Source organism: Dendropsophus ebraccatus, chromosome 1, assembly GCF_027789765.1.
Source record: "Dendropsophus ebraccatus isolate aDenEbr1 chromosome 1, aDenEbr1.pat, whole genome shotgun sequence".
NCBI lineage: Eukaryota > Metazoa > Chordata > Amphibia > Anura > Hylidae > Dendropsophus > Dendropsophus ebraccatus.
In genome coordinates this window covers 111,982,501-112,126,679 of record NC_091454.1, presented here as the reverse complement: position 1 = coordinate 112,126,679, position 144,179 = coordinate 111,982,501, and positions in this window count along the sequence as shown.

Here is a 144,179-nt window from a genome sequence, read left to right as displayed (position 1 = left end):
TAAAGCTAGAATCATCTCAGACTGGTTTCTTGAACATGACAATGAGTTCACTGTACTCAAATGGCCTCCACAGTCACCAGATCTCAATCCAATAGAGCATCTTTGGGATGTGGTGGAACGGGAGATTCGCATCATGGATGTGCAGCCGACAAATCTGCGGCAACTGTGTGATGCCATCATGTCAATATGGACCAAAATCTCTGAGGAATGCTTCCAGCACCTTGTTGTATCTATGCCACGAAGAATTGAGGCAGTTCTGAAGGCAAAAGGGGGTCCGACCCGTTACTAGCATGGTGTACCTAATAAAGTGGCCGGTGAGTGTATATTTTTTAAAGTTTTTATAAAAAGCCCCTCCCCAATAAAAATGTAAATCTTACAACTATCCCATTTTATAACTAAAACATATAAAAATAAATAAATATATTATATACCTTACTGTCCAATCTACTAAAATAAAACAGTATTGTTCCCACACGGTAAACAGTGTAAACAAAAAGGTGGTACAAAAATGCCAGAATTGATGTTTTTTATTACATTTTATTAAAAAATAATAGCCAATAAAAGATCATGGCACAAAAAAATTACACCCCATGTGTGAAAATATAAAAGTGCTATAAGAGTCACAATAGGGCCATTGTAATCATACCTGTTTGCAAAAAAAAGACTTAAAAAAATAGTAAAACATTACAAAAGCTATATAAACTGCATATCACTGTATTCAGACTGACCTATAGAATAAACATAACATATAATTTTTACTGTAAAGTGCATTATGTAAACACAGAACTCACCCCCCCACACACCCCAAAAATTTTTTTTTTGCAGCATTGTAATTGATATTTTGGGGGTTCCATCATGGTATGGTAGATTTGTAGATTGAAAGATGTCATTACAGGATACACTTATTTAAAAAAAAAAAAAAAAAAAAAAACAAGCCCTCACCTGGCTCTGTAAAGTGCATTATGTAAACACAGAACTCACCCCCCACACCCCCAAAAAAAATTTTTTTGCAGCATTGTAATTGATATTTTGGGGGTTCCATCATGGTATGGTAGATTGGTAGATTGAAAGATGCCATTACAGGATACACTTATTTCTGAAAAAAACAAGCCCTCACCTGGCTCTGTAGATGGAAAAAAAAGTATTATAGCTCTTAGCAGACAAGGAGGAAAAAAGAAAACGCTAAATTAAAAATTGTCGCAAACCTTAAGGTAATTTTGGGCTCTGTCCTTAAGTGGTTAATATATTTCTTTAACATATATAAATATATAACCTGTAATAGGCAAAATATATTAGGCTTCAACTAAGCTGGGTAGTTTTGCTCATGTAGTTGCAGTTGAATATAAATATTAAATGTAATATTTGTATTCAAAAGAGTTACATTAACCAGGCATTTAATAAAATCTGTGAGTATAGTCATTCCGTTCAGCATGATACACAGTAGATAATCGCTATTTATTCTCTTTGATAGAGCCTCTTTTTTACTCACCACATATGCAAAAAGATCATAAACTAGAAATACTGGGTGCATTGTATAATAGATACAAAGCAAGACATTCATTATTGTTACAGCTTACAAATCAGAACATCAACTTATTGTAGGTAAATATAACTTCCTGAAATCAAATGTCATCTTCCATTAGTAAACTTGGTAATTTTATATTTTCTTATTTGTTTGAGAGGAAGGCTTTATGCCTTGTCAGATCTGATAAAAAGAAAGTGTACACTTTAATGTTCGTTTTTGGACCAGCATACTGAACAGCACGCTGGTAAATTCAGTGAACTCAATGTATTTATTTTGGTTCAATGAAGCATAACTGAGCCTTCCTCTTGTTTTGTTTGGCAAATATGTAATGACAAGTAATAATAATGTTGTATAACAATAGTATTTAAAAAGTTTTGATAAGTACATAAAATGATAAATGCCACAAAATGGCCATCATATTCACAGCATATTTTATATCAAAATGCCTATTATAGTCAGAAACATTCCCCTTCCCCAATAGCTGGTAGTATCATACTGGTAAAGGTGGAAAATAATCTGGTGATGTACATTATTCAGCATGAATGCTCTAAGGCTCTAGGGCTTACTTTAACTTTTACTCTGTCCATAGACAGGGGAGAAATAGGTCAGGGTCAATGGTGAAAGAAGAACAGGTGTACATTTCTTGACCTTAACAATAGGGGAAAGGGATGGTTGTCTACACTTCCTCAATAGCTTAAAGGGGACTACTTCAGGGACTAACAATTCATGTTTAACCCATACTTGCCGTACAAGACTACACCTCTTAGAACACACAGCAAATAAAAATTAATAAAAAACATAAGACAGCAGCGAGATCTAAGAGGCCAGTCTACCGTATTTCTTTTTTCCATACCCCTAAAACCTGCAGCTTGCTCCGCCCTTCATACGGTCGCCGCATACGGAAGGGATGCGGACGTTTTTGAGCTCCCGCCACCATATGCAGCGACCGCAGATTATTCAGTCTGGTCCCGAATTTTTTTGCCCTATAAGACGACACCCGTCATATAAGACGACCCCTGACTTTTGAGAAGATTTTCCTGGGTTAAAAAGTAGTCCTATACCCAGGAAAATACTTTACTTTGTAATATAACTTTACTTGTAATATAACTTTATAGTATATTTGAACAACAAAACACAGTTATCACTGAACTCAAGGAGAACAGTGAAAAAAAAATTCCAATGAAGTACTCAATCAAGAGTCTCCACTGATGCCCCCAAAAATGTAAATATGCAAAACAGGAGTCCGTGGAGCCTCGGTTGCGAGTCTCAAAACACGGGATAGCCTGATATCTCTCGCCTGTTGCCACGGGTTGCCTCCATGATAGGGAGAGCACCACACCACCCTGATACATAGCCCCTTAAGTCCCACTCGGTTGCGAGTATTGGAACATAAATAGGGAAACACCAGGGTGGCCCCTTTTTGTCAATGTCTAACTCAAGGTGCGAGTATTGCGATCATGACAAGGGCTTGCCAAGGCAGGCTTCCATCCACAGACAGCCGTTTCGGGCCACCCTGGTGTTTCCCTATTTATGTTCCAATACTCGCAACCGAGTGGGACTTAAGGGGCTATGTATCAGGGTGGTGTGGTGCTCTCCCTATCATGGAGGCACCCCGTGGCAACAGGCGAGAGATATCTGGCTATCCCGTGTTTTGAGACTCGCAACCGAGGCTCCACGGACTCCTGTTTTGTATATTTGAAACTGCAGGAACATTCCAACAAATAGACTATATTATCGCTATCACAAGTAAAATGTTTCCTGTTCCCTCCAAAAGGCATAATATGCCTTCTGCTGGAATTGCTGCATTGCCGCCATGTTTTAAAACTCAGAAACACTGTGCTGCAGAGACTAGAGCTCTGGGATACTGGTGGCAGAGAAGCAGGAACAGAGAACAGAGGCGAAAGCAGTTACGTTCTGTGTGTAGCCTCTGCGATGGGGGGACTGCAGCCCTAGTTCATTCACTTCAATAGGATCTGTGACTGCCATATCCCTACACAGGGAATAGAGCCAACTGCTTTTGACTACATTCTTTGTGTAATGCAGGCATTGAACAGCTGATCAGAAGATCAGTTATTGAAAATATACTCTGTAAATAAGATATCAATAGTTTTGTTTTTCCTTCAAAACCCCTGTAATAAACTTATTTTCAAATACCCTATTAGGAGATCCTGAGTTCCCTGTTCCCCTATTTTTTATAACCAGAGTGATCGGAAAGAGTGGTTCTAGATGAACATTGATGCACCAGAAGATTTGTATATTACAAAGTTGACTATTTGGAAACTGTAAAATACTTCATTTTGTCTGTTATAGCAAAATAATTTACCAGTTTTTGTGGTAAGAGAACTTATTATGCACTTATCATCCGGCAGTGGCATCTAGGAAGGACATACTGTGGGATAGCCACTGCCATCAGGTCCTTGAAACTCTCTGTCTCCATCAGCCTAATTAGGACAATTTCAAAAACGAATTTTATTAGTTTTGCAATGCTCTCATTTAAAAAAAAGCTGCACACTTCCTTGGGAAGGTGTGAACATGGCCCAGTCGATGCTAGTGGTGTTGGTGGTGCTGTGACATCTTCCATTTGAGGGTAGACAGGTGAGTCTGTTACTAGGTGGGCTGACATAGAGGCCAAGACAACAGAAGCAGAATAGGGAGTCTTAGATGTTTGCTGTGTCTTATCCACTGCAGTGTATTCTTGGCATTTAGGTGCCTTAGCATGCTTGTGGTGCTGAGGTTATTAAAATTGACATCTTGGGTGGGGGCTTGGTGGCACAGCATGCAAAACACCCATGTCTTGTCTTTACCCATTTCACGGAAAAAATGTCAAAGTCCCTAAGAACTGTTTTGGGCACACTCAGTCCCTTGGTGCGCTTGCCATCACTGGCCAAGGTGCTGGCCCCAGGCCCTCTGATGGACTTTTGACCCCTACTCCCCATTTTTCTCTTTCTCTGGGGCTGGATGACAATCACTTTTTTCTCAGTCCATTTAGGCTCTAGCATTTCATCATCACACACTTTTCATCATCGTCTGACACGTCAGGTGTGGGTTCCCTGTTCATGTCCTCATCCTCCATAAGTGCTTGGGCATCTGTGCATTACAGGTGTACAACTAGGTCGGGTGGACAAACCATGAAATTCATGGGAGCAGAATCCTCAAAGAGCAATAGCAATTGCTCCCTCACCTGGGGCTCATAGCTGAGGGGTGGCTAGGGGTTGATGGTTTCAGTGGCAGAGGAGAGGGTGGAACACAACCCTAGTGAACTGTAGGTACTCTTTGCCATGTAATCAACTAAAGCCGCCACTGAATCTTGACAGACCACACGTCGGCCAATATTGGGGATTATTACGCTGTAATCCTTGCCGCCTGCTTGCACTAGAGAAAGGTGTTCTATTTTCTAGTGTAGCATGCACAAATCCCCTACGGGTGTCCTCTACAACAGAAGCAGCAGCTACATCACCACCAGCAGCGGCACCATGGCCACATCCCTTCTGTGTGGATTTTTTTCATGTTTTGTCCTAAACAATTTGCTAACTTTGGCAGTCCTCCAAGTCTTAACAATTAGCACAATTGTGTTTCAATTTGAAGAATCATTTTACTTTAATACAGAGTGCTCAAGTGTAACTGTCCACTGACTTATCAATGAGTGCAATAGTGGTTCAATTCAAAGAACCCTTTTTTTATGAATACAAGGCGCTCAACTATATCTGTCCTCTGACTGTTATCAATCAGAGCAATTATCGTCACAACACTGCTTTTCATGGTAATTATTCAGGGAAGGGACGGGGTGGACATAGACTGTAAAACCAGAACTTGCCCCCACCCATTTTCCCTGCCTATTTGCTTTGAACAGTCCTCAATGACTGCGGACAATTTGGAGACAGTTTCATAAAATATGCATCGAAACCGATAAAAAATATTTGTGCAGTGAAATTGAAAATGAAAAATACTACTTTTTATTTTAGGGTGTTTGTGTTTATGTCATTCATCCTATGGCCCTAAAACTGACATGTTATCTATGACCTTTATTTTATTTGATTGTACTTAAAATAGTTTTATTACCCTGCTTATACTGCATTAATTTTCGGGTCTATAGGGCTATATTGTCTTTTTTTGCGCCATGATCTGTGCTTTCTATCGTGAGTTTGCTTGCCTATATGCGACTTTCTGATCACTTTTTATTAACATTTTTCTAGTTTAGATGTAACCAAAGATCAGCAATTTTGTGCTTACGCCTTTTACCGTGCAAGTAAATACTATCGTCAAGGGGTTAAAGAAGAACTTTTTGTTTGTTTTTTAATACAAAGAGCCCAACTATGTAGCTGTCCTCCGACTGTTATCAATGAGTGCCATTAGGGTTCAAATTAAAAAAGAACTCTTTGTTTACTTTTTAAAACAAAAAACCCAACTATGTAACTGTCCCCCAACTGATATCAATAAGTGCAATTTTGGTTTAATTTCTTGAAGAACCCTTTGCTTTTGTGTTTATGTTTTTTCTACTACACGGTGGCCAACTTTGTAACTGGCCTCTGACTGTTAACATTTAACACAATTGTGGTTCAATTTAAAGAAGAACCCTTTTTATTGTATATACATTGGCTAATACCATGTCACTGGCATCTGACCCTTTTCAATTAGCCTAGTTGTAGCACTTCCCATGCAGCACACTCTTTTTTGGGGGAATATACTAGAGAATACACAGCCCTCGCCCTTCTGTCTTAATGACATTGTGACAACAACCAGCTCCTTAGCACACGCAATCCCACTGTTTTAGGACACTTATCCAGGCCTATCTATACCTGCCTGCAATCAGCAACCTTTCCCATCCCCGGAAAAAGCTGCTCACAGCAGTGAAACATGTGTTGGGTTCAGGGGTGTCTTTATCATGAATGTACTGTCTTTTTGGTGGTTCTTTTGCCAGGGTTAGGTAAATCCCCTTCATTCAGACAAAGGGTGTTTTTTTTTCTTCCTATGTTTGTTCATTATTTTTTCCTCTTTTTTGAGCCGTCAGCTCAGCAGCCTTTTAACAAACGTTATTGCTGAACAACGAATAGATATACAGACATGTTACTGTTCATGTATGCATTTGTATCCACAAACATGTGAACATTCCTTATATCGCTATTCACAAATAAGTTGTATAGCTTTCTACTTTGCCATCCTGCTCTTCACAGTATATTTGTCATCCAGATTGGTGTTCATACTGTTTTTATTAAAGTGCATTTTAATATTTTGATGTTAAATTTTCAGTCTAAGGCCCCGTTCACACTAAGGAATCGGTGCCGAGATTCCGAGCGGAACCCCCTGCGCAGACTCGGTGCTAAATCCTGCCTGCTATCAGTTTGAATGGGAGGGCATGCGCGCCTCCGCTCTCCGCGCCTCTCCACTCAAAGAATTGATTCTGTACTGTGAACGGGGCCCAAGTTGAGACAACATTTTGGGTAATGGCTGTTTTTTTTTTTAGAAACAGAACTTCCTTAATTTGGGTGTGGTTTTGCAGCTCAATTCCATTGTAATGTAATACCACACACATCCTGGGGACAGAAGTGATGCTATTTTAGCAAGAATGTAGCTGTGCTTTTTCTAATCCTAGTTAATCCCTTTAACTCCTACCTTAGAACTTTGCTTAACATGCTTGATACTTTGAGCAGCTAAACAAAATCATAGCGCATCATAGAAGAAGACAATTGACTTCTATGGCTAAATTTTCTGTAGTTGAGTTCTTCTCACCAAATAGGAGCCATCAAAAGCAGAAAACAACAGTGGCACCATGTTAGGGAAATACCAAAACAGATAAACTAAGCCTAATAATAATTACTTCAAGAATTATTTTAAACAAAAATTATATATATATAAATGAAAAAAAAAAAGCAGAAATATTTGCTCTGGACCTAAAATGTACTCTTGTTACATTGTATACTTTACACTCAACATGTTCCATTATATTGCAGTAGATGTCTCTTACACTCAGCACTTTCTAAAATGTTGATAATCAACATTGATTTTTTTAAAATTCTCCTCTCATTGAGTAAAAGGGAAAAATAACAAGAATAAATAGAAGTATCACAGAGTAAGAAAATGGAGGACAGCATGAAAAGCCTGCTCGTCTCATATTCCTCCAGCAGCATTGATTTTTTTTTTTATGCATCAAATGCAATTAAATCAAACATTCCATGAAAGACTAGATCCATAGTTATTATTATAACTGTAATAACTATAAACTTTTCTGTCAAGACTTACTTGACTTGTGATTATGTTACTTTTATTACAGTAAATTCTATTTTCACTTCCCATAAATCTGTAAACTCACCGCAACCTCATTGGGGTTTACATTTTTACAATACTCCTATTTTGGTACATTAAAGGCATATTTAAGATTAGAGATGAGCGAACCGGGTTCGGGTTCGAGTAGATCCGAACCCGAACGTTCGGTATTTGATTAGCTGGGGCTGTTTAACTTGGATAAAGCTCTAAGGTTGTCTGGAAAACATGGATACAGCCAATGACTATATCCATGATTTCCACATAGCCTTAGGGCTTTATCCAAGTTCAGCAGCCACCGCTAATCAAATGCCGAAAGTTCGGGTTCGGATGGACTCGTGCATGCTCAAGGTTCGCTCATCTCTATTTAAGATCTTTTTTAATTGAATAATATGTTAATAATATGAAATTTTGGTCCTCAACAACACGTATGCCAACGTATGCCAACACGTATGCCAAGTAAATGAATAACACATTGTCAAGTGTATCAGGTTTGGAAGAATGACATGACAATAATAACGAGATGTGACCAACAACAACATTTTGATTAATTTCACTTTGAAGTATAAGGCTATCCATATCACTTGGAATCCATTGTAATACATACCATACATCCTGAAAATCATCATAATATGGACTGTACTCCTTGAAATTCATTATATTTCACATCATACACCCTCAAATTCACTAATAAGCACACTATACCCCCTGAACTGTATTACAATATATACCAGGCCCCATAAAAGTATGATAAATAGTGGCGCCTAAAAATTCATGACAACACATACTATGCCCCCTAAAATTCATTATATTACACACCACACACCTGAAATTTATGACATTACATACTTTGCACCCTGAAATTCCTCGAAACACGTACTGTGTGCCATGAAATTTGTCATATTACACACCATACTCCCTGAAATTAAATTAAATACACATGCCCTCTGAAATTTATTATAGTTTGAGATGAGCGAATCCAGTTAAGCAAATTTTTGCTAAATTCGTTGACAAAATTTGTTTTAAAAAAGATGGTTTATTCACCTGTCTGTGTTATCCCAGTGTCCTCTTCTGTATTTTCAGCCACCACCTGCAGCCTCCCCCCCTTCATAAGGTGGATTTATTAAAAGCATATGATAGTATTGTGCTTTAAATAAATCTATGTTTTTAGATATCCCTTCCTGAGTGCAGTGCCCAGTAGAATAATTGTTTTCTCTGAATTTTTATTCAATTTTTACCGGAGGATTCTCTCTACAACCAGATAATACCATAGGTTGCAGCTTTCATTATGAACCATATAACTGCCAGGGTCTCTTCCTACTACTGCTGGTCAGTGATTTGCCTCCTGCATAACTCAATCATAGGAGTGCATTTTTTTAAGAGCGAATCCTCCTCTCACTTCTTCATCTTGCTCTCCTGCACATAAGGATTTCTTTCTCTTCTTGTTTCAATTCCCTGTGTAGGCTATTTTTACAGTAGTCAAGTCCCCCGAAGGTTAACTGGCCAGTAGCCAGGTCCCCACAATAGCCAGGTTCACCCACTAGCCAAGTTTCCTCAACATCCTTATCTGACCGTCTTCCAGGTCCAACGCTGTCCTCCAGCTTCTCTTTGTTCCCCAATCTGGTGAAGGGGGCATGAGTAATGTTATCATGTGCACCTCTGTTGAAGCAGGAAGGGAATAGAAGCTCCCAACAACTTTCAACTTACAGTTGAAAAAGGCTGTCCTTTTAGCAGTGGTGTCAACACCCCTTCTTTCTTAATATCCATTTTTCCTCCCAATTTACATTGTTTAGTTATTAAGCTAATAAAAATAGAGCTTTATATATACTTGTGCCCCTACAAATCTTATTTAAGACTTTATTTTGTTTAATGATTTATTATCATACCTGCTTATTATCTATTTAACCCCTTCACGTCATTAATACGTAGATATATGTTCCTACTACACATACCCTGTTCCTGACTTCAGGGGTTGATTGATGTGTGTGGGACCGTTGCAATGAGATCGGCCCCACACACATCAGTTTAACGGGAGCTGAGGATAATGAGAGGCAGCTGCAGCAGCGGCTGCTTTAAGGTACTTAGTGACAGGACAAGCTCCTGTCACTGAGTGATCGGGACCCCCGCAGCCATGCTTGTACCATCAGACGGGGGTAAGTCACTTATCTCCATCCTATCGAATCTGCATTCCATGTATAGAGTCTGCTCTCAGGCAATCTCTATGCAAAGATCGCTGATAACACTGATCTATGCTATGCTATGGCATAGCATAGATCAGTACATGCAATCTAATGATTGCAAGTTTTACAGTGAAAAAAAAGTGTTTTTAAATGTATTTAAAAAAAAAACCTTATAAACCACCTCCCAATAAAAGTTTAAAAAAAACCTTGCCCATTATAAAACTAAAAACATTTAAAATAAATAAACAAACATATTATATATTGTAGAGTGTGGAATTGTCTAGTCTATTAAAATATAACCTTATTCTTCCCCCGCGGTAAACAGTGTAAATGGAAAAAAACACATTGCTGATTATATATCAGAAAAAAAAATTGTAAAAAGCGAACAAAATTTTTCTGTTATACCAATATGATATTAATAAAAACTAGAAATCATGTCGCAAAAAACAACACCCCAACCAGCCCTGTAGGTAAAAAAAAAAAGAGCTATGGCTCTTAGAAACAGTCAGTAAAGACCTCCACTCCACCACTAGGTTGTGTAGGGCACAGGTCCGAAGAGAACACCAATGGGTGTATACTAAAGTGATTTTTGTTAAAACAATAGTTAAAGCGCAACTATAATTTCAGTAGCCAAAAAATGAAATTCCTCAAATAAAAAGCCCTCGTGTTACCCTTTAAAAAGAGCCCTAAACTGTGTTGATAGCGTGTGCGCTCGCTGAGATATCCCCAGTTTGTCTCAGAAGAATAAATGAATTTTTCTCCTGGCTGAGACAAAGTGGGCGTGGCCTATCCCTCATCTCCCTGGCTGCGTCCCTCCATTCTCTGACCAGCACCTTAGCAGATGTATCACACATAGCAGGATCAGATAGAGCCCCAGCATACAGTATCACAATGTAAGATTAGATACAGAGCTCCAGCAGATGGTATCACACACAGTGGGATTAGAAACAGTCATCTGCTCTCATTACACTGTAGGATAATGTCAGCCATGGAGGTGGGGGCACCTGCTGCAGACATCTGATAGTGAATGTTATATGTACTATGGAAAGACTACAGCTGTGTTGTGCTGGGACTTGTAGTCCTTCCCTCAGTGACTCACCCACTCTCCCTCATGCAGCACATTGGAGTCATAGCTGTGATGTCCCTCCTTGTTGAAGCACTGAGTACTTCCCTCCATCCATCTACTCCCCTGCACTGCTCCTCACACACAACACCCTCAGCTCTGCTATGTGATCTCTGTGAGGGGAGGGGGAAGGACGTGCTGCTAGGAGGGGGGAGGAGGGTTTGTTTATGTTTCTCTCTGTGTCAGGGCTGTTATCTGATCCTCCTGTCAGAGTCTGTACACTCAGGACAGATCTGCAGGGAGGGGGCGTGTCCAGCAGGAATGCAGAAATAAGTCAGAGCCAGACAGAGCAGAAAGGGCATCATCAGCCTTATATATTTAAAAAACTGTTCATTTTAGGTTATTAATGTATATTGCAAAAATTCTTATCATGACCTAAGCTAACTAAAACTGAATGGTCAAAATATTTTATAGTTGCGCTTTAAAATGAGATGACACTTGAAAAAGAAAAAGAAACTGGATCGGTTTAGAAACGCGTTGTGTCGCATTTTAACTATTGTTTTTAATAAAAATCACTTTTTTATTATACACCCTTTAGTGTTCTCATCGGACCTGCGCCCTACACAACCTCATGGTGGAGTGGAAGTGTTTACTGACTGTTGTGGATGTATCAGAGGAGTGGCTACGGTTCGCTATCTATGCTATTTGAGCGTTGTGCCTCTTGGTTCGCACAACACGATTAGGTAAGAGCATTTTAAGTTATCGCTCCCACCAGTTTTACCATCTGTATTATGCCATGGAGCACTGCCCTATTTTCTCTTGATGGCTCTTAGAAGGTGGGGAGGAACATTGCATTAATTTTACCCGGACATCCATGCATCAATGGGCTCGGTCTTGAAGAGGTTAAAATATTATTGCCAATTACATTTATGCTGCTGCTAGACACGGTCTTAGAACAGGCCGCCTGAAGTAACCTGCCAGGTGACTCACTAGGCTAACTTTACACAATGACAACATTCATCTGCTCATCGTGAATTTGGCCCTGAGCTAAAATCATTGGCCGCCAACCACACATCGCTACGTGTAATAGTGATGTGTGGTCAGTGGCCAATGATTGTAAAAAGAAAAAATATAAACTATACATACCACTCTGCACTCCCTAATGTCTTGTTAGCTTTGCCTCCCCCCCTCCCTGCAGTGTCTGAAGTGACAGGCCACTCAGCCAATTACCACTGCGGCATGGTTTCAGTGATTGGCTGAGGGGCCCGTCACTATAGACACTGTGGGGGGTGGGTCAAAGCTAACAAGACATTCGAGAGCACAGAGAGGTATGTATAGTTTATTATTTTACAAGGGCTGAATGGACATCATTAGTGGGGGACACTACAGACCTTTGCCCGGCTGTAAAGGATAATGTATAACCTCTTGTACCTGCGCTTTTTCATGTAATGTACTATGTGCGGCCACCATTTTGGGCAAACCTGTGAACGATCCTTTCTAAAAATTTGATTGAAATTTGATTGAAATTTGAATTTTTGGGGAAGTTTGGTTCGCTCATCTTTACTAATGATATATGGTTTGCCCAATAGGTATGATTGCCTGAACATTAACTAATGAAATACATAAACACTTTTTTCCAAGGCATAAAATCATTGTTATAAATTTTCCTTTTATTAAAACAATTCTGCTGACATATTTAAAATGAGCAGTTTAATACTGTCATTTTATTTCCATTAATTTCCCTTGATTGTTCCTGTACTCAGCATACATTGAGGGTTCAGCAATAAATCTGTTTACAAGTAAAGTCCTTGGATGAACTCCTCAACATGCATAATTAATATTATTGTTGATAAGTGTACTTATGCTTACCTGCATGTTCAGTAAATGCAGCTCTGTTGTTAGAATGGTAAGCTTACAAATGAAGCTACATTTCTAATCTTGCAAACAAATAAATATATATATATATATATATATATATATATATATCTTTCTTATCTATCAGAAATTATATTCCTACTTGCAATACTAATTTTTCATGCAAACTTTCACACTTTTGATTCTTTATCACTAATTACTTCTTATAAACCACTCAATATACATTGCTTCAAGTACCCAAAATATCACTTTGGCACTTTGGCTGCACTAGTCAATATAATTTGGTACCCTTTTATAAAGTTATATTGCATTATTCCTGTCAAATTATATTACACTAGAAAATGTACCCGGGTATAAAGTGTCAGTGTGTTAATTAGATTTGTTCCAAGGTCACCAAGGAGGCAAATCTATGCCCTTGGTGAGATCAACACAGAAGAGGTTTCAAAGTTTCTAATACTGTATACACCCCCCCCCCTTGCAGATAGCCCCCGTACTGTATACACTCCCCCCCTTGCAGGTACTCCTATACTGTATACACTCACTCCTTGCAGGTAGCCCCCATATTGTATACACTACCCCCCCCCACAGGTAGCCCCCATACTGTATACCCACCCCTGCGGGTACCGCCCTACTCTATACACACACCCCACTTGCAGGTAGCCCCCATACTCTATACATCCTCTCACCCTTGCAGGTAGTCCCTATACTGTATACAACCCACCCTCGCATGTAGCCCCCATACTCTATACACTCCCCCCTTCTTGCAGGTTGCTGCCATACTGTAGACACTCCACCCCACAGGTAGCCCCCATACTGTATACACCCCCCACCCCTGTGGGTAGCCCCCATACTCTATACACCCCCCCTGCAGGTAGTCCCTATACTGTATACACTCCACCCCCGCAGGTAGCCCCCATACTGTATACACTCCCTCCCCTTGCAGGTAGCCCCCATACTGTATACACTTACTTTCTTCTTGCAGGTTGTCCCTATACTGTATTCACGCCCCCCCCCCACAGGTAGTTCCCATACTGTATACACTCCTCGCCTTCTTCCAGGTTGCCCCCATACTGTATACACTCCAACCCCGCAAGTATCCCCCATACTGTATACACTCCCCCCTTCAGGTAGCCCCCATGCTGTACAAACTCCCCTCTGCTGGTAGTCCCCATGCTGTATACACTCCCCTCTTCAAGTAGCCCCCATGCTGTATACACTCCCCCTTGCAGGTAGCCCCCATGCTGTATACACTTACCCCTTCAAGTAGCCCCCATGCTGTATACACTCCCCCTTGCAGATAGCCCCCATTCTGTATACACCCCTCCTTGCAGCTAGCCCCCATGCTGTATACACTCCCCCTTCTTGTAGCCCCCAAGCTGTATACACTCCCCCCTTCAGGTAGCCCCCTATGCAGTATACACTCCAACCTTCAAGTAGCCCCCATGCTGTATACACCCCCCAAGGTAGCCCCTATGCTGTATACATTCCCTAACACCCCCTTACTGTATACATTCCCTAACATCACCACCCGGCAGGTAAGCCCCTTACTGTATACACAATGGGGGAGATATATCAAACATGGTGTAATGTGAAACTGGCTCGGTTGCCCCTAGCAACCAATCAGATTCCACTTTTCATTCCTCACAGACTCTTTGGAAAATGAAAGGTGGAATCTGATTGGTTGCTAGGGGCAACTGAGCCAGTTTGACTTTACACCATGTTTGAGAAACCTCCACTTGTATATGCACTGCTACTGTATTTATTTCTGTGGATCTGTTGTAAGGCAGCTGGCCCTAGCAACCAATCAGATTCCAGCTCCCTGTGAAAATAAAAGTAGTAATTCTATTGCTAAGTCTTCTAACTGCCATTTCTGCTGGGCAGAGTTGCAGCACTAAATATATTACCTGTGTGTGCAGTGTGGAGATTTTCCCATTCATTTCTATGGGGCGCTCTCCCCCCTTCCCCTCTCCTCCTTTACTTCTGGCAAGGACGGGACCTTCGCTCTAACCTTCCCAGGCACCCAATGTATTTCTGTGCCAAATTTTGGGTCAAACGGTTAAGGCGTTTGGAAGTCTATAGAGGACAGATGGACAGACAGACTTTCATTTTTATTATATAGAATTCTTTAAGCCCATGTTCTGAATGCAGTAATGGCCTACAGTAATATAGCATATAGTATAGATGACTGTATTTATTATGCATGCTTCTTTGCTGTGGAAATAGACAAGGTCTAAAAGGTGCTTTCGTATGTGTACTTTGAACCAGTTGACGACACAAGACGAGCATACTTGTTCTGATTACATCAACTGTGTAAGGAGCGGGCTACTGCTAATAGCTGGCATAGAGCATGTGGAAATATTTAAACTATTAAAATGTAATGTTACCTAATCCCTATGGCGAATGATGTAAATTTAAAAAAAAAAATACCAACTGTAAAAATTGTAGATTTTTAGTTGCATCACAATACACAAAAAATGAAATAAAAAAATATAAATCCTAAAACGCTACAAATAAAAATTACAGACTATGATGAAACAAAAGTGCCCCCATACAGCATCATTAAATATATGTAAATAAAGTTAGTCATATTCTTTATCTTTTTTTTTTTTTTTCTAACCCCTTAAGGACAGAGCCTGAAATGGACTTAAGGAATGGGCCAATTGTCACTTTTGCGTTTTCGTTTTTTTTCCTCCTCGCCTTCTAAGACCCATAACTCTTTCATTTTTCCACCTACAGGGCCATGCAATATGCTGGGTTAATAGGTTTTCTAATGTTTTACTATTTTTATTAGCAGTAAAACATTTTTTTTTGCAACTAGGCATATTTAAAATAGCCGAATTGTGACTCCTACAGGGTCCTACGACCTACGGGGTAATATGAGGTGTCATTTTTTGTGTCATGATCTCTAGTTTTTATTAGTAACATTTTTTCTAGATCAAACCTATTGATCGCTTTTTATAAATTTTTTAATACAAAAAATGGCATTAAAAAAGGCAATCTGTGTTTTTTTAGCGCTCTTTTTCACGCTGTTCACCGTGCAGGAAAAGTATTGTTTTATTTTAATATGTTAATATTTAATATGTTAATATTTTAAAATGTTTTAATATAATGTTAATTAACGTTATTACTTTCTATGTGTTTTATGTATGAAATGGGAAGGGGGGTGATTTTCACTTTATTGGGGGAGGGGCTTTGGGGCATTTTGTAAAACTTTTATTGATTTATTTTTTTACACTTTCATAGTTCCCTTAGGGAACTATCACATTCATATATTGAATCAGTAACACTGATCTCTGCTATGCCATAGCATTGCAGGGATCAGTGTTATCTGTGAGCTTCTGATTCAGCCTGCCTGATGACCGATCCGAGGACTGCAAGAAGGTAGGTAAGAGACCTCCGGCTGTCAGGAAATGCGATCGGGACCGCCATTGAGGGTGAGGGCCTAGCTGCAGATAGCAGCCAGTCCTCACCTGCTATAGGGCAGGCTCAGCTTGTAAAAATATGTAAATGTAAAAAAATGTCCTCCCCCGCTATGGGGCGGGCTCAGCTTGTAAAAAATGTAGATAAAGTTAGTCATATTCTTTTATCTTTTTTTGGAGGGTGAGGGCCTGGCTGCAGATAGCAGCTGGTCCTCACCCGCTATGGGGTGGGCTTAGCTCGTGAGCCCACTCCATAGCCCGGGACCACGCCAGGGCGTACATTTACGTCCTGTTGCTTTAAGGCCTATGCAGTGAGGGCGTAAATGTATGCCCTGTGTCGTTAAGGGGTTAAGGTTTAATGCCAGAACTTTCACTTTGTTCTGTTTTTCAGGGAATTGACAATGCCAGTCAGCAGTGTTCAAACTGTGATTAACAAATGGAAAATGAGGGGCTCTGTAAAACTCAAACCAGTCAGACCAACTAACATTTTGGCCACAAATGCCAGGAAAATTGTTTGGGATGCAAAGAAAAACCTACAAATACCATCAGCTGAAATACAGGACTCTGAAAAATAGTGGTGTGGCTGTTTAAGGCTATGTTCACACGGCGTGAACACACGGCGTGACCTGCTAGGTCACGGAACGGCTGGTCTTAGCCCTGATGATCCCAGCCAGTACTTAAGTACCGGCTGGGTGATCTTTCCGGCCGCAAAGCTCTGATGCGGGCGCATCAGCGCGCGCCCGCATCAGAGCTTCCCATAGCCCACAGCGGACGGAGCCGCTTGCTTCACTGTTTGAACTGACAGGTCTTTCTGCGGCCAAAATTCACTGAATTCCGGCCGCAGAAAACTGAAATGTCCGGCGCCGCATGGGATCCCGACCGGAGCGCATACAATGTGCGTATGCTCCGATCCCATTGAAAATAAGGCTATGTTCCACGCCTCAAAACTACGGCCGTAGTTCCGCGGCGAGAACTACGGCCGTAGTTTTACGTAGTGTGAACATAGGTACTTATGGAAAAATTGGCTGCTTGGTTGAGTCACCAGAAGAAAGCCATTATTGCACAAAAGGCACAGGAAACTTGGTCAAAGTTGAAGTAAAGATGAATGCAGAAGGTTATCAACAAATACTGGAGGCAAATTTGCACTTATCATCCCGAAGGCTGCACATGGGACTTACTTATCAAAAACACAAGGCCAAGTTGACCTGTCATCAGCTATAGCAGAACAAAGTGAAGGTTCTGTAATTGTCATCTTAGTCTCCTGACCTCAATATCATTAAGTCACTCTGGGGAACTCTTAAGCTCACAGTTCATGCAAGACAAGCCAGGAATATATAGGCTTTTTGCCAGGAACAATGGGCAGCTTTACCATCTAAGAAAATAAAGAGCCTCATCTACAACCACCACACAAGACTTCAAGCTGTCATTGATGTTAGAGGAGGCAATACACGGTATTAACACTGGAGTATGTAAACTTTTGATCAGGGTCATTTGGATGTTTTTGGTTTTTGTTTTTGCACCACTAATTGTACTTTGCAATGGCAGACTTAATTTTTCCATAGAATATGCTGCGAAACTGGGGGGAAAAAATTTATTTAAATTGAAAATAAAACACAATTTTTTTTATTAAGGGGTTGCCAGCGCCGTCTGCGCTCTTCTAACAATTAGCCGTACGCTCCGGCCTATGCTTTGGCGTACGCTTGAGGTACTGGTAGCCGAGTGTGACGGACGACTCCTGACATTTGGACTGCCATGTTCACTAAGATTCTTTAAATTCAAATCATATTATTAATAATAAAACATGAATTCTAGAAATGACCAGCTCATCTATCTAGTTTGTCTTATTTTTATTTTTTTAATTGTTATCTTAGAATATACACTCACCGGCCACTTTATTAGGTACACCATGCTAGAAATGGGTGGTCTTCTGCTGCTGTAGCCCATCTGCCTCAAAGTTGAAGGTACTGTGCATTCAGAGATGCTCTTCTGCCTCCCTTAGTTGTAACGGTTGGCTATTTGAGTCACTGTTGCCTTTCTATCAGCTCGAACCAGTCTGCCCATTCTCCTCTGACCTCTGGCATCAACAAGGCATTTCCGCCCACAGAACTGCCGCTCACTGGATGTTTTTTCTTTTTCGGACCATTCTCTGTAAACCCTAGAGATGGTTGTGCGTGAAAATCCCAGTAGATCAGCAGTTTCTGAAATACTCAGACCAGCCCTTCTTGCACCAACAACCATGCCACGTTCAAGTGCACTCAAATCACCTTTCTTCCCCATACTGATGTTCGGTTTGAACTGCAAGAGATTGTCTTGACCATGTCTACATGCCTAAATGCACTGAGTTGCCGCCATGTGATTGGCTGATTAGAAATTAAGTGGTAACGTGCAGTTGGACAGGTGCACCTAATAAAGTGGCTGGTGAGTGTATATATGTGTATGCCAAGCATGTTTAAATTCTTCCCTCCTAAACCTTATTTAATCCATTAACATATTTAACCCCTTCCCTTCTGAGCTACTTTTGACTTTTGGACTTTTGTTTTGTCAAGCCATAGCGCTTGCATTTTTTCACCTATTGTACTTTGCAATGACAGACTTAATTTTTTTCATAAAAAAATGCATTGAAGTCAATAGGAAGACAGATGTCCAATGCACACAATGTGTTGAATAACGGAAGTTTTTACCGCGGACGGCAAAATAATGAACACGATCATTATTTTCGGTCGTCTTTTGCAAACAGCAGACTTTTTTTTATTAGTTGTTCACACACAGTTTTTCTTTTGTCACCGTTCTTTCTCAGTTTTCACTTTAAAATTCAATGAACTTTTCAATTAGGCCACACCCAAAGTCCAATTAGTAACCCAAAACTAGAATAATGTACTAACAACAGGGGAGGCCAGGTTGCTAAATAACGTCCGTTGTTTTAGACTCAAAATGACGGACGTCATTTTAAATGGAGCTGAAAAAACGTTATGTAAACATAGCTTTATACTGACATGTTATCTATATTCCTTGAGTCAGTACAATTTACAATCATAGGCAACTTGAATAACTTTTATTTTAATAGACTGCTTTCAAAAAATGTAAACTTTTTCTTAAAAAAATAAAAAAATAAAAAAATAAATGTGTTTAAAATTGCTGTATTACCATCCTTAAATCGCTTTTATTTTTTGGTCTATGGGGCTATTTGAGGTGTCTCTTTTTGCACCCTGATCTGTACTTTTTATCATTACCTTGCTTTCTTATATGCGACTTTTTTAACTGTGCAAGATCAAGAATGCCATAATGTAGTGTAATAGGTCCGGCGAGTCCTCACATGGCAATAGCAAATATGGGGGATTTAAACTTTTTTTTATGGCATTGGATTTTTTATTAATGATTTTTATCATTTATTTGGCGCTCACTGCCAGCCTGGCCACAAGCACGGATCCATTCACTAAACCACCAGGTGAGGGTTTCTTTGAGCATTTAAATGCAGCTGTCAGTTTTGACAACTGTATTTAAATATTTTAATTAGCCGGGCGTGGCTATCATAGCTAGTTGATCGCTGATAGAAGCCGGGATGTGTGTGACCCCTCTTTGAACCTCCCTACCTGCCAGAGGATGTACTGGTACATTATGTGCTGGGAAGGGGTTGAAGGTTTTTATCATACCCTCTTTCTTTTCCTAAGGCTATTCATATGTATTCTTAAAAGAGTCACTGTCATAAAAAATTATTTTTAACATGTCATTTTGTTCATTAGGCTATATTTCTAGGGAGGGAGTGTGACAGCAGCCCTAGTACTTCCTCGCTGTGTCTTCTCATTGGCTAATTCCGACATTGTAAATCTATGAGGCTACATTGTCAGAATTAGTAAGCAGCTGGGAGTGGATGGCATGGCTGCCACACTCTCTCCTTGCTATATCTCCTGATCACAGAGGGTCTTAGCAGTGAAGCCTTCTGTAATCAATAACCATCAACATGCCTGGTGACATGTAAATTGTTATTTTTAAAGGGGTTATCGAGAGCTACAAAAACATGGCCACTTTTTTCCAGAGGCAGCCACACTCTTGTTTCAAGCTTGGGTGGGGTTTTTGCTGCTCAGTTCATTGAAGTGAATAGAACTTAATTGCAAACCGCACCTGAACTGGAGACAAGAGTCATGTTGCTTCTGAGAGAAAGTGGCCATGTTTTTGTAGCGCTGGATAACCCCTTGAGTAACAGGTACTCTTTAAAGGGAATCTGTCAGCTGTAATTCATGTTCCAAACTGCTGACACTGTTAGATAGCTGTTAGAACAAGGTCACACAGTGTACATTTCATATATCTGTCTGTGATTACAGAATGTTAAAAATTGCATTTATTTAGAGATGAGCTAAGCGATTCTGATGAATTCTGGTCAATTTGCTTCATTCTTCATTACTGACGATACATTAAGGAAATTCGCAAACAAACAAAATGGCAGCCACGCATGCTGTCTGGAGCCTTACTGGGTGGGAAAAAGGGACTAATCACAATCCCTGTGATGTCAGCAACCCCCCTCTATATATGGCGGTTCTGTAAAGGAGGTGGCCAGTCGGCTGTGTGCGGAGGACAGAGCAGGATTGTAACAGGCAGTTACAGTAGAGAAGGGAGAGACTAACAGAGCGTTTTGGGACAGAGAGGGGAGGATAGGAGGGCTGATTGTGGGTGATGTCAGCACCTCCCCCTTAACCTTTATATAAGGCAGTTTGGTAATGGAGTCAGCGAGTCAGCTGTGTGTGTGAAGAGGGCAGGATGACAGCAGGCAGTTAGAGCAGAGCAGGGAGAGACTAACAGTGATATAGGGACAGAGAGTGCTTTCATAATGTACCATATGCTTTAATTCTCTGGTGAAAAGAGTCAAAGAGGTCCTATTAGCTCCTGTAGTATAGCAAGCTGTAACACCTCCCATCCCTTACCCTGCTCGATTGCCAGCTGGAAGCGTGAGGTATATAAGCTTTTGACTTTGCACTGAAGAATGTAGTCATTTGTGTACATCCTGGAAGCACAGCTGGATATATCAATGGTACCGTATGTCTTGTCCTAACAGCTTTCTTTCTGCGTCAGAAGTTTGGAACCTGAATTGCAGCTGACAGAGTCCCTTTAAATCTATTACAATATTGTAGCTCACCAAGAAGTCAGTGGATTGCATTTGCTGACAAATCAAACAAAGCTTTTAGACTCACCTTACATGACATGTACAGTAGAAGTCTTATTACATGCTGTAGTAATAAAATGCAAAAGTTTATCAATATTTACACTTACTTTTCAAGCAATAGCACTTAGATCACTAATTTCCCCAGGAAATCAATAATTATAATCTGCATATAGTTGTAAATGCAGAAATGATAAAACAAGACTATAACTGCTGAATACAAAGTAAATGAGGACATGGGGGAAGACTATTATCGTGTGTTCTGTAGTCTTATTTATACTCCTTACAGTAAAACTCATGAATATGGGATGGCTGTGGTTGTTCTAGATGAATAGTATTTCATTTACAGTATGAGAGAAACTGACGGGAAAAGAAATACTTATCAGTGCATCTGAAAGACATGTGAGAATTTATATTGCATCATAACCATACCACTACATGTCTAGTGTCAAAATAAAAGTAGGATTGTACAGTCCGCCATGGTCGGGCATCACTATTAGGCCATGTTCACATAACGTATATTTTCAAAAAAGTACAGCTGTCGTTGCAATCTATGGAATCCCGGCCGGAGCATATATGCATAGTATACACTCCGGCCGGAATCTATCGCAGCGCCATAGAAAACTGACATGTCAGTTTTCTGCGGCCGCTATTCAGTGAATAGCGACCGAAGAAAACCCTGTCAGTACACACTATGGAGCGAGTGGCTCCACCCGCACGCTCCATATTGTGCTGTGGGGAGTTCTGATGCGAGCGCGCACAGATGCGCCCTCATCAGAAATCTGTGGCCCTAAAGATCATCCGTCCAGTACTGCAGTACCGGCCGGGGTGATCTATTCAAAGACCATCTGTTACATTACCCGGCCGGGTCACAGAACGGCTGGTCTCTTACGTTGTGGGAACATAGCCTAATAGTGTATCCTAAAATCAGAAGCAATCTAAAACAGTTGATCCAAAGTAAAGCAGTAGTGTAAAGAGATGGCTAGAGAGTCCAGTATAGCTGTCAGTGTCAGACGTTATGGCCATAGCCAACTGTCAGTGCTAACTTCAAGTAGCCGCGGTAAGTCCAATCCAAGTACGATAAATTAAAGAAAAAAGTTGCACTCACTGAAGTTGTCTTCATGAACTTTTATTGCTTCATATAAAAAAGATAAAAAATGGACAAAGTGCAGACATGGTTTGAGCAGACGCCAAGACAAAGTGGTGACAGACTGTTTTTCACGCACAGCGCTTCCATGGACCTCCCCTTTCATCCACCTCAACACGCTATTCAAATAGCTAACAAAGCGGTGAAATGTTACACATGTGAAACATAATTAAAATAGACACAAAATATTTACTATTAAAAACAAAGTTATACAACAGGTAAGTTTACATTGTTACAGAAAGAATCCTCAGTTGACCCTATCACTCAGGCCTCTGGGACCCTCAACTTCCGTATAGATTATCCACAGTAGCACAGCTTTCAGCAGAGTCCGATGTCTATCTTGCCTCTCTTGCAAACACTCTTTCAATGGCAGCATATCTAAGCACGGACGGGACACATCCGTAACTTTCCCTAACATGCTCAATAAATCGGGGTGCTCCCACTCCCATCTTAATAGAATAGACATGTTCCCTAAAAAGGGTAAATAGGGATCTCTTTGTCTTCCCTATGTTTTTTTTTTGCTTCTGGATGTAAACTTTCTATGGACCAGCATATCTCTCAAACTGGTACTACACTTGAAAGTAACAAAGGGCTTATACTCCGCCAGTTCTCCCAAAGTGGCATCCTCCTCCAGCAAATACCAATATTTAGCAATGATGCTACGAATATGGAGAGTTATTGCAGGCAGCTTGAATGAAAAGGCAAAACAAAAAACAGTCTGTCAGCACTTGGTTTCTGCTCACACCATGTCCACACTGTGTCCATTTTTATCTTTTTGAAACAAACCTTAAATGTACTGCACTACAACAGCTGATGGATTGCACCTACACTAGGGGCAGTGGCCTAGCTACCCGACCAGGCCTCGCGGGCCCCCCCTTGCCACTGCACTGCTCCCCCCTTAAATTACTCTTGTGACCGCAAGCATTGTTTTGCTTGCGGTCACAAGAGCAGGTTCGTCCGGGCCCCCGGCTGATGCGCAGCTGCCGGGGGGTGTCCCGTCCTATCCCTGGCAGCGTACATCAGAGACGCTTCCTATCCTGGAAGTCCCAGCCCCGGCGTACAGGGAGCTCACTGCTCGCTGCCGGGGATAGGACGGGACACCCCGGCAGCCGCGCATCAGCTGGAGCGTGAAGAAGGAGAGGATCGCTGGGGGAGCGGATTGTCAGGTGAGTTTGTGTGTTTGTCTGTTTTTTTAATTCTGCTAAACATAGAGGAAAGGAGGGGCATCTATAAGGGATGGGAGAGGGGGGCAACTATAAGGGGGGGGGAAGAGGGGGGCATCTATAATGGGGGGAGAAGAGGGGGGCATCTATAATGGGGGGAAAGGGGGGGAATCTATAATGGGGGGAGAGGGGGGAGAAGAGGGGGCATCTATAAGGGGGGAGAGGGGGGCATCTATAAGTCATGGGAGAGGGGGTCATCTATAAGGGGAGGGGGGAGAGGGGGTCATCTATAAGGGGAGGGGGAGAGAGGGGGCCATCTATAAGGGGGGTGCAACATGCAGTGGGGGACAACTATATATACTATAAGGGGGGTCACATAGTGTCAGGGCTACCCACTAAATGAGGGTGTAAAGGGGCCAATACAGATGTGCAGTGTGTAGAGAGATGAGGAAGGTGCCAGTATGAGGAGCCTAATATGTTTGTCTGGCAGATTCTGTGGATTCGTGGCTCAGAGAAGTTTTCATAATGGCCCAGGGCAGATGGAGAAGAAAATGAAAAGGGAAGAACTCTGATCAGAGAAGACGTCCCCTGTGAGTAATCTGATATATCTGCACTGTAATTTATATGGTGTACAGAACCTGTGTGGAGCTGCGTCCACCTCTATATAACTGTATTGAGGTGATAGTGATCTGTGTACAGTGGATTCAGTAGCAGTGGTGGTGTTAGTCAGTATGTGGTGGTGTTAGTCAGTATGTGGCGGTGTTAGTCAGTATGTGGCGGTGTTAGTCAGTATGTGGCGGTGTTAGTCAGTATGTGGCGGTGTTAGTCGGTATGTGGCGGTGTTAGTCGGTATGTGTCGATGTTGGTAATATCTGTCTTTGAGTGTATATATATATATATATATATATATATACAGGGCCGGATTAAGGTTGGTGGAGGCCCTGGGCAACAATTTTGTTGGGGGCCCCCCCATTTTCTTCCCCCACAAATAAACCATACAGTGATCTATACAGGTGGCTGATTACTGTAGGGGACTTAGCACCTACCTCTCCCCACTCCTGGCTGTGTGGCTCAGCATCCCCCTCTGTTCTGCATATGATGGTCCCTAGAGGCTGCAGTCCAGAGGAAGATGTCAGGTCCTATAGACAGGATGGGGGAGGGGAGAGCATTGCGGTGTGTTCCCACCCTTATTCAATGCGAGAACACAGCACTTTAGCACTTTCTGTGCTCTCTTGCCCACTGTGATAGCCACCACAGCTAGCATGTGCAGTTGTGAATCGCAGGCAGAACCTGGACTTGCAAGTCTAGGTCCCATATTCAGTTCCCAACCATATAAACAACCTGAAGCAGTAAAGAGCAGAAAGTACTTAAAGGCTGTGTATAATCTATAGCGGATATGCTACATGTGAATATACCCTAAGGATCATGGCATATATAGCTGAACACAGGCTACATGTCATATGCTGCACACAGCTTATATATACACACCATATGCTGCACACAGGCTATATACTATACACTGCACACAAGCTATATATCATACACTGCACACAGGCTATATACCATACACTGCACACAAGCTATATATCATATGCTGCACACAGGCTATATACCATACACTGCACATAAGCTATATATCATATGCTGCACAAAGGCTATATACCATACACTGCACACAGGCAATATATCATAGGCTGCACACAGGCTATATATCATACACTGCACACAGGTTACATTTCATATGCTGCACACAGGCTACATACCATACACTGCACACAGGCTATATGTCATATGCTGCACACATGGTATATATCATAGGCTGCACACAGGCTATATACCATAAACTGCACACAGGCTATATACCATACACTGCACACAGGCAATATATCATAGGCTGCACACAGGCAATATATCATAGGCTGCACACAGGCAATATATCATAGGCTGCACACAGGCAATATATCATAGGCTGCACACAGGCAATATATCATAGGCTGCACACAGGCTATATATCATAGGTTGCACACAGGCTATATATCATAGGCTGCACACAGGCTACATATCATACACTGCACACAGGCTACATGTCATATGCTGCACACAGGCAATTTATATATATGCCCCTATAGTATATACCCCTGCTCTGATATATGCCCCCATAGTATATGCCCTCGGCTCTGATATATGCCCCTATAGTATATATCCCTGCTATGATATATACCTCTATAGTATATACCCCTGCTCTGATTTGCCAATACAAAACAAAACCTCATACTCACCTGATCTGGGCAGATGACAGGTCTTCTCTCTTCTGGCTCTTCTCTGTTCCTTCAGCCTGTCAGCCACTGTGACAGATGCTCCAGCATGCTCCATGATGTTACATCCCTGCTGGAGACATCAGGTTTCCTTGCTAAGGTCCCACGTAGTCCTCTCCTCAGTGAGGGGGAGGGGCAAGGGGGAGTGAGGACCTGCAGGAGACAGGCACTCGGAAGCTTGACAGGAAGAATCCATTCAAAGACCCACCGGGGGGGGAGGGGGGGGGGTCTGAGCCTGCCGGGAGGGAGATGCTTACACAGGATTAACCTTACACCTCCCTCCCTACCTGGACAGCATGCAGTGTGGCCAGTGCTGTGTCCAGGTTGGGTTTCCACATTCTTTTTGCGCGTAGGACTGGCTCCCAGACACCACTTCTGGGTTTGGGCTGGTGGAGGCCCCCTAGTGGTGGAGGCCCCTGGGCACGTGCCCCTTGTGCCCTCCCTTTAATCCGGCCCTGTATATATATATACATATATATATACACACACACACACACACACACACACATACACCTACCTGTAGCATCACTTGGTCGTGAAAGGGGGGGGCCCAGGATGACCTCTCGCACAAGAGCCCAGGAGACATTAGCTACGCCCCTAACTAGGGGGAGTTTAGGGGCTACAATAAAACAAATAAAGGCTGAAAAACATGCTTCTCAATGTTCAATTGATTTCAAATTCTTTGGAGTATTTTTACAAGCGTTTTTGTGCAGAAAATGCATCAAAATCTACAGCAGAAAAGTGTGGTGAACACCAAAAGAGAGCTGCATCTCCATCTGTGTTTCCACTCCTAGCGAGCTGTGTCTCTGCCCCTGTGTGCAAGTGAAAGTAGATTAGAAAAAGGTATGGCGAGTGGTGTGCATCGTTGTGCAGGTGCTCCTGTGAGAGCTTCTTACCGGGAGTCCAGCCATCTATTGATGCCTTTGGCAGGGCCTAAGGAAGAGAAAGATTTATGACAAGTAGTGCCCTCATCACCATCTTCCAGCTGCAGGGTGGCCATCGAGTTTGGCTGGGGTGAGGAGCCAGTTCCATATGATCCACCACCATCATACTGAAAGGCAACATGGAGCAGAGACACTAATTTAAATGACACTCGACGCAACCAGAGTAGGATGTCTGAACATGCAGCAGTCTCATTGAGGCAATCATGATTTCCTTTTTTTTGTATAACTGTTTATTATTTTTCAAAATTTTTCAATAAACATAACAAGAAACTTCAGTAGCAGAGAAATGTACAGGTTGCTACACACGACAGGTATTGTTTCTGCATGAGCAACGCGTTCCATAGACCATAGTGGCACGGCAGGCGAGCCAGTAAGGCTCAATAAACAGGCGGAAGCTTCACATTTCCAAATGGCTACCTGAATATACTACTTATTCACTAAAGTGTTGTTGAGTGAAAAAACTCTGCATTTGAAATACAAACCCAGAGAAAACAAACATAGAACTGAATTAACCAACATACAAACTAACATACAGACAGACAAGGGGAAAATACATTAGGAAGGGGCCACAGCACCTACAGTAGTATCCCATAGTTCCCGTATTTACTCAAACTTCTCTACCCTATTTTAATTCAGTGCAGTTAGGTATTCCATACGTCTGACCTCTCTGATTCTCTGGATGAGCATGTCCCGGGATAGGGCCTGAGTGCTCTTCCACATCTCAGTTATGGTGCATTTAGACGCTGTGAGAATATGCAAAAGGAGTCTGGCCTTCGGTTTTCTCAACTGTTTGGGTGGGACATTGAGTAAGTACATAAGGATATCCAGCAGCAATAATTTGCACAGTACCGAATGTGTCAAATCCTTAATCGTTCCCCAATACTGTAGGACATTCAAAGAACATGTGGATCAGCGTACCACATGCTTGGGAACACCTCCAACACAGGGGAGACATACCTGGAAATAAGCGATGAAGTAAGTCAGGCGTGTGGTACCAGTGCATGAGAATTTTATACTGTTTCTGTTTGTAACTAACACACGGCGAAGACTTCGCTGCCTGGGACCATATAGTTTGCCACAGGGAGAAGGGGATGCCCAGATACGTCTCCCATTTAGACATATAACTTTAATATCGGGAGGAATCATCAGGCGGGGAAGCCAATAGGTCATGTATACTGGTAATGAGACCGCTTGTGGACGCATTCAGTTTACATAACCACTCAAAGGAGGTAGGCTTGGAAAAAGGCCTATCTCTACACAACTTAGTGGCTTATTAACATATGTCATCGTAGAAGTGACGAGCCTGGAGGGGCAAGCTATACCGGTCCTGAAGTTTACTGAATGGCAATATGGTCCTTTTTAAAGGGTCTATGATATTCGCATAATGGAAGGCCTTTGCACGCATCCAAGGGTCAATTGTCTCGCCACCAAACTACTAGGTATAGCAGGAGTATATAAGAAGGAGGTCAGGGGAGAGTATAGAGACTGTAGGGCAGATTTGTCCTTGACCTCCAGCCATAATATTCTAGTCAGTCTCATGGGGCCTAACATGTCTTTGTCTGGAATGTCTAGGAGAGGGTTCCACATCAAAACACCTGGATGAATGGGCGCCAGCCACAGTTTTTCAATTTGTGTCCATTTCGTAAACGCCCAAAGAGATGTCCACGATGGAACTCTGCCGAGATGTGCTGCTAAGTAATATTTATAAACATCTGGGACACCCAATCCTCCATCCATCATGTTTTCCTAAGCCCCTTCCAAGAATTCTTAAAGGCTAGGAAGAGAGCCCTCTCCTATACAGGACCATTTTCTACTCTGCCCCTGTCTTTTTGGAGATGGTTTGGAGAGAAGAAGCAGTAGGAGTGGGATGTCAGAGGACATCTGGAGCACCCGGACCTAGGTGAAGCGAGTCCTGAGCGTACGCTAGCCACTGTTCAACAAATACAAGGGGTATGGCTTCCTAAGGGATCTTCATCATGGCAGTACTTTATTTGTTGGCAGAAGATCCATAAAAACACACTACCTCCAGGATATCATGCATAACTTAGAACCTGAAGAGGAGGTGGAGTACACTCCTATGCAACGACCACGTGGATGCTGCAATCACACCAGCTGGGTGTGGTGGAAAAAGAAGTCCTGCACTTTGAATGAAGTAAAAACTTCACAACTTTCATTATTTTACACAGGGTAATATAGAGGAACAGAAAAAAACACTGGTTGCCCCATTTCAGCGACACTTGCCGCTGTGAGGTTGTGAGCAAGGCAAGTGCATTGCTAAAATGAAGCAACCAGTGCTTTTGTGTTGTCTTTTTGTGAAATAAAGATAGTTGTGATGTTTCTATTTCAAGTTTTTCTATGCACCGTTTGGAGACCAACAAACGAGGGTTTGAGGTGTTAAAGCCAGGTTTGTTGGCACCAGAGCCTTCCTCTTTCTTCAAAGCGTTGGGAGGAGTGAAAAGAAGATCCCTAGCAACCATCTAAAACCACTATCCGGAACCCAACTCTCCAGAGAAGAAACCATACCTGCAGTGGCTAGTTCCACCTCACCAGCTCCTCCTAAAAGCAATGGAGTCCCTCAAGTGGCTGACATTTTGTCACCTATAGTGGCAATCATTCCCCGAAACCAGAGGGGGTATCTTCCACCACGATGGCTGTCATCTCAACATCCACAGATGCCCGACTGTGTGCCATCAGGGGTGAGAGGATACCCAGATGTTTTAGAGGTCAGAGGTTGAGCCTATATATTGTCCCTGCATCAATGTCTTGCTAGGTAGAGACAGTTATAGACCCTCAACTGTATGAACCCTTTCGGCAGTTCTGGTTTATGTTATGTAGGTACAATTAAATGGTAAGATGTTGGCAACATGTAACATTTAAGAAATGTGCCTGGTCATTGGACCACATATGTTGCAGTAAAACAGCCAATTGTTAGTCAGTTTAGTGTGTTAAAAACACATTACAACTGTGATTGCTACTGCTGCCTTTAATGAAGGATAATAATTGGTGACTATTGCTACAAGAAGGATGTTGCTAATCTTTTGTCAAAGAAAATAATAATGTTTTGTTAGTAATGTCATGGTAGGTCCTTAAAAACCCTTTCCCTTTAGTATAAAAGTATGTAGATAACAAAGATAATGATGTCCCAGGAAAAGGTTAAATTTGCATGAAAGCTAAAATATTTTTTTGTTACGTAATTTTTCCAATACCTCTTTGAACATGCGATATATACAGCTTTAAAAAAAAAAAAAAAAAAAGATTCAGTTTGTGAACTTTTGTGCCTCACCTATTTCAATTCTATTTGCTCCAATGTAAATAACATTGGTTTCTTAAGTAAATGACTCTATCTGCTATTCTAGTGCAAGTCTTTTTTCCCATGGGATCCTTCATTTGTGAAGCAGCAGCTGGTGAGAAGTTTGGAGAATGAAGTCATATATAGACAATGAACTGTAAAAATCTATTTATTTTTACAAATACAAAAGGTCTGTTAACATATAGAAATAAAATTACTATATGTGTGACATACTTCTGTATATCAGGACATGTAACTTTCCAAATGATTTCATACTTTGAAAAACATTATTTTGAAAAAAAAAAAACAAAAAAAAAACTGCACCCAGACTCTTTCTGCTTTTTTATTCACGTCTTTCTGGTGGCCTTGGGGATATTTAAAGATTTTATTATTCTTTTTTATTTACAAAATTTGCACCAAAATCTGCAATGGATAATATTCATAAAAAATCAGCTTGATTTGATGTGGATTTTCTGCTGCTCCTTGTGACCCTTAAAATGCCACTATTATTGAATACCTACCATGGCTAATATGCTCTTCTAGGCTACTAGACTCTACCTCTTCTATTTAGAGTGCAGGCCATAGGCTGTAAGAGGCTGCATTTCAGCCGTGTGAGTCACTATTATTGTGAAAGAGGCAATAAGGAAGCATTTTTCCTGTAAGAGGGCAGTATTACTGGGAGGAGGGCACTAAGATAGGCGCCATGTTCAGCAGCAAGATAGCATTGTTCAAGAGAGAACAGAATGGGACATTTGTGTGGAGGATGCTGGGAAAGTTTGGAGCTTAACACCTCTAGGTGGGAAACTCTGCAAAAACAACTCATGACTGCTGGAAGAAGTCTTATTGGCTGGCTGTGCTGGATGAAGAAGCAAAGGGAAAGTGTCAAACTCCAATCAGACATCACCTCTGAGTCACTGGATGTAACTGTCTTTACTTGTATGGTCTGCAGATTGCCTGTGTAGAATGTATTAGGTTGTACTTTTTTGTACATTATGAGTACATTACTCAGGTTGGGGGCCCATGGAAGTGTTTCGCTCAATCTTGATCGACTCTGACAGGGGGACATTTATTAAGTCCGACGTTTTCTGCCCCAGACTTAAAAATGACCCCGCAGCTCCGGCACTACGGAGATTTATGTAGAGGCGCACTGCCTCTGCATAAATCCTGTGCCCGCCGCAGCTGAGAGCTGAAGTAGGTTTCCTGCGTATTTTTTTGCGAAACTAAAGATGAATCACGTGGACTCTGAGTCCGCGCACCGGTTTCCGCCCCCTCCACACCTCCTCCCCGCTTCCCTGGCGTACCCGGCGGAAAGTGCCGATTTGCGAATATTTTATTTGCAAAACGCCCATTTGTGAATAAAACATGGGCAAATCGGCACTTTCCGACCAAAATATAAAATGCACCGCTTGATACATGTTCCCCATAGTATACACTCCAGCCAGGACCCCTAGCGGCGCCACAAAAAGTGACATGTCAGTTTTCTGCGGCCGCTATTCAATGAATAGCGGCTACAGAAAACCTGTCAGTGCACACAATGGAGCATGTGGCTCCGGCCGCATGCTCCATTGAGTACAGTGGCGAATTCGGATGTGGGCGCACTGGAAAGATCTTCTCTGACACCGGCTGTTCATACAACTGGTGGCCGGTGTCCAGTGTTAAACAACGTGGGAACATAGCCATACTGTATGAGAAGAAGGGTTTTATGTTACAATTCAGTGAAATGTTTTTTAAAGTGTTTTGTTTTTATGTTACTTTAAGAATGTGTTTAAATTCTTGAGGGAATGTATCATACATTATGGGTTACATAAGCAAAATGCAGTAATTGTTACATAACGTTTATGAGTATCCTAAAAAGAGTACATGTGTTTGGCATCACTGTTTATTTGTGGTCAAGTCCTCATTTAAACCAAGTTACTGAGGGAGCTTAGCGTCTTATTCACAGTACTGTCCTTAGAGTGTGCTTGTGCTCTGGAGGTTTATATCAGGGAAATTACATCCTTATCAAGGTTACCTATTTTAAATCAGAGTAAGACCCTTAATCTCAAGTAAGAACAGAATTTTCTACTTGTTAGAAGAAGAGAACAGAGAGTATAACACAGTGTGTTATTCTGTTATGATACCCACAATAATAAGATAAAATGAACATTTGAGACCTGAAAAAGTGGTTCAGGATTGTAGGGTTGAAGGCAGCAACATTTGTAGGAATTCTCATGAAACTAAAGAGCTTGCTTATGCCAATAGCAACTGGGGTCGTTTTTATGCTGTGCACTTAGGCCTGTCTTTCTCATTATCAAAAGTACACATTATTGAGGCTAGTCCTGCCACATTACTGCCAGTTAGGGCTGGTTCAAAGTTTTCTGCTCCCTGAGGTGAAATAGTGCCGCCGACCCCCACCCACCCCCAGTGCCAATTACTGCCCTCAAGCCTATTGAAAATCGTAAGTAAGGTGTGTGTGCAGAAAACCTGCAACATATAATAAGTTTTCAATTTCACAAGTGTGTAAACAATTCTTAATTTTTTATTGCTTCTCCAAGAATAAAAGCCCCTGACATATACAAGAGTCAATGCATTGTGACATTGTGGTGATCTTATTCATGGTCATACTACCATTACACCTTGTGCTCCATATAAAGGGGTAGTGCTCACTTGTAGTGTAGTGATGTCTGAAGCATATAACAATACCTCTGTCCTGACTGTCTTGACTGTCTTGCATTCTATGTCTGTATCTAGCTATCATTTGGAGCTCATGGGGTAAATTACGTCATTGGTGTGTAGCAGACAGTATAACTTATGGCTGCTCCATGGAACATGCCGCCCCTACAAATCCACTGCCTGAGCAATTAACTTATTTGGCCTCATTGCAGAAACTGCCCTGTCCAGTTAATACTGAAAGTAGCAGCAATAGCTTTTCAATATCATTTGTGTTTTGTGGAGATTGTAATGACTATGGGGGAGATTTACCAACAGTGGTTTTTCCTGTGTGTGGTCTATTTCTGCTGTGACAGTTATAGACTGGTCTATTGAAAGTGCAATTTACTATCAGTGATAAGCCTAGTCTTTTTTCTGTGGCGCTGATTTGTTTGTCTCAGAATTGTCTTGAATTGTCTCATTGGCCCAGATTTGCCTCCTAGGTAATAAGCATTTTCTTTTCCCTTTCTTTTTCAGACACCCGTATGCAAAGGGATTACTAAGTTAGGACTTAGTGTTAGCCGGTATAAAATGGCTACCCCCCCCCCCCAAAAAAAAAAAAAAAAAATTATTACCCCAGTACCCACTGCACCAGGGGTACTGGGAAGAGCCAGGTGCCAGTAGTCCCAGAGCATCAAAATTGTCGCTTCTGGACTGGGCGATGGCAGGCTGGAATTATTAGGCTGGGGAGGGTCAAAATAAATGGCCCTTCCCACTCTGGTACTACTAGGATGCTGCTGTTGGGTTTTAACTGGCTGGTTATGAAAAAAATATATATATATATTTATTTAAAAAAGAAACACATAGGGTTTTCATATCCAGCCAGGTTAAAAACCAAACAGCAGCAGCCTAGTAGTACCAGGGTGGGAAGGGCCATTTATTTTGACTCTCCTCAGCCTGCTGCCACCCCGGTCCAGAAGCGACAATTTTGACGCTCTGGGATCATTGTCACCCCGATCTTCCCAGTACCCCTGGTGCTGTGGGTACTGGGGTAATAATGAGGGGGTTAGTGTTAGTCATTTTATACTGACTAACACTAAGTCCCAACTTAGTAATGGGCTCCATCTATTAGATAGCTTCCACTACTAAGTTTGTAAATTAATGAAAGAAAACTCAACACACCAAGAAATTTTTTTATTCAAATAAAAACACCTGACACCCCTTGTTGACAATGTTTTTGAATATCAAAATCCTCAGCTCTCCTTTACTGGGCCTATTACATGGCCTGAATCGCTTAGCAAGAGCTGCACGGACATCATTAGCGATGTCATTGCAGCCCTTGCCCAAACAGTTAATACTTTTTTCGTCCACACTCCCGGTCTTCTCCTGCACTCTGTATGTGTCCCGGCACCGTGCCCTGCAGCTGACAGGCTGCTCTGTAGCCAGGGCCGTATTAACAGCTGCTGCTGCCCTATGCACTAAACCTGAAGACGCCCCATCTTGGGGAGCGTGGTGGAGAGTGGTTTCGGCCACATGCATCTCTCCACATGTAGAAACATTGTCTAAATCCCGTTTTTCATGTTTTTTTTAACGGCTTAAAACATAAATAAATTTCATTTACATATTATCTGATGGAATTCTCACTACAGGATTGGTAGGTAATAGCTCCAGGCATTACATTTAACACAGCCATACCAGACCTGACCAATACCACCATAAACCTATCCCCCACCCCACCCCCCTTAAAAAGACACCAGATTTACTGGCAAGTCTGAATGGCACGTTGGAGACTAAAAAAAAAATAAAAAAAAGTTTTTCCATCCCACTGCTCCCTGGTGCTGCCCCCCTGCAAAGTGCTGCCCTAGGCACCGGCCCACGGGTGACTAGTGGTAAATATGGCCCTGTCTGTAGCCACAGTGCATGGTGCTGGGACACAGAGCACAGAAGAAGACCAAGAATGTAAACAGATAAAGTACTAACTGTTTGGGCAATTATCACCTGTCAGCCGTGCATCACTATTATACATAGCTATTACACATAGCGATGCATGGTTGGCAGCCGATTACTACAGGTCTGGGCCTAAGCCAATGGTAGTTTCATCAGAAATCTACTTTGACTGATATCTTTAGTTGCATTTCAAGTCTCTTCATTCTTGAGAAAAAGCTCATTGGCTTAATTTTTCTAAAGGGGTATTGTTTGTATATCACCACCCACAAATTAGATCTACATAAGAAGCAGAACTAGTGTTTTCCAAGAAACATTAGGGTAGTCAATGGAAAAAAAGGAAGCGCATTAACTTGAAATGAAATATCACTGTCCTTACAATAGTTAATGACAGCAAAGATATTTGAATATATCCAGAACTACTTCACCTCGATGAACAGTCAGGTGTCACTTTACTATATTTTATGTGATACAACGCATTACTTTAATGTTCTCTTTAAGGCATTGTGCCTTCTTGGAAAATGTCACAATGCTCTTTGTCTAATTCTCAGGAATCAGATCAAAGCAAGTTGTCCTAAGTGTAATGTGCCTGCTTACACTGTGTTCTTTTTGTTCCAGCCACTACAATGAGCACAATCTATTCCATTTTTAGTAGAAAAAAAATTGTATGTTATTTACTTGATTATGAAAATGAAGCTGCTAGAATATGAACACTTGCAGTTTATTTTTAACAATTTTAAAGTATTGCCACTTATAATAATAATTTTAAATAGGGGGGTACATGCATTGACAAAATCAGACATTACAGTGATACACATGTAATTATCAAGTAAAACATAAGGAGTATGGGCCTTGCCCGCAAAAGCTTACAATCTATGAGGCAAATGTTGGAAACAAAATGTAGAGGGGCTAAAGTGCTCCATTTCTACAATGTTTTGTCATCTTTAATAAATAAAAAATAGTGCAGGCAAAAGGTGGGTGAACCAGTGACCAACCAATCAACCAATGACTGTATATACAGGTCTAAGGAGTGCTTGGAGTGTAGTGGAATGGTGGTTGTATGGGGTGACCAGATATGGGGAACCTGATAAGCCTTCTTGTAAAGATGTGTTTTGAGGTCATATTTATAGCTTTGGGTATTTGGAATGAATCTCACCTACTGAGGTAATACAATCCAGAGAACCAGTGCAGTTTGGGTAAAGTCCAGAGTCAGAGGTACAGATTATGGAGGATGCTGTTAGTGATAAGTCATTAGCGGAGCATAAAGCACAGGTAGGGTGGCAGACATAGATAAGGGAGGACCATTTGAGAAAAGTGGTAGTGCATTTAAAATTATTTAAAACAATGCAACTTGCAGAAATTTTTGAATGTCAGTGTATTGGGGTATCTTTTAACAGCAATAGAATGCAATAATTAGAAATATTATACGAGGCACCCCAAGGTTGTACCAAATACAAACTGACCAGTGAAATGTCATTCTTGGCCCCTTTTAGGACTTGATGTACAAGATTCAACATAAGGGCCCATTTACACTGAGTAAATGGGGGCAGAAGTGGAGCCCGCGCTGCAGGCGCTGCTTAATATTCAGCCTGTCACAAAGAATGAACACCTATAGTTTCCACCTCAAAAATGAATACAAAATAAATAATTCATTACAATATTTAGATTTTATTGACACATTATCCAAATACATAAAAAGACCTTTAAAAACGATTGGGAGGAACTAGACATCGGTGTAGTATAGGCAGCAGGGCCGTTTCTGCCATGAGGCGGAATGAGTATTCCGCCTCAGGCGGCAGATTCTGCGCCCCTGCAGGGGGCGGCAGACAGCAGCCCTGCGCCTGCAGCCGCTCACCTGTCCTGCCGCAGCCGTCCGGTCCCGCCGCCAACGCTTACCGCTGTCCCGCGCCGTCAGTCAGCAGCTGTCATCGCCCTCCAGCGAGTCGTGAGTGCCCGTGGTCAGCGGGGGCCGCGATGCCCCCGCTGACCCCAGGCACTCACGACTCTCTGGAGGGCGATGACAGCTGCTGACTGACAGCACTGGAGCGCGGAAAGGAACAGCGGTGGGACGGGACGGCTGCGGCAGGACAGGTGAGCGGCTGCAGTGTCGGGAGACAGCGGTGAGCGGGACGGGACGGCTGCTGCAGGACAGGTGAGTGGCTGCAGGGGGGGTGCGGGGCGTTCAGGCGCGGGTGATTCGGTTACGGCGGGGGGGGGGGTGCGGGGGGTGCAGGCGCGGGTGATTCGGTTACGGCGGGGGGGGGGGGGGGTGCGGGGGGTGCAGGCGCGGGTGATTCGGTTACGGCGGCGGCGACGGCGGCGGGGGGGTTGTCAGGGGGCGGCCGCCTGAGGTTTGCCTCAGGCGGCAGAAACCCCAGAATCGGCCCTGATAGGCAGGAAAACATATGAAAATCAAAGATTAATGTTATACAGTATTAATGAATGAATATAACAAGCATAATTCATGCACATATACAATAAGTTAGCAAGGCACTAGGACACATATACAAATAAATATGAGGTAATACCCGGGTAATAAACCTGCAGTGGGAAGATGTTACCCAATATACTGTAAATAAAGTGCATGTGCTCTGAGATAATAAGTATAAATATCAGTATATTTACAAATCATTCCAAAATCAAAAGCATATAAATACAATAAATACACTGCAGTCCCAGTAAAGCCTCCCTATTATCCATACTCTGGTGCATTAAAGAAATTCCCCATACCAGGTGCGCCTTGACCCACGTTTCGCTACTTGCTTTCTCAAGAGGCTGACAGGAGAGGTATCCGCAGCGGACTGAACCTAGCCCTAGGATGCATTTCACATAGACAGGATCCGCAGTGGATTTCACGCTGTGTGTTCTGCATCGAAATCCGCTGCGATCCTCGATCCTATCATTTTCTATGGCTTTACATCCTCGCAGCTGATTTTTCATCCCATTGCAAGAAAGTAAAGACCCTGCTAGGCTAATAAGTTACCTGCATGCGCTCCTGCTTGCTTCTCAGGCTCTCGGCTCCCTGGCGTGCCACTCAGCCAATCAGTGGCTGCAGCAGATGCAGGGGCGGATTAACTTTACCATAGGCCCCGGGCTGTTCACCAAGCCTGGGCCCCCAACCCCACTGTAACTATGGCAGCACTAGCCTAGCGTTCATAGTACAGGACAGATAATGTCATGATGTCCTGATTTGTGCAAAATTGCCATTAAAAAAACTGTGATTTTTTGCAAATCATGGCAGAAGTGTAGCCAGGAGACAGTAGACCACTGAAAGTATAAGTCTTTTTGGGTGGTCATGGGCCCCCCAGGAGCTCAGGGCCCCGGGCTGCCGCCCGAAACGCCCCTATTATAATCCACTACTGAGCAGATGCTATACGTGTGAATGCACTCTCAGTGTAAGACTGCTTGATAAAACCTCCCTCAATGTAGGTATAAGCAGGGAATCCTGTACCACAATCTTGTACACATTTTGCTTTTGGCATTAAGCAGGGAACAGTAAGCCAGCACTGTATTAACCAGAGTTGGTTTACTGTGGAGTGTATACAGATCACATTTGGTTGGGTGAACTTAGAGCTTAAAGTATACATTACTTGCTAGTTTTGTAAGTTTCAGTATCCTTCTACCTCTGTCTACAATGCAAAGATCTGTCTGAAGTAAGGGTACAAACACACCCACCATATACGCAGCAGATACGCAGCAAATACTGCTGCAGAGATTTGATGCTGTGTTCAGTTATTTAGATCTAATCTGCTACGTATTTGCTGCGTATTTGCTGCTTATCGCGTGTGTGTTTGTACCCTAAGAGTGAGTCCACCAGCACTTGGACGCGTAGGTAGACATGCGCAGTGATTTACACTATGAACATCAAATGGTGCCACGCTGTGAGTTCTGTAAATGTCATATCTCATTACGTGATCATTTTTAACAGCAAATAAACAGCAAGCATTTTTCCTTTTTATAATATAGACAGTGAATATATTTAATTGTAGAAATGTCAAACACTGGTATTTTTTTATAAGTTACACAGTAAATATATTTAATAGTAGGACAACCCTTTAGTTAACATTCATTGTTTTGTTTTATAAAGTGCCAGGCAACCAGTTGTTACCAGCTATTGTGTAATGTGTGTTATAGTGTTAGTAATTCTAACTCACAAAGTATTGTAGTAAAAAGCTTTCTTGCTTGCTATCTGTATAACCCTGGAGATGAGCCAGATTCTTGTGTGGTCACACTGCCCTGTAAACTGTATTCTATTACGGGATACTCATTTCCCTGACAGCTATAACAAATAGATCCAATGCCGAGTTGTTCTGCACTGTATACCTCAATAAAAAGAAAATGTCGAGATACTCCAGAAGAAAAGTCAACAGAAAAGCACGGTCACTTCGCAGCCAAACTTGGAAGGCTTGAAAACTGTGTTCAGCACCTGCTTGTAAATAGATGTAATGTTGAAATAATATGAAGATAGTAGATAAGATAGATAGATAGATAGATTACCATCAGAAATGTTACATCCACCACTTTCTGGGTGAATCAGAGATTCAGGGTACTATTACACGGAACGATAATCGGCCGAATTGGCCCGATTCGGCCGATTATCGATCCGTGTAATATATGCAACGATCAGCTGATGACAACGATCATCGGTTGATCGTTGATATAGATTAGACCCTATTTTTGTCGGGCGCCGACCACGCACCGCTGCGTGTAATAGCGGCGATATACAACAATATACATTACCCATCCACGTTCCAGGGCTGCTCCTGCCGTCTGCTTCTCCCGGGGTCCCGCGTGCGCTCTAGCTTCCACAGCGGCCTGTCAAATGATAGGCCGCTCAGCCAATCACAGGCCGCGGCGGTCCCGGCCTGTGATTGGCTGAGCAGCCTACCAGCTGACAGGCCGCTGTGAATTTAGAGCGTGCACGGGACCCCGGGAGAAGCGGACAGTAGGAGCTGCCCTGGAACGTGGATGGGTAATGTATGCCAGTTTAGCAAGGGCTGCAAGGACATCGGTAACAATGTCCTTGCAGCTCTTGTCAAACGATTATCGGGCCGTGTAATAAGCCCAGTAAACGAGCAACGATCTAGCAGATCGGCGCTCGTTTACAGGTATTATCGGGCCCTGCTCGGCCCGTGTAATACCACCCCAAGTCTCTCAGCTAATCCATTGTCCGTTCAACAACTTTTATGCTAAATGTTTATTACTAAAAGGTAAAACACCTTGGGTAGCAGAGAAAACAAGGAGGACAGTATGCTACATATTTATCTTAAAAACTGCACCATGGTAACATACAATAAATGCACTAAAAAGTGGCAACAACCCCAAAACAGCTGTCTGTAGATGGGAAGCCTTTCCTTTTGCAGAGATTGGCTTGGCACAGATCCCCAGGCCATCTTTTAAGGTTTCTAAGTGTGAGAGCTGCATTGCATATCTGTTCTTACCAGTGTCCACACGTCTTTCTGAAGGACTCTCCTTAAGGAGAATTAGTATCCTTTGGAGCCACATTGATAGGCCACTCACTAGTCAGCCAACACCTTTCTCTGTAACAACCCCAAAACAGATGTCTGCATGAGGAAAGTCTTTCCTTTTAGTGAGATTGTTTGGCCCAGTCAATGTTCTAAGACTCTGAGGACCGGTTCACACGGAATAAAAGAGGTGGAATTCCACAACGGAACTCTCCGTCACAAAGGCTGTCTATGGGAGGACTTGTGTGCCTCCTCTCTCCGCGCCTCTTTGCTCAAAGAATTGAGATGTCAATTCCTCCTCCTTTACACCATGTGAACTGACCCTTAGAGTGAAACACTGAAGGGACACCACTTTGACTAAGCGGTGTGAGAGCTAGTTTGCATATCTTTTCTTTCCCGAGTAAATTTCCATACATCAGTATGATTGACTATCCTTAAAGGAGAAGTCCGGCCAAAATTATTTTTTGATATGTTATTACTTATGGAAAGTTAAACAAATTTCTAATGTATATTAATTATAGGAAATGCACATATACTGTACTGAGATCATGGAGTGTTAGAATTCTCTCAGAAACAGTGACGTCACGACGAAGGGTGTAATTCCTATGGAGTGTCCAGCAGGGGACGCTCTATATGTAGAAATCAATGGGACTTTATTGTTTCTATGGATGTCTATGTAAACTGATGTAATGTAATGTACAGTGCGCTTTATTGAATGAATACATGTATGGAATACTATGGGGAACAAGTGTCCCTGCTCCCCAAAGTATTCCATATAGGTGTTCAATCAGTACATTTGGACATCCATCACAATAAGCCCGCCGAACCGCCGCTGTCACACTTGACTATATACACTGAACTACTACTCCCATCACCTTCTCATAGTATGAGCAGGCGATGGGAGTAGCAGCTGGGTCATGCCTGCCACCGCTGATGCCGCCGGGAGGAGGGGGGAGCAACTCATCACACAGGGGCTTCTGTGCAGCCATCATGCCCCCTCCGCTCCCCCCTCCTCCTTCCACGATCCGGGGAAACTTCCCACTATTCCGGCTGACTCCCCGCCTGGCTGCCGCACTCCCCGGTGTCCACACTGACCGTCCTCTCCCAAACGTGCTGGCCGGGGATGTGTGGGGGAGAGCGGCGGCCAGGCGGGGAGTCAGCCGGGATAGGGGGAAGTTTCCTGGATCATGGAAGAAGGAAGAGGGGAGAGCGGAGGGGGCATGATGGCTGCACAGAAGCCCCTGTGTGATGAGCGGCTCCCCCGCCCTCCCGGCGGCATCAGCAACGGCAGGCATGACCCAGCTACTACTCCCATCATCTGCTCATACTATGAGCAGGTGATGGGAGTAGTAGTTCAGTGTATATAGTCAAGGGCGGCGGCGGGGGGCGGTGGTTCGGCGGGCTTACTGTGATGGATATCCAAATGTACTGATTGAATACATATATGGAATACTTTGGGGAGCAAGGACACTTGTTCCCCACAGTATTCCATAGATGTATTCATTCAATAAAGCACACTGTACATTACATTAGTTTACCTAGACATCCATAGAAACAATAAAGTCCCATAGACTTCTACATATAGAGCGCCCCCTGCTGGACACTCCATAGGAATTACAGCCTTCATCATGACGTCACTGTTTCTGAGAAAATTCTAACACTCCATAATCTACTAAATTAAGGGAAATAGCAGTATATGTGCATTTCCCATAATTAATGTACATTAGAAATTTGTCTAACTTTCCATAAGTAATAACATATCAAAAAACAATTTTGGCCGGACTTTTCCTTTAAGGACAATTAGTATCCTTTATGGAGCTGCAGGAGCAGGTTACTGATTCACAATAACAATTTCTTAACTCTCCATCCCTGTTGTGGTGACAAAATGAGTTGAAGCACAATCACATTTAAAAGAGAAATTTTTAAATGTAGTTGAAAATAATGTTTGTTTGTTTGTTTTTTCAAGTAGCGGGTTTGTTTGCACATATTGGCAAACACATTTAAGGGCCAGGGGAGTATGACACAAATTTTCAAACTAATTAACTTAGATGGTGTATGTGTTAACTGGGACAAAAAAATTCTTGATGTATTGTGTACTTACTATGAAAAGATTGAAGAATACTGGTCTACAATTGCTATTTCAGTAATCACTGAGGAAGGTAGGAGATAGCAGTATCCTCTCTCCTAAACGTACAGATAGGCTTCCAAGGGAATTCTTGAAAAAAAATATTGGGAAGTTCTTCTACCTTATCTTTAACATCATTGGTATTTAAAGGGGTTGGCCACTTCAATTACATATATGACGATAATGATAACACACAGCTTAGGGGACTGTTGAACTTCCCTGTTCAGCCCTTCCTGATCCCTCATACTTCCGATGCGAGAAAGCACTGTATGTACAAAGTAATGCTGGTGTTACATTGCAGTTATTTGCTCCTCAATAGGATCTTATAATATGGATTGGATCTTCATTAGTGTTGAGAGAACAGTAAAATGTTCAAGTTTGAGTGGAACCTCAAACAGTAGTGAAGTTCGGTTTGAAGTTCGACTCAAACTCAAACCCCATTAAAGTCAATGGGAGATATTCGAGTTAATTCTGACACCTATACAGGTGAAGGGAAGCTGGAATTACCATACAGAAGAGGAAACTGGATACATGGAACAACTTGGTGAAGAAAATTTGGATCGCTATTCGCGCTAGACCGAAACATCTGCTTTAATTTAAGTTCATCACTAGTGTTAGATGCATCCAGGCATGCTTTCCCTGCAAACTGCACCCACTGCTAAGGCTACGTTCACACAGAGCAAAAGGGGCAGATTACGCAAGGAAATATTTCTGCCTGAAATCAACTGACGCTGAATTCCGAGCAGAATATAAGCAGAATGTAAGCAGAATCCCGGTGTATTCCGCTAGGAAAGTGTTCAGCTCGTAATCAGCTCTTAACAAATTCAGCGCGGAATACTCGAGGAATCCGCGCTGAATCGGCATGCATTCAGCGCTGATTCAGCGTGTAATTTCTGCTTGTATTCCGCGCTGAATACGCGCGTATTCCGCGCTGAAACAGAAAATCAGAGCCCCATTGGTTTGTATAGGCTTCCGCTAGCGGAAGAATGAACATGTTCATTCTTCTGGCGGAAAGCGGATTAGTTCAGTGCGGAAATTCCACCGTGTGAACTGCAGAGCAGAATTTCCATTCAACACAATGGAAATTAGCTCTGCACCTATTTTAACGGCTGAAATTTCAGCGCTGATTCGGCGCAGAAATTCAGCTGCTTTTGCTCTGTGTGAACGAGCCCTAACTGTCATTATGTGTGTGTTATTTGGTCAGACACATTCTACAGAGGTGTGGTTGTCATAGAAACCATGTAAGAGACCCTTTAATTTGAATTATCCCACTTTAAATCATTTAAAAGAGTATCTAAGAGAAGGCAAATTTAAATTGAATTAGATGAAAAACCACCCACTACAACCGCCTCTACCGACCTGATTGATCCTGCCTGCTAAACAGTGACTTTTTCCACCTAAAAACAAAAATTGATTTTGTGGCCCTTGGGAGTATTCAATTTGCAAAACACAGCAATCACTGAGATCAAGATCAGTGAAAAATTTTCAATGAAGTACTCAATCAAGAGTCTCCACTGATGCCCCCAAAATTTCAATATGCAAAAAAGGAGTCTGTGGACGCCTGTTTGCGAGTCTCAAAACACGGGAATAGCCAAATATCCCTAGCCTGTTGCCAGGGGGTGCCTCAAGTATTCAAGTTGATTTGATTAAAAAAAATAAATAAATAAAATAAATGAAAGACTGAATTGAATTTGATGAGTCATTTACCACACTAGAGAATCATTATACTCAACTCTCTGACTTTCTAAAGGAAATTAATGAAATGGATAGTTGTTACTATGTGTACCTGAAATACAGAAGAGAACTGAGAGAATGTTAAGATGTTCTAAAGCATCACTATGACCATGTGGCATTTTCACTGTCTGTTCTTTTGATGTGATTTGAAATCAAAGATGAAAAAAACAGCTGATAAAGTGGCCGTTACCGAGCTGCTGGCTTCTGCCTTTAAAACAGCTACGAAATAAAATCAAGGCAGAGGACACCCCTCAATGGGAGATATCCGGGTTAATTCTGACACCTATATGTAGAAGAAACTGTAATTATCCTCCAGAACAGTAAACTGTAAACATGGAAGAACTCATAGCCGTAAAATTTGGCTTTAAAAACATACTTCTAATAGATGAAGAGATTATTGAAAAAAGAGTGGATCTACAATGCAGGCTTTCAAAAATGGGCTCTGTACCCACTCAGGATAAAATCAAACCACAAACTCCTCTGTAAGGGACATTGATGCTTTCAACAGATGAAGAGATTTTTGAAAAAAGAGTGACAGTCTGCAATGCAGGCTTTCAAAAATGGGCTTTGTACCCACTCAGGATAAAATAAACCACAAACTCCTGGGTTTGAGGAGTCATTAACCACACCAGAGAAACATACTCAACTCTCTGACTTTCTAAAGGAAATTAATTAATAGGATAGCTGTTACTATGTGTACCTAAAATACAGAAGAGAACTGGGAGAATGTGAAGATGTTCTAAAGCATTACTATGACCATGCTGCATTTTCACTTTCTGTTGTTTTGATTTGATTTGAAAAAACAGCCAATAAAGGGGTCTTTACCGAGCTGCTGGCTTCTGCCTTTAAAAGAGCTAAAAAATTAAAGGAAGGCAGATGACACCCCTCAATGGGAGATGTTTGGGTTAATTTTGACACCTATAAATTGTAATTATCCTCCAGGACAATAAACTTTAAACATGGAAGAACTCATAGCCTAAAATTTGGATATAAGAACATACATCTAACATATGAAGACATTTTCAGGCCTATAAAGAGGATGAGGAGAAAGAGAATGTGTGTAGTGTGCATCACATTCATATACATTCATGTATTTTTCAAAAATATATTCAGTTAAAACACTTGGAACGCTAGCTGTGACCTTGACCGTGCTTACTGGTCCATGTGTCTGTAGTCAGATGGACCTTGGTGGACACAGATGCAGCCAACGCGCTTGAGATATTTTCTTTTACGTGCTGGGCCAGGGCAGGGACAGATTTTCTTGCAAAGAAATGCCTGCTAGGCATCTGATACTGGGGACATGCCAGGCCCAGAATGTGGCAGAAGCCATCTGTGTCCACCAGGCGGAAAGGCAATATTTCCAAAGCCAACAGCCTGACAATGCCGACATCAAGTTTTTTGGCTTTGGGATGGTTGGGGTGAAAGCATTTTTTATGCTCCCACACCTAGTACACAGAAGGCTGGCTGCCGGACTGGCAGCTGTACGGCATGCAGGTCACACTGGTGGTAGGAGAAGGTGTCAGCCATGTTGGTGGCAGTGGGGAGCGTCCAACAGGATCTTTGAGTGGAGATGGTGCTTGGTCAGGCTGCACTGGCACATTGACAGAAGAGGGCCGCTTTGTCTTGAAAGTGGAGGAGGTGGATGAGGCAGTAGATGTCAGGGCCAGAATGTGGCGAAAGTATTACCTTGTGCAGTACCTCTATCTCCTACACCTAATATTGTTCGCCTACCACCTCTGGTTCTCACCATGTTCACAAGATAGATATAAAAAAATCAAAACCAAAATTGAAATGAGGGGAAAGATGTTAAAAAGAACCCCGCCATCCAAAATAAAAGAAAATGATTGTTCTTTATTAAATATATTTAAAAAAAATCAACAATAATAAAATACATATAATGGGAACTGGAGCCTATACAAACCCCCAACAACAGGGTGGATAGGAGTAAATTACGTTACATGATACACAAGAAAAAAAATACAAATCAATAGGTAATTTACATACATGTGTACTGGGCACATATAGAAGAAGTAATATAACTCAGTTGAAAAAGGGTAAATGGATCACATCAGGAATCAATATACATTACTGCCTAGTGTGTCCCTAGCACATGCAACCACTGCACCACTCACCTGACACGCGTTGCGAGGGTGATGTCACAAGTACTGAGCTCTCTCTTTTTATATACCATTAGACTAATCAGGTACATATCCCCACACGTGTACCACTGCAGGCTTGTAATTAAAAGCTGTCCTGTGTATCCCGGCAAAACCAGAAAATATGTAACCAGGTCACCGGATGATTTGTGTAGGCTCCAGCTCCCGTTATATGTATTTTATTATTGTCGATTTTTTTAAATATATCTAATAAAGAACAAGAATTTTCTTATATTTGATCTTGCATTTATCTGTTGAATGGGGGGGGGGGGGGGTTCTTTTTAACATCTTTCCCCTCATACCACTTTTGGTTTTGTTTAAAGAGTGAAGTGTGCATATAGACCTTGCATATTGGAGCCCTTTATAGGACTAAAAAAAAATCAACAGATCTACCCACTCTTGATAATTCCAAGTACACAAATCAGATGTACAATTACTGGGTATAACAGATGTGAAGTATTCCGTATTTTTTTATGACGGACAAAGAAAGCATGTCAGCTCATAGTAATACAGCTGTAATAACTCAAGAAATGCACATACACAAACGAGATGTACGTTTAATCACTGTATAATAGATGTCTACTATTTCATATTTTTCCTGACAGACTAAGGACGCTTTTTAGCTTATAGGAATACAACTCTAATAACTAATCAAATGCAAGTACACAAATGAGATGTACGTTTAATCAATGTTTAATAGAGGTCTACTATTTCTTATTTTTCCTGACGGACAGAGGACTTTTTTAGCTTATAGGAATACAGCTGTAATAACTAATCAAATACACGTACACAAATGAGATGTACGTTTAAGTAATGCATAACAGATGTCAGCAGACCAAAATACACTTTTAGGTACTATGTATAAATTGGCAAATCCAATATGCACCCTGCAATCCCAAAGATACTTATTGCTGTGGCTGCCATGATGTCTATGGACAGGAAAATGCTTGTTGCAAATATGGTAACTAGGGATGAGCAAACTTTTGAAAAGATCGGTTTGGTTCAATCCGGCGAACTTTCGTGAAGTTCGGATTCGTACGAACCGAACCTAAAAGGAACCTTGCTATAACGGCTGAAAGATTACAGCTACAATAGTGGGAGTCTGATATGGTATAGTTTTGTTTAGTTGCAGTAGCTATTAAAAGTGCAAAAATAGTGAAAAAAAAATAGCCAAGGTGTAAGTAATTACAGGGGACATAGGACAAAAAGTTCCTTGGACCCAGTAGGGTGGAAACAAACATTTGACAGTGGAACCAGCAGGAGTAATAGTATTGTATTGGACCAAGTGTGGTTGAGAACAGACAATTGATGGAGGAGGAGGAGGAGGAGGAGGAGGCAGTAGCACTTTATTTCACCCAGGCCAGTATGGTTGAAAAGAGACTATTGGGAGGAGGTGGCACCACTTGATTGCAACCAGCCCAGTATGATTGAGAACAGACTATTTAAGGAGGAGGAGGCAGTACCTGATTGCACCCAGGCCAGTATGGTTGAGAACAGCCAATTCATGGAGGAGCAGGATGTTCAGCCTTGGAGTGGTGGCCTGGGAATCCTCACTGATTATGTTGTTCACCGCACTTTCAAGAACACGGACGAGTGGGATGATGGCGTTGATCCCATAGTCATGCCTGCTCACAAACAGATTAGCGTCCTCAAAAGGGATCAACAATTGGCAGGACAATGTTCGAGGAAACCTGTGCACTATGAGGTTTATCACATGTGCCATACAAGGTGTATGACGCAGCCCTCCCTGCTGCACTGCAGAGACAATGTTCCTCCCTTTGTTGGGTAAAACTTCCCACCGTTAGTTGATCTGGGGTCAACCATTTATATATCTCCTTCTCCTCCCTGATGGTCCGGGGGAGCTCCTGCCCACTGTGGCTAAAATCACATGGTCATGTGATTTTAGCAGCTAATGAAACCCCTACACCTCAGCAATGACTTTTCTGCTCTGCACTGATTGGCTGGCAAAAAAGGCGCTTCGATTTTGACTTAACTTTTCTCGAACAGTTCAATCAACACTAATCTTCATCAGGCCGCATCAGAAGGAGGGTGAAGAGGCCGAGCTTTGCATTAGGCAGAGCTGTGAGTTATTATTATGGCCATATATGTCTTAAAAGTGACCAACCCCTTTTTAGAGGGTACTATGGGGAGGGTATTTCCTCACCATAAGGTGAGGTAAACATGGCGGCTCTCCCCAAGGCTAAGAAAGATTTAAAGTATTTTGATATAAAGCTTTTTGCTAAAGTTCTCGTTTTTTAAAAATATTTTTTAATATAGTTTTTGTATATATATACTATATGCTATATTCATTTTATATCCTGTTAGTATAGGTTGGAGTCTTTTTTATATTCACCTGATGAAAATTACGTCACATAGGGGTGGATACACTCCAGCTAGAAAACTATATAACATTGTTTTGTTATGTTTTGTATCTTCGGCTATGCTATGATTAAAATCAAGTACGCTGAAACGTCTCTGTACCCATCCTTTACAACTGTTGACCTGTCTCTAATCCCTTTATCTCCAAATTCCTAAAAATCTGGTCTACTCTAATATGTTTTCTATCCGATAACTCACTTCTTGACCCTTTACAGTTTGGTTTCCACATCCTACAGAATCCACTACAAAAGGTATGAATAAGCATTCAGAGTCTGCATGTTCTGAATGTGATAATATGGGGGCCCATATAATGCATATGATGTAGAGCTTTGTGAGGTTGATAATATTTTAGCACAAAGTCGCAGCTGGTTAGAGGGGTATATGCTGTGGAACTACCAAACAACCATAGATCTTGGATCTTTTGGAGAATCACTGTACTAGTGTTAATGAAAATATTAATATACAGAAGATTGTGTCCAGAAGTCCAGAAGGTCATTGCTTTTCAATAATTAGACTCTATACCTCCCACTATACAATATAATTTTTTTTAACCCTTTGAGGACCAGGCCCAAAATTTTGATCTTAGTGTTTTCGTTTTTCCCTCCTCCCCTTCTAAGAGCTCTAGCACTCTCAGTTTCTATCTACAAGCCATGTAAGTGCTTGTTTTTTACAGGAATAGTTGTACTTTGTAATGGCGTCATTCATTTTACCATAACATGTATGATGGAATTCCAAATATATTATTTATGAAGATATAAATAGGTGAAATCGTAAGAAAGAATGCAATATGGTAACCTTTGGGGGGTTCCTGTGTCTACGTAATGCACTATATGGTAACAGCGACATGACACTATTATTCTATAGGTCAGTTCGAACACAACCATATGCAGGTTACACAGATTCTCTAATGTTATATATTTTTTTTTTTATGAAATCCTTTTTTTTGGCAATTAAATATTAATAAAATGGGACTATTGTGACGCTTATAACGGTTTTATTTTTTCACCTACGGGGCTGTATGGGGTGTCATTTTTTCCGCCATGATCTCTAGTTTTTATTAATACCATATTTGTGAAGATCGGACGTTTTGATCACTTTTTATTGATTTTTTTAAATATATAATGTAACATAAAATCGGTAATCTGCGCACTTTTCCCCCTCTTTTCGTGTACGCCATTTACCGGTCGCAATGACGCTTGTTATATTTTAATAGATCGGACAATTTCGCACGCTACGGTATATTATATGTTTATCTATTTATTCATTTTTATATGTTTTATTTATATAATGGGAAAGGGGGGTGATTTAGACTTTTATTGGGGCGGCGTTTAAGGGGTTAATGACACGCGGCAGCGCGATCGCTGCAGCGTGTCATTACCGGTGAGGTCCCGGCTGCTCACTGCAGCCGGCCCCCACCTGCTGTGGAGCGGAGCGCGCTTCATAGCGGGAATAACACCCATGACGTAAGGTCTGGGGACAGACTTCCATGACGTAACCCTACGTCCAGGGTCGTCTAGGGGTTAAAAATGTAGATATGCATGGATGTCAAGGGATGAAGATTAGTGATGAGCAAACATGTTCGTAAATGTATGCATGTATGTAATTCATTGTAAATTTAATCTTTACATATATACTGGTAAAATATGCAGCAGATATGTTAGAATTTAGCCGTCAAATGATTGGAAAGTCAGTAACCTCTCAGTTCATGGTACCAAGCACATGGATCTGGAGGAGTCCATTGATGTGGTTGGTGTGACTGAGACATGGCTGGACTCCTCACATGACTGGGCTGTCAATATTCAGGGATTTACGTTGTTCAGAAGGGACCGGGTGGGCAGAAGGGGAGGAGGAGTATGTCTGTATGTCAGAAATGATATTAAAGTGAGTGTAAAAGATGCAATAGTAGGCGATGACTGTGATGATGTGGAAGCATTATGGGTAGAACTACAGAAGGAGGTAAAGAGTGAAAAAATTATTCTTGGTGTAATCTATAGACCCCCCAAACATTACTGAGGAGGTAGATGGCCAGTTGAATAGACAAATAGAGCGGGCTGCCCAGGAGGGAACAGTAGTGATAATGGGGGACCTCAACTACCCAGATATAGATTGGGGTCACGGTTCAGCTAAAACCACAAAGGGGAGGGAATTTCTTAACCTCCTGCAGGATAATTTTCTGGGCCAGTTTGTGGAGGAGCCAACTAGAAGTGATGCCTTGTTGGATCTGGTTATTTCTAACAACGCTGAGCTGGTTGGGTAATAGTGACCACAATATAGTGACTTTTAGCTTAAAGTGTAGAAAAGAAAAACATGTTAGGAGGGCAAAAACTCTTAATTTTTAAAGGGCCAATTTTCCTGGGTTAAGGGCAGAACTTCAGGGCATAGACTGGGAGCGGCTGCTGTCACATACGGATACAGCTAATAAATGGGAAATCTTCAAATCCACATTAAATAACTGTACTGCCAAATATATTCCTATGGATAACAAATATAAACGGTTAAAATCCAATCCCACATGGCTTACAACCGAGGTTACAGGGGCTATAAATGAGAAAAAAGGGGCATTCAAAAAATACAAATCAGAGGGGTCAGCTGTAGCATTTAAACATTACAAAGAAGTCAACAAAACCTGTAAAAATGTAATAAAAGCAGCAAAAATTCACAATGAAAGGCAGGTAGCTATAGATAGCAAAAGAAACCCCCAAAAAATTCTTCAAATATATTAATGCAAAAAAACCAAGGTCAGAGCATGTAGGACCCCTAAATAATGGTGACGGGCAGTGGTGTAGCTACCGTGGTCGCGGGGTCGCCGCCGCGACCGGGCCCGCCACAAAGGGCCCCTCAGGGCCCCGCAAGGCCCTCCCCATCAATCACTCTTGTGACCGCAAGCATTGTTTTGCTTGCGGTCACAAGAGTCCAACTCCGTCTTCCCCCGGCTGCTGCGCGGCTGCCGGGGGTGTCGCGTCTTATCCCCGGCAGCGCACGCATCCCAGAGCTCCCTGCGCGCCTTGGGCCCTGACTTCCGGTTCCGGCGCGCAGGGAGCTCTGGGATGCGCGCGCTGCCGGGGAGAAGACGCGACACCCCCGGCAGCTGCGCAGCAGCCGGGGACAGACCGAAGGAGTGAGGATCAACGTGGGAGCGCGTTGTCAGGTGAGTTAAGTTTTGTTTTTTATCAGCCTGCAGGGTGGGGGGAAAGAGGGGGGCATCTATGAGGGTGGGGGGAAAGGGGACCATCTATAAGGGAGGAGGGGGGGGTGAAGGGGACCATCTATAAGGGAGGGGGGGGGGAGAGGGGGCCATCTATAAGGGAGGGTGGGGGGGAGAGGGGGCCATCTATCAAGGAGGGGGGAGAGGGGGCCATCCATAAGGGAGGGTGAGGAGAGAGGGGGCCATCTATAAGGGAGGGCGGGGGGTGAAGGGGACCATCTATAAGGGAGGGGTGAGAGGGGGCCATCTATAAGGGAGGGTGGGGGGAGAGGGGGCCATTTATCAAGGAGGGGGGAGAGGGGGCCATCCATAAGGGAGGGTGAGGAGAGAGGGGGCCATCCATAAGGGAGGGTGAGGAGAGAGGGGGCCATCTATAAGGGAGGGGGTAGAGGGGGCCATCTATATGGAGGGGGGAGAGGAGGCCATCTATAAGGGAGGGTGGGGGGAGAGGGGGCCATCTATAAGGAGAGCAACATGGGGGGAGAGGGGCCATCTATTTGGGGGGGCAACATAGGGGGAGAGGGAATACACAGAGGGGGGCATATATTATTAGGGGGTCACACTAAATGAGGGTGTAAAGGGGCCAATACAAATGTGCAGTATGTATATAGATGAGGATGGTGCCAGAGTGAGGAGACTAATATATCTGTCTGGCAGATTCTGTGGATTCGTGGCTCGGAGAAGTTCTCATAACGGCCCAGGGCAGATGGAGAAGAAGATGAAAAGGGAAGAACTCCGATCAGAAAAGACGTCTCCTGTGAGTCACCTGATATAACTGCACTGAAATGTATATGGTGTATAGAGCCTGTGTAGAGCTGGGGCCACCTCTATATGACTGGATGAGGTGATTTAGTATACTGGATTTGGTCAGTAACAATATGGTGGTGATGGTAGTGGTTGTGGTGTGGCAGTAATGTTTCCTTCCTATATACTGATATTACTGGTAATATTGGTCTCAGTATACAGGATTTGGTCAGTAACAGTATGGCGGTAATATGTACGGTGATAATACTCTTCTTCCAATATGCTGGTGTTATTGGTAATATCTGTCTTGGTGTGTATGTATGTATGTATATATATATATATATATATATAAATATATATATATATACACACCAATAGCATCACTTGGTCGTGAAAGGAGGGGGGGGGGCCCAAGTTGGCCTCTCGCACCAGGGCCCAGGAGACATTAGCTACGCCCCTGGTGACGGGGAGTTAATAACTGGGGATCAGGAGAAAGCTGAGTTACTTAATGGGTTCTTCAGTTCTGTATATACAAAAGAGGATGGAGCTGTGGTGGGTGGGGCCAGTACTGAGGTGGGTGGAGCCAGTGCTGCTAACACATGTAATGTACTGAACTGGTTTACTATAGATATGGTCCAAGATAAATTAAACAAACTCAATGTAACCAAAGCTCCAGGGCCTGATGGATTGCACCCCAGAGTTCTTAGGGAACTCAGTTCTGTAATTTCTCTACCCTTGTATGAAATATTCCGTGATTCTTTGCTTACTGGTATTGTGCTGAGGGACTGGCGTAAGGCAAATGTAATGCCAATCTTCAAAAAGGGCTCTCGAACTTCCCCAGGTAACTATAGACCTGTAAGCTTAACGTCCATTGTGGGGAAACTATTTGAGGGGCTTATAAGGGACTACATCCAGGAATATGTAGTGGCTAATAGTATTATAAGTGATAACCAGCATGGTTTTACTAAGGACAGAAGCTGTCAAACCAACCTGATATGTTTCTATGAAGAGGTAAGTAGAAGCCTGGATGGCGGCGTGGCTGTGGATATCGTGTACCTGGATTTTGCAAAAGCGTTTGACACAGTTCCTCATGGACGTCTGATGGGTAAGTTAAAGTCTATCGGTTTGGAAAGTTTAATGTGTAACTGGATTGAAAACTGGCTTAATAATCGTTCCCAGAGAGTGGTGGTCAATGATTCCTACTCCGAATGGTCCCCGGTAATAAGTGGTGTACCCCAAGGGTCAGTACTGGGCCCTCTTCTGTTTAACTTGTTTATTAATGATATTGAGAATGGAATTAACAGCAATGTTTCTATCTTTGCAGATGACACCAAGCTTTGTAGTACAGTACAGTCTATGGAGGATGTGCAGATGTTACAGGATGACTTAGACACACTGAGTGTTTGGGCGTCCACTTGGCAAATGAGGTTCAATGTGGATAAATGTAAAGTTATGCACCTGGGTACTAATAACCCGCATGCATCATATGTCCTAGGGGGAGTTACTCTGGGAGAGTCACTGATGGAGAAGGATCTGGGTGTACTTGTAGATAATAGACTACAGAACAGCACACAATGTCAGTCAGCTGCTTCTAAGGCCAGCAGGATATTGTCATGCATTAAAACAGGCATGGACTCACGGGACAGGGATATAATATTACCGCTTTATAAAGCTTTGGTGCGGCCTCATCTGGAGTATGCCGTCCAGTTTTGGAACCCGATTCATAAAAAGGATGTTCTAGAGCTGGAGAGGGTACAAAGACAGGCAACTAAACTAATAAGGGGAATGGGGCATCTTAGTTATGAGGAGAGATTAAAAGAATTACATTTGTTTAGTCTGGAGAAGAGACGTTTAAGGGGAGATATGATTAACTTATTTAAATATATAAATGGCCCCTACAAGAGATATGGGGAAAAGATGTTCCAGGTAAAACCCCCTCAAAGGACAAGAGGGCACTGCCTCCGCCTGGAGAAAAAAAGGTTCAATCTCCGGAGGCGACAAGCCTGTGAATTTGTGGAACAGTCTACCACAGGATCTGGTCACAGCAACAACAGTAGAGGGCTTCACAACAGGGCTAGACAAGTTCTTAGACCAAAATAATATAAATGCATATGTATAGAACCTATCACCCCTCCCCCTTCCCTGTATCCATCCCCTCCTTGGTTGAACTTGATGGACATGTGTCTTTTTTCAACCGTATTAACTATGTAACTATGTAACTATGGATGTTTATAAATGCTAAGACTTGACTGTTTCTTCTCTTTCCTCTTGTAAGTATCATAGTGCTTACTTTTCCTCACAGGATGTTGCGTGCACATGATTTATTGTTACTGTCATTGTTATTTGGTTGTTGGTTAATTGAGTTTATGGCTGTACTTACTGTGCCATATTGCATTGCATTACATATAGTTGTATACCTTATGTTCTATATTAGGCTATGTGCACACTTAGTATGAGACCGCCCATTCCGTGACCTGGCCAAGTCACGGAACGGCCTGTCTCTGAAAATCATCCCAGCCAGGACTGCAGTACTGGCCGGATGATCTTTAGCACCGCAGAGTTCTGATGCGGGCGCATCCGTGCGCGCCCACATTAGAACTCCCCACTGCACACTATGGAGTGTACGGCACTGACAGGGTTTTCTGCGGCTGCTATTCATGTCAGTTTTCTACGGCACCGCTAGGGATCCCGCCCGGAGTGTCTACACTCCGGCTGGGATTCCCTAAGCCTGCAGCACAACGTAAGTTTCGTACCATCGCGGCCATTGCAACAACGGCCGTGATTGGTACGGAACTTACGTTGTGTGAACATGGCCTTACTGTGTATAACTTGGTAAACGTTGTACAATAAATTTTGGAACTTGTTTGTAACTTTGAAAATGTTTTCAATAAAAACTCTTGAAACAAGAAAGTCAGTACCACTATATGACCTGTACACAAATGTACAGTTGGAATGGAAAGTAATGTAGGGACCAAATGGGCAGGTCCTCATTTGTTAGACCTTGAAAACATTAGAGAATTGAGTGTTTTCTCAAGAAGGAAAAGTTGTGCATCCTCTAGTAACAATCCTTTCCTGCTAAATTAAATCTTTATTATTAATAGGCTTAAAAGCCACCATATGTTTACACCTAAAGCAATCTTAGTAAGTAATGCCTCTAATCTACTTAAACCTTTGTACACTTGTAAATGCCACCATTATTGGAAGGAAAAGGATTTGCACTTGAAGAGGTTTTTTTTCTATACTTTTTAATGTGTGTGTGTATATATATATATATATATATATATATATATATATATATATATATATAATATTTTTATTTTTTTTTCATGTGAATGATTATCATTTGATTTATCAATTATATTTGGCAGTTTAATAATATAAAGCAGTCAATGATGAGTCAATCGATATAGTGGTAATGGCAGGACTAAAGAGCTGTATTTCTTGACATTTTTTATTCAGTGGGATTAAAAGCCATTAGGGATGTCACTATGACTTTCAAAGCTACTAGTCTAATAAGGTGGTTGCACGCTAATCTTTCCAGAAAAATTTATATATATATATATATATATATATATATATATATATATATATATATATATATATACATACACACACACACACACACACACACAATGAAAAACTTCATTGGAAAACAATACTTTGTGGCTAGCTAAGGGGTTGGGGCAGTGTGTGGGGTCAGTCCCGCCCCCCCCCCCCCCTAACCGACGATCGCCGCTATTCAAGTTATAGCGGCGGCCATCGGTAATGGGTGGGGGGAGATGAAATAAGTGTCCCCCAGACCTCAGATCAGCCCCCCCTAGTAGGGCGATCACTAACCCCCCTCCCCCGGCGGCCATCATTTCCAAGATGTCCGCCGCCATTGCTGTGAACCGACTAATGTCCGTTCACAGCGATGGAAAAGTTAAAATGAATGAAAGCCCCATGCTCTCCGCCACCGGAGTTAGCTGAGAGCATGGGGCAGTGATCGGGGACCCCCTGTGGGGTCCTGGTACAAGCGATCAGCGGTATATACTATATACCGCTGATCGCTTGTACCATGTGCTCCCAACACTTTTTATCCCCTTTCACCATGAATGATTGGTGACAGGGGATAAAAAGTGATGTCCCCCCACCCCCCAAGTCGCCCCCCACCCCCCCTGTCACCCCCGTCCCCCAGTCACCTCCCCTACCCCTTATACGTTACCTGATCCTGGAGTTCCTTCCTCTTCGGCGTCCTGGCTGGATATGAAGTGCGCATGCGCTTCACAACCAGCCAACTCTGAAAATTTAAAGTGACAGAGACAAATTTGGTCTCTGTCACTGAACTATGATTACTGTGATAGAAAATATCACAGTAATCATAGTAATACAGTGAAAATGAATGTGTAAAGTACAAAAAGTGACAAACATACAAAAAATAAAACACACACTTTTTATTATAGTAATAATTGCAGTTTACTCCCAAATTACCCCTAACCCCTCCCCAGATTACCCGTAACCACCGCACGTTGCCCGTAACCACCGCACGTTGCCCGTAACCACCCCAAATTGCCAGTGACCCCCTCCAGATTGCCCGTAACCACCCCAAATTACATGTACCCACCCCAGATTACCTATAAGCACTTCAGTTTATCAGTAACAATCCCAGATTGTCTGTAACCCTTCCAGGTTGCACATAACCCCCCCAGGTTCCCCGTAATCATGCCAGATTACATGTAACCCCCCCAGATTGCACGTAACCACCGCACGTTGCCTCTGACCATGCCACGATGCCTCTGACCACCACACGTTGCCTCTGACCACGCCACGTCGCCTCTGACCACCACACGTCGCCTCTGACCACCACACGTCGCCTCTGACCACGGCACGGCGCCTCTGACCACCCCAAATTGCCAATGACCCCCTCCAGATTGCGGTGCCCATGTCAGATTACAGGTACCCACCCCAGATTGCCTATAAGAACTTCAGTTTATCCGTAACCACCCCACATTGCCCGTAACCACACCACGTTGCCCGTAACCACCCCAGATTGTCTGTAAGCACTGCAGGTTGCCCGTAACCACCCCATGTTGCCCGTATCCACCTCAGATTGTCTGTAAGCACTGCAGGTTGCCCGTAACCACCCCATGTTGCCCGTAACCACCCCAGATTGTCTGTAAGCACTGCAGGTTGCCCGTAACCACCCCACGTTGCCCGTATCCACCCCAGATTGTCTGTAAGCACTGCAGGTTGCCCGTAACCACCCCACGTTTCCCGTAACCATCCCAGATTGTCTGTAAGCACAGCAGGTTGCCCGTAACCAGCCCACGTTGCCCGTAACCAGCCCACGTTGCCTGTAACCAGCCCACGTTGCCTGTAACCAGCCCACGTTGCCGTAACCACAGCAGGTTGCCCGTGACCACCACACGTTGCCCATAACCACCACACGTTGCCTGTAACCACCCCAGGTTGCCGTAACCACAGCAGGTTGCCCGTGACCACCCCATGTTGTCCGTAACCACCCCAGATTACCTGTAACCACCTCAGGTTGCCCATAACCACCCCAAGCTGTCCGTAACCACCCCACATTACCTGTAATCTCATTTTTTTTATTTTATTTTAGTAACTGCGCTATTCTAATAAGCATTACTAGCTGCGGTTTTCCTCCTGTAAATTGGCGCTCCTTCCCTTCTGAGCCCTGCTGTGTGCCCATACAGTGGTTTATGCCCACATATGGGGTACCGTTGTACTCAGGAGAATCTGCGTTACAGATTTTTGGGTACGTTTTCTCTCCTGTTCCTTGTCAAATTGAGAAATTTTAAACTAAACCAACATATTATTGGAAAAATTCGAGTTTTCCATTTTTACTGGACAATTTTGAATACTTTCCTCTAATACCTGTGGGGTAAAAATGGTCACCACACCCCAAGATGAATTCTTTGAGGGGTGCACTTTCCAAAATGGGGTGACTTTTGGGGGAAATCTATTCTGCTGACACTACAGGGGCTCTGCAAACGCACCTGGCGCTCAGAAACTTCTTCAGAAAAATCTGCACTAAAAATGCTAATTGGCGCTCCTTCCCTTCTAAGCCCGGCTGTGTGCCCATGCAGTGGTTTATGCCCACATATGGCGTACCGTTCTACTCAGGAGAACCTGCTTTACATATATTGTGGTGGCATTTTTCTCCTGTTCCTCGTGAAATTGAGAAATTTCAAACTAAAGGAACATATTATTGGAAGAAATTGAGTTTTTTTTATTTTTACTGTCTACTTTTGAATACTTTCCTCTAATACCTGTGGGGTAAAAATGGTCACCACACCCCAAAATGAATTCTTTGAGGGGTGCACTTTCCAAAATGGGGTGACTTATGGCAAGATTTTACTCTGATGGCACTACAGGGGCACTGCAAACGCACCTGTTGCTCGGAAACTTCTGCAGCAAAATCTGCATTGAAAAAGCTAATTGGCGCTCCTTCCCTTCTGAGCCCTCCTGTGTGCCCATACAGTGGTTTATGCCCACATATGGGGTACCATTGTACTCAGGAGAACCTGCGTTACAATTTTTGGGGTACTTTTTTCCTCTTGTTCCTCATAAAATTGAGAAATTTCAAACTAAAAGAACATAATATTGGAAAAATTAGAGTTTTTCATTTTTACTGTCTACTTTTGAATACTTTCCTCTAATACCTGTGGGGTCAAAATGGTCACCACACACCAAGATGAATTCTTTGAGGGGTGCACTTTCCAAAATGGGGTGACTTATGGGGGGGGGGGTTCTCTCTGCTGACACTACAGGGGCACTGCAAACGCACCTGGCGCTCAAACTTCTTCAGCGAAATTTGCATTGGAAAAGCTAATTGGCGCTCCTTCCCTTCTGAGCCCCGCTGTGTGCCCATACAGTGGTTTACGCCCACATATGGGGTACCGTTGTACTCAAAAGAACCTGCATTACAAATTTTGGGGTGCTTTTTCTCTCATATTCCTTTTGAAAATGAGAAACTTTAATCTAAACGTATATATTATTGGAAAATTTAAATTTTCCATTTTTTTACTGCCTAATTGTGAATACTTTCCTCCAGCCCCTGTAGGGTTAAAATGCTCATTATACCCCTATATTAATTCTTTAAGGTGTGTAGTTTCCAAAATGGGGTCACTTATGGGGGTTTTCAGGATACCAGACTTCTAAATCCATTTAAAAATAGAACTGGTCCCTAAAAAAATCAGTTTTGGAAACTTTCACGAAAATGTGATAATTTGCTGATAAATTTCTAAGCCCCATAACACCCTAAAAAAGTAAAATATGTTTACCAAATTATGCCAGAATAAAGAAGACATATAAATAATGTGACTTAGTAACTAATTTATGTGCTACGACGTTCTTTTTTTAGAAGCAGAGAATTTCAAAGTTCATAAAATGCAAATTTTTTTAATTTTTCCTGATATTTTGATGTTTTTCACAAAAAACCCACAAAGTAGTGACCAAATTTTGCCACTAACATAAAGTGCCATATGTGACGAAAAAACAATCTCAGAATCGCTAGCATACGTTAAAACATCACTGAGCTATAGGAGCAAGTGAGACAGGTCAGATTTTGAAAAATTAGCCTGGTCATTAAGGCCCTAACTAGCTGCAGCACGAAGGGGTTAAATATAGGTCTTTATTTATTTTATTTTTCTTCTTATTATGGTATCATTCTTAAGGCTATGGTCGCATACAGAATTTGTGTTCAGTATTTTGCAACCAAAACCAGGAGTGGATTGAAGACACAGAAAGGCTATGTTCACACACTGTTGAAATTGAGTGGATGGCCGTCATTTAATGGCAAATAATGGGCATTATTTCAAAACAATGGCAGCCATCCACTCAATTTAAATAGGGGTTTGAACCAAAAAATGACCTGCAAGCAGGTCTCTAGACAGGTGAGTTACCCCTAGACCACAGCTCCAACATATTTGTGCTCAGAGTTGAGAATATAGCTGAGAGTTTCTTTCAGACATAAATAGCCTACAGAGGATTGACACTGGCTGACAGCTGAGCAAGCAGAGCAGCATTGATTATTCATGAATAGGAGGGAGGAGGAAGGAGCAGTCAGACAGCCAGAGTGTGGCACAAACAACTCCTCTTTCAAACTTCATTACAGTAGGTGATCTGAGATTATAATCCACTGCACAGACAAATTACCAAAAGTCACTATGCTTACTAGGGGACTGCCAGCTACAGCACACTGTCGGCACCTCAGGTTGGGCCCAGGAGCTGACAGATTCCCTTTAACCCCTAGACGACCCTGGACGTAGGGTTACGTCATGGAAGTCTGTCCCCAGACGACCCATGACGTAACCTTACGTCCTGGGTGTTTTTCCCGCTATGAAGCGCGCTCCGGAGCGGAGCGCGCTTCATAGCAGGTGGGGGCCGGCTGCAATCAGCAGCCGGGACCTCACCGGTAATGACACGCTGCGGCGATCGCGCTGCCGCGTGTCATTAACCCCTTAAACGCCGCCCCAATAAAAGTCTAAATCACCCCCCTTTCCCATTATATAAATAAAACATATAAAAATGAATAAATAGATAAACATATAATATACCGTAGCGTGCGAAATTGTCCGATCTATTAAAATATAACAAGCGTCATTGCGACCGGTAAATGGCGTACACGAAAAGAGGGGGAAAAGTGCGCAGATTACCGATTTTATGTTACATTATATATTTAAAAAAATCAATAAAAAGTGATCAAAACGTCCGATCTTCACAAATATGGTATTAATAAAAACTAGAGATCATGGCGGAAAAAATGACACCCCATACAGCCCCGTAGGTGAAAAAATAAAACCGTTATAAGCGTCACAATAGGCCCATTTTATTAATATTTAATTGCCAAAAAAAAGGATTTCATAAAAAAAATACATATATAACATTAGAGAATCTGTGTAACCTGCATATGGTTGTGTTCGGACTGACCTATAGAATAATAGTGTCTTGTCGCTGTTACCATATAGTGCATTACGTAGACACAGGAACCCCCCAAACGTTACCATATTGCATTCTTATTTACGATTTCACCTATTTATATCTTCATAAATAATATATTTGGAATTCCATCATACATGTTATGGTAAAATGAATAACGCCATTACAAACTACAACTATTCCTGTAAAAAAAAAGCACTTACATGGCTTGTAGATAGAAAACTGAGAGTGCTAGAGCTCTTAGAAGGGGAGGAGGGAAAAACGAAAGCACTAAGATCAAAATTTGCGCGGTCCACTGGGTCATTTTGGGCCTGGTCCTCAAAGGGTTAAGTAAGGCATTGTGTATCTGTAAAAATTTGGCTTGGCAGAGCTGCAGAAGGGATCAGAACACTTTAATACTTTTTGGAAGTATTTCCAAAGCTTCTTTGAGCTTTAATGGTTGACAGGATGAAAACTGAGCAGTGTAACTGCTCAAAGTCTCCCCCCCCATGTACAGCCCCTGTCCTTCAATATAGTGTAGCAGGTTTGTCCAAAGCATGGGAAGAACCAATACCTGACTTCTTTTAAGGAATCAACCAAACATCTTTACCAACTGCCACTCGGGGTCTGAAGTTTACTGCTGGAGAATCTGGAGTCCACACAGCACCGCCATTTTAGGGGAGCCGGATGCTAGAATGAGAGACCCTGCCTTAGGGGGAGGAGAAAGCTCCAAAGCAGTCAGCATGGCAAGCACAGAGCAGCGCCACACAAGCCACACCCGATACTAATATAGGAATCTCCAGTCAGGTATGTACCTTCTCCAGCTTCTCTACCCACAGCTGGGCCGTATCATTCAGTCGGGGTAACCTGATGGACGAAGCGGAGGCATCAACAAAAGCATTTGAGCCACCTGCTATGAGGCCGCCCACTTTACTGCTGAGGACCCAGAGTTTATAGTGCGCTTTGAGAATCAAACACCCTGACACATTGATGGTTAAGGTGGATCTCCTTTATTCGAAGATGTCAGCTAGTTTATATACCCTGGGGGCGTGTGTTCTTCTACTAAGGTTCGTGTCAGTACTTTATTGGCTGAGGTAAAAAAGGAGTTAGTTACGTAGCACTAATGTTTACTAACGTAAGCTGTAAGGAATATAAATATCTTTACTTGTTTAGAAGGTCAGCGCCATATTGTAATGGCTGCACTAAATATACAAAATATGACATCCTTAACACTCTTATGGCTGTATTAAAATGGATGCTGATGCACAAGTGCCATAAAAAAAGAGTATCCCAAACTGGGGCCGAACCCTCCTATTTCATAAAAAATGTCTATATCTACAGTTTTACTTGTGTTTTTTATTGTATTAAAATATCTAACTTTGAAGACTTAATGGTATTTTATTCCCTTATGCTATATATTTCATATGAGTAATTTATAAGCACTTATTGGTGTGTATGTGTGTGTTTATATGAAATGCACTTGCAAATGTCCTAATCTGACGGCCATTCTGATAGATGGATGTGCCAGTACAGGACAGGGATGACAAGGGTGCAGGAGTTGTCATCTGGAGGAACGGTTGTCAGTGATACCAGGGCAACCGTTGCAACTGCCGAGACCCAGTCTAAGGGTATATTCACACGGGCGGGCTCGCAGCGAGATTCTCGCTGCGAGCCCGGCAGGTCCTGTCAGTTCCCATAAACTACATACTTGCTGCGGTCTAAACGACCGCAGCGAGTATGTAATTATACCGCGCTTAACCCCTTCTATTCCCGCCGGCTCCCCCGCTGTAAGCAGCATACATTACCTCTTCTCGCTGCACGGGTCCGGCGTCCTGCTCTCCCGCCCGGCCAATCAGTGGCTGCGGCTGGGCAACACACTGATTGGCCGGACGGGAGAGCAGGACGCCGGACCCGTGCAGCAAGGACAGGTAATGTATGCTGCTTACAGCGGGGGAGCCGGCGGGAATAGAAGGGGTTAAGCGCGGTATAATTACATACTCGCTGCGGTCGTTTAGACCGCAGCAAGTATGTAGTTTATGGGAACTGACAGGACCTGCCGGGCTCGCAGCGAGAATCTCGCTGCGAGCCCGCCCGTGTGAATATACCCTAAGCCTGGATCTTGACAGTTAAAACCTTTAGGTGCTTTGATCAGTGCTAAGGCCTCCTGTGTCACAGCTATGGAAGCTGATAAGGCTCACACTAAGGCTGAAATGCACTGCAATGTGCCTGTAATCAGGCAATACCAAAATGAAGCTCCCATGGTGGGATAATAAAATAAAGTTAAAAAACAAACACATGGACAAAAAATATATATATATACATAAACCAAAATATACACATAATCCCATATATCCCCAATACAATGGCAAGGGTGTGCCACTCGATTTGTCAAATAGACAGTACAGGCAACTGTATAGACACAGGACACACCTGATGCAGGTAACAGGTGCAGGTGATAGATGCTGGGAAGGAAGACACAGGTGCAGGTGACACAATGCAAGTAACTTGGTGCAGGAACAGGTAGTAGATGCAAACATGGGTTGGGTCCGGTTCACACAGGACAGGAACAATTAGGAATACAGAAACGAACTGAGAGTGCAGGTCCAGACATCAGGAGCACTAGGACACAGGAACACCACAGCAGGAACACAGGGACCAAGCTGGAAAGTGCAGGATCACTGTATCAGAAAGACAACACAGGAACATCTTAGCAGGACCAAAGGACCTTGATGCTCAGGCAGAGCACATGTGCAGGAAGCCTCCTTAAACAGCCAAGCCACAGGTGCAGAGTAATTTGGGCACTTAACCTTAACTCCAAGCACCCCCTCTAGTGGCTGGATCTATACTGCATACAGAAGTGACACATGCTGCTCCATGCAGCTAAGCCTGAATGCTAGTGGTGGTGAATGCCCGCCCGCTGTTACAATGGTGCTGATGATTTGAAGTGTCCACTGCTGTCCTGAAAGAAAGTGTCATTTTACAACACTCATCCACTGAACAGTAAATACCATCTACTACTGACAGCTTCAATGCTGTAACATGTGTCAGATGTTTTATTTGCAGCAATCGTGGATTCAATGTGCCACCGATAGCAATAGTGTAAGCTGCACCAGGGAGTGGAGTCTACATTACAGTCATTATAGATCTACTTGCAGGTAAATGCTTACTTTGTTCACTCAATAAAGTTTTTTTTTTATCTTGCTGGTTTGTGCAGCCTTTGTATGACATACAGCTTGCTTCTTTTATCATATATTGTCCCTTTTTTGTGTGTCTGGTTGCATATAGGTGCATGAACATTTATTTAGGTTGTGCCCACTGTTGTTTGCAGGTTTCTAATTATTTTATAATAGAGAGTAAACTGGAACATTCAGTAAGAAAAATAAAATAACTGTAAATTCTTAAAAAATGTGTTTAACAAACTTTGATTGACACATTGTGTAGATTTCTAATGACACATTTCCTTAAAACAGCAACATGTACAACAGCATTCCACTGTTAACCCCTTCATGACTGAAGGACATTTGACCTGGGCATCATGCACCAATTAAAGTAATGTTTCTCCTCGCCTTCTAAAAACCATATCACTTTTATTTTTCCACCTACAGGGCTAGTTGTGGTGTCAATTTTTTGCGTCATGATCTCTAGTTTTTTTTGTATCATATCGGTGTAAGAAATTTTTTTTAATTGTTTATTTATTTATTTCTAATACATAGTTTAAAAAAATATCAGCAATCCTTTTTCTTTTCGCTTTTCATTTACGCTGTTCAATGTGGGCGGGGGAAATATTTTAATAGATCTGACAATTCTGCATGCTACGATATGTAATATGTTAATTTTATTTTTTATTCTTTTGTATAATAGGAAAGGGGGTAATATAAATCTTTAAGCATTTTTATTAGGGTTTTATTTTAAATATGTTTTAAAACATTTTAATTTTTTTTTACACATTTTGTATTACAGATAGTCCCTTATATATATAATATGGGCTGAAAGTGCACACTCCCAGCTGCAATATGAGAGTTTCCACATCTAAATCGGAGGGAGGGTTTAGGAATCATAGCTCTGTAATGCATAGCCTCCTCTTTATCAAGGGACCAAAAGTAATTGGACAATGGACTCTAAGGGCTGCAATTAACTCTGAAGGTGTCTCCCTCATTAACCTGTAATCAATGAAGTAGGTAAGAGGTCTGGGGTTGATTCCAGGTGTGTGGTTTTGCATTTGGAAGCTGTTGCTGTGACCAGACAACATGCGGTCACAGGAACTCTCAATTGAGGTGAAGCAGAACATCCTGAGGCTGAAAAATAAGAAAAAATCCATCAGAGAGATAGCAGACATGAGAGATAGCAGACATGCTTGGAAAAGCAAAATCAACAGTCGGGTACGAGAAAAAAGGAATTGACTGGTGAGCTTGGGAACTCAAAAAGGCCTGGGCGTCCACGGAAGACAACAGTGGTGGATGATCGCCGCATACTTTCTTTGGTGAAGAAGAACCCGTTCACAACATCAACTGAAATCCAGAAGACTCTCAGGGAAGTAGGTGGATCTGTCTCTAAGAGAAGACTCCATGAAAGTAAATACAAAGGGTTCACATCTAGATGCAAACCATTCATCAATTCCAAAAATAGACAGGCCGAAAAACACCTCAAGAAGCCAGCTCAGTTCTGGAAAAGTATTCTATGGACAGATGAGACAAAGATCAACCTGGACCAGAATGATGGGAAGAAAAAAGTTTGGAGAAGAAAGGGAACGGCGCATGATCCAAGGCACACCACATCCTCTGTAACACATGGTGGAGGCAACGTGATGGCAAGGGCATGCATGGCTTTCAATGGCACTGGGTCACTTGTGTTTATTGATGACATAACAGCAGACAAGAGTAGCCGGATGAGTTCTGAAGTGTACCGGGATATACTTTCAGCCCAGATACAGCCAAATGCTGCAAAGTTGATCGGACGGCGCTTCATAGTACAGATGGACAATGACCCCAAGCATACAGCCAAAGCTACCCAGGAGTTCATGAGTGCAAAAAAGTGGAACATTCTGCAATGTCCAAGTCAATCACCAGATCTTAACCCAATTGAGCATGCATTTCACTAGCTCAAATCCAGACAAGACGGAAAGACCCACAAACAAGCAAGACCTAAAGGCTGCGGCTGTAAAAGGCTTGGCAAAGCATTAAGAAGGAGGAAACCCAGCGTTTGGTGATGTCCATGGGTTCCAGACTTAAGGCAGCAATTGCCTCCAAAGGATTCGCAACAAAATATTCAAAAAAATATATATTTTGTTTGGGTTATGTTTATTTGACCAATTACTTTTGAGCTCCTAAAATGTGCAGTGTTTGTAAAGAAATGTGCACAATTCCTACATTTTCTACCAGATATTTTAGTTCAACCCTTCAAAGTAACCTTACAATCTGCACTTGAATTCTGTTGTAGAGGTTTCATTACAAATCCAATGCGGTGGCCTGCAGAGCCCAACTCACCAAAATTGTGTCACTGTCCAAATATTTCTGGCCCTAACTGTATATAGTCGTATGGTTAATGTGAAGGAGTAAATTGAATCAAATCTCTACAAATATACATTTGACGAGAGAAACAAAAAGAGAATTAGTAAGAGCATTGCAAAAGCCTAGGTATGCAAACTACTTATAGTAAACACAAAGCACTGATACCATGTTTTTCTGAGGAATCCGAGTAGGGTAATGTGTTGCCAGTGGTAATAACAAGCATGTGATCACAACAAAGCATCGTGTCCTGACATCCTCAGAAAGTCAGCATGAGTAAGCAATTTCAGGGAATGGTGTCAACATTACAGACACACGTTGTAATTTTATACAATTGAGATTTCCAACACAAATTAGCCTTGGCTCACATTCATGTTACGTGTGATCTGCTATATATACTTTACCTCTCGTCAACAATGGCTCTACATTTTTCCAATAACTCTTGACCTAATAATTCTATTTATAAATGGCTACACTATATTTAGATACAGTGAAGTTGAAGGGGATTTTCAGGCATATAAATCACTAAAATATGATGGAAATTCTAATGTAAAAAGAAATAACTGAAAAGTAAAATAATGCCTTTAGCCTTCAATTGGAGACAGGGACACACCTGTCATGAGGCTACACTGATAGTAACAGCAGCATGGCAGGTGAGGTGAGTAGCGTGTTTGTTTGCTTTTTTATTTTGCTGAAGAAATGTCCATCCAGGACATGGGGGATGCAGGTGTTATAGTGGGATTAAGAGAAGATGGGGAACACAGGAAGGGGGAATATAAGGACACTGGAAGCGAGGATTATGACTACATAGGGGCACAAGATGGTCAAAAGGGGTATTCCAGGGAAAATCAATAATTTAGCAAAGGAAAGGGTTAACCAAGGTTAACCCTTTCCTAATATACTTACCTGTCCTTTATTGGCCCCCCAAGGAGATCTCAGGTCCGGTCACGTGATCTTCCAGCTTGTGGCTCGGATCCTCTTCTCCTTCCGGTTCGGTGACGTCACCCGGCCGGTGTCCGCTCTCCGTCTCATTAGCAGCAGAGCACTAAACCCTGACTGGCTTGGTAGCTTGTAGCCAATCAGGGTTCAGTGCTCTGCATCCCCACCACGCTCCAGAGTGGGGGTCCCCTGAGGCTGCAGTAAATTATTAGGGGTTGTGGGGGCTCAGTGCCGGTCACCAGTTACTGCTGGCCCCGATCTCAGCACTGGTCTGAAGCACCTGTACTCAGCTGACAGGCGCTGTGTACAGAGCAAGACAGAAATCTCTCCTGCCTCACTCACACAGAGCCTGTCAGCTGAGTACAGGTGCTTGAGACCAGTGCTGAGATCGGGGCCAGCAGCACGCTCCGGTGGTGGGGGTGAGATCTCTGACAGGGACACAGGGAGGGGGGAAAGTCCTGCAAAGTAATGAGTATTGGCTGCTGATCCCCCCGGCCCCCCTTCCTGTGTCCCTGTCAGAGATCACTTACCCCCACTCCCGGAGCGTGCTGCTGGCCCCTATCTCGGCACTGGTCTCAAGCACCTGTACTCAGCTGACAGGCTCTGTGTGAGTGAGGCAGGAGAGATTTCTGTCTTGCTCCGTACACAGAGCCTGTCAGCTGAGTACAGGTGCTTCAGACAAGTGCTGAGATCGGGGCCAGCAGCACGCTCCGGGGGTGGGGGTGAGTGATCTCTGACAGGGACACAGGGAGGGGGGCAAGGGGGGGGGGATCAGCAGCCGATACACATTACTTCCCCACCGATGCTGACCCTGAGTCCCTGGGGGGAAGGGATGCGGTGGGCGGCGGGGTGTCTGGTAGCTATGAATGAAGTAATGCCACCCGCCGCATCCCCTCCCGAGACTCGGTCGGCATCGCTGACAAGGTGGGGGGGTGGTTCTGCGGAGTGATGATGGACGCCAGACCCCGCATTTACCTTCTGTAGTGCAGTGCCGGCCCATGTAACTGGTCACCGGCACTGAGCCCCCACAACCCCTGATAATTTACTGTAGCCTCAGGGGACTCCCACTCTGGAGCATGGTGGGGATGCAGAGCACTGAACCCTGATTGGCTACACGCTACCAAGCCAGTCAGGGTTCAGTGCTCTGCTGCTAATGAGACGGAGAGCGGACGCCGGCCGGGTGACGTCACCAAACCGGAAGGAGAAGAGGATCCGAGCCACAAGCTGGAAGATCACGTGACCGGACCGGAGATCTCCTTGGGGGGCCACTAAAGAACAGGTAAGAATATTAGGAAAGGGTTAACCTTGGTTAACCCTTTCCTTTGCTAAATTATTTTTTCCCTAGAATACCCCTTTAATTATGACTACATGAGGACACAACTACATGAGAAGACAGAAGAGGGCATTAACACTACATGGGGACACAAGATGAGAGATTTTGACTGCATAAAGACACAGGAGGAAGGATTATGACTACAAGGGGACACATTAGGGTGTAACTACATGAGGAGACAGGAGGGGTGATTATAACTAAATAAAGGGAGAAAGGAGGGGTGATTATGACTACATGGGGACACAGTGGAGGGCATTATGACTACATGAGGCGAGAAAAGGGAGATTATTACTACATGGGGACGCAGTAAAGGAAATTATGACTACATGAGGAGAATGGGGATTATAATAGTGTGGAGGTGCAGAAGGGATATCATTATGTGTCAGTGAAAAAGGTAGATATTAACAGCATGAAAGAAGAGAAGGGACTAGTTATTGTGTGGTGTCAAATAGGGGGAACTATTCATGTTGGAGCACTATGGATGGGGTGTAGGGTTGGGGAGGGGAGGGTGCTGGAAAAGTGTGGATCCTAAAATATTTGTCAGATAGATGTTGCGGGGACAAGTCATGGCTAACAGAAGTCTTCATGATGGCGCAGACCAAAAATGGAGAAGAAGAAAAGAGAAAGGCAACGACTCTGATGAGAGAAGACATCACCTGTGAGTCACTGGATGTACCTGCACCCTGATCACTATACTGTCACCATGTGGGAGTAATGCTGTTTTTTATTTAGTAGTAGTACTGGAGGTATTGTTCGGTCATTAAGCAGGGGTAGTGTGTTCAGTATGTGACAGTATTTTTCCCTTGTGTAGTGGTCATATTGGTGATATTATTTAGTCAATATGGGGTGGTGATATGTGGTTATTGTGTGGCAGTATTATTTGGTGTTTATATGATTTTGATTTTAGTATAGTGAACTTTGTTCAAGAGCAGTATGATGGTAATATGTATGGTGGTTTTCTGCATGGAAAACTTCCTTACTTTTGAGGGGGAAGGGGGTGGTGCTACTTCAGTTCTCAGTCAGCAGAAAAGCTAGAATCTGCTCTGATTGGAGGTACACATCAGAGGGAACTCCCATGTGTACCTCTGACAGAAGGCACATCCACTAGGGGATAGATTGCCCTCTGCCAGAAAAGAAACCCAGGGAAGTCTGTATGAATAGTTACATTATCAGAGCCTCCCCTAGGAAGTCAGGTATTTTGTTTCTTTAGTAACCCTTCCTTCTCCCTTCTGAGTTCCATGCAGGGCAGTGGTACTATATAGCAGTATGTTCAGTGGTTATCCACAGTAATATAACTCAGGATGAGGACAGAACAGAGTTCCCTGCATCTCATGTCAAAAGTCAGCGATCACACTGGTCCACATTTACTAAAACTGTATAATTGCAAACTTAGACTAGACAATCTTTAAATGTGTCAGATTTATCAGGCTGTTTAATAAATCTTTTGCACTTTATGATTGTTTACTGTTTATGGAAAGTTTATTGGCCAATATCGGCCATTACAGCTGATAATCTTCCCGTGTAATAGAAGGCAACGATCAGCCGACATGAAAGATGTGACAAACGACTGTGATAGCAGCGATATGCTGCCGTCGCAGCTCCACCACATCTTTGTGTATGTAAAAAAGAAAAAAAAAATCCCTTTTTTTTATTATGTAGTGCCCCAGATGGGTATACCCCTTTTGGGTGCCTTCACACACACAGGATTCACAGCGAATTTCACGCTGCAAATTTGCAGCAAAATCCACTGTTGATCTATTGTTTTCTATGAGAATACATACTTGCAGTAGGATTGACATTCCGCTGCGAATATGTAAGTTAACCCCCCTGCCAGCCGGAGCATACATCACCTGCTCCCTGCTACAGCTTGCTTCGGGGGTTCCCAGCATCTGCTCGTCCTGCTCAGCCAATCAGTGCACTGCCGGGCATCCCCGGTGTGTGTGAAGGCACCCTTAGGCTATGTTTCCACAACATATTAACCCCTTGCCGCATATGGACATACCGGCACGTCCAAATCTGCAGCCCGTGAATCCACGGCGGGGGGAGATGAAATAAGTCAAATCAGACCCCAGATCAGCCCCCCCTAGTAGGGCAGTCACTAACCCCCCTCCCCCTGGCGGCCATCAGATCCAAGATGGCCGCCGCCATCGCTGTGAACAGACTATGTCTGTTCACAGCGATGGAAATGTAAAAATAAATCAAAGTCCCATGGGGCAGTGATCGGGGACCCCACTGTGGGGTCCCGGTACAAGCGATCAGTGGTATATACTAAATACCGCTGATCGCTTGTGCCATGTGCTGATCATCACTGGCGCTAAGAAACTTCTTCAGCAAAATCTGCATTGATCAAGGCTAATTGGCGCTCCCTTCCTTCTGAGCCCCGCTGTGTGCCCATTCAGTGGTTTATGCCCACATATGGGGTACTGTTGTACTCAGGAGAACCTGCGTTACAAATTTTTGGTACTTTTTTTCTTGTTCTTTATGAAATTGAGAAATTTCAAACTAAATGAACATATTATTGGAAAAATTTGAGTTTTTCATTTTTACTGTCTAATTTTGAATACTTTCCTGTAATACCTGTGGGGTCAAAATGCTCACCACACCCCAAAATGTATTCTCTGAGGGGTGCACTTTCCAAAATGGGGTGACTTATGGCGAGATTTTACTCCGCTGGCACTACAGGGGCACTGCAAACGATCCTGGCGCTCAAACTTCTTCAGCAAAATCTGCATTGAAAAAGCTAATTGGCGCTCCTTTCCTTCTGAGCCCGGCTGTGTGCCCATACAGTGGTTTATGCCCACATATGGGGTACCTTTTTACTCAGGAGAACCTGCCTTACAGATTTTGGGGTGCTTTTTTTCTCTTGTTCCTCGTGAAATTGAGAAATTTCAAACTAAACGAACATATTATTGGAAAAATTCGATTTTTTTTCATTTTTACTAATTTTGAAAACTTTCCTCTAATACCTGTGGGGTCAAAATGGCCATCCTACCTCAAGATGAATGAATGATGAATTCTTTGAGGGGTGTAATTTCCAAAATGGGGTGACTTTTGGGGGGGTTATTTTGCTGACACTCCAGGGGCTCTGCAAACGCACCTAGCGCTCAGAAACTTCTTCAGCAAAATTTGCATTGGAAAAGCTAATTGGCACTCCTTCCCTTCTGAGGCCAGCTGTGTGCCCAAACAGTGGTTTACGCCCACATATGGGGTACTATTGTACTCAGGAGAACCTGCGTTACAAATTTTGGGTGCTTTTTCTCTCATGTTCCTTTTGAAAATGAGAAACTTTAATCTAAATGTATATATTATTGGAAAATTTTAATTTTCCATTTTTTTACGGCCTAATGGTGAATACTTTGCTCCAGCCCCTGTAGGATTAAAATGCTCATTATACCCCAAGATTAATTCTTTAAGGTGTGTAGTTTCCAAAATGAACTTATGGGGGTTTCCAGTATACAAGCCTCCTAAATCAACTTAAAAAAAGAACTGGTCCCTAAAAAAATCCGTTTTGGAAACTTTCACGAAAATGTGGTAATTTGCTGATAAATTTCTAAGCCCCATAACACCCTAAAAAGTAAAATATGTTTATGAAATGAAGCCAGAATAAAGAGGACATATTGGTAATGTGACTTAGTAACTAATTTATGTGAAACGACTTTCTTTTTTTAGAAGCAGAGAATTTCAAAGTTCATAAAATGCTAATTTTTAAAATTTTTCATGATATTTTGATGTTTTTCACAAAAAACACACAAAGTAGTGACCAAATTTTGCCACTAATATAAAGTGCCATATGTAACGAAAAAACAATCTCAGAATCGCTAGCATACGTTAAAGCATCACTGAGCTATAAGCGCATAAAGTGAGACAGGTCAGATTTTGAAAAATGAACCTGGTCATTAAGGCCCAAATAGGCTTAGTCTTGAAGGGGTTAAAGATTGCAAATAACAGCCTTTGTTGTTAAACAATAGACGGAATAATGTTCATGACTATTATATCCAGCTGTTGTTTAACAACAATAGATGTTCTTTGAAATCTTTACTATGTTGTTGAAACATAGCCTAAAGCTGTTGTTCTAACAGGATTTCCTCTCTTTTTGGGGAGAAAGGAAGTGGGCTTGATCAAGGACATCCCATTATCTAGGGCATTTCCATTGTCAGGCTTTGGGGTTGGTGCATGGGCATAGCATCTCATCTGCTCACAGCCTATAACAAGGACATAAAGAGATGTTACATTACAAACATAAAGTGAATCTTACAGTGTAATCACATCCAACAACCAGTAAACAATATAAATACCACATGAATGAATAAATATACACACACACATACATACATACATACACACACACACACACACACACACACAGGCACTTTGGTTTGGGATACTAATAAAAAAAAACATTAGACATGAATAACAAACATAATATCACAAAAAGTAAAAATGCAAAAATTATTTGAAGTAGAAACTTTGTTTTCCAATTTGCATGTACTAAAAAAACGACAAAATATGTATCCAATTGTGGAGGGAGGAAACTGGGTGGTTAAAACTAGGCTACACATACACATGCAGTTATTACAGGAATTGTGTGGGTATGTCTAGTGGAGGCACTGGGTATTTGGGCCATTGTGTGGTACTCTAAAACTGGGCCCACTCTTCACTTTAGCGCAGACACCTTCACTGACACTACTAAATGTGGTGCTTTTTATGGATATATTCTCTGGCAGATTTTTTGGTCAGCAATTATGGTTCTAATGCATGTGACTTACAGTACAATGTGGAAGTTCTTTTTTTCAATCTTGCTCACACACTTTTAGTTTTATTTTGCTTCTTACAAATTTTATCTTTTGAGAAGTACCCAATTTATGAAAATGGTGTGTCTCTGCTTTTCAGTAGTTACTGTATTTTATTGTGGCCACTAATGTGCATTTTACTTCCTCCTAATAGGAATGAGCACTCACCAGTTGTGAAATTCTCTAAATGATGCTGTCATGACAACCAGCACAAATGCTATGGAGAATACTCGGGTCCCATGGCCTAGTTTCCTTAGGCTAATTAATTTCAGTAATTATGACCTCATACCAGCTGCTGAATGAGTTGGTGGCCTTGTCAGATTATCTAAGGATAATTATTTTCTCTTGCTTTTATGCACAAGCAATGCAATTTTTAATATTGGCTATGTTCACACCTGGTGTGGCACTTGAGTTTTGTACAAATGCTTCATAAATATATGCAGATTTCAAGTGCTTGTTCACAAAAGTGCTTTTTTTGTTTGTATGTTTTTGCATTGTGTGTTCTGTAATATTTTAGGTTTTGTGCAGATTAAAGTGTTTTTGCCATCTCTACCCATGTTGATGTTAGAGGTAAAATACATTAAAAAGTGTCTGTTTAGATTTTTGCTATTGTCCTCTATGAAAGTAAAAAAAGGGTTCATCAATAAGAGATGCCACGTAAGACTTGTCTTGGCCAGCAGAAAAGCAGTGGCGTTCTTGGCGCATACTTGTCACAGAGATGGAACCTGTGAGCAACATAAAAACACTGGGGGAGATTTATCAAACAAGGTGTATAGTGAAACTGGCTCAGTTGCCCATAGCAACCAATCAGATTCCACCTTTCATTTTCCAAAGAGTCTGTGAGGAATGAAAGGTTGAATCTGATTGGTTGCTAGGGGCAACTGAGCCAGTTTCACTTTACACCAGTGCTTCTCAATTTCAGTCCTTAGGCCTCGCCAACAGGTCATGTTTTGAGGATATTTACTATAAAGAACTGCAGTGTCCCAGAACATGCAGACTACTACTCCTATTATGGCCATTTCTCTTTCTGTGTCAATGCCTGTTCTGGTAAGTGTTTGCACTGCAACTGCTGCTGGTTTTCCCCTAGTATTCTCTGGTATTGTGCATTTTCATGTGTATTCTCATGTGTTCCTGTGTATTACAGTGTACAGTGGTATGCAAGGCTGTTGATCACGTGACCTGTAACCATGGTTCCTCCAATGGCCGACTAGCTCTGGCCAGGAGCAACCATGTGACCTCCCACTTCCCGCTGACAAGTTAGTCTTCCCCCTGCTTCCAAGCAAGGAGGTTGTGTGGTTCTATCCTCTCCCACAGAAGAGTGACTAAGTCTGCTGCTATATACCAGTCTTCGGCTGTTTCTGCCTGCTCAAGTGTCCGGATTCTTCTCTCTCATCTGGGTGTCATTCCGTTATCTCTCCTCATCGCTGCAAGGATTCACAGCAAGTATTATTCTCAAGCTAATCCACCCAGCAACGCTATTCCTCTCATACTCCTACTCCCATCATCCGGCACGTATTCTCACAGCCTATGCAGCACCACTCCTGCTTTATTTGTCAAAGCCTGCTATATACCCGGTTGCATCCGGACAGAACTGTTGCTACTAGTTACCTTATCTATAATAAAACCGCTGTTACTGAACCCCGGCATTGGTGTCCACTAACTGGTGCCCTGACTAAGTGCAGCGAAGAATCGCATGCCCATCATCACCCGCAGATTCCACAGACCGGCCCTACAGCTGTGCCGCCCTCAGGCCTATACCGTGACAAGTATAACCCCTGCAGCTGCAACGGTCATTGCCCGCTCATCACACCAGCACTGCGGAAGTGGCCCCCAGGGGCCAGGGCATCGCATTTTTGGCGTCACGAACAGGATGCAGACTGTGTTGTGCCAACTGTCAGTGTCCCCAGAACTGTACTGCTAATCCCCCCAGAGGCTTTGCTATTGCCGCGCTGCGGCCTGCTAAGGGGTCAAGTCAGCCGGTGACGCACTGTCTTCGCGCGCGCGCGCGCGCTCCGCCCCGGCCCTGCAGTATCCAAGCCTCTGTTGCAGGAGGGAAGGAGATTGTGCCCGGACCGCCGGAAGTGTTGATGCTGACTTCCGCCCTATTCCTCTCCGGTCCCGGACACCCTGCCTATTGGTGCCTGCTGTTCCCGCAAGCTCTCCTCGCCCCTACTTTCTTCCAGGCGCCTTACACCAGAACCCCTCGTCATGTCCACCGGCCATCACAGTGACTCTGACGGGTCCGGCAGTTCGCCGACGGCCCGAAGAAGGCTTCCCGCGGCTCCCGTTGCTATGGCTACCGCAGCGGTCCCATTCTTCATTGGGCCCAACAATCTTCCCAGTTATAAAGGAGAACCCCACACGTTGGCTGATTTCAAGGAAAAAATTTCCCGCACCCTTGAACTTGTCTCACTCTCTCCCACTCAGCAGGTGCAGTTGCTGCTAGGACAACTTGAGGGTCCCGCTGCCGAGGAGGTGCGGTCATGGCCAGCTACGGAGAAAGCTAATGTACAACAGATCCTGACCCGGCTGAGTAAAGAATTTGAGGTACAGTCACCCACGGAGGTCCGCCTTAAGTTTTATGACCGACGACAAAGACCAGGTGAGACCCTCAGAGACTATGCACTAGCACTCCAATCTGCCTACCGGGCCCTGAGACAGGTTGATACCATAGACCCCTCGGCTGTGGAGAGTATGATCACTGACCGCTTCATAGAGGGGGTGGACTCTAGACTCATCCAGAGCCAACTGCGTATGCTAGCTGCTCAAAACCCTACAATGCCTTTCCTGGACTTCAAGACTCTGGCTCTGAGGGTGGTTGGCATTGACAATCCCTGTGCCGGCTGTACTCCAGGTTCGGATTGCCCGGATCCGGTGGGACCTATACCCCCGCCTCCAGTGCCCACTATGGTTCCACCAGTTTCCGCTATACAAGCTGCCCAACAGTCTATCCCGGCTAATTCACCAGCGATCCCTGCTCTCCTTACGCAAGTGGTTGACTCTCTCTGCCAAGCCCTAAGGGGGCTACAAGGGGCCTATCCAACACCTCCACCACCACAGGACCCCTGCCCTGAGTATTCAGTTCCCGATCGGCCTCCTCCACCGAGACTTAGATCCCCTGAGCGCCCCTATTGCCGCCACTGTAGGCGACATGGACACTACCGCTCTCAGTGCTATCAGTTAAACGGGCTACCCCTGGGTCCGAGGGCCAACACCCAGGAGGTCGAGATCCAGGCCCGCAGGAAGCACAGTGGTTCTCAAGGTTCCTCTCACAATGCCCGCATGTGACTCTCTGGGTGGACGGAGTCCCCCTGGAGGCTCTGGTAGATACAGGTTCCCAGGTTACCACTATCCCGAGGCATGTGTTTGAAGAACATTGGGATCTGAGAACCCTAGGTCCAGTTGAGAAATACCGTCTGAAACTTATTGCTAGTAATGGTCGTCCTATTGTGCAACTAGGTTACTGGGAACCCACTGTCTGCATAGGGAAGCGGGAGCTAGCGTGTCAGGGTATCATTGTTACTGAGGCTCAGGGAGATAGTGGGACCGTGGTATTAGGCATGAATATTATCCGTCATGTATTCACTGAAGTGTTGGATGCCTTGAATGCCTCTATGTCTTGTGCTATGTCTCCTCAGTACAGGCAAGCCGTTCAGAAGACCATAAAGGTGCTCGCCGCTCAGCGGAAATTTGCCAATCCTCGAGGAGAAATCTGCCGTGTCCGCACTAGAGATGCTCGTCCGATCACCATCCCAGCTAACAGTGAGTTCCTCATCTGGTGCAGGGTCCGTCCAGGCCTCAACAATGCTGATTATGTGGCCCTTCTGGATGCTATTGAAATTGAGGGGCAACCTCTTGTCAGGGCCGCTAGAAGCCTGGTGACCGTCTCCAATGGTCAGGTCCCTGTCCGTCTGGTGAACCTTGGAGACTCCTCAGCTGACCTACCCAAGTTCACCACCGTGGCCATGTTATACCAACTCGATCCTGAGGACATCATCTGTGAGGAGACCATCGCCTATCAGAGTTCCATCCGTGGCACTCAAAGGGACTCAAACAGGGCTCTCGCCCCTTGGTGGGATGAACTCCATATTGGCGATGCCAATACCCCACTTGAATACCTCCACGGCATCCTCAAGGTGGCCAAAAGGTATCACGAGGCCTTCAGCAAACACTCCCTCGATTTCGGGAAGACCAACCTGGTCCAGCATCGGATCAACACTGGGGACCATTTGCCTATCAAAGAGAAACATCGGCCAATCCCTCCTGCCAGCTATCAGCAGGTCAAGAAACTGCTCAAGGAGATGAAAGACTCTAACGTTATCCAAGAAAGTCAGAGTCCGTGGGCTGCCCCTATTGTCCTCGTGAGGAAGAAAGACGGTAACATCCGGTTCTGCGTGGATTATAGGAAGATAAACACAATCACCCACAAGGATGCCTATCCTTTGCCCCGGATCGAAGAGTCTATTGCTGCTTTGGGGTCAGCCGCCTACTTCTCCACCTTGGACCTCACCAGTGGGTACTGGCAGGTGCCCATGGCACCCGAAGACCGTGAGAAGACGGCCTTCACCACCCCCATGGGACTATTCGAATTCACCAGCATGCCCTTCGGTCTGTGCAACGCCCCCGCTACCTTCCAGCGGTTGATGGAAAGGTGTCTCGGCCATCTCAACTTTCAGAGTGTCCTGCTCTACCTAGATGATGTGATTGTCTATTCACGTACCTACGAAGATCACGTCCATCATCTGGCTGAAGTGTTCCAGGTCCTAATCGATCACGGCCTGAAAATCAAGCCTTCCAAGTGCCACCTTCTCAAACCCCAAGTGAACTATCTGGGGCACGTTGTGAGTGCTGAGGGGATACGACCCGATCCAGAGAAGATCTCGGCTGTGGAACACTGGGATACCCCTAAGACCGTCAAGGAGGTGAGAAGCTTTCTGGGATTTGCCGGCTATTACCGCCGCTTCATTCCCCACTTTGCCCAAGTGGCCGAGCCCCTCAATGAGTTACTCCGGGGTTGCCCTCGAGAAAGCTACAACCGACGACTCCCCGTCGAGTGGTCCGAACGGCAGGAGGTTGCTTTTCAAACCCTGAAACGCCTGTTGACCACGCCTCCTATCCTGGCCTACCCGGACTATAACCTTCCTTTCCGGCTTTACACAGACGCCAGCTTCCAAGGCCTGGGAGCTGTGCTGTCCCAGGTTCAAGATGGCCAAGAGAGAGTCGTAGCTTATGCCAGCCGGAGTCTTCGGGGTGCTGAAAAGAACGATAACAATTATAGCTCCTTCAAGTTGGAGTTACTAGCCCTAGTGTGGGCCGTCACTGAAAAGTTCAAGGACTACCTGGCTGCCACCCCTGTTACCATCTATACGGATAACAACCCGTTGGCGCATCTCAACACTGCTCGGCTGGGCGCCCTGGAGCAGCGGTGGGCTTCTCGACTGGCCAATTTCCAGTTTGAAATTAAGTACCGCAGTGGCAAGGCTAACGTCAATGCAGACCTTCTGTCCCGACTATCCAAGGGCGAAGAGGCCCCAGAGGACAGCGATTGGGAAGACGTAGAAATGCCTCCCTTCTATCAAAGGTTCGCTACCCAGAGTGCTATTGATGTAGCCGGGCCTGAAACGCCTTCGCCTCCACCTAGGGCCCGCAAGACTTGGCCAGGTGGCAGACCATCCAGGAAGAGTCCCGTGTCCTGGGGGAGATCTATGACTACCTCTCTACTGGTCGGGTCCCCATGCGGATAAAGAGGCCCTATCCTGATGTCGAGCTAAGGCGACTCTGGAGGCAAAGAAAGAGGCTCTTCTTACAGAAGGGACTGATCCTGCGGAACTCTCTTGATCCGGTCTCTGGGGAGAGGTGCCACCAGATCCTCATTCCCCGACGAGACGCTAAGATGGTGCTAGATGCCTACCATGACCGGTCCGGTCATTTCGGGGTACACAAGACGGAGGCCACTATCCGACAGCGGTTCTACTGGATCGGGATGAGGGCTGACATCGAGAACTGGTGTGCTGAGTGCCCTGCCTGTAATATCTCCAAAGCTGGGGGAAGAGAAGTCAGGGCCCCTTTGCATCCAATCACCTCCCACCGGCCGAATCAGCTAGTCGCCCTGGACCATGTGAAGCTAGCCCCTACAAGATGCGGGTATACCTACGCCCTCACCATGGTTGACCACTACTCCAAGTGGGTAGTCGTGGTACCTGTCAGGGACTTGACCGCCAAGACCACTGCTCTTACTTTTTACAAGGAGTATGTAAAGCACTATGGGTGCCCAGAGTCTCTGCTGACGGACCGGGGTCCGGCCTTCGAGTCGCAACTTTTCCAGGAGCTGTGTGCCTACCATGAATGTAAGAAGCTCCGCACCACGGCCTATCACCCTCAAGGGAATGGTCTGTGTGAAAAAGTTAACCAGGTCTTTATCAACATGCTCCGAACGGCTTCAGTGACCAAGAGAGACGAGTGGCCCCACTTGTTGGATGAACTAGTGGAGATCTATAACAATACCACTCATTGTTCCACTGGCTACTCCCCGTTCTACCTGATGTTCGGCCGCCAAGGCCAACTTCCTCAGGACCGTGCTCTTGGAGTCCAAGCTCCTGACACCTTCAACCCCCTACCTGAAACGGACTGGGTTCGGGAACATCAGAGGAGAATCCAGGATGCCCGGGAAATTGTTGACCGGAGGATGGGGGAGGCTCAGCAGCGCCAAGAGGATGCCTACAACCTAAGGGCGAATGCCACACCACTACAAGTGGGGGATAAAGTTTGGCTAAAGAAATATCATCGCTCTCACAAACTTGAAAGCCTTTGGGAGCCTGAGCCCTATGTCATCTCCTCTATCCCTTACCCAGAGACTGATGTGTATGAAGTCAAAAAGCCTGGGCTAGCCCCACAGACGGTGCATCGGAATAGGATAAAACGTTGCACTAAGGAGGACCTACAGGGCCTTACAGCACCGTGTCCGGTACCTGCATCCACGCCTCCGGCTCCCCCAGCAGCTCCAGCTAAACCTCTCTCTCTGGAAGAAATGTTCCAAGTTGAACCGTTCCTCATGGCCGTAGGCTATCCAGCGTTCCCTGTACCTGTTTCAGCGGTTTCTCCACTTCCAATTGTGCCTCCAACGACTCCATCTTTACAACCAGACACTGGGGGTGATCTTCCACCGGTACCTGCACCAATCACTGTTGAAGAGGATCCTCCGCTGAGACGGTCTGAGCGCTCTACCAGAGGAATTCCTCCACTTCGCTACAGAGACCAGAGCCCTTAAACTGTTTCTGTTGTCTAACTGTTTTGTTCCAGTTCCTGCAACGTTCAAGGTTCGTGCCTGGTCCTCCTGACCAAGTTCCCTGTACTAACCAGCCATGAGCTGAAGGACACTGACAATAACAAAAGGTTCTCTAGTGCCTGTCCCAGAGCCTTTTACATGGACGATGTTCCAATTGCCTAAAAGAGACTCTACCTAACAGAGACACTTAACCCATTCCTTCCTAATGCACTTTCCTGTGATTGTGTGTTCCACACAGGGTATTGTTGCACTTATTTCATTATTGCACTTATTCTACTATTGCATTCCAGTGTTATCAAGTCTTTGTATTTCCTCCTCTGAGTAAGCACAAGGTTACATAGATTGCCTCAGAGTAGAGCGCCTCTTTTGTAAAACAGTATATTTTCCAGTGTCTAAGTCAGATAGCTCCTCCTCTGAGTAAGAGAAGTCAGTTTATATATACCTCAGAGAAAGTCCAGTTTATGTAGGAGTGTATTTTCTCATCCAGTCTCAGTATTGTGTATTATTATCATATCTATAGCTGGAAAGATTTAGTTGAGCCAGTTTGTATTCAGATTTTTCTCAGATTTTCATTCAGATTTCTCTCAGGTTTCATTCAGATTTATATGAGCCAGTTCTCCTCAAGACCTCGCAGTATTTGTTGTCTTTTGTGTTTCCCTTCCTTTTTGTTTCCAGTATTTGTTCGCCTCCGTCTTGTCCCAACACAGTAGTTATCACACATAGTCATACCTAACCTTCACACTTGTCCATACATATCGCACTTTGGATATCTTTTCGTGTGTTTGGCCTGTGGAGTGCTTGTGTGTGTGATTGAGTGGTATGAAAGGGAGCTCCCCATGTATGTTTGCTTTTATTATTTTGTTCTTTTCTCTTCCAGGTATCCAAGACACTACTCAGACACGCCAAGGTAGTACACAGGTCTTCACAGTTCTTTTCCAGTAGGGTAACACATTTAACAGAAAACCTACTGTCTAACTGGCTGGAATATGGAGGGTCACCCGCCAGCAGTTAAGTTGTCCTGGCTTACACGTCAGATGGTTCACGCACTAGCTACCTGGTCGCCAGAGTACGTTAGGCACCCCTAGGTGAAGTCCTGCCACTAGGGTTTCTCATTCTCTCTCTCTTTTCACCTGTGCCTTGGGCGTGGGAAACACACACCTCATCACACTCACTCTCATCATTCATTCCTGTTGTTTGATTGTCCAGTCTATTCATGTTTGCTGCCTTCTAGATTCGCCGAGGTCGGCTCAAACTTGCTAGGGAGGTATGCAGTGTCCCAGAACATGCAGACTACTACTCCTATTATGGCCATTTCTCTTTCTGTGTCAATGCCTGTTCTGGTAAGTGTTTGCACTGCAACTGCTGCTGGTTTTCCCCTAGTATTCTCTGGTATTGTGCATTTTCATGTGTATTCTCATGTGTTCCTGTGTATTACAGTGTACAGTGGTATGCAAGGCTGTTGATCACGTGACCTGTAACCATGGTTCCTCCAATGGCCGACTAGCTCTGGCCAGGAGCAACCATGTGACCTCCCACTTCCCGCTGACAAGTTAGTCTTCCCCCTGCTTCCAAGCAAGGAGGTTGTGTGGTTCTATCCTCTCCCACAGAAGAGTGACTAAGTCTGCTGCTATATACCAGTCTTCGGCTGTTTCTGCCTGCTCAAGTGTCCGGATTCTTCTCTCTCATCTGGGTGTCATTCCGTTATCTCTCCTCATCGCTGCAAGGATTCACAGCAAGTATTATTCTCAAGCTAATCCACCCAGCAACGCTATTCCTCTCATACTCCTACTCCCATCATCCGGCACGTATTCTCACAGCCTATGCAGCACCACTCCTGCTTTATTTGTCAAAGCCTGCTATATACCCGGTTGCATCCGGACAGAACTGTTGCTACTAGTTACCGTATCTATAATAAAACCGCTGTTACTGAACCCCGGCATTGGTGTCCACTAACTGGTGCCCTGACTAAGTGCAGCGAAGAATCGCATGCCCATCATCACCCGCAGATTCCACAGACCGGCCCTACAGCTGTGCCGCCCTCAGGCCTATACCGTGACAAGTATAACCCCTGCAGCTGCAACGGTCATTGCCCGCTCATCACACCAGCACTGCGGAAGTGGCCCCCAGGGGCCAGGGCATCGCAGAACACCTGTGATAATACCTGATGCACCGAGTATAATTATGTCACCTGTGAAATACTAAGGAAATCCTCAAAACATGACCTGTTGGTGAGGCCTGAGGACTGGAATTGAGAAGCACTGATTTACACCATGCTTGATAAATCTTCTCCTATGTGTACACATAAGCCTAATAGTAAATTCCTCCCTGGAAGGACACTTTTAAAATGGGCTATTTTGCAGAATTCATATGCTGTAGGTTAATGGAAAAAAAAATTCATAAAAGCTATTAAAAAAAAAAATAGACCCTGGACAGGTTAAAAAATAAAGAAAATGTTCTTATCGATTGTAATGGCTAGGTTTTAAAGATATTAAAAATAAAACTAGGACTGCTTTCTTTTGAGAAATAGTTTCATGTATGTCAGTGACATGGGATTGCAGTTCAGCTTTATTTACGAATGGTGCATTTACACAGATTTTTGAAGCCAAAGCCAGGAACAGACTATAAACAGATAAATAGAGAACAGGTCATAAAGGAAAGACTGAGATTTCTCTTTTTAAATCCATTCCTGGCTTTGGCTTAAAAAAATCTGTTATAAACCTATGTAAACACACCATAAAATATAAATGACCTCTTTACATCAGGTATTTAGCTACTGTATATAACTCAGCTGGTGTGAAGGAGTTATGTGCAGCAGAAACACACTGCTAATGACTGACACCAGCTTCCCAGATGGCAGTTAACCCTTTCAATACCACCACTGAAATGGATTAATGAAAGATGCTGTCACATGTCCGATTGACACCAGCCAACTCTATTTTACTGGGACATTTAAAGTAGTACCTTAAAGTGACTGTACCACCAGGTCCAGGCCGAAGCACTGGAAGCAGGCCGACCCACCCTTAGTGGGAGGAAACCCTAGCCCCTCTATGATAGGGTTCCATTGATTCTAATGGAGTTACGTCATGGAGGGGCTGGGGTTTCTTCCCACTTAGGGTGGGTCAGCCCGCCTCCAGTGCTTCAGCCTGGGCCTGGTGGTACAGTCACTTTAACCAAGCCCAAAATGACCCAGTGGATTGCACCAATTTTCATTTTTGCGTTTTTATTTTATCCTCCTCCGATTCTAAGAGCTCTAGCACTTTCTTTTTTTTTATCTACAGGGCCATGTAAGGGCTTGTTTTGTCCGGGAATAGAGTGAAAGACACCATTACATAGTACACCTACCATAACATGTATGACAGAACTCCCAATTTATTATTTATGAAAATATAAACTGGTGAAATTGGAAAAAACAATGCAATATGGTAATGTTTGGGGGGTTCCTGTGTGTACACAATGCGCTACACGGTAAAAGCGACGTGATACCATAATTCTATAGGTCAGTCTGAACACAACCTTATGCAGGTTTACACAGATTTTCTGATGATTTAGTTATTTTTATGATTTTTTTTTTTTCAATTAGTTATTAATAAAATGACTCTTTTGTGACTCTTATAATGGTTTTAGTTTTTCACCTATGGGGCTAAATGGGGTTGTTTTTTCCGCCATGATCTCTTCTTTTTATTAATACCATAGTTGTGTAGATCGGACATTTTGATCACTTAAATTTTTTATATATAATATATTCATTTATGCCGTTTGCTGTACGGAATGACGATGTTATATTTTAATAGATCTAACAATTACACATGCTACGGTATATAATATGTTATTTTATTATTTTTATATGTTTTATTTATCAAATGGGAAAGGTGAGCGATTTTAACTTTTATTTGGGGAGGGGTTTTGGGGTACTGTAAAAAAAACATATTTACTTTTTTTTTTTTTTACACTTTTTAAGCCCTCTTGCGGGACTTTTACATACAATTATTAGACTACATACACTGATCATAGCATTGATCAGTGTAATAGGCGTTCTGCCGCTTGAGCTTGCCTGTGGCTACTTTCCTGTTTCCTGTTATTTTCTATGCGTTTAAATACTTGCAGCAGATTTTTAATTCCGCTGTAAATATGTAAAGCCTTTTCCCACTTTACCCACCACTGACTGACTAATACATTAACTGGCCGCGCTCATGCTTGCTTTCTAGGCTCCCTGGTGTCCCACTTAGCCAATCAGCGGCTACGGTGGGACACCACACTAAATTATTTATTCATGTAAATATCTGCTCATTGGGCTTTGTAGTCAAGTGGGCGGTGCTAACAAGCCCCATAATCTTATTTTACTTTGTTTATGGTGTTGTACAGGTTTATTTTGGTTAGGAGCTTGTACATGGGGGATTTATTCTAAAAATTGCATCATATTTGTTCATGTGTTGCAGCCATGTTTTTTTTATCCTGTACAACCCAATTAATAACAAAAATTTTCGTTTAATAACAATTTAGATCTGTACACAAATGGAAGGCACTCCTATGCTGATATCAAAACATTACCAGGAAATCCCACATGCTCCATTGTGTCTCAGCTGCTGATTTGTCTATTGTGAATGCACTGCTGCTGTTAATTCTTATGAGAACAAATACTATAGTATTTTACTGATTCATAGGAACATCCATAAATGGGCTTTTACAGCCACTGTTTTGTACCTTTGTATTTCCTTAGTCACCAGAATATTGTTTAGTGTTTAGGTATTACACACTCCAGTTCCTTCTGAAACATCCATTATGGTAGTAAACAAGCAGCATGACCAGCTAAATATATAGTCTAGGTGACTATAATAGAGAAAAAAAAAAACAGGAAAACTGTTGACTATGTTTTTTAATAAAACTGCTGTTTGCCTTATGAATCTCCTTTGGGATTAAGGGAATTAGATAATTTGATTACAGGAAGTTGGAGGAAATTGTCTACATCATGGTATGCCATTGTTTTCATTGCGCTTCACAACTTTATTTCCACTTTTCTTTTCCTGTCAACAGGCTCTCATTTTAAGTGACTGGTTAGACTTTTGTTTAAGTTCAAAAGAAATTCTTCCTGTGCAATTCTCAGAATCAGATGTGCTGAAAACAGGAACATGGAATGTTCTAGCCTCAAATTATTGTAGATTTATTTTTTTAAGGAGCAATTAACTGTGAATAAAAAATATACAGAGATAAGTACAAAATTAAAACATAACCACAGTCTAGTTCTGTCTCTTTCTGATGGAAATGAAGTGGATATAGTCTATTTGATTGCATGAAAAAAATATAAGATGCACTCACCCCCCCCACCCCCCCCCCACAAGTGGGGTGAAAACTGTGTCTTATAAAGCGAACATGCTTGGCATTTTCATTAGTTAGGGGGCAGCTGTCAATGCACTAGACCCCAACTACCTTACAAACCCTCCCTCTGTAGCAAGGAGCAAACACCCCAGCAACTTGACCCACTGCTGCACGCTGATCCACCTGCCATTGCAACTACCTCTCCCCAACATGGAGGACACCAACTGCCAACCACCACTGCCGCGCCTGCCCAACCTCCTGGAACCAGTCTCCAGGCTGCTGCCAATCAACCTCCAGGCCCGGCTGGCTACTGCCCAGTGATCCAGTGCTAAGTTTTAACAGCTGCCTCCCCATCCTCCAGTACTGTCCACTGCTGAGCACAAGAGCCACTTGCAGTCGGCCAGAGGAGAGTGGAGCCGAAGTGCACAGCTATAGAAGTGTCAGCTGAAGAAGCAGCTGCCTACAGGAGTTGGTGAGTGGATGTCCTGCAGCCATCGCGACGATATTCTGGCAGCTGCTGCTTCAGCCTACACTTATCTTTTTTTGTGAAAGTGTGCCCATAGTTGCACAGCACTGTGAAGTCCCTCCTCCCTTCCATCCTCCACCTTCTTGTCAGATACCCAGCACAAGTGTCCCTATGAATCTGGTTGCTCAGGTAGTTCTAGAAGCAGTGGTACCAGGAAGTTAACCCTCAATGAGCTGTAGGCCATAATGTGTTTTTAGTGTTTTTTTTTTTTAACTATGTCCTTTTCTGTAGATATTTGTCCACTTCTATAAAAACAAAACCAACCTCAAAAACACTAATAATCTTACACACACTACATGTAAAGCATGAATCTTTTTAGCTTCAGTTCCACTTAATTGTATATGGCACATGCATTAAATATATTACTTTCTTCCTTCGGGCAATCTTCATTATATTCTCTGCTTTAACATTTGGCAATTATTTTATTATTACTTTGTTTTCAAAGTCTGCATTGTCCCTTTCACAATATGAATTGCTGTAAAAATGTAATCAATTATTTTGGCAGTGATATGACCTAATGTCAATTCATATGCAAATAAAGCAACTCTTAATTTGCATTATGTGTACGTAACACGGAAATTGTAGTTGTCTTTGGAGTGTAGATGGCTTATAATGTGATCTATTCATCTTCCTGCTTCCTGTACCACCAACACTTCCTTGTTTATCAAGCAAGAACAATTAATTTCCTGTTTAAAAAAAAGTTAATGATTGCTTAATGAGTATGAAAATGGAATAGACTGCTGTCATGATTCAAGTCAGAACATAACTGTTTATATGCATCACACAGGACAATATATGCAATGTTTGTTTTCCAAGTAGCTGACCTCCCTCTATAAATGTTGACAGATGCCTTTAAATACAACGATTGTGACGCCATGCTTTATGAAAATTGATTTTTATTGTCAACATGAAACAGATGGGGTCAAGGAACAGGATGTTTAACTGTAGTGGCTAGTGTTTTTCATTGAAACGTCTGGCAGCTGACTGATTGATACAAAAAGTTACTTTTATTAAAGGGATGGCAAGCTACAACCAAAAAAGAGCAAAATAAAATCCAATTCAGAGCACTGGATGCAATATATTTGTGAGTTTATACAGATCACTATAGCAGTAAACTTGGGACATGGTTGAAGTAATTCATTTTATCACCCAATAATTAAATTTCTACCTCTGTTCTCCCAATAGATGCTATGGCCCCACTGACCACAGCATCTATAGAGTTAACTGTTGGGATCAGAACGCAATTCTGGTCCCAATAGTTGTGGCAGGTTCACCTCTATGATTGACAGCTGGGATGTCCCACAGATAGCACAGGCACAAAAGCTATTATAGTTAGCTTTATAGATGCTGCGGTCAGTGCAGCTTTAACTCACCACAAAAATGGATGTTCAGTTATGTTGATTTGCGGGAATGGGTTAATTACGTGGGGGAAAAAACTTGAGTGAGACTAAGTTTAGACTATGGTTTTTGTTTCCATTCAATTTATAAGTTAACAGGAGTAGGTTCAAAAACAGATGGTAAAAACAAATGTTGCTGTATGCCATACTGCAGAATCCATTACCCATTGAATGAAACATATCAGTATGGAAGGAATTATTGGTCTCACCATGGGCAGCAACATATTAAAAGTTCTGTTTAAGTGGAATACCCCTTTAAGAAGTTAATATTGTGTTAATAGAAACACTTTCAATAGAAATACAATGGCCCTACATGCTATAACAAGTCCTACAGTTATTATATCAGTATATCTGTGTTATAACATTCTGTTACATCAGATAAGAAACTGTTTGGTACTGTAACTGATACTAACAAGAATCCGGTTCCTCTTGTCCTTTTATTTTTAAAAAGCTGTTTATTCTTGGAGCCCACAGTGGTTTCCTCCAGCATCTTTGTGTGGGCACACTTCATCGTTTAGCATATACTTGCTAACATTTATTCAGCAAAACAGTAACCACCTGTGTTTTTCCATATAAAGTGCTCTATTAAGTCTATTTGTAGGGAACGATATGAACTATGCCTCTAGTCTGTTGTTACTTTTGTGCCTCAGTGTGTGTTCAACCTGTGCTTGGCTGAACATCTGACATATGAAGAGAACACAGTGAAACAGCATCCATCACTAGTAATATATAATAAAGAAGCAAATCCACAATAAATTATTCCCTGCTATGGTAACAATTCTGCAAAATACTGATTATACCTAATTGAGAAATAACATTTCAACTATATGTATTTATCAGGTCTTCAAAAAGTTCAGACTACTTTCAATGAAGGTAAAAATAACACTTGAGGGTACATCATCTATGCAATTTTTTGGGCAGATGGTAGTTTTTATGGGCTGCAGATAATTTTTATTGTCCTTGCATAAAAATAATCAATAGGACAAGAGCACACTTTTTGCCTAAAACTGCTTGACTAAAAAAAAAAAAAAAAAAAGGTATGCTAGAGTAGTGTAGTAGGTAGGGGGGGGGGGGGGCCTGTTGAGCAATTTTGTGAGCAAAAATTAAAAAATAAATAACCATTAATAAATAATATTAACCACTTCCCGCCCCATCACAAGTCCTGGGGCAGGTGGGGCGTTTCAGAGAGAGGTCACAACGTGACCCTGCTCTGAACTGCTTGGCTCTCGCCTGCCATCAGCAGCCAGGATTCACGGCTATTAGCTGGTGTGGCAGATCAACGCACCCAGCTGATTAACTATTTAAATGTCGTCAAAACTGTTTAACTGGCTGTAGAAAAACTCTCTGGTGTCTAGTCGCGGGATCCACCCCCACACACACAATCCCATCCCTTAATAAAAGTTTAAACCATCCCCTATTTCCATTTTAAAAATAAAAATAAATAAAAAAAAAAAACATCTTTGCTAACGTCAAGTGTGGAATCACCCGAACCATTAAATCATCACATTTTGATTCTCGCACTGTAAACGGTGTAAGCATAAAAAAACTGCAAAATGAAGTTGACTATGGTTGTAATCGTACTGACTTGAGGAAGTCTGTCATTGCTAAGTACGATTGGTGTACAAAAAATAAGGGCTCTTTTGGGTCTGTAGGTGAAAAAAATTGCATTGGCCTTTTAAATATGAGGAGGAAAAAACAAATTAGCCTGGTCCTGAAGGGGATAAAAGATCAGCCAAAAAAGTAGCTAATATGAAACCATCCCACCCCAGCACAAAAACTGTAATGACGATCATGGCGTAACTTTGGAGATCTAGCTAATTCACTTGATAAATGTTGCACAAAAAATACAGCGGGGGAGATTTATCAAACATGGTTTAAAGTGAAACTGGCTCAGTTGCCCCCAGCAACCAATCAGATTCCATCTTTCATTTTCCAGAGAGCCTGTGAGGAATGGAAAATGGAATCTGATTGGTTGCTAGGGGAAACTGAGCCAATATTCATTAGTGTGTGTGTATGTAAATATTTCAAACATAGGTAACACTATGTAGGAGCACAAAAGCAGTAAAGATTTTTTAAGGTCATGTATAGAGATGAGCGAACCTCGAGCATGCTAGAGTCCATCCGAACCCCGTCGTTCGGCATTTGATTAGCGGTGGCTGCTGAAGTTGGATAAAGCCCTAAGGTTGTCTGGAAAACATGGATACAGCCAATGACTATATCCATGTTTTCCACATAGCCTTAGGGCTTTATCCAACTTCAGCAGCCACCGCTAATCAAATGCCGAACGATTGGGTTCGGATGAAGTCGAGCATGCTCGAGGTTCGCTCATCTCTAGTCATGTAACAAAACATCCCCAAAATATGTTGGCAACAGAAAAACATTAGCAGAGCAATACATTCATTTCCATGTTTTGCTTCCTGTCTGATTCTGTGTTTAAAATAATTGAACCTTGAGTCACAATACAAACTGAGGCATCACTTGTTTTGTCTCATATACTTTTTATAGCAGCCATTTACAACCCGCTTTTCCAAATATGGCCATTTTTTTTTTTACCTTTCCACACATTGTTTTATTTTCACTAATAATGAAGTTTGTTTTTTGCTTTTATTTTACTGTGTATGAACCTAGTCCAATGTAAACTCTTGTATGCAGTGCCCTAATACCTGGTATGGCACATTGGCACATTATAATGAAAGGAGATAACAAATGTTTCTAACACAAAAGATTGTTCCAAACTGTAATGATGAACAGACAAAAGTTCTGCCATTTAATAGACTAAGGGGCGTATTACACATAGTGATGTAGAGAAGGAAGCGAGCACTGATCTGTCCAGTCAGCACTCACCTCCTGCTTCCACGCTCACTGTCTGACGGGTAACAGACCGCCACTACCGTGATCCTTTATAGGTTATGTTTAAAGACAACAATCAGCTGATATTGTGCATGTCAGCTGATCGTTGCCTTTTAAAATGACCTATTACATCAAATGTTTATCGGCTAGAACTGCCGGTAATCGGCCAAGTACAGCCGATAATCATTTGGTGTAATAGGGCCCTTAAGGAGTTACAGGATGGACACAAAACTGATCTTTGAGATAATGGCATTAGTTATTTGGCACCTGTATCTAAAATGCACATAGATAACTGTAATACATATATCTTAGGCTATTTTGATATATAGGGGGAGATTTATCAAACTGATGTAAAGCAGAATTGTCTTAGTTGCCCCTGGCAACCAGTCAGATTCCACTTTTCATTCCTCACAGACTCTTTGGTTGCTAGGGGCAACTGAGCCGGTTTCACTTTATACCAGTTTGATAAATTTCTCCCAGAGTATCTCTGTCTGTCTTTTGATCAGTCTTTTATCAACCACAGTCTTTTATCAATGACATGTCAATTCTTTGGGTGGAATGCAGATTGCACTTGAGAAATCCCATTGAATCAATGGGACAGGCAGAATTTCATGCAGATTACGCTTGGAATTCCTCGCCTATTCCATAGTGTCCACACACCCTAATAGGGCCAGCGATCAAATAATGAAGGAACGAATGCTCTTCAGATGATCGCTCACATTTAGGGTCTGTTCACACGTACAGACTCGCTGCGTATTTATCGCTGTGAGTTTCTCGCACATAAATTCACAGTGATACTGATTGCTATCAAGTCAATGTATGTGTATTCTCGCTGTGTTTTTGGTGCGATTTTTACATGCGAGTTTTGATTTTCACAGGCAAGTTTAACACCACAAAAAACTCAGCTACTTTCATGCGAGTTTGATGCAAGTTCTGTGCGAGTTTTACGCAGCGAGTCTGTACGTGTGAACAGACCCTTAACATATCAAGAGAGAATCTGCTGTCAGCTGCACATCTCCCAGTGTAATGACTGATTGATGCGAGGGCCGCATGAGCAATCTAGCAATTTGCTGTGCTATAGCAGCTGGTAAAAACTACCAAAGCATTATATTTATGAGTTATAGTAGTCACGTAAAAGGTAAGTCAATTCTGAATCATGAAACTCTATGGCTCCAGTTGTACGTTGACGCCTCCTGTTTAACTAAGGCAGTTTTCCAACAGCTGTTGAGAAGCAGTTCTCCCTGTGCCTTGCTGTGACTGACAACGTTTATTTGTGCCAAAAATTCTCAGCTCCAATGTCTTTTATACTTGTAAAAAAAAAACTGTTTTACTTGAATCCGATGATCTCATAGCGGAAATTCAGCTTTTCTCCTAAAGAAAGGGACTCTATTGTGATGGTAACAGAGAGCTCTTACAATCAGCTGTGAGTTTCCTTACTTACACATGAATAAGAAAACAGTGTCAGGAATTGACTGAGGTCCAACAGGGCTTAAACTCAAGCTGTACAAAAAAGCTATTTAGCCAGCAACAAAACACTACAGACACATTTACTCTTAGGTAATGCTGACATAATTTGGAGGAATAATTCCCAGTTATCACAGCCATTTTTCCCCTCAGTGAGTTTCAGTCTTAGCTGTGACTAGTATATTGATTTGTAAATTTACATGGAGACATTTTGTCTCACAAATCACAGTGGACTCTAAGGGGAAAAACTTCTTCTTGATAAAGGCTTGCTTGATCATTTATTTTCCTTTCCCTACAAAGCTTGTATTGAGTAAACTTTCATCAGTTTGTATTTAACCTCAGTGCCGTACAGTTTATATTCCTGAAGTAGGAAATAAAGCTAATGCTGGGCATCTCTACACAGGGGCATAGCTAGGATTCATTAGGCCCTGTGGCAAAAAAACTGTAAGGGGCACCATGAATTCAGCACCCGCCAACCCCCTAGATAGGCTAGATTCACACACAGTAAAATAAAAGCAAACTAAAAATACAGCAGTAGCATGCGACATAAAGTCTATGGAAAAACCGCCAAGAGAACGTCCATCAAACAGCCAAAAAAGAGGTTATGTAGTTGTAGCCCTATTCTAAACCGAACCTAAAAAGGTATTTTTGTTGTTGTAGGTTTTTTTTTAATTTTTTTTATTCAACCTCACATTCATTTTTATAAATTTTTCATTTATTATTTTTCCATTTTATTTTTTTTCTCTTTACTATGGAAGGACATATATTCTATGTGCCCTCTGATGTCCCCATATACAGATCGGTGATGAGTAATTAAATGGTAACAGTGATCTTAATAGTCAAGCATGGAGAGAACACAGAGGCTATGTTCACACAATGTCAAAAATAGAGAAAAGGCGAAATTTAACTGACTGCAATGGCAATGCATTGAAGTCAATGGAAAGACATCGTGTCGTCAATGCACACAGTGTATGGAATAACGGACGTTTTTGCCGCGGGTGTCAAAATAATAAAGATGATCATTATTTTCGGACGTCTTCTGCAAACAGCGGACGTTTTTTATTAGTTTTTCTCACAGTTTTTCTTTTGTCACCGTTCTTTCTCCGATTTTACTATGAAATTCAATGGACTTTTCAATTAAGACACACCCAAAGGGCAATTAGTAACCCCAAACTAGAATAATGTACAAACACCAGTGATTGCACTAAGGGCAGGCCAGGCTGCTAAATGACTTCCGTTATTTTAGGCTCAAAATAACGGATGTAATTTTTAACAAAGCTGAAAAAACAGTGTGTGAACATAGGGGGAAATTTATCAAACTGGTGTACAGAAGCATTGGCTCGGTTGCCTCTAGCAACCAATCAGATTCCATTTTTTATTTTCCAAAGAATCTGAGAGGAAAGAAAAGTGGAATCTGATTGGTTGCTAGGAGCAACTGAGCCAATTTTACTTTAGGCCGGGTTCACACTGAGCAAAACTAGAGAAATTCCCCGCGGAATTGTCCGCCGCGGAATGCCGTTAGCCTCCCTCTCATAATGTGAGTCTATGGGAGGCGCACACTGCTGTTCTCACAGTGTCTCTCCGCGCTGAAGAATGAACAGAGCAGGACAGAGCAGGAGCACTCCTCCCATAGACTCCCATTATGAGAGGGAGGCTAACGGCATTCCGCGGCGGACAATTCCGCCACCGAATTCCACTAGTTTTGCTCCATGTGAACCCGGCCTTACACCAGTTTGATAAATCTCCCCCTAAGATCTTACCTTCTCTGCATGCTTTCACACAGACTCAGCTAAGGGAAGCTGTGTGAGGTCATTACTGACATTACTGACATTGCAGTCTTCCCTAGCAATTGTCAGTGTGTGGAAGCAGAGCTTCTCAATTCAGTGGCAAATAGCTCAGTATGAACTCTGTGCTGGAGGGCTTTAAAGTGTCACTGTCATCATGACTTTCAAAATCTAAATCATCAGGTAAATGATGCATATGGCAACAATTCTTGTTGGAATAATTGTGCATTATGAAATAAATACATATACAATAAAGAAATACACAAATTCAGTGTATTATAACAAATAACATAATGTGCTACTTTGTGCTGCTATACTGGTATTATTATTATTATTATATTTTTTGTAGTACACAGATTGGAAAGATATACATTTTTTTCTTTGTCGGATATTTAAATTTATATCCATTTTTTGGATTAGAACAGTAGCGTAAAGATTTAGAGTGCCTTCAACTGTACCGTATCGCAGTGAATTACACGCTACAGGTTCTGCAGCGAAATCCGCTGCAATCCTGTGTCCTGTCATTTACTATGGCTTTACAAACTGTAAATAAAAAGCCTCTTCTTACTGAATCCACCGCTGCCGGGCTAATACATTACCTGCCCGCGCTCCTGCTTTCTCCTCAGGGTCCCCGCTCTCAGGCATCCCTCTCAGCCAATCAATGGCTGCAGTGGGACAGCGCACTGATTGGCTAAGCAGGATGTCAGGAAGCCGGGAGCCTGAGAAGCAAGCGGGTTTGCGGGCAGGTAATGTATTAGCCCGGCAGCGGTGGGTTCAGTGGGATGGGGTTTTAAATTCTCGCAGCAAAATTAAAAGTCCACTGCAAGTTTGTAAAGCCATAGAAAATGATAGGACACAGGATTGCAGTTGATTTCACTGCAGAACTCACAGTGTGAAATCCGTTGTGATACAGTACGTGTCAAGCTACCCTTTCTGAGCTCCTGACATTATCATTCATTGTTCTGAGGTCTGGTCTGCAGTATAAAGTCCATGAAAGTGACCATATATTGAGAATGTTTTTATGGCCCCTAAGGGCTTATTCCTACAACCCATATTTTACGGGTGCTACGGACGGGAAAGCCCTGTAATAGAGTTTCTCTGCATGTCATGATGTATCAATATCATGCTGGGAGCAAGGAAACTGATGCGTGACTATGACAAAAATGTGTCGACTATGCACCGCCAAAATTACAGGGTGCTCAGAAGATGACAGGAATATAAATGGTACCAACAAAACGAAAAGGGAAGGTCTGTCATATGTACTCACTGGCACACGAAACAAATAAAGAAGAAAATATGTATCTTTATTTCACATAGTTAAAAATAAACATCACACTGGGACATAAACAGTTAAAACATCTAAAAAACACAAAATACATCAAGGGGGCCCCACTACATATAGGGAAAAGCCTCCAGGACACTTCGACAAGCAAAAATGGCAAGGACCATATCTAACCAATGAATCTGGTGTGATAACTATGCCCCCCCCTACTCTAAAAAATAATGATGAGGTAGAAAAACTACCAAAATATGTGAAAAACAAGCAAGGGCAGGTTTAACCAAAAAATAACCAAAATATCATCAAATTATCAGAAGGTCCATGTCAGGGTCCCCTGAGGAAGTTTCCAGTAAGGAACGGAACGCGTGGGGAACGGTGGACCCAGACATTGACGTTCTGAAAATTTGGTGATATTTTGGTTATACCTGCCCTTGGTTTTTTTGCACATCTTTTGGTAGTTTTTCTACTTTATCATCATTGTTACAGCAGTGGGGCATTTTTATCACACCAGATTCATTGGTTAGATATGGTCCTTGCCATTTTTGCTTGTAGGAGTGTCCCGGGGGCTTTTTCCTTTATGTAGTGCAGCCCCCTTGATGTATTTTGTGTTTTTCTTTAGATGTTTTTAACTGTTTATGTCCCTATGTGGTGATTGTTATTTTGATCTATGTGAAATAAAGATACCGTATTTTTCGCTTTATAAGACGCACTTTTTTTCCTCCCAAAGTGGGAGAAAAATCTAAGTGCGTCCTATAAAGCTAATACGGCTTCCAAGCAGTGCCGAGCACCGCAAGGAAGCCGTCCCGCCCGCCCCCTCTATTGCCGCTCACTATGCATATACATAGTGCATAGTGAGCGGCTCTGAGCGACCCCCTCCGCCCGCCCAGCCCGCCCCTTCTATCGCCGCTCTAAAGCCCAGGAAAGTGCAATGAGCAGCACTTTCCTGGGCTCCTGATCGGCTGTCAGCTGAGCGGGTGGGCGGGCGGAGGGGGTCCCGGAACTCACCTGTCCGGCGGCCCCAGCAGCTCCTGTCTCCCGTCGGCCGTGCGCACTTCCAACATCCTCCGGGCACAGGCAGCGGGGTACAGAGACTGCCTGTGTCCCGGATGTGTTCTGCAGCCTCTATCATTCATGATAGAGGCTGCAGGACACTTCCGGCACAGGCAGCGTCTCTGTACCCCGCTGCCTGTGCCCGGAGGATGTCGGAAGTGCGCACGGCCGACGGGAGACAGAAGCTGCTGGGGCCGCCGGACAGGTGAGTTACTGGTTTGTTGTTTTAGGGGGGGGGGGGAGAATGGCTGCTATGGGGGCACTGGGTACTAAGGGGGTCACTGGCTACTATGGGGGGGGTCACTGGCTGCTATGGGGGGCACTGGCTACTATGGGGGGCACTGGCTGCTATGGGGGTCACTGGCTGCTATGGGGGTCACTGGCTACTATATGGGGGATTGGCTACTATGTGGGGCACTATATGCTATCTCCAAACTGTGACAATGAGCAAAATATTTTTTTTTCTATTTTTCTCCCCTAAAATCAGGGGTGCGTCTTATCAAAAGGCGCGTCCTATAAAGCGAAAAATACGGTACATATTTTCTTCATTATTTGTTTGGTGTGCTAATGAGTACATATAGCAGGCCTTCTCTTTTAGTTTTGTTGATGCGTGACTGTCACTACAGTGGCGCATAGATTCAAACAGTTTCCCCGCTCCCAGTATGATATTAATACATCATGCCGGGCAGGAAACACTTTACTATAGGACTTCCCTGTCCATAGCATCCATAAAATGCGGGACGTGGGAACAAGCCCTAATTGTTTTTTTCTATTTTCTGCTTTAACATTTATCGTATGTCTGTGCTGAAATATTACAACACCTTTTGCCATTTGTTTTGTAATGAATTATATTATGATGCCATAGTAGATCACAACTCCCAGAAAATCCCATTCTAAGTCACAAGGGAATCACCTAAAACTTTGTAAAATCTAAAGGATGTTTGTATTACCATTCCACAGATACTATCTCAGCTATGCCAAGTAAAGTAGGTCTCACCAACTGCAATGAGCTTAACATACTCATTAGGCTTATGCCAAATAAATCCTCTATTGTATTCCACACTAATAATCCCTTTCCCTGCTTTGCAAAGAAAGTTCACCTATTAAACTGTTCTGTATTCACACTTCTGTAGCATTAGCTAAGAACCTGCTTATGAAGACATTTTATTTGCTGGACTGACATGATTATTATATCCACGTAATACACTGCCTGTTTATCAGCTATCTATCTGCAGCATGCACATGTGCTTGCCATGCTCTGTATGCGGCTCTGTTTCTTTCTGCCAGTGATGAAAAGCACAGCTGTGACTAACCAACACATATACGTTGTATTTTTTCTTCCCTTATACACACAGGATTCCCTTCCCCCTTTCTGTTCTGTCTGATCTAGCTTATAATTGGAATTGTGGAAACCATGGTAACCATCCATTTGGTTATGTCAAATGGACTGGCTGCTATAAAATATGTATAGATGGGGGTGTTCATTTGAATAAACAGGATATGGACATGTTTTTACATACGTCACTTTATTAGACTCCCATGCTGGTAATTTTTACTATTGTAATATATGTCCCATTTGAAATAACATTGTAATGCACAATTATTACGAAAACAAATACCTATAATTTATTGTGTTGTAAATTTTCTTTGTAATTTTTGGGCTTAAATCTTGCAAATATTAAACAATTAACACGCATAGTAATAAATACTTATAATTAACTCAATAATTCCCAGATTTAAACAAATTTCATCAGTCTTTTCTTATACACAGGTAAACTAAGAGACCCATCACAGAGCAATGAATTCTAACAATTGTAAAGAAACTAGTATTGTTTATTTTTTAATGGGAACTCTGTGACCTTATACAACCTCCAGCTGCGCCCTGAGAAACTAGGTTAAGGAATATGTAACGCAGTCTCTACTTATGAATGGGTTAGGAGAGCCCTCTGCAGGTTGTTTCGTTTTACGGAGAGCGATTATACTGATCATCTTTGACAAGAACTGGAGTGATCTGTTGTGATGATAATCCATGTATTAGCAGAATAATGAATTGAGCTGACATCTATGAACATCTTATTTATGAAGCAGAAATTAGCTGAAGAACTATATGTAGGTAAACACTTCATACATTTGGCGTGCATTCATTCATATTACACATATGTAACTTACTATCTGTGAATAATCTTTATGTTTAAGATTAATATTAGAGGTAAATCAGGTACCTTTTTAGAAGCATTCATATACATGGTATTACTTGTCTTCTAGTGAATGCGTCTTATTGGTGATAAAAAAAAAAAGCCCATTTCCTTCCACTCATGACAGGTTTATTAAACAGTGCTGCTGGAAATACACCATTAATGGAAAGTCTGGAATTGTATAAATTCTGGGACAGGCTGACGCTGAGGACTGATACATTTACACTTCTAAGACCACAAATGATATTTAAGTATCTGTGTCAGGAATCCTGCAATTCCCTACATGGAAAATATTCCTGTGTCAGCTCAGATATTAGACAGCAGACATACAGCAGTCAGGCATTTTTACTTAATAAGCTCATGTTCACTAGTATTTTATTCTGTCTATAATTGGGGCTGTGGTGTTTAGAGGTTTTGGAGTTGGGATATAATTACTGCATACAAACATGCACTATATAAGGATGAATATGGCTAAGGGCCATGATATGCTTACAGTACCTCCCTTCTCTTCCCCTCCAGGAATGATAGCCTTTAGGGTGTGTGGAGATGCTACAGCATGGCTTAATGCACTGATTTGTCTAAATTATGTAGGACAGTCCTTTTTTTAATGAACCAGATGCAGTTAATCAGAAAAGGATCTTATTGTTCATTTAATCTGTGATCCAGAAGCGCAGAAGGGCAAATATGTCTTTGAATAATATGAAAGTTCTGTGATCATACTGTTCCTTTTCTGCAATCTCTTTCACTCCAGCTCACAGTTTGAGGGGTTTATATAACTGAGTGACATTGTGGAGCTGTAAAATAGTTGATAATAATTTTAATCTTTATTCATATAGAACAGCTTTATGATCAAGGAAAATACTAAGCAAATGACAAGTAAAGAAAGCAAATGAATATCAAACAATAATAAAAGCAAAATAAGTGAAGGCCTGCCTGTTGTATGCCCTAAAGAGGATAAAACCTTGTACACAAAAAAAAAAAAAAGACACAAAGGACAATTTAATTTAAAATCCCATTTTTGCTTAAATTTGAAGTTGAATGTCGCAGATTTCGAGCAGAAATAGGGCAAATTATGTGAAAGAAATTACATGTTAATTCTTAATGGCCCTTACACTGAGTAAAAGAGGCAGAATTTACAAGCGGAGTCTGCGTAGTGGATTCCACTTCTCATTTTGCCTGTCTTATAGCTTCAATGGGATTTCTACTGCATGTCCGTTCAAAGAGTGAACGGACTCCGCTCATAAATTCCGCTTCTTTTACTCACTATGATAATTTCTTTCACAGAATTTGGCTCAACGTGAGAGAGCGAGAGAACTGACAGCTGAACATTTGTTTGGCCATCAGTTATTAAAAGGTATATAGCCATCTTAACAGTAACTTAAAGCGATTCTGTACCCTTAATCTGTCCCCCCCAAACCACTTGTACCTTCGGATAGCTGCTTTTAATCCAAGATCTGTCCTGGGGTCCGTTTAGCAGGTGATGCAGTTATTGTCCTAAAAAACTACTTTTAAACTTGCAGCCCTGTGCCAAACTGCCCTGAACTAGAGTATCTGTACATTCACTTTGCACCACCCCTCCATCCCTCCTCCCCACCCTCTTCATCATTTTTCCTATTCCTCTGCAGTAAAAACTGCACAGGTGCCTTAACGATCCAGCCCATGTGCAGTGTTCACACAACTGATGAATAGGAAAATACCTGCCTGGAGCATTCCTAATGATGAAGAGGGCGGGAGGAGGGACAGAGAGGTTGTGCCAGCTTAATGCACAGACACTCTAAGCCACGGTAGTTTGGCACTGGGCTACAAGTTTAAAAGTTGTTTTTTAGGAGAATAACTGCATCACCTGCCGAACGGACCCCAGGACAGATCTTGGATTAAAAGCAGCTATCTGAAGGTACAAGAGGTTTGGGCGGGGCAGATTGTAAAGAGTCACTTTAAAGGAGAAGTCCAGCAAAAATTTTTATTAAAGTATTGTATTGCCCTCCCAAATGTTATACAAATCACAAATATACACTTATTATGGCAAATGCTTATAAAGTGCTTTTTCCTTGCACTTATTACTGCATCAAGGCTTCACTTCCTGGATAAAATAATGTCACAACCCGACTCCCAGAGCTGTGCGGGCTGTGGCTGCTGGAGAGGATGATGGCAGATGGACACTGAGGGACATAGGGCACTGGAGGGACACCGAGCATCCCCCTGGGGGCAATACAATACTTAAATAAAAATTTTCGCCAGACTTCTCCCTTTAATGTTCGTTCTTATCATTTATGAATATTTCCCTTGTTCCCTTTAAAATAAGACAGTTTTACACCAATATAATGCAACCAGACACCTTTACTCTACCTTTCCACATACAATCAATTCAAAAAGTCTTCAGCAGCACCAGAAATAATGGAGTATGGGTGCATGTCTCCCCAAACTGGACCCAAGTTCGTATGAAGTACCAGAATAGACGAAGGAGACCGCACTTCCAAGGATATTTGACTTTAGATCACACCAGTGCAATGTTTCGCCTCAATGTGTAGCCTTTCACTGCTTGAGAAAGGCTACACATTGAGCTGAAACGTTGCACTGGTGTGATTAAAAGTGAAATTTCCTTGGAAGTGCAGTCTCTTTCTACATACAATGACACAACATGCTTCATAGTTACAAATCTCGATTGAGGCACAAAGGCTTAGTGGTTATATTTACATTAGGTGGCTCTTTTAATCCCTTAAGGACCCATGACGTACCAGTACATCATGGGAGCCTGGCACTTAAGGACCCATTATGTTCCAGTACGCCAGTGGGTCCAGCGGCGCTATGAAGTGAGCTCAGGAGCAGTCGGGTCCTCACTATTAATAATGGTAAATGTCGATCATGCCCTACCATTAACCCCTGCAGTTTTGTGATCACAGCTTTTAAAATACAGTGACAGGAGCTTCACTCCTGTCACTGTCCGATTGGGCCCAACACAGTGTAATGCGGGGGTTCTGCTCGTTCTGACTGCCGGAGGTCGCTTACCTTCCTCCTGGCAGTCAGCTTGACGATCAATGAATTGATCGCAGATAACACTGATCAATGCTATGCTATTCATTGTAATAATCAGTGTCACTAATCTAGTGTAAAAATGTAAAAGTCCCCTAGGGACAAGAAAGTAAAATAAAATAAAAAAAAAAGTTTAAAAAAAACATGCATAGTAGAATAGATAGCAGAGTAGATGGAGGCAGCCTGAGAGGAGGAGGAGGTGGGGGGGGGGGGGGGGGCAGGAGAGAGGAGAGGGGCTGCACTGATTATCCACACTACATACTGTTTCCTGACACCCCAGTAAATGCCTGCCTCTATATAATGAATGAAAAAGAAAAGAGAAAAAACATGAAACCCCAGGTTACTATATAGAGGCAGTGAGTGACCCGGTGAAGGTATGTGCAGCAGTGCTAGGGGATATGTCATCCTGGAGCTGCTAAACAGAGAGGCCCGCCATGTTTAGTGAATTTGGAATGAATCACTGTGAATCAGCTTCTTAGAACAAAATGAACTGACAGTGTGATTCGCAGCTAGTTCGGCTTCGCCAGAAAAGCTTCACTCATCTCTAATTACAAATAACCATCCTTGATCAAATTTTAGGTTTAAAGAGGATGTACCATAAAGGTACATCCTCTTTAATATGACCCACGGATAGAATGGCACCGTCACAGGGAAGCCACTGCTGCAGTCCGTTTTTTGAACCACGGCCCGGTTCCCGTGTACTGTGCCATTCTATCCACAGGTACTGGCCCGGGGCTGAAGCACTGGAGGCGGGTCAACCTGCCCCCAGTGGGAGGGAATTCCCTCCCCTCTATGACACGGCTCGTTTAGAATCAATGGAGCCGCGTCATAGAGGGGCGGGCGTTTCCTCCCACTGGCAACGTTTCAAAAACGGACCACGGCACCGGCTTCCCCGTGACTACACCGTTCTATCCGTGGGTCATATTAAAGAGGATGTACCTAATGATACATCTTCTTTAAGAAGGTTTTCTAGGACTATGTAATTAATAACCTATCCACTGGCAATGTGCATCATCAATTGGAACTGTAGTAGACAGCACATAGTCTCTAGCCTCTAAACCAGAAGAACTCAAGCTTCACTATCTGGCAGTCTAATGAACAAGTTTGGATTTGATGTCAGGAGAATGTCAACACATTCCAATAAATGCACCAGCTTTGGTAGAGAATGATCTGAAGATGGTTCTCATTTCATTGAGGTTTAATTTATTACAACAGAATGCAGTGACATTCAGTTGAATTGTGTGCTTCTGACACCGACCACAAGCACAAACTTGAGATATGACTTTTTGCATACACTCCATATTCAACTGATTCAACTGATTGCCCAGTGGGCCGTAACCAAGGGCAACAGGTTATCATACATTTGAAATATGTTTTATTGAAAATAATGCATCAGTTTAGACCTAGTTTTCTTTGTGACACAACCCCTTTAACTCAGAACAGACCAAACCTTTAAATTACTGTATGTAGAATTCTACCATTATATGAAAATACTGTATATGTACACTAGTCAATTGACTTAATCATTTTTGTCTATTGTACACACAATGCCTGATGGCAATTTAATTCTCTTGCTTGTCCTCAAAGGCCTCTGTTATCTAATGTTGTCTGACACCTGTCTACAGACTTCAGGCTACTCTCACTTGAGGTAGGAAGAAAAAGAGAAAACAAAATAGAAACATGAAAATTTTGAGTTTTAGCTAATTGTGATATGTCTGTTTATTAACAGACAGTCCTGTTTTACTCTTATCAACTGGAAGTAATCTTCCAAGAAATTTAGTGTCATCTCAAATTTGATAACTAGAATACAACAGGCGCAGACTTTAAACATTTTAAAACGTTTACTGTATTTAATCTAATCCTTTTTTATTTTAATGTGTTAAGTACCATCTGGTTAAGGTCTTATATGCTGATTCAACATGGGATGCGCATTTGAACATTTTATGGATAGTTTCAAAAGCTTGCGACCATTTGTTATCAGAAAATTGCAATCCTAGATCAGTTTCCCATCTAAGTAGACATTTAGTTTTAGTGAATGAATAATTTTCATTCATATTTCTGTATAAATAGCTGACTCTTTTTTTGAGAATCCATGTAAGTAAAGATATACTTGTGTGCTTTAATGCTAGACATTAACCAGATGGTCTACACACCTGAAAATTCTTTAGAATATATGACAACGCTAGTGACAAATGCTGGAGAGATTGTGTGGACAAAGGAGACCTTTTCCACACATTATGGTCATGCCTAAAAATCACTAATTTCTGGAACCAAAGTCTTCAACTACTAAACACGGTGACCCATTTAGCCACCATACACAGTCCACACCAAGCATTACTATTCCTTAATATAGATTGTTTCCCCCCGAAATACCGAAGACTGATATGCCTATTCTATATACATACCAAGACCATAATAGCTAGATATTGGAAAACACCTACAATTCCGAAAATACAGGAGCTTATTGACTCCCTGAATAATACTTACCACTATGAGAAGATTATAGCCTGGGGTTCAGGGTCCACCGACCACTTTACACAGACATGGGGCTACTGGAGTACGTCTGCATCCTGCAAGGAATTATACTAACTTATATCTTGCTTTAGAGTTTTACCACATTTAATGGACCTATATTATACCTGCCGTGCGCATGAGTAGGACGACTCTCGCTGACCGAAACTAGGGATAGCAACTAACACTAAGACTTGCAATGGATAAAATAATAATTTTGTATATCTTTTCCGTATTGACCACTGGAAGACAGTTTTTGTTTACTTGAATGTTCTGTTGACGTCCCTAAAGGACGGATTCTATTTGTTAAATTTATGTTATACTTTGTTCCCAATATTTATGTAAAGATGTTACATACTTTACAAACGAAAGTATGTTTTGATATATATTTCAATATTTGTTGTTGTTTGAAAAAATGTAAAAATTTTCAATAAAAATTTATTGAACCATAAAATATTTAAAGTGTCACTGTTGTTTTAACTTTCAAAATCTAAATCAACAGTAAATGTGATATAAAGCAAATTTGCAATTTACAATTATAATATTTTTTTTATCATGGAAAACATGGCACTTCCTGTTTTCTGATTTTTTTTTTTCTTAAAAAAAAACTGAAAACATGAAGTCCTGTGTATCCCAGGCCATGTGAGTGCTCACAGAGAGAAGGCAGTCATGTGATTGATGGACACATTGAGCCGTGACTCTCTGTACTGGCCAGAATTCCTGTGTTTAGTTTTTGGTTTTTTTAAACCAGCACAAGTGAGAAAATCTGCCATCAGGAGACTGGACCTGCATTTCTGGTAAGTACAGCTTTGTTTTAGAGCATAATAGCAACAACAAAAGTAATGAATGTATATTACAAACTTGCTTCATTCCACATCTACTGTTGATTTAGATTTTGAAAGTTATAACGACAGTGACACTTTAACTTTTAGAAATGAATTTGAATAAATATTTTCTTATTCCATACATACATATAATCATTTTATTCATACCTCTGTCATATGCATACATTCGCCAGTTATTACAATACATAGAAAATAGCACTCAACTAGTTACATAACTAGTTGAAATTCAGGAAAAGGTAACTTAAAGTTGGCTTCGTTTGATGATCCAGTAGCTTGCAAAATACATGCGCAGACTGTAACTAAAGGTTCAATTCTAGATATACTCACATACTTGCAGTTACACACAGTTTCTCTTGTGTTGTATGACTTTTATACAACTTATATACTGTAACTTTTTTTTTAATTATGGTTTACAACATGTTTAAAATTGACATTAATATTTATACCCAGCTACAAGCAGTGTTAATCTGATAATAATGAATGTTATCTATATGATCACAAAACAAATCTAATGTTATGTTTGTTTTTCTGAAATAAATGCATAAACTGCTGTTGAATATTCATATTACTTTACCAATCCTTCACAGTAAACAGACTACAATTACACAGGGTAATTTAACTGTTTAAGGCTGGGTTCACACTATGTATATTTGAGGCTGTATTTGGTCCTCATAGCAACCAAAACCAGGAGTGGATTGCAAACACAGAAAGGACTGTCCACACAATGTTGAAATTGAGTGGATGGCCGCCATATAACGGTAAATAACTTCCATTATTTCAATATAACAGCCGTTGTTTTAAAATAACAGCACATATTTGCCATTAAATTACGTCCATCCACTCAATTACAACATTATGTGAACAGAGCCTTTCTGTGTTTTCAATCCACTCCTTGTTTTGGTTGCTATACAGCCTCAAACATACAGCCTTAAATATACGTAGTGTGAACATGGCCTAATAGAGATTCTAGAATCAAGCAATCTAGATGCACTGTTAATTTCTAACAAAAGAAGAAAGATTTAAAAAAAGCAGACATGGATAATAATTGCATGAATACAATTCCACATCAATAGCAAATATAATTCCTTTTATATTAATAAACTGAGGCTAGAAAACAAAAAAAGGCAGATCAGTAACTTCCATTGTATGCATATATTTTATATTTACATAAGATTAAAGGAACATGGTGATAACAGGGGGACAAGTTACCTTATAAGGAGAATGAATTCATCATTCACACACTAAACACTAAATAATCTAAGTAGTAATAAGTAGATGCTTTTTACAGAAATATTCATAGACACGTTTAGACGTTGCTATGGTTATCACTTGCATCATTGTGACATCTTTAATAAATTATGCAACATCCTTTGATTTTCCATGTTTATTACTTAACTGTATATATCTTTAAGGACTTTGATTCACACATACCTATAAATAATCCTTTAAACTCTTAGATGACTTATGCCGTAAGGGTATGACTCATGCCCTACCCATACATCATTATGTGCTAGGGGGCTATGAAGGGGTGTTACAGCCGCGGCCATGGCGGAAGGTACATGTGCCGCACGTATCGTTCGCCGTGGCTGCGATGCCATCTACCGCTGCAGCCATGTGCCTCCTCATGCTGGGCACCAGCTGCTTGCTCCCTCTGCTCTTCCTTCTGTCTTTTAGCTCCCTTTTTGGGCCAGCGCGCACCTGTAAATTGCTGCCCTGCCCTACTTTTCAGAGCCTCTACATGCTTCCTGTAACATGTGGTCCCAGCTGCCCATAATTCCTGCCAGTAATTCCTGCCCATGGTTCCTGCCTGTGGTTCCTGCTGTTTTTCTGCTGCCTGTGGTTCCAGCGGTGTGTCCTGCTGTGTCCCAGCTTATTTGTGTCAAAAAAAAAATCCCAAATCACTGCTCACATAGCATAAAACTAAACCAATCCCTCAAAAGAAACTATATGAGCTTGCCTGCCAACGTGTCACCAGCTGAACCCCACCCACTGCTGCTAGCAAGCCAAGCCAGGTGTAGCGACCTGGGGGCTCACCTGCTGTAGCAAGTCCATCCCGCCATGCTGCAGACACTGGTGAAGAGCAGTGGTCCTATACCATCACTAGCGGCGGTACAGTGGATCCAGTTGTAACAATGAGGACCGTCTGCTACCAGTAGTGCATAATCATTACCAATCATTTAAAATACCACAATATTTTTGTTAGGTTATATGGCAGAAAAAAGTTATTAAAATGTCCAAGCTACACAAATATTGTACTATTAAAAACTAGAGCTCATGGAGCAAAAAATGACGACCCAAAACAGCCCCGTAGGTAAAAAATAAAAATAAAGCCATTATACCAGTCACAATAAAGCAATTATATTCACAATTTTTAACTGTAAAAAAATAAATAAAATTAGACAATTCTCCAATTCTCTCGTCCACCCCCATAAATAGTTTTGAGTTTCGTCATACATTTTAAGGTTGAATGAAAGAAGCTATTGCAAAGTACACAGTACACAGTAATGAAAAAAAACCCTTACATGGACCTGTAGATGGAGAACTAAAAGTTCTATATCTCTTAGAAGGCGAGGAGGAAAAAAACGAATCTGATTGGTAGCTTCCATTTATAAAGCCCTGGTTTGTGCAGTTATTTGCAGATTATATAGAGTAAGGACTATTCTTTTGAACCCAATATTGCTTGAATCTCACTAATACCTTGCCCCAGGCTAATCCCTAGTTGTTCTAATTCTTTGTTTTCCTTTGTGTACTCCTGGCCTTGATATGCTGTATTTTTCCGCTTACCTTGCAAGTATCTGTGTTTCTGTTTTCTTCTAGTTTTTGCTTCTCTGTGTCCTTATACCTTTTTTGTTTTTTTATAGGAAGAGTAAGTTTACAATTTCCTTATGGAAATTGCTGAGTTCAATACCAAGTTACACTATATTTACACCTGTATTGTTGTTTGCATTGTTCAACTGCTCCTTCACTGGGACAGAATAATGGGAAAAAAGCAGTAGGGAGGGCAACTGACAGACCTCATTGGCTTTAATGTGGTCTGATTGGTTTCCAAAATGGTAGTACTGCATGCTGCAGTATTTTGCTCAGTATTTTCAATGGAACCTGTAATAGACACCAAATATTAGGCACCCAACAGAGCCTCTAATGCAGATATGAACCTAGACTTAGGGTCCTGTTAGACAAAACAATTTTTTTTACTCTGATTAACGATAAATTATCAGAAATCTTCACCATAACACACAGAATGATAATTGTTAGTTACGATCATTACTAAAATTGTTTATTCTTTATGATCCCTGCAAAACAAGGAAGAATGGGGGAGCTTTATCAAACATGGTGTAAAGTGATGGCTCAGTTGCCCCTAGCAACTAATCAGATTCCACTTTTTATTCCTCACAGACTCTTTGGAAAATAAAAGGGGGAAATGTGATTGGTTTACTTTACACCATGTTTGATAAATCTCGCCCAATGAGTAAATACACGAAGATTAGCAAATATTTAGTGAGCGATTAACAATGATTTTAGGGTCAGCTTAAAGGGGTTATCCAGCGCTACAAAAACATGGCCACTTTTCCCCCTACTGTTGTCTCCAGTTCAGGTGCGGTTTGCAATTAAGCTCCATTTACTTCAATGGAACGGAGTTTCAAAAACCAACCAAAACTGGAGACAACAGTAGGGGGAAAGTGGCCATGTTTTTGTAGCACTGGATAACCCCTTTAAAAGATGCGATTAAAGACATATGAACGATTTTTGCCTGCATGAACGGTGTAACAATTTTCTACACAATAATCACCCTGTATAATAGGGCCCTAAGAATGCATGGAAATTTGTAGAGAAAAGTTTAAATACAGCTAGTTATTGTTAGTTCTTGTTTGTTATATTCTGCTTCATTCCGGACATCATCATCAAATGTTGGTGCCATCATCCATTTCATCTTCACTGGTTCCTGTGATTAATTGGTGAGTTGCTATTTGACAGCTCTCCTATTAACAGCAACTAGAACAAAGCAAATACAGGAGCGTCTTATGCACTTGTCTCCATATATACAACTACAAGGCTGTGCATGGAGGCTATTTTGCATGTATTGACAGAAAAAGGAGATTAGTCACTTAACATCACTAAAACTTATTGTCTGTATATTTATCAGCACCTTTGCCTGCAGAGGTATTACTGGACGATTGCTTATACAGCAAGGGGAAGTTTCTTCACTTAAAAGGGAGGTGTCCATACTATACGAAAGGACACTATCATATGACATTTGTCGTCATGTTCAGGATTTTCACAAGGTTATAAACAGCTTGGCACCTTCAGTTCTATTACTCCTGAAATAACAATGCACAGGATATTATTTTAATATAGGTCTTTTTATTCTTTGTATATGTGATTTTATAGTTTATATTCAAATTTGTGTACACCTGCTCATGTATTGGCATGTCTTACCAAGGTCTTTCTTTGGTGTAGAAAGAATCAAGTTACTATAGTATCTAGTAGAATTTGTTTCTATCAATTAAATAGTCATGATAAATGAATAACTAGCATTTGTATTCTTTGGCCTACTTAAAGGGGAACTCCGTGCAGCCGTATAAAAAAAAAGTGCAAGGTTCTTATCTATGTTCCCATCTGACACTCTTTATATGGGTTTTACAGTAGTCCTGATCCTCTGATGCAGCTTTCTGCCTGTTCTGTATAAATTTCTTTTTGTCCTCCCCTGCACTGCTATCAGACTACATTTCCCAGTAGTCTTTGTGATGCATGCTCAGAACATCCTGTTTCTCCCACCCTGTAACCCCGCCCTTCCCACCTATGACCTATCCCACCCTGTGTCTGACATCTGCGCCCCACCCCTGCTCCACCCTGTGCCACTTCTGCATCCTCATTTGTGCTCATCAAACAAACCGAGATGAAGGTCACTTGATGTTTGTCTCCTAAGGGGGAAGGGGTTTTCTTTACTTTTACTAAGTTAATCAACTACCAGAATTGGCAGACACTGTAATACATTATAAAGAGACCTCTATATAACTTGCAATGTATTTTTTAATAGAACATCATTTTCCCTATCTGGAGTTCCCCTTTAACATATCATGAAGCTATGAAAATTGCAGCCTTCCAAGTAAATCGTTTTCATGTATAACATACGCTGATAACTGTGGGCCACAAATTTTACAGATAAAGCATTATAAGAAAATCAGAACAAAAGTAAAAAAAAAAAAAAAAAAAAATGTAAATCCAGGCAAAGTAAAAATAAAAGATCAAAGGGGGACAAAAAGTATGATACAAAGCTATTTAGGAATATTTTGATGTGAAATAGGGTCACAGAGAGTTTAATAAAGGCTTTCAGTCTAGTACTGTATGTTAATGTGAATTAGTTAAATAAACTTTGATCTAAAAGAATATGAAGCAGTTCTCAGTAGCATTAAATTATTTTGCATCTATTAATAACTAGGACAAAATGAAGTGCCTAAGAGTTTATTTTTACAGTTTCTCTTCCATGTTAAATTTCATTGTTATCAGAACACGGAGTCCTTAATCACATCTCCAGCACATTCTGTTACAGTGCACTCACAGTGAACCTGTGGGACTAGCTTTAGATTCTTTCTGAAGGACATTTGAAGGACCCCATCTCATGGAGAAACTTATATCACTATTACTATGTATTGCTCTTACACACCACATTGTCAATAGTTATTGTGCAAGAATAATTATGATGTAAATAGAATTTATTATTATACATAATAAATTATATGCATAAAAGTATTGGAGCTAAATTTATAATTGAATTTTAGTTGCTTCAGTCAGTCCCATTGCCACAAATGAAAGATTTATGAAAGAATGGGTTATTCTAAAGACCTCAAACTCAAGCATGGTACTGTAATAGAATGCCACCATTGCAAGTCGGTCCATGAGATTTCTTCCTTCCTAAATAGTCAACAAGCAACTATGAGTGAGATTGCTGAAACGTGGAAGCGTTTACCGGCCACTATTTTTTGCATTTGGGATGTTTTCCCTGTAGTTTTTGAAGTCTTTTGTTGGCCATATTTCAGCCATATAACAAAAGCTATAGCCCAAAAGACAGTTGTTTGCAATTGGAATGTATTTTGGACTAGAGGCTGAAATGTATTATAAAAATGAACAAAAAAGCTGTAAAAGGTAATTGGCTGAAAAAAAGGGTGAGTGAAACACCCCAACATTGGTATTTGAATCTTCCATCAAATTAATTTCTGTTTCAACAACCATTTTGGATTCAGCCCTAAAGTCAATAAACCAGGTAAAAAAAGTAGCATAGCTTAAACACCATAGGCCATACAGTAGACAGAGTTGCATAGTACAACCCTAATAACCTATGCTTTCTATGAGATTCAATAGGATTTCCTCCTCAATAGACTTGATCTAACAAAGCAAAACAGAAGTGGCAACAAGTGTTACCTGAGTGTTAAAGCATTTAATTTACTAATAACATTAACCTTTATTATTACCCTGGAATTACCCCTCCCCTTTTTGTAAATAGATAGAAACATCTCCCTGCTTTTTCATTACCTGACAGATACAAATGAGTCATGGATTTGGCCTTGTCCACCCTAGCCACAGCAGCCTACTGCTGCTCCGGGCCCAAGATACTAGGAAGAGCTACATATGGCATAGATTCCCTGGGTCAAGCGTAAAGCATCCCTGGCTTTTTTAACATATGGCTCGTTTGAAATTAACAAAGTGCATTTACCTCCCTTGCTTCTGCTGTGCCACTGGTATCTAACCGATCAGTCCCACTGTTCAGCCGCTTCCAGGACATTGCCTCAGTCGCTCATTGGCTGGTTGGGCCTTCAACATCATGGCCCTTAGGACTGGAAGTGGTCAGACAGCGAGTGAAGGATCAGTAACTGCTGAACCCAGGGAGGCAAGTGCACCTTATTATTTTCATTATTTTATGGGCATTACAGCTTCTCCCTTTTTTGGAATGCTTTCTACAACATTCTGAAGTGTGTTTCTGTGGCAATTTTTGCCCTTTTAGTCAGAAAAGCAATTGAGAAATCAAACACTGATTTTGGATGAGAAAGCCTGGCTTGCAAACTTCGCTCTAGTTCTTAAAGGCCTATGGGTGGGATCATTTGTTTAACGTATTACATTTTTATTGAAGCTTTTTGTATGCGGAGCCTTTTTTATCATATGCCCAGGGAAATGTGTTTTTTAAATAATAAAGTGCACTTTCCTCCCTGGCTTACATGGTGCAGCCAGTATTTTAATGATCCGTCACCTGCTGTTTGGCCACCTCCAGGTCCTAGGACTATGACATTGCAGGCCCACCCGGCCAATCAATGACTGAAGTGGGACACTGCTGCAGCCACCGAGTGGCTGGGTGAGTCTGCAACATTACAGCATCAAGTCCTGGAAATGGCGGAACATTAGGACAGCAGAAGCCAGGGAGGCAAGTGCACTTTATTATAATCAAACTACCTATCCCTGGGCAAATATTAAAAAAAGGCTCCTGCCAAGAATACCCCTTTAGGGTGCGTTCACACCTACAGGATCCACAGCAGATTTGATGGTGCAGATTTGATGCTGTGTTCAGTTATTTAAATGAATTCTGCTGCGGATCTGCAGCAGAAAATCAGCTGCTGATCCGGTGAGTGTGAACGTACCCTTAAGAAACAGAACGAAGATTGCAAGCTAGGCTTTCTCATCCAACATCAGTGTTTCATCACACAGTTGCTCTTCTGATTTAAAGGGCAACAATTGCCACAGAAAAACACTTCAAAATCTTGTAGAAAGCTTTCCAAAAAAAAAAAATAGTGGAAGCTGTTATGACTGTAAAAGAGGGACCAACTCCATAATAATTGCTATGGTTGGTACATCTTAAATTCTCATTTGGGTGTAATATATACTGTAGTTGTCCCAATACTTTTCTGCAAATATATTGTATTTTAGTTTTAGCTCCTTACGTTCAGTATTCACAAATCCGTAAGTAGTATTTCATCTATTCTTTACAAAAGAAGAATATACATCTCTTTTCTGTAAGGAATCTAGAGGAAAGAGATCCCAATTATGCTGTACATCTGCGGGCAGTGAACCTTACAAAGTTCCAGCTTACAGAACCAGTGCATATACCTACTTATTGTGATGTCTAGGTAAGGCTATGTTAGATGTTATTAGATAAAAATAAAATTGCATTTTTAATAAGGGCATCATGATCATTATTAAGGGCTGTTACTGTATATAAAAAAGACTTTTTTTTCCATATATTGCTTTTGTATATGTACAGTATAAAGTAAAGAGAAAACAGCTCTCTCCTGTAGCTTTTCAGTACTGTATGCACCACTGTCAATTATATCTGCAGATGCAAATGCAATTGAAAACTAGCAGGCTAAACAGCCGCAACTATTAGATTACATCTGCAATAAGCCAGCCTTGATTTAAAGGGATATTATGGTATCAGAGAAATGTATATAAAGCGCACATATCATAGAAAACAAATTTTGACATTTGACAGACATACAATATGATGAAAAAGTCCAAAAGCATTTGTAGTAAATTTGGATAATCCTCAGGTGTTTATAAAATTCCAAGTACATAGCAGTGCTATGTACTTGAAATTTAATTAAAAAACAGAGGATTATCTGCATTTACTACAAGTGCTGTTGTACTTTTTCTTTATATTGCATGTATATGGTCGTAGTTGGCATCTCAGCATGTGTGGTGTCCGACCACGGATTTCGTAAAAGCCTGTGATTTTTAAGTGTAAGTGGTGATGTAGTAGTGCCAGAGTTTCACCCCAAGATGTCGTTTATGCAAGTATGTATGCTATTGTTTATTTGTGTGTCACATAGATCTGTACGCCAATGAGAGTTCTTTTTTCTCAACTATCGTCTCTCTTTACTTTTTTCATACGCACTCCTCACCTGCTCACAGCACACCTTACATGCGCTGGAGGAAGGAAGTCACATGAGTAGAGGAAGTGTAGGGTCTTTTGCCTTTAAACTCTGTAGAGAAACGACACAAGCCAGAGCGCTCTCTACAGCAGTCCAGTTGGGCCCTGGCTCCTGCCAGGTCCCCAGTCTAAGTTGTGGTCTAGATGCAAAACACATGTACCTAGACAACGTTTTTTCCACTCAACACTATGCAGTGTTCAACCTTCCCTAGAGAGGATTAGTCAGGGATCATCCTAACCCACGTTGTGGACAAGGAGAGACACAGTGCAGGACAATATCCATAGAAAGTAAAGGAACGGATCTGAATAGAGCAAAGTTGTTAGAAGCCTATTAACTCGCAGCACGGGTGTAAGCGGGAAACCCTCAGCATTCCGCTTATCCCAGGTAACAAGGTCTGGGGCTTGTGTCACCCTCTAGGACGAGTCGCCCAACACTGGTGGGCAATAGGTGATGCAAAGACCAAAGGGTCAAAACACAAGCACAAGTATTCTCTCTCTTCTCAAGTATTCTTCTATTTCTACCTCCAAAGTTCCGGCAGAGCACAGTTGGGACTGCGTTGGGTCTCTCTTGACATCCTCCTCTCTACTCCTGTGATCTTCTCTTCTACTTCTCATCACACAACCCAGTCAGCACGATGTACCACTCTCTCTCCTCTTAGTACAGATCTGGATCCTAAAGTATTAAAGGACAAGTGCCATGAAAAACTTTTTCCCAGTAATTGAAGCACATTACAAAGTTATATAACTGTGTAATGTGCTTCAATTATCTATCTGCCTCCCTTCCCTGTCTTTTCCCCCCTCCAACCCCCACCAGGAAGTGTAAGAAACACACACAGACCTGATTACTGTCGTCACTGTCACCAAGCTCTTCTCTCAGCTCCTTCTCCTGTTACACTAGCCTCCCCCCTCCCCTGCCTTGTCAGGTGACAGGCTTGCTCAGCTCCAATTGGCTGAACAACTGCAAGCCATCACTTGGACTGGGGAGGGGGAGGCTGGTGTAACAGGACCTAGAGCAGCCCTCCTGCTGATGACTCATCGTCACAAGAAGGAGCTGCCTGGTGACGGTGACGGCAGAAATCAGGTCTGTGTGAGTTAGGACACTTCCTGGTGGGGGGTGGAGGGGGGAAAAGACAGGGAAGGCAGGCAGATAGGTGATTGAAGCATATTACAGAGTTATATAACTTTGTAATGTGCTTCAATTACTGGGAAAAAGGTTTTCATGGCACTTGCCTTTAAGTATCTTATCAAGTGTAAAGTATTGTATCAAGAGTACCAGTATCTTCAAAGTAAACAAGATTAGATTTATGCTAAAGAGACTCTGTGATTCCTCTTCAAGTACCGACACAGTACACACACACTCTTTGGGTCATCTCCCCTTTCTGTGGGTGGCAATGCTGATCGTCCGGGTGGGTCACTACTCCACTCTGGACCACCGTGATAAGTACCTAAGGAAACCCGCAACAGCCTGGCAGGTTACTGACCACAGGGGAACAAGGTATAGCCGGCCCATTAAAATAAAAACAGGTGTCCCACCATACCTGTGTGCCCAACCTGCACTGGCATCACAACAGATTACCATCACTGGGCAAGGCTATATCTCGGCCAACCACCATAGAGCTGGCATCATGCTTAGCCATCTGGCAAGTGACCAGCTGTACCTCCACACCGGGGGTGAGCACCACACCGTATTTGGCAGATATCAGTCTTTATGGCCAATAATCACTCTGTGTAATAGAAGACAATGATCTGCCGACATGCACAATGTCAGCTGATCATTGTCTTACAACAGGCTGAAACACAAACGATCAGCCTAGCAACAATCTTCTGCTGTCAATTTGTGTTATAGGAGTGGCGGCGGCAGGCCGCCACTATCGTCTATGGGCTCCCTGGCCGATTTAAAGCTAGTTCGTGGAGCCGCCCTTGAATTTACCCCCTCGCTATCAGTGCATGTTATAGCTCCGGCAGCGAGCGAGGAACAAGGAGCAAGCAATCGCTGACCTGACAGGTCGATGCTCACTTGCTCCTCTGGATCGGTCCGTTTAATAGGGCCTTATGAATTTTTGGGTACAAACTCACTGGTATGATGCACAGCGAGTTTCTCTGTGAGACCTGCTGCGGATCTCTGCTCTGTACAGTCTATGGGCTCCCACTGCGAGTTTGTCAGCAGCCCGCCCAGTTAACCCCCCACTGCTGGAGCGTATACATCACCAGGTCCCCGCTCCGGTTTGCTTTGGGGCTCCTAGTGTCTACATGTCCCTCTCAGCCAGCGTGCTGCCACGCGGCAGCGCACTGATTGGCTGAGCGGGACGTGCCAGGAACCCCTGAAGCAAGCTGGAGAGGGGACCTGGTGATGTATACGCTCTGGACGCGAGGGGTTAACGGGGTGGGCTGCTGACAAACTTGAAGCGGAATGAGCATCCTGCTGCGAGTTTGTCTGCCCATAAACTGTACAAGGCAGGGATTCACAGCGAGTATCGCAGATCCGCCCGGTGAGTTTGTACCCTAAGGGAGTTATCTCTGATCCTGGCTTCTGCAACAAAGAGTCAGCTGTATGCCACAGCTGACACCCCTTGCCTAGAAGCAGGCTTCAATGTTCAATGTACATGTACAGTGGGTTTTGGGAAGGGGGTTAAACATATTACTGTTTATGGGATAAGATTGAACAGAACAATGAAGGGATCTACCAAGATTAAACATTTACTTTGGAGTACAGAAATCAAGTTGTTTATAGATCTATGTGGCACTTGTAACCCTAGTTTAATTCATGAGATAGTGTTTATATTGTTGCTGCCAAGCCTAAAAGAGATTTGTTGCAGTGCCAGAGGACTTAACATGAAACCTTTCATTGCTGTAAATTGAGTAAGTGGTGAGCCAGAATGTATCACTGCCTCAGGTTTTCTGACATTTACTCAGTGTCTTGGAGAAGTTATCAAGATGCAAGCTTAGCTTCCTAAAAAGCATGTTTTGTTTGATAACTGCATTGCCTATAGCAAAAGACTTACATGAGAATGGTTTAGACTAAACATTCTGGAGGCTGTACATATTTATATTTCAGCTATCACATATGACACTGTAACACTGCTCTTTGTACAGTACACTACTTCATTGCATTGTGAAACACTATGATACAATCTAAGGGTGCCTTCACACCTACCGACTCGCAGCATTAATAACGCTGCGAGTCGGCTAGGTCCTGGCAGATCACTGTCAGTACATACACGCAGCGGTCTGAACGACCGCTGCGTGTATGTAAATCTGCTGGCTGCTTAACCCCTTCTGATGCCGGCCGCCTCCCGCTCAGCTCTGTATACATTACCTCCTCGCTCCACGGGGTCCCGACGTCCTGCTCTCCCCCCCGGCCAATCAGTGGCTGCGGCAGAGCAAAACACTGATTGGCCTGGCGCGAGAGCAGGACGCCGGGACACCGTGGAGCGAGGAGGTAATGTTTACAGAGCTGAGCGGGAGGCGGCCGGCCGGCATCAGAAGGGGTTAAGCGGACGGCAGATTTACATACACGCAGCGGTCGTTCAGACCGCTGCGTGTATGTACTGACAGTGATCTGCCAGGACCTAGCCAACTCGCAGCGTTATTAACGCTGCGAGTCGGTAGGTGTGAAGGCACCCTAAGGCTGCGTTTACACTACGTATATTTCAGTCAGTATATTTCAGTCAGTATTGCAACCAAAACCAGGAGTGGATTAAAAACACAGAAAGGATCTGTTCACACAATGTTGAAATTGAGTGGATGGCCGCCATTTAATGGCAAATATTTGCTCTTATTTTAGAACAACGGCTGTTATATTGAAATAATGGCAGTTATTTACTGTTATATGGCGGCCATCCACTCAATTTCAACATTGTGTGAACAGATCCTTTCTGTGTTTTTAATCCACTCCTGGTTTTGGTTGCAATACTGACTGAAATATACTGACTGAAATATACGTAGTGTGAACGCAGCCTAAGGCTGGGTTCACACACAGTATATTTCAGTCAGTATTTTGCAACCTCAACTAGGAGTGGATTGAAAACACAGAAAGGCTCTGTTCACACAATGGTGAAATTGAGTGAATGGCCGCCATATAACTGCCATTATTTCAATACATCAGCCGTTGTTTTTAAATGACAGAAAATATTTGCCATTATATGGCGGCCATCCAATCAATTTTAACATTGTGTGAACAGAGCCTTTCTGTGTTTTCAATCCACTCTTGGTTTTGGTTGCAATATGAGGACCACAATACTGACTGAAATATACGTAGTGTGAACCCAGCCTAAGGCTATGTTCACACCTCGTAAGAGACCGGCCGTTCTGTGACCTGAGCGGCCGGTCTCTGAAAAGTTCATACCTGCCAGTACTGCAGTACCGCCCGGATGATCTCTATGGCCGCAGAGTTGTGATGTGGGTGCATCCGTGCGCGGCCGCATCAGAACCCCCCACAGCACACTATAGAGCATACGGCCGCTCTCTCCACAGTGTGCACTGACATGGTTTCTATGGCTGCTATTCAGGACCCTATTTAGAGCTGCTGCTGTCATAGGCACTATACCTAAAGACGCCCCATCGTGGGGGAGCGTGGTTTCGGCCACATGCATTACTTTACTTGTAGAGGCATTGTCTGAATCACATTTTTATAATTTTTAACTTCTTAAGGCTAGGTTCACACTGCGTTTTCAGCATCCGTTTAACGGATCCGTTTTTTTTAACGTCCACAAAAATAGGGTCAGCAACGTTTTTTGGTCCGTTTTGGTCCGCCAAAAAAAACGGATCCGTTTTTTTTTATAATGGAAGTCAATGGAAAAACGGATGCACACAAATGAATCCGTTTTTTGCAATCCGTTTTTCATGCGTTTTTTGCAAAAAACGGATGCGTTAAACGGATGCTGAAAACGCAGTGTGAACCTAGCCTAACACATAAATTTCCACATTGAATCAAGGATTAGAGCAGTCTGCATATTGTCTGAAGGAATTCTCACCAGAGGATTGGTAGATTGGTAATAGCTCCAGGCATCACAGCCATACCAGACCTGAACAATACTGCCTCACCAGAACTGATCATACCTCCCCCCCTACCCCCCTCAAAAAGTCACCAGATTTACTGGCAAGTCTGCCCAGGAGGTGGGAGACTAAAAAAATAAACAAACACCCCACTCCCTGGTGCTGCCCCCCTGCAAGTGGTAAAAACATCCCTGCCACTAGGGATTCCAGCCGGAGAGTATACTATGTGTACACGCTCCGGCCGGTTTCCCATAAACAGCAATGCAACGCATACTCTCGTAATAATCACGGCCGTTGTACAACAAGAATATACGTTGTGTGAACATAGCCTAATAATGTGTAGGATGGGGTTACACAAAGCTTCCCAGTCATGTGACCAGGAATACCATGGGGTGCTGCCTAGTCGCACAACTCCATCCCTCATATTGCATTGGTCACATTACAACTCACAAGTGGCCTGGATAAATCTTTTGTGACTGCAGGGCCTCTTGTGAATCGCAATGTTACCCCATTCACACAAATGCAACATGACAGGCAGTGCAGCATGGTGGTTGCGGGTGGTGTGACCAGGAATCACTATGTAGCTCCACCCTTATTCGTGGCTCATACATTTTAAAAATGCATACATAAACTTCAAAAGCTGACTATCCATATGCTACATAATATGTATCAATCCTTGACATGTGTTCTTATAATATATATTAAATTCTAATAGTTTGTTTACAATGCATTATAGGATTTATTTTTCACAGTATAAGGCTATGTTCCCACTATGAGGTTTTAGCAAGGAATTTCACACACAGCATCAAAATATTAGAAATTTTTATTGAAAGGCCATCATTTAATGACAAATAACGGCCTTTATTTTATATTAACGGTAAAATAACCAATAATGTTATTTGTCTATATATGAGCTAACAAGGAAAATTGCAAATGAAGATGTAATAAAAAATAAATTATAATGAAATGCAAGACTTTTGAGGCCATCACCATGAATAATATCCCATAGAGATAAGAGATAATCAGATTGATTGAGTAATGACATGCACAATAAAAACTAATACGGCTCCCAAATTGTTTGCGAGTGAACATCAGATTCAATGAGAGTTGGCATTTGGACAAGTGACCCCAAACTGCAAAGAGAAATGTGCTGTCAACAGTCTATGAAATGAATCATTTAATGGTTTCTAAGGAAACTAAATTGAGCTGCAGTCACATGGGCAAGCTGTGCCTGCTTGTGCTGTAGGGGAGGACTACTGTATGTTGTCACATGGAATTGTGTTTCCATGCCCTGTGTCTGTCACAAGGATTATTTATACATGAATCATTTTACCCTCCATCCTGGAACAGGCTCCCAATTTAGGGACTGCATGATAAACATGGTTCTCATGATGTAAGTGTAAGGTATTAAAGCTGAGCTTCTCTAGATTGCAGTTGTGCAAGAGTAAATATCCATTCCTGGTGCATGCTATAAAATACAAGTTTACACAGAATGCATTTGTATTCAATCAGAATTTTATCATTTAAAATAGCCAGCCACCCATTCAGTTCTCCGGCATCAAATTCACTGCAGTCAAAGGGGGAGATTTATCAAAGTATTTAAAAATATAGACTGGTGTAAACTGCTCACACCAACCAATCACAGCTCAGCTCTGATAACATGAAAGCTGAGCTGTGATTGGTTGCTGTGATCAGTTTACACCAGTCTATATTTAACACCCTTTGATAAATCTGGGTTAAAAATTTTATACCTCCGACATTGGATGTGGAAAATGCTATTGCTGGACCAAACATGAGTTTTAATAAATGTTTTGTCTTTTATCAAAATTAGTTGTTTTCCAATGGCAATATAAGGTACTGAGCAAAATGCATTATTGTCAGTCTTAACAAAGACATTGGTTGCATCTTTTATGTTTGCAAGAGGATGTGCCCCCCTCCCCCATTCTTCCCCCAGACAGTCATACATTGAGTGGTCTATTATCCTGCACATGTTTGTGGCTATAAAATGAATCCTTCTGCTCCTTGGTGGATTCCACAGCATAACACTTAAGAGAAAATAAAGATCTACTAAAAACAGAATCTTTTGCATAGCATCTGTTTTATTATCATCAATATGAGGATTTGTAAAATAACCCCAGTAAAGCCTAACATTCAGGGCAATCATAATTTCTAACCTAATAATTTGATTCTTCAGCTACAACCATTTGGCACTTTATAGTAAATTAGGGACAGTAAAGCATTGTGCTACATGCATTTTCTGTAATACGAATAGCCCTGGGACACGTTGAATGGCTATTTTCATTAGTGAGAATATGTATGTGATTATATATAATGTATACCTAATGACCACAGCAAAATACCAACAATTCCCACAACCAGTTCTTTCTCAAGGTTTGCTGTCAAATAGAAAACAGCTCAAAATTAACTTTATTTATACTGTGGGGGTTCAGCTCAAAGATAGTCCTTGGGCACAGGTTCCAGTCAAACAAAAAGACACTTTATTGTGTGAACGCAGTCTTACAAAAAAAAAAAAGCTTTTCTTCAGCATAATGAAAAAACACTTCAAGAAAAATAAACAGTCCTTTCTCTCAGGTAAGCCAGAATAAACAAAAGGCCACGGTCTCACCGTTTAGATGCAGCAGATCCCACAGGCTTCCTTAGCTTTGCTAGCACTCACACTATGGTTCAGCACCACACCCCTCTCTGCTCTGAACCAGCTGCCTTTTAAAGGGCTGGTAAGACCTGGGCTGGAGTATGGGAGCGACCTTCCCACCCAAGCTCTTTGGTCGCTCCATAAAAAACCCGGACCCGAACTACCACAAAAAAAAACACTCAGCAACATAATGTCACTGGTGCAAACTATTGGGTTTTTTATATCACCGAGGCCAGTCACCTTGGTGACACATACCTGCCATCGACAATAGCACCTACTGCCTTTCTACATACCCCCCCCCCCCTGCCCAAAGCCGAGGGGCTGGGAACCTTCTGCCAACATACAATGAACCCTTGAGAGGGCCTCTGCATTGCTATGCAGCTTGCCCGGCCTGTGCTCCACACTAAACCTAAAGTCCTGTAGGGCCAGAAACCATTGTGTCACTCGGGCATTGTTCCCTTTTTTCTCTCGCATCCATTTTAGGGGAGCGTGGTCCGAAACTAGCTTAAACCTCTGTTCTAAAAGATACCTTAATGAATCCAAAGCCCACTTGATGGCCAGGCACTCCTTCTCAATGATTAAATAGTTTTTCTCACAGGACAGTTTCCTGCTCAGATACACCACTGGGTGTTCCTCCCCATTTATTTCTTGGGACATGACAGCTCCTAGACCCACATCTGATGCATTTGTCTGCACTATGAATTCCCTAGAGAAATCAGGAGCTACCAATACTGGCTGCTTATATAGGGCTGACTTTAACTCTTGAAAAGCCTGCTCAGCCTCTGGGGACCATTTTACCATGGCCGACTTTGTACCCTTAGTGAGATCCGTCAGGGGGACTGCAATCTCTGCGAAGTTGGGGACAAACCACCTATAATAGCCAACAATCCCCAGGAAGGCCCTTACCTGCTTTTTTGTGAGTGGGCATGTCCAGCTCTGGATTGCCTCCACCTTATTTATTTGTGGTTTTATCTTACCACTTCCCACTATATACCCCAGGTATCTGGCTTCTTCCATCCCCATGGCACATTTTTTAGGGTTTATAGTAAACCCAGTGTCATGAATGTGCCTGTGCCGAACTCCGTGCGCCCCTCAGCTCGTGCTGCACGGCTGAGATGGCGCTGATATTCAGTGTTTTTGTATGTTTGTGCGGTGTCCTGGGCCTTGTCTGAACACTGGCCTATTTCCTTCTGTGTTTGTTCAGCCACACCCGCTTTGCCTGAGATACTCCTGGCCACTCCGGAGTTAACTCTGATGCTGGTTAGCTTGTCTGGTCAGGTTGCTCTTGCCCCAGGTGTTCTGAGGAGATCAGGGGTCTGGTCCAATCAGCTCCTGCACTGGACCTCTGGTCTCCTATATAGTGTCTGCCAGCCTGCCTCTCACTGCTGGATATTGAGCTTGACTCTGCCTGCTTGTGGTCTGATTTATTCTGTCTTTACTCTGACCCCCTTTGCCTGTATTTCTGACCATTCCTGCTAGCTGCCTGCCCCTGACCATATTGCCTGTTTATTGACCTTGCTTTTTGGATTGTGTTTTTGTACTGTGCTGCCCGATTGTTGTGACCCGGACTGTCGACTAGTCTTTATTGTGTTTTGTCTGTCTGTCTTGTCTCTTGTGTCCCACCAAGCCAGTACAGGGACCGCCGCCAAGTTGCCCGCCTCCATCTTAGGGCGGATTGCGGCAAGCAGGTAGGGACACTGGGTGGGGTTCAGCGTCAGGGCTCACTGTCTTGTATTGTCTTGCTGTCCGGTTCCTGACACCCAGCCTCCCTTATTGCATTTAGGACTGCTTGGATTTTATTCAGATGACTCTGCCAGTCCTGGCTAAAGATGACAATGTCATCCAGATAGGCCGCTGCATACTTTCTGTGGGGGATGGGTGAAGTAAATTACCGTATACATCAACCTGGTTTCAGTACTAACACTAAAGGGGACAGGGTCTCTGCAATTTTGACAGCAGTGATGTTAGACTTGGGTCGGGTCACTAAACAAGGGTTCTCAGGAGGGTCTCTATCTTTCCAGGGTTTTAACAGGTTCACATGATATATCTGAAGAGGCTTTGTCTTACCAGGTTGATGTATACGGTAATTTATTTCACACACCTTTTCAACCACCTTATATGGCCCCTGCCACTTTGCTCTCGACTGTGGGTACCAGCACAAGCACACGATCCCCTGGTCTGAACTGTCTAAGTCTGGCAGATCGATTATATACCCTGGACTGTGCCTCTTGAGCCTGCAGGAGATGCTCTTTTACAATGGGCATCACATTAGATATCCTCTCCTGCATCTGAGCTACATGTTCTATGACACTTTTATATGGAGTGGTTTCACTTTACCAGGTCTCCTTCGCTATGTCCAGTAAGCTTCTGGGGTGCCGAACATATAACAGTTGAAAGGGCAAGAAACCGGTGGACGCTTGTGGAACTTTCCTGATGGAGAAAAGTAAGTAGGGCAACAGACAGTTCCAGTCCCGACCATCCCTCTCTACCACCTTTCTCAACATCCCCTTTAAGGTTTTATTAAACCTTTCCACCAAGCCTTCTGTTTGGGGGTGATGTACTGAGGTACGTAACTGGGTTATCTTCAACATTTTACACAGTTCCCTTATCACCTTTGACATAAAAGGCGTACCTTGATCAGTTAGGATCTTCTTAGGTAACCCAGTTCTAGAGAATATGAAAAATAACTCTCAGGCAATAGACTTGGAGGAGGTGTTCCTTAAGGGCACTGCTTCTGGGTACCGAGTCGCATAGTCAACCACCACTAGAATATATTGGTGACCTCTAGTAGACTTAACCAGGGGCCCCACTAGATCCATAGCAATCCGTTCAAACGGAACTTCAATGATGGATAACGGTACCAGGGGACTACGGAGATGAGCAATAGGGGAGGTTACCTGGCACATGGGACAAGACTGACAAAAAAAATCCCTTATTTCCCTAAAACAGCCAGGCCAGTAAAACCTCTGCAGGACCCGCTCCTGTGTCTTGTTTGCCCCCAGGTGACCACCCAACACATGGGAATGGGCGAGGCCTAATACCATGCGTCTGTAGGGCCCGTGTACCAGTAGCTGTTCTTTGACCTCATCCCGTACCTTGGTCACCCGATACAACAAATCATTGTTCATAGCAAAATGGGGATACCACTCATCTGCACCTGGCTCTTGTGGGACACCATTTAGCACTGTCAAATTCTGTAGTGCACCTTTTAGGGTCAGGTCCCTCAGCTGGGTGGTCCAAAAATTTTTACGGGATATCTCCAGGTCAGGTACATTGGTTTCAGGGGATGACACCTCATCCTCGTCCCCTGCCAACACTGTTAAAGGTAATTCTTTTGGTGCTTCCTCACTCACATCATGAGGCCTTTCATGCCATACGGGGCGGCTTGGTGGCACTGCTCTCACCCATAAATCCCAGAACAAGGGAAAGTCACGCCCAATAATAATAGAATGCAACAAGTTTTTTTACCACTCCCACCGGGTGGGACACAGTGGTAGAGTCTGTGCCTCTTGTCACCTGGGCCTCAGGGTAACACTTGGTGTCACCATGAATGCACATGACCCCTAACCACTTCTTAGGGAGTATTTCGTGAGGGAGTCTGGCTGTTACTAGGGTAACCAAACTCCCAGTCCAAGAGTCCAGTGAATGTATGAATCGGTCCATGACGACCCGTTCAACCATTTGGGCTTTAGAGCAGGTCTCTGGCTGCAGCCACTTCTGCACGAGATGGAGTAGGTCAAACATCTGTGATCTTGGTGGCTTGTCCTTGCTATACACCCAGCGGTGCACTCGTCCTGCCCGGACTGTAAGGTCACACCTAGTCAAGCCAAAAGTTCCGCTTTGAGTTTTGTATATTCTTTAGCACCCTGCAGGGTAAGGTCATAATAGGCCTTCTGCGGCTCCGCGGTAAGGTACGGGGCTAGAACCTCAGCCCACTGGTCTGGAGGTAGTTTCTCACGGTCAGCTACTCTCTCAAACACCGTCAAAAAAGCCTCAACGTCATCCTCTGGCGTCATTTTCTGTAAGGCTTTCCTTACCGTTCTTTTACACGGCTAATGTCTCTTTGTGTTTGGGAGGTTACTGTCTCCCTCGCTCTGCCAGACTCAGCCTGGACAGCCATCTGTTTAATAAGGAGTTTATTAGTCTCCTGCTGAGCCTGCACAGTTTCCAAGTGGGCTTGCTGCTGCTGTGTACTGGCCTTAACCAAGTGCTTAAGGAGCTCCTCCATGCTGTCAGACTGGTCCTTTGACCCTGTTGCTGCCTTGACCCAGGACATGCAGTCTTTCTCCTTTTAAAAGAGGGGGTTATGCCCGCAGCTGAAGCACCAACTGTGGGGGTTCAGCTCAAAGATAGTCCTTGGGCACGGGTTCCAGTCAAACAAAAAGACACTTTATTGTGTGAACGCAGTCTTACAAATAAAAATAACTTTTCTTCAGCATACTGAAAAAACACTTCAAGAAAAATAAACAGTCCTTTCTCTCAGGTAAACCAGAATAAACAAAAGGCCACGGTCTCACCGTTTAGATGCAGCAGATCCCACAGGCTTCCTTAGCCTTGCAGCTTTGATAGCGCTCACACTATGGTTCAGTAACACACCACACTTTGGTTCAGTAACACACCACACCCCTCTCTGCTCTAAACCAGCTGCTTTTTAAAGGGCTGGTAAGACCTGGGGTGGAGTATGAGAGCGACATTCCCACCCAAGCTCTTTGGTCGCTCCATAAAAAACCTGGACCCGAACTACCACAAAAAGAAACCACTCAGCAACATAATGTCACTGGTGCAAACTATTGAGTTTTTTATATCACCGAAGCCAGCCACCTTGGTAACACATACCTGTCATCAACAATAGCACCTACTGCCTTTCTACAATACACACACATTTTTTTTAAGTAAAAGCTCCCCCAATGAGTCAATATGTCTCTACATGAGATGGATGGTTATTGATGCTATGTATGTAATGCTATGTTTCCCCTGTAGCAGCTCCTGCGGCCAAAATGTCTGGCTTACTGAGACAACCCCTTCAAGCTGATCTCAGAGAGTAGGTTTTTTATAATTAAAGGAGAAGTCCGGCGAAAAGTTTTATTAAAGTATTGTATTGCCCCCCAAAAGTTATACAAATCACCAAGATATACTTATTATGGGAAATGCTTATAAAGTGCTTTTTTCCCTGCACTTGCTACTGCATCAAGGTTTCACTTCCTGGATAACATGGTGATGTCACAACCCGACTCCCAGAGCTGTACGGGCTGTGGCTGCTGGAGAGGATGATGGCAGAGGGATGCTCAGTGTCCCTCCAGTGCCCTGTGTTCCTCAGTGTCCCCCTGCCATCATCCTCTCCAGCAGCCACAGCGCACACAGCTCTGGGAGTTGGTCATGACATTACCATTTCATCCAGGAAATGAAGCTTTGATGCAGTAGTAACTTCAGGGAAAAAAGCAGTTTATGTGCATTTCCCATAATAAGTGTATTTTGGGGATTTGTATAACTTTTGGGGGTGGGTGGGGTAATACAATACTTTAATAAAAATGTTCGCCCGACTTCTCCTTTAATCATGTGAAGAGTGAAATACAAATTTTCTGCAATTGATTATCCCTACATTCAGACAGGCACCAGTGACCACAAATAGATTAGAAAGAAGAGGAAATAGCATCAATATAGCAGAGGTGGCTGGTGGAAAAGACTGGATCCTGTGGTATAGGATCAGGACATACCTTACAAGTTTAGTGTAGTCTCATTGATGTCATTGACTATGTCACAAAGGTGCTGGATAAGGGTGGTGCCATGAATATCACCTACCTGGACCTCAGAAAAGCCTTTACAGTTCCCCATAAAAAGCTGGAAAGTTAGTGAGAACTGGACTCAATCCTTGGATAGTTCAGTGGATTTGTGGTAGGCTGAAGGATAGATATTAGAGAGTTGTTGTTAATAGTGTATATTTCAAACAGAGACTATTTTAACACCGGCGTACAAGTACACTGGTCTTCATAAAAGTCCCCCCATAGTATTTTGGTCAATATTTCTCTCAGGATTTTGGTAGTATTTGCAGCCCAAATCAGGAGTGGAACTGAAAAAGAAAAAAACTGGTATTGGTTGAAAACATACTGATCAAAATACATGGAATCGCTTATATCCACAAAATCGAATTTTTCCAAATCATATTTAACCAACTTTGACTTGAACTGTTAAAGTTCAGTAATAATAATGTATCTGTAATGGTGGAATGTTAAATTAGGATGAAATGGTCTGTTTAGTGCCAACAATCTATTCATCGTATGTGTAAATAAATGACATCTAAAAATAAGTTGAGTGCTTGATAGTAATGCTGGTCATCAGCAAATTGATTTTATTAAAATGTGATTTGAATGGCAGAGCCATAGTTCCTGTGAAAAGAGCTGTGTAGAAAATATTTCACTAGAAAAGAAGCTTCTCCTTTCCATTGAAGGTCATTACAAGCATACCTTTGTTGTCACATGCTAGCGTGTCACATCTGATTGACATAATAAACAAATTACAACTTCCTTAATATTGCACAAGTTATATAATTATGGTCAGTACATGAAGCATCACCACAAGCATTCTCTGTATGAGAAATTCTCAAATCTTGACCTGTTGGGCGACCATGAGGTCTGGAGTTGAAATACACTGCTTTAGGACAAAAACCTGTTTACCTTTAAGCAAGCATAGTAAAAATTGTAGCCATTTAATAATAGAAATTATGGAGGTATCCCACGCCACAATCAAAATAAGGTGTAATATATTAACTTGCCTTATTGCTGTTTTGTGATTAAATCTAGTTGATTGATAATTTAATAAAACAAGAAAGTAATGCAAATATCTATTGTTTCTTTTTGCAATACCCAAAATATATACTTAATTATTGTTAAATGACTAGATATATTAGCCTTTGGTTTGAACTTTTTCTACTAATATATGGGCTAAATTACTGTAGTCCACATTGGATTTTTCCACCTATTTGGGAATTGAAAAAGAATTGGCCCCTGGTGCTGGTGTGCAAAAAGCAATTGTATAGTTTATTTGAGATCCCAGACTCTAAATATTCTCACTTCATAACACTTAGGAAAGAAGTTTAAGGGAGTTAGGCAGGATGAGTAGTGTGCTGTGCTGCATTTTTTTTTCACTAGTTCTCAAATAATAGAAATATAGAGCAGTAAGAAGTTACTGAGACATTAGGAATAAGAAGCTCAAGGACATATTTGTAAACTAGAACCTTTCAGGTTCTTCAGGGCTGGCCTTGAATAGTGTGGCTTTCATGTGATGTCAACATTTTACAGATGAGCATTGTAGAACTAGAGAGGCAAGCAATGAGCATCTCTGCCTCTAAGGGTCCATTTACACAGAAAGATTATCTGACAGATTTCTACCCTGTTCTAGCACACAGACGTACTGTTAAGCCCCTCTGTGTCCCCATATAGCAGTTAGATCTGCCTTTGCCCCAATATAGTAGTTAGGTTCCACCTTTTTCGCCTCTTCTTCCTAGCTCTGCAAGCACTCAAGTGACATCACAAGCACTGGAGAACTGGGAAAGAGAGCAAGCACTTGCTTGAGTTTACCCAATGCTGATCTTGGCCCTACTGCTTCAACTGCAGCCTTCGAACAAATAATCCATTGTCTGTTATTGGCCCACGGCTTGGTGTATGGGAATCTCTAGAATAGAGGACTAAGTGTTCAAAAATCCCCAATGTTCGGCTTTCTTCTGCACCAAACAATGAAGTGCATTCCGAAACACCATCAGGTTAAACATTTAACCAGGGGCGTCGCTAGGCATTAAGATTCGGGACCAGTACCCCAGATAGGTAGGTCACTGCCCTGAATCTTTTTCCCATGGACATGCTGCTCACTGTCATAATATCTTGTGAAGAGTCAAGGGCATGGGTGACCGAATGTCTGTTATCCAAATGTCACACAGCTCCTACCTGTTGTCCAGCTCCCACGGCAGGAGGCTGCATACTCTGGGGCCTGCTCCAGTGCATGATACAGGTGCCCGCAGGGGGGGAGGCTGCAGGACCAGTGCCACCTTGCTTCTGCCCCCGGTACACCTAATGGTCAAAACCCTTAAGGTCGCTTTGCCCCTTTAAAATCCCAGCCATTTTAGCAGACATGCTGAGTTCGGACAGGCTCCAGTAGAAGAAAGATGCTGCTGGGGAGCGAGATGAGTATGCTTTTATTTTTTTCTTCACAAGGGGGCTGCACAGTTGGGGGGGATACTATATGGGAATGCTGCACCACAGAGGGATCTATAGTACATGGGGACGCTGCACAGTGAGGGGTTTGTATTGTAGGCGGTTGGGTGCGTCCCCGGCCATCCGAACTGCCCACATGTGTCCTGTAGCTGCAGTGGGTCCCTGAGGGATGTGCAGCTACAGGGTTGTCACTGAGCACATGCAATGTTTAAATGTGCACAAAAACCGAACTCTGACTGGTGGCCGGGACTTCCAGCACAGGCAGCATCTGTAAAACACACTGCCTTTGCTAGAAGATAGAAGAAGAGAGGCACACCTGGAGAGCAGCAGTAACAGGGGAGGCGAGGTTCCCCCCATCTGTTATTATCATACATAGGAGAGGCCCATCTACTAAAGGGGTCTACACTGGTGGATATCTACTAAATGGGGGACTACACAGGAGGGGGCATCTACTAAAGGGGGTGCTACACTGGAGGCCATCTACTAACGGGGTACCGCACTGGGGTACTACACTGGGGGCAATCTTCTAAAGGGTGGACTACAATGAGGGCCATCTAATATAGGGGGACTACACGGGGGGTAATCTACTTAACGTGGGACTGCACAGGGGGGCATCTACTATAGGCAGACAGCACAGGGGGCCATCTACTTAAGGGGCAATACAGAGGGGGCTATCTACTATAGGGGGACTACACAGTGGCCTTTCTATTATAGGGGGACTACACAGGGGGCTATATACTATAGGGGGAGCACTCATGGGGGCATCTACTATAGGCTGACAGCACATTGGGCCACACAGTGCACACAGGGGGCCATCTACTTAAGGGGGACTACACAGGGGATCATTTATTTAGGGGGGTGACACAGGGTGGCAATCTAGTATAGTAGGATGAACACAGGGGACCATCTAGTAAAGGAGGACATACACAGGGGGTTATCTACTATAGTGGGATGTGAGTGAGCTTTTCACTCTAGGGTTCCATGTCAGTGTGTCTGCGCATAGAAGGGCCAGGCTATGTCTAATCTGCCACTGCATCTGCACACCCTCTGTACCTGCTGCACTTGACTACATTGTTCTGGGTTTTACAATAACTCTTATTCTCAATTAAACAATTATATTCATTATATTCTTCGATAGCTTTATGATCAAGCAATACATAAATTGTGGTCTATGTACACTGCTGCAATCAAGTGTTTGGGATCAATATCTAGAAAATTCAATGCACGTATTTGGGATAATTTTTATGACATACAGTAGAACACCCAAGGAATCACCGTGTGTCAGGGGCTACTAGACACTGTATAGATTAACTTGAATCAAAAACTAGTCTGTTTAGAGCCTATGGTACAGAAAAATCATTAAAGTATACCTATCATTTAAACTTAAACTTCATGTCATACAGACATTTCAGAGGTTTGTACCAGTGGGGGTCTGGGTGCTGAGACCCCCACCAATCACTAGAATGAAGTGGCAGACACGCTCTGTAATGCATGCTATGCTCCTTAGTCTTAGCTTTCACTGCTAAAATAGCAGTAAACAAAATTTAATAGGAGCCTATTGGACTTCTGATAGATGCGATTACAGGAAGTTCTGTAGACTACATTATAATTCAGTCTACTGATACCTTACCAGTAAGAGCGTAGATGAAGGGGCAGAATGTGTGCTGCAAAGCACTTCTGCCCTCTTATTCTAGAGACTGGTGGGGGTCTGAAAACCCAGACTCCAGTGATACAAACCTCTGATATGTTGCTATGACATGTCCAAATTTTGTTTAAATGATAGGTAATCTTTTAATTCCCCCCACATCTCCTCGACAATTTATTAATTTGGATACCTGATGTCCTAAAGTGTTAAATTACCGTGTTGTTAATGTTTGTTTTTAAGTAAAACAGCCACTGCGAGTAATTTTTTCATATAGTATGTCTTTATGTGTAAATTTTTTTATGGGATCGCTGCCCTTTAATTAAGGGAGAACTCTAGGGAACAGGAGAAATCCAGGGAGGGCAGGAGGTGGTGGGAGGATAATAATGAAGTGATACTTACGCGCTTCAGTGCCATTGCAGCGCAGCCCACTGCTCAAAGTAACCCGCTAGTTTTCTGTAGCTCCCAGTCCTGTGGCAGGACTCAGGACCCAGCCTAGAAATGCCTGGTCAGCCAATCAGTGACTGAGATGCAACAGTTCTGTAGTCATTGACTGGCTAAGCAGGTAGTTCCTATTGGAGATTCAGGAGACTGGAGGCTGACAGTGAGCTGGTGGTGAGGTGGATGCAGGGGCACTGTGAAGGAAAAGTTTCACTTCATTATTACGGATCACGGAATGGCCGTTCTCAGAAAAGATCATTGAGCGGTGCTAAAGATCATCTGGCCGGATTATCTTCAGCGCCGCTGAATTCGAATGCGGGCACACACGGAATTCCCCACTGCTCACAATGCTCTATTGTGTGAATTGAGTGTTTTCTGTGGCCGCTATTCAATGAATAGCGGTCGCAGAAAACTGACATGTCAGTTTCTCACGGGGCCGTTAGGGATCCCGGCCGGAGTCTATACTATGTGGGAAATTTATGAAAGGGTCTAAATATACCTGGTGTAAATTACACCTGGTGTAAACTGCCCACAGTAGCTAATCACAACCCCACTTATATTTTACCAGAGCTGAAAGCTGAGCTGTGATTGGTTGCTGTGGGCAGTTTACACCAGTTTATATTTAAACCCTTTCTTAAATCTCCCCCTATGTGTATACACTCCGACCAGGATTCCCTCAGCCTTCAGCACAACGTAAGTTCCACACTAATCACGGCCATTGCAACAACGGCCGTGATTAGTACAGAACTTACGTTGTGTGAACATAGCCTTAGTAAGGTAAGGGTTAGCTACCTTTTTTGTTTTTTAATTCCGTTATGTTGGATCATGACGCATGGTGTTCTGTGAATTCCTCAGCCCTCATTGTCTTTAAATAAAACCCACTGAGGGTACTATGCTCAGGTTATAACCTTAAGTGCAGTGCTTGAACACGTAAATTAATACATTGTATTTAACTTTTATGTCATTTTCTTCATCTGATATTTCTGATAATCATGAAAAACATATGGGTCATTAGACAATCCAGAACATATACAATATCTGTTTATATATACAATGTTAAGATCACCAATCCATAAGAAATGCTGGAGGCAGGCATCTAAAATTAAAGTTCAGTTACATGCCCTCTTTATGTAGTAAGAGCTTTCGAAGCTTCTGGCCAATTACTGCTGCATAGTCATGACCTTCCGCAATGCTTTTTCTGCATTTTTTTATTAATGCAAACATAGACAAAGTCCTAATTATATATTAGAATTTTAAAATGTGAACAAAATGAAAGATAAAATGAGAGATTTTAAATAGTCAAGCTATTAACCCCTTCACGTTAGTAACACATAGATATACGGTATATCTACGTTCCTGTCTTTAGGAGCTGTAGATGTGTGCTGGTCCGCTGCAGTGAGAGCATAGCCTTAGGCTGTAAGAATAGCGGCCGTTGTTTGACATTGCAGTATCCTCCAGATGAACATAATTTGATTTTATTTGAAATGCGGGCACATTCGGGTGTGCCTGCTCTCCAATTTACCACAGCCTATTTTCTACAGCCACTGTTCAACAAACTGGAGTGTAGAAAATAGACCTGTTAATGATTTTCTTTGGCTGCAGTGAACAATAGCCGTAGTGTATACAGTTTGTATACACTACGGACGTTGTCCCATTCACTGTCATAAAGAGACAGAAGACAAGGGGTGCTTCCTAGTGTATTAAAGTTATTATTATTATTATTATTATTATTATTATTATTATTATTATTTCTAGAAGATGTTCTTCTATTTCTACTTTGTCTCAATAAAAATCTGTTTGGAAAAAAAAAAAAAAGTTAAGAACAAACTGGGGGGTGGGAAGTCTAGATTAAAACCACTCACCTGGTAGAGTTGTGCTGTAAAATAGGCACAACTCGATTGTAGGCTTCATAAAAAGTGCACCGCAGCCAGGTCAAGGACACCAAATGATTGGTGTATGGAAATGTAGTAGTAGCGATCTGAGCAGGACCAGGACCATGGATTCCCTCTAAGGACCGGTGCTGGTGTGATGATTGCAGTAGTATTCAGCGTGCACATATATGTATCAGATATCACACTACTAGAATCTTCAAAAAGTTTGCAATGCGTTTTGGCCAATCTCTATGTTAGGATGGCCTTTATCAAGCATGCTTGCAGCTGTGTACTGCAGGCATATAGTTACTGTGCAAATGCCTGGACATGCAATCAGTGGGACCTTTCCTTATGGTCTTGCTGAACATCAGTGTGAAATTCACCTTATTATAGCTATAAGAACTCAGTATAAATTTACTATAGAGCACACTGGTGTCTTTTTTACTGTTTACAATAGAAATTTTAAAAAAACTAAATTGTGCAGTATTTACGAAATACTGAAATCATTTACCATGTGTGAAAAGTGCCTTTTGGGAAACAGAATGAATGTTTCAGCAAAGACACATTGGGTACAGCAACCTTATAATCAGCATGTGTTCTGTTCAGATGGCAGTTGCTGAGCAACTGTGGCATTGTCAAAGCAATGGCTTTGTACTTTACAAAAAACATTAGCTGTACATTTGTAAAAAAAAAAAAATACAATTATTTTCAATTTTTCTCTTGGCACAGATGGTCCCAAAAGAACATCATGCTCCACGGTGAAGCATTTTAATTTCCTGTTTTGTTTGCTATATCCACAAGAATACTTCATTTGAGTGTTTTATCAGTTTGCAATGCACCGTAGACTCATACAGAGGTCCCTATAAGGCTAGGATTACATAATGTTTTTTTTTTACTCATTTTGAAACGTAAAACATGCACAAAAGTCAGTTTTACATCTCAAAAACACATGTCTTAAAACACGTTGGCCCACATTTATTAAAACTGTCTAAGTGCAAACTTAGACAACCTGTGCCAGATTTATCAGGCTGTTTGATAAATCCGTCTCGTTTTCTAGCACAAAGTTTACACAAGCTAATACTCAGTCTGCCAGAACTTTCATCCAGATTTAAGTATGGTACTTTTTTTGTGTGCAAAGTAGACCACACCCCCTTTTTGCATTAGCCGTGCCTCTTTTTCGCACCAGGCAGTAAAGTGTATAAATGCACAATAAATGTGGAGAAATTCTGGCAGAGACTTTGAAGTGCATCGCTTCCTTGTGAGCAAAATTCACATGTTGAATAGTTTCTAAGGACCATATATGATGTCTGCAATAATCAGCAATCCGTAAAAAAAATCATTGTTAAATCCTTAATGCATCCTTAATTAGTAATTTTTGTAGATGGTTAAATAGGTGGGAATGGTTTACAATGATTACTCATCCATATTTTTTTACGGATTTGTGGAAGATACAGACACTTCATCTGTAAAAATTACAGATCTGCAAAAAATACGAATGCTCCCATAGACTATGGGACAATCTGTGCCACAATAAGGGTCAATACTCTATAGCTTGTCAGTCATTTTTGCAGATGCACTTTTTGCAGATTGCGTATCCATAAATATAAGTGGGCAGATTTATAAAACATGGTGTAAAGTAAAAACTGGCTCAGTTGCCCCTAGCAACCAATCAGATTCCACCTTTCATTTTTCACAGACTCTTTGGAAAATGAAAGGTGGAATCTGATTGGTTGCTAGGGGTAACTGAGCCAGTTTTACTTTACACCATGTTTGATAAATCTCCCCCATAGACTGTAAACAGTCCAATTGAAATCAACAGGGCCTATGGAACGTATGAATTTAGCCTTAGAAGTGGTGTCTTTTGTTTGCCCTGGATTTCTGTCACTTACTTACCTACAGCATCAGCCTCACACTTTTATATTCCTATATGCTTCTATTTAACCTGAATGGAGTGAGTTTCCTGCTCAATTAGAAGCTTACTATATAACATGGTCCTCAGATGGTGGCGGTGTGTGTGTGTGTGTGTGGGGGGGGGGGGGGGGGGGGGGCATATACAGTTTTCCCCCATGGCATTATAACTGCATTTTTTTATTATATAAAAATAATTAAAGGGGAAGTTCAGGCAAAATAATTTTAAGATATGTTATTGCCCAAGAAAAGTTATGAAAATTATGAATAGACACTTATTATGGGAAAGGAACCTATAGTGCCTTTTCTACTACAGCATGGCGTGTTCAGGTCTCTGTAAAGTTGGTGATGTCACGTCACATAAGCTGCCAACACCTGCTGCAGTGGTGGGACAGACTGGAGCAGCAGGTGTTCGCAGTTTGTGTGACATAACATCACCAACTTTACAGAGACCTGAACAAGCCATGCTGTAGTAAGTGCAGAGAAAATGAACTATAGGTGCATTTTACGTGATAAGGGTCTATTAGTAATTTTCATAACTTTTGTTGGGCAATAAAATATCTTAAAATTATTTTGCCTGGACTTCCCCTTTAATGTACAGCCAAGCATACAAAATGCATGATAAATATTGGCCAAGATTTACTAAAGCTCTCTAATTCTCAGGCTAAATTTACATTAGTTTAAAAATGTGCACAAGCGTTAGAAGCCATACCCATTTCCAGCCTCTTTCTGCTAGACCTTATTGGGTAGAGGACAAACATGCCTAAAAAGTGTTTAAAACACATAGTAAATCTTGTGCAAAGAATGTACACCAGGGGGGACATTTATTATCAGGCTAAAATGCAGATGAGCCAGATGCCCATAAATATATTCGGGGAGGGGGCAGAATGGAAAAATGTCATTGAAACCTACGACAGCTCTGAGCTCCTGGACGGGCTCCAGTGCACACAGGATTTATGTAGAAGCATTGCCCCTCAACATAAATCCGGCGCAAAAAACAACAAACTTAATAAATGTCCAACAAAATTTTTAGGGGTGTAAACTGCACCAAAATCCTGGCATATTTTCAAAAGTAAATCTGGGTTAAATTATTTTCTGTTGCACTTTTGGATCTGTGGCATCATTTCTAATTGCAGCATGCCTAGGTGCTGAATTGTTTTCTGGAATTTCTTTTCCTATAGATTTTAAATTGAAATTAGCCGTTTAAATCAAGTTTTTGTTAAACATATTTTTTTAGTTTTTGGTGGTTTTTCAAATTTTCTACTTTCCTCATGATGTTTTAATTTTTACAGCCCAATGTTAATTCATTCTACAGAGCGCGAGTAAAGTCAAAGAGCTCACTAATAGAGATGAGCGAACCTTGAGCATGCTCGAGTTGATCCAAACCCGAACTTTCGGCATTTGATTAGCGGTGGCTGCTGAAGTTGGATAAAGCCCTAAGGCTATGTGGAAATCATGGATATAGTCATTGGCTGTATCCATGTTTTCCAGACAACCTTAGAACTTTATCCAAGTTCAGCAGCCCCCGCTAATCAAATGCCGAACGTTCAGGTTCGGATGGACTCGAACCCAAACCCGGTTCGCTCATCTCTACTCACCAAGCAACTTAATACATTTATTAAGGAGTATACTATCCAAAGGGGGTATTTTGAGGCATTTTATTATGTTTTAGCATCTGTAAACTTGCAAGGGTGGCTGAAAATTCAATAGGTGCTCTTTCATGTCTGAGGCCTGTGGTTGAGTCACATAGCACTTTATAGTCATATATAGGATATTTCTAAAAAAAAAAAAAAAAAGTAAGGAGATAGAAAAATACATACTGAGTTTCATCCCTCTGTGAACAATTGCTGTTTTACAGAAAATTTACATAAAATAAAATACCAGAACACCTGAAAAGAAAACTGCTTTTTCTAATCGCTCCTTCAATTTGTGTGAAACACATGAAGGGGTGAAAGGTTTCATACACATCCTAAATGCCATTTTAAATATTTGTGGGGTTCATTTGTTTTAAATGGAATGATTTATGGGTTATTTCTAACATAAAGGCTCCTTAAATCCGATTCAGAAACCAACTGTTCCCCCCAAAAAATCTTACAGGATGAAAAATTTTGTTGCTATTAACAAATAAATGCTAAATGCAATGAAAACATTTGCATCTAGCGGATGAATGAAAAAATAACAGCTAAATTGTCTAACTTTCCCAAACCAATTTTATTCAAATGAAAACTGATTGCTAATAAAAAAAAAAGCCAGGCAGTTTTTCTGTTAGTTTTTTATTTATGTGTCATGAAAAACCTGGATAAGTAAAAGCATCCCAAAATTATTACCACATAAAGTGACACGTCAGATTTGTAAAATAGCAAAATTTGGACTAGTTCCTATCTCAACTAACATAGTTATACTTGTAGGGCCTTGTCAAGTAAACTTTAAAAGGGAAACTATCAGCAGGTTAGAAGCATCTCCTTATAGTGCACAGGGCACTGACAATAAAGGTAAGTTTATTACCTTTATCCTCAGTGCTGTTTTCGGTAATTTTGTACTGTATTAGATATGTAAATGAGGCGGTTTGTTGCATTAGACTACTGCCCTCAGTGCACTGATTCGCCTCAACCAACTTGCCAGGTCTTATAAATAATCATCCAGCGCTCTGCAGTGACGTGGTTTGTAAATGGAAAAAAAAAAACTAAAAAACCCTGGATATAGAAGAATTATCTAGTACAGGCTTTAATTAACATCTGAGTTGATGACAGATCTGACATACAAAAAAAAATATCAATGCATTAATATTAATTAAATAAATGCTACAATCATTTACCTGCAAAGAATCCAGGTGCAAAAAGTCCAACATGTATGGCTCTGTCAAATGGTACCTATCGTCCTACTTTTCTTTTAATGAAGTCTGAAGATAGAGGAGTGCAGCTGGTGAAAAGAAACAAAGAAATATTGTCTTATAGTATAATAAAGGTTAACCAATGTGTCATATTTGACTCTGACCCTACAGTATCATACAGAGACAGTCAAACTTAACCACTTGAAGACTGGAAAGTTTTTGCACTTAGAAGGGTTATCCAGGTAAAAAAAAACAAATATTCTAAACTATCCCTCTTCTTAATACCCCCCAATGTCTTGTATACCTGTATAACCTATCTTGCATCCTTTCTCTCTTTTTTTCTCATATTTACCAGCTTTGGACGTCTAACTTCATCATCTCTATGTCCACTCTGACAATGCACTGTTCCCTCTTCCCCCCTCCCTTTGTGGACACAGGACATGTGAACTTCCCTCTGGGGGGCTGGGTTAGCTGTCTATTGACTTGTTAACTCAACCCCCAGGAGATATAATCTGCATCATCTCCATGCACCTGTGCTGCTCCCATAGACTTATATGTGTCCCTGAACCTAGGTTTCTGTAATATGAAAAGTTATAGTTCTATATCTGCTTGCTGTCAGTGAATGCAGGCATATGTACCTGTCTTTGTGTTACAGCTCTGCATATTGTAAGTTATGGATGTTCTTAAAGTCTGGATGGAACTAGCTACACCATGTACACACCAGATCTGCTACATCATCAGTTAGAATGGAATGCATATAGGGGTGATTTGATGCAAAATTGGAGAAATAAATTACATAGTCCTGTGTTTACTGTACAATAGTAATGACAGCAGTGGGCAGGATAGAAAGCTGAGGGGGCGAATATGCAAATAGACCAATCGGGAGATGCATGATGGGAAATGTAGTTTCTAGGCCGCCACCATCTTGGATATAGATGGACTTTTAGAAAAACTTGTAACTAGAGAATGGCAGCAGGTAGAAAGACAGGAGATGTCTCAAAATACTCAAGGGGACTAGGTGAGTAAGATCAGCTACCATTTCATTTTTTTGGTCTTAGGTGGATAACCCCATTAAGTGACTCTGCCATTTAGAATGCTGCTGAGTGAAAATCTATTTGCATGTTTGCAATTTGTAAATCTCTCTGGTATTTGGCTACAATATATACATAAGTACTAGGTATACTAAGGAGTTTGCTCTGAAGGAAAACATCTAGCTTTGTTGCTGTGATGCATCACCACAATTCCCTTGCAAAACATTGATCCAGGAGGCAGTTAAAGGAATGTACTGAGAATGTAAGAGAAGTGCCCTGAACACTGCCTCAGCTTCATGATGTTAGAGGAAACGTTATGATGTTAGTTTGGCAACTGTGGCCTGGTACTACTGGCAGGACGGCTGGTGCCAACTGTGCTGCTGCTACTACCTGCACTAATGCCACCCACATTTGTACTGGAAGATTGTGTGGCACAATTGCTTCTTCTTAATCAGCCCATCATTTGCCTCTTTGTCTTTTACCATACATTATTGGGGGCGGGATTTATCAAGGTTTGCATATCTGTTCCAGTACCCCTAAATCCCCACCCCCATTTCCTACGCTTGAAATATTAATTTATTCATATTTTTCATATTTACTAATTCATTAATTTCACTCCCATGAAATGAAACAAAAGTAAAACTTATCAGGCCAATGGACTTCAGAAATGTCTGGAGGACAAAGAAGAAGGCATCTGCTGAGAAGAACAGCGCACCTACAGAGAAGCATGGTGGTGACTCAGAGATGCTCTGGGCCTGCTCTGCTTCCTCTGGCACTGAAAACCTGTAGCGTGTGGAGAGAAAGATGGATTACAGTATTAGTATTAGAGAAACTGTCATGCCTGAGAATGAGTATGAATCCAAGCATATATCAAAGTCCACCAAGCATTAGCTTCTGAGGGCATTCTGGAAGCTTCTTAAGGCGCTGTCACAGTCAACTGACACTGATAGAAAATATGAGGTGGGATTTGAAGAAAGCAGTTGCAGCACACACATACATAGATACCTACATGCTAGAGCTGGGCGATTGTGTAAAAAACTAAACCGAGTATGGCCCTGATTAACTGACCTGATCTTCTACATGATGATTATTATTACTCATTCCCTGTTTATTTATAACCTTGTCATAACACTTTCCCCTTTGTTACATGACATTTCTTTTTACAGTCTTTATACAAAAAAGTAGCCTAACCCTAACCTGGTACATGACACTCGTTGTATATATACTGTATAGCAGTGTCCCCCAATCTGTGGTTCTCCAGCAATTGTGAAAGTACAACTCCCAGCATGCCCAAGTTGTACTTTCACAACTGCTGAAGAATGCTGTTCTATAGTATATAAACACTGGATATAGCCTCCGATTCCCCTATGTATACAGCACCATAGTTGGCCTATGTATACACTGACCCCAGTCCTCTTTTATCTGTAGTTTGGCATGCCCAAATTAGTGTGGCTTGCAAAAAAGTCGTTGGCTTATAAAATGGGCATGGCATAAAAAACGGTTAATAATCGAAATCAAGGTTACATGTTCAGTTAATTGTGATGTGGCTGTATTCAAAATGGTCAACCTTTTCTGACACCAAGGTTAAAGGATGGTTTTCACAGTTAGGGTGGGTTCATACTGAGGAATTCTCGCGGATAACTTCCGCGGAATTACACTATCTTTCCACACGCACGGGCGCGCGTTTCCGCCAGCTATATAGACACCATTCTATGGGCTGGTGTATTCAGCTATCCGCCGAAAGAAGTGATATGTCACTTCTTTCGGTGGATAGCGGAATACGCCGGCCCATAGAATGGTGTCTATGGAGCAGGCCGAAAGGCGCGCGGACAGACAGCGGAGAATTCCTCAGTATGAACCCACCCTAAGGCTATGTTCACAAGGCGTATGAGACCGGCCATTCCGTGACCTGGCCGGGTCATGGAACGGCCGGTCTCTCCAAAGATCATCCCGGCCAGTACTGCAGTATGATCCTTCCGGCCGCAGTGTTCAGCACGCGCCCGCATCAGAACTCTCATAGCACACAATGAAGCAAGCGGCCGGAGCTGCTCGCTTCATTGTGTAAACTGACAGAGCTTTCTGCGGCCGCAATTCACTGAATTGCGGCCGCAGAAAACTGACATGTCAGCTCTTTGTGGCGCCATATGGGATCCCGGCCAGAGCGTATATTCTGTGTATACGCTCCAGCCGGGATCCCATAAAATGTTCACTGTTCTATCTATGTTCTGTCACTGTTCTCTTGCACATCTCTGTGATTCTCACTTCCTGATTGGTCCATGCTGGAAACACACCCTTTCCCTATTGCTGTCATGTGACCACACAGACCTCTGACAGCAGCCCTGCTTCTCCATTCTAGCCTGTTGTACTACACTACTGCATTATGGGGATATGCAGTTCCATCCTCTATTAACAAACTGCTGCTGTTTTTCAGGTTTATGCAGTTACTATACATTATACACCACATGCTGATGGCTATAGTGTACAGTAACTTAAAATATAACATATTCCGCTGTTTCTAAATGTATGAACAAAAAGTAAAACAACCACACTCCTGATGAGAGGATACAATAGTATCCGTAAAGCTGCATGCTACAACTAGTGGTTACTGCTACCACTCAAAAAACGTCCAATATAAATATATTAAAAAATGTTGTGCCGCATTCCTCTAGAATTGATAAGGTACACTTTGTATGTGATCAACCGATAAAAAAAAATTCCCACACATCTAATTCATAAGCGTGATCCTAAAAAATGCCACTCACCAAGTCCATTTGAGTGGTTATGCTTAGGCTTGTAGTCCTTCACGTCTATAGAGACTTCGGTAGGATTGGCTTCCCCAGCTTCATCAAGCTAGGTATAGAGTATTGTAGTTCGCAAGGTGCACGCCCTGGCCGGTGGCGTGTACTGCATTTGCTGTGGTAATCCCAAGCGAGAGTACTCTGTGACATCACAGATGCTACAGATCATGATGTAAGGCAAACTTCCTCGACGTGTTTCAAAGGTTCCGAACTTCTTTCTCAAGAGGATCACGTACAAGGTTTCCTTATATAGGTTTGTGTTCTTGTCTCAGGATTAACCCTGAGATGAGAACACTAACCTATATAGGGAAACCTTTTCCGTGAGACAGATCCTCTAGTGCGGCACAACATTTTTTTATATGTTTCTAAATGTTTGTCTCATTTGTTTTACATGTTATTCAGAATAAAAAAATCATTATTTTGGGGGTGTGGAACCAATTGTCTGCATTTCAATAATTTCTTATGGGAAAATTTGCTTTGGTATAAGAGTGATTTGAATTACAAGCACGGTCCTGGAATTATGCTCGCAATCAAAGGTACCACTGTACTTAATAAGCACAATTAACTTATTAATTTATTTAAAAAAAGAAAACACTATATTCATAGGCCTGAATCCATTAGCCTGAAATGTTTTTTTAAGGTTGCAACTGGGAGGGGAAAAAATCAATCAATAAATATTGTATTATCACTGATAACACAGAAACATACAAAAGACTAAATGACTCAGTTGGGTTTTAAAACATAACATTACTTACAATCATTCTCCATGCATCAAGACAATTCCCTGTAGCACAGTAAGAATGATTTATAGAACACGTAGATTGTTTCCTTTGTTTGCCACAGGGACACGTTCAAGGAATTCTGAGATATTTACAGAGTATTAGAAGCTAATGAGCTAGGTTAAAATGCCATCACCTGCCAATACATTATTACAATAAGAAAACTGCTTTATAACATAAAAGAAACAAAATCCTTTTTTATTATATTTGTTCGCTCTTTTGTTCGAATTTTAAATAAGCAGGAAACAGTTACATAAGTCAAGCGTTGTGCTTGTATGTGCATAAAATGAACAACTCAACTGGCTTAAATATCAAACACTAATCAACCTTCAGCCTTCATTCATATACATGATTTATTTAGAAATAAATGTACACTGAATAAGGGT